Raw genomic sequence first — 144,179 nt, 5'->3', positions numbered from 1 at the left:
TAACTTTATGTATTTATGACTTATTCAAGTTACAAATATGATGCATTGTAACCCGGTCTGCGAGTTTTAAAAGTCTGTATCTGGTCAGGTCAGACCTTTGACCGTCAGACCGTGACGCACATACAATAGTACACTGCGGTCTAGCGGCGGGATGCCGTCACTCTGCGGGTAACGCAATCGCCGTGCATTGTGGGAAATGTAGTTTATGGCCAACGCACGCCTTAAAGCAGCATAGACCTATTTTAAAGGTGCCATATGTAAGAATTTGGCAAAAAAACGGTTACGTCATTCAAATTCAAAACACCGAGGTCTTTTAGGCTTCGTTTTCTGACGTAACTGGCAACCCGTGGTTGCTCGGCAACTGAGACTCTATTGACTGCAATGATTGGTAGACGGCGGTAGGTGGCGCCACATGCCAAAACATGATTTCAAAACATAAACATGATGCAAAATATATTTTTTAATGCAAATATTTTGTCTGTACTGTTGTTGTTGGTGAGTTCAGTTTGTTATATGAACATTATTCCTGAGTCTCTGTGACATATTAGGAGGATTTTAGGGCCAGTTGCTTTAGATTTATTACATAATGCACCTTTAAAGTGTCTTTGATGCTTTTTAGGCAAAAATTAAATCTCGCACAAAGAGGAACCATTGACTCTGAGGTCTACACTCTGAGAAATAAGGGTTCCAAAAGTGTTCTTCTTCAAGGGCTGAGGTTCTACCTGGAACCATTTGCTTCTGAAAACCCCTTTCCTGAATAAAGGGTTCTAAAAGGGTTCTTGAGGGAACCCTCCAAAAGGGTTCTCTTCCGAGGACAAGCCGAAGAACCTTAGCACTTTTATTTCTAAGAGTGTACAGTCTAAAAGACATTTAGACAATATTGACGTCAAATATTTAAATGTCAAACTTCAACGATTTTACGGCCAGTTGCTTTAGATTTATTACATAATGCACCTTTAACACAGATGTTTAAGACCAATTAATCACTCGCGGGCCACATAAAATGACGTGGCGGGCCACATCTGGCCCCCGGGGCCTTGAGTTTGACACACATGCTCTAAAAGAAGACGCGGTGAACAAACGCAACGTTGACACATTTTCATCACTTGACATAAATGACTGTTGTTGTGGCTTTAGGGGGAGGAAGTTGTCGTCAAGTGAGTCGGGGTTTCTCTGCTCCGTGCATCACCTTTCCTGGAAGCAGGAATTTGGGACACTGGCGATGATGCAATCGGCCGCAGCGGAGGCTGATCTGACATCTGTTTCTGCTCTCAGGCTCCGTTTTCTCTGCCTGTTTCCACTAAAGCAGGACAGAAAACCAGCGAGCGAGCCGCCCCGCGGGTGCTGTCATCCACTTAGGACGCACAAAGACGCACAAAGTGAACGCACGAGCGACTCTGCTCCGATTTGTGCGTAAATGTGCACAGCAGGGGATGGAAAGCCTTTTGCTGATCTGCTAATGAATGTGCTTGTACTATAAAAGCAAAACTGTCCTCGTCCTGTAACTGATACGGCTGGGATCAGTCTACACCAGCTTCAGTCTACGAGGAATAAGTTTAAGCCATGACAACACAAGAAACTGAGATGAAGAGAAAAGCCAGGAGTGAACTCCCCCTCCCTCCCTCTCTCTCTCCCTCTCTCTTCCTCGGTGTGTTATGTAACTCCAGCCTCTGAAGTCACCACTGTCCTGCTGCTCAAGGCTGAGGAGCAGCGGGAATAAACTGCTCCAAAAACACAGCATTTATGATATAAATACATTCAGCTGTGGTCATGACTGACCCGTCACTGACCTTGTACCTGGGGAAGCTTGTGGTTTAGCTTTGTTTTATTGTTGTTGTTGTTGTTTTCTTTTAAAAGAAACATTAAACTAGGGCTTTCCTGAAAACACAATCAAGAGACACAGCCTCTCTCCACCAAGAGGTCGTGACCTCTGTCTCTGTCTCTGGCAACAGAGAGGAGCTTATTCCTGGATCAGTGGCTACAGGTAGCAGTAACTTCCAGTCTTTAAGTCACTTAGATGATGTGATAGCATTGTGTAAGATCTCTGCACTTTAAAACAAAAAATAAATAAAATTACCAGGGGATTTCTCACACAGAATCACCATCATAGTGCTTCTGTAAGCAGTTTAGAAATAAGAACACAGAGATTTTACTGCTGTAGTGAAAATAATCTTCTCATGTGCCACAATAAAACATGATCAAAACTTGTGTGATAGTGAACTCTATGTGAATAAAGTATATTCTGATTTTTCACTCACTATTACTACTTTTAGGCATCATGAAAAACACACACACACACACACACACTGAAATCAAAGGGAGTGTCACTCACACACTGTTGACAAATGAAACGTTGCACTGGACAGTTTCTCCTCTTTTTGTTAGCAACAATGAACATACAAAACAAAACAAAACAAAACAATGGATGAATTCAACAGGTAAACAGTGTCCACGGACTGACCACAGTTACACACCTACAGTATCATTAACACACACATTTACCTCCAGCGTGAAGAAGCGCGTGTCTCGTCACTTCAGTTTATTCCTCATGAGAAACAAAATCTCCTCAGGTTTTTAAAGTCCAGCGACAGACACAGAAGTGTGTTCTCCTCCGGGGAAAAGGTAAACCTCTTAACGGGTTAGGGTTAATGCTCACTGACCGTGGAGCCTGTGTGTGTGTGTGTGTGTGTGCGTGTGTGTGTGTGTGAGTGTGTGTGTGTGCGGAGAAAGTGAGGAGCGATCAGCGTCTGCCCCCAACTGAGGGGGAGGCGTCAAGTCAGAGGGAATGATGTGCATCCGGTCAGGAATTTCAAAGTAAAAACAAGAGGGCCCAAATATAACATAACATAACATAACATAACATAACATAACATAACATAACATAACATAACATAACATAACATGTGATAATATATATATATATATATATATATATATATATATATATATATATATATTATATATATATTATATATATATAATATTGTACATTAAGTGCTTTCCCAGGTAAACCCCCAAACAGATATAAACTACAAGGTTCTATGTAAGAATTAGTGACATGACATATGATGGTGTACGGTGGCCCTGAGGTGCAAAACACAAACGCAAATCACAAAACACATCACAAATCAAAAACACAAGCGCAAATCAAAAAACACAAACGCAAATCACAAAACACAAAAACCTTAACTCAAAACGGAAACACAAATCACACAACGCAAACACAAAGCAAAAAACACGAAAACATTAACTCGTTTGCGTTGTCAGTTAATGTTTTCGTGTTTTCTGCTTTTGTGTTCGTGTTGTGAGTTAATGTTTTCTGCTTTTGTGTTTGCGTTGTGAGTTAATGTTTTCTGCTTTTGTGTTCGTGTTGTGAGTTAATGTTTTCGTGTTTTCTGCTTTTGTGTTTGTGTTGTCAGTTAATGTTTTCGTGTTTTCTGCTTTTGTGTTTGCGTTGTCAGTTAATGTTTTCGTGTTTTCTGCTTTTGTGTTTGCGTTGTCAGTTAATGTTTTCGTGTGTTCTGCTTTTGTGTTTGCGTTGTCAGTTAATGTTTTCGTGTTTTCTGCTTTTGTGTTTGCGTTGTCAGTTAATGTTTTCGTGTTTTCTGCTTTTGTGTTTGCGTTGTCAGTTAATGTTTTCGTGTTTTCTGCTTTTGTGTTTGCGTTGTCAGTTAATGTTTTCGTGTGTTCTGCTTTTGTGTTTGTGTTTGCGTTGTGAGTTAATGTTTTCGTGTTTTCTGCTTTTGTGTTTGCGTTGTCAGTTAATGTTTTCGTGTGTTCTGCTTTTGTGTTTGTGTTTGCGTTGTCAGTTAATGTTTTTGTGTTTTCTGCTTTTGTGTTTGTGTTGTGTGATTTGTGTTTCCGTTTTGAGTTAATGTTTTTGTGTTTTTGATTTGCGTTTGTGTTTTTTGATTTGCGTTTGTGTTTTTGATGTGTGTTTGTGTTTTTTGATTTGCGTTTGTGTTTTTTGATTTGCGTTTGTGTTTTTTGATTTGCGTTTGTGTTTTTGATGTGTGTTTGTGTTTTTTGATTGCATTTGTGTTTTGTGATTTGCGTTTGTGTTTTTTGATTTGCGTTTGTGTATTTTGATTGCGTTTGTGATTTGCGTTTGTGTTTTTTGATTTGCGTATGTGTTTTTTGATGCGTGTTGTGTTTTTTGATTTGCGTTGTGTTTTTTGATTTGCGTTTGTGGTTTTTTGATTTGCGTTGTGTTTTGTGATTTGCGTTTGTGTTTTGCACCTCAGGGCCACCGTAATGATGAGACTGCTGACTCTAACAAACACTCATGTGGGCAAAGCTGTTCTACTTTATCTGCATATTTAAAACACAAAACACATGCTGGTTTGTCCATTTAGAAAAAAAGAACATGGCATGTAAATATGGCAGCCTCTGTAAGGCAAAGTATTTGCCTAAAGTACATATGAAAGGCTTATTCTAAGGCTACACAGTTAAGTGGTTATACACTTATAACTTATAACATAAGAAAAACACATTCACAAAAGCAAACATATGAGTATCTTTGATTGAAATGTATTTAAAAAAACTAAACAAAAAGGGAAATATGCTTTTATTTTATAAGAATCTATCACTGACTTCCGGTGTTATTTAGTCTGACGGGAACTGATTACACATCAGATAAATGACTAATCCAACATTTTTATGCAAGTGTGTAACATTTGAGCAAAGCATTGAGAGCAGTTGTAAAAAAAGAAAGATAATGTTCATATTTAATAAACGATAGAAGACAAGTTGTTTTGTTAAACAGGTGTGAAGTCAAAAAGGTCAAAGTCAAAGGGGAAGACATGAAATATCTCGGTGTAGCAAAGACATGGTCCTCCTGAGCAACAGATGTTTCCTCACGGGTCCATGATTTATTCAACATAAATTAAGCTCTAACAACAACAACAGTTTATTACCCTTAAAATGATCGTGTTGTTAATGTAAACTCATATGTGTCACTGTTTGTTCTCTGCTTTATAAAGAAGCAAGTCATGCTCATCTGTCTGCTTCATGCAGCCCAGAAGAGAGAAGTCTTATTGTGGATATCTTGCTGTGACTGACAGTGTGGAGGTGATGATGAAGCGCACAAGTAGAATTACCGGTTCATTGTCTGACAGCTAAAGCAGAAGATAATGAGAACCACTTTAAAAAAAATCAAAAGAAAATTCAATGTTCAGTAAGATTTAAAGTGTCGCCTTTACAATCTGCAGGCTCGGGCTTGCAATATTTTCCATTCCAAGAAAACAGAAATGTGAGTCTGCAACAGAGCAACACCCGCGGCAGTGTTCGGAAATATTTCACACAATATGACATCATTCGATAAAGAGCATGCTGTGAAGAACGGTGCTGACGTCATATATCTGCCAACAGCTACTGTTGCACGATCACGGTCGAATTCAACATTTGCCTTGTTTTCTCCACAGAGAAGTAAAGTCTCTGCATTCTGTGGAATAATTAGACATTTAAACGGTCCTTCAGATTTTTACTGCTTTGTTTGGAAGGGAAATGTGGAGGCACATTGCCGCGGCCCCAGCAGGGCTGGTACTGAGCACAATTAAGAAGAGGTAATGAGGTTTTAACAAATGGAGAGTGCAGACGTTTGCTGTTTGTCGGTCAGACTGCAGACGCGTCTTGTTTATAGCTCCTGCAGGACGGCTGCAAGGTAAATTAAACCCGTTCCCTCTGCACTCATCCACCGGTGTGTGATTTTGTGCATCTTTTTCCGCTGAAGCAGCACCACTCAATAAAAGTACACACAACAGCGATGACCTTTCAAACAAGAGGAGATGCTGTTGCGGTTTTATTTAAAAAAAAAAAAATCCTGGAGTTTCTTTATACTCCAGGTTTTTACTTAATGAAGACGACAAGAGACACAGCTCTGTAACTGTCTCACTGTCCGACCGAATCGCTCTCACTCTGTGTTCGCATCTGAAGCCCCCACTGGAATGTGTAAACTAGATAAGCAGTGAAGTACACCAGGTATCTGAAAGATGCGGTTACATCACACAGCAGGGACCGAAGTGTACTCACACACACACACACGCACGCACACATACGCACACATACGCACACATACCCAGATATGACATCAGCTAAGTGAGTCAAGATGGAATCAGGGCTCTGTGGAGCTGGTCCACACCTTTTCACACACACACACGCACGCACGCACGCACACACGCACGCACACACGCACACACATTCTTGTACTTGCTGCATACTGAGGACCAGCATTTCCACTTTATAAATCATCACAATTACAAATATCGACTTCATGAATGACATCTATAAAGAATTACTGGGGTTTTTTTTTTTTTGGTTTTTTTTAATTGTTGGTCCAAAATTTGACAAAAACTTCATACTGTTCTATGTCGTCCAAAATTTGAAAAAAAAAATTGACCCAAATTCTTTGGACCAAAATTTGACAAAAACGTCATACTATACTATGTCGTCCAAAATTTGAAAAAATCTTTGACAAAAAATTTTTGGTCCAAAATTTGACAAAAATGTCATTGTACTATGTCATCCAAAATTTGAAAAGAAAAATGTACCCAAAACTTTTGGTCCAAAATTTGACAAAAACATCATACTATACTATGTCGTCCAAAATTTAAAAAAAATTAGACAAAAATTTTTTGGTCTCAAATTTGACAAAAACGTCATAAGTCATCCAAAATTTGACAAAAAAGTCATACTATACTATATTGTCCAAAAGTTGAAATTTATTTTTGAAAAATTGAGTATAGCATGTTATAGCGACCTTAGGGAGTGATTTGAAGTGAGGACCGGCCAAAATGTCCTCACTCCTTAAAAATGACCTCACTTTGTTGGTTAAAAACCCTCACTGGTCCTCAGTATGCTGCAAGTACAAGAACACACGCACACACACACACACACGCACACACACTGGACCATTTGAACAGCCAACACTACACAAAGTATAATCCATAACCAGTTAATGCCTAACCCTTTACTTTAAACTTACTACAATTCAAAGCCCATAGTCTCAAGCATTGCTAGTTCCTCCTCAATGAGTTTCTGCCTCATTAGGACCAGGTTTTGGGCTCCTATGGGAACTACTCCCTAAAATGTGTTTATGCCAGGAAAGGTCCTAAAGGGGTACTAATAACAAATACAAGCACACACACGCACACAAACCCACACTCCACCAGGCATGGTTCCAGTCCCCTTGGTGCCCCCCCCCCTCCCCCCTAATAAGACCCCCAGAGAGACTGGCGGTTCTCCGGCTCTGAGACACGAGGTAGGGGGTGGAGGTTTGAATGTGTGCTAACCTTAGCCTTTGGATTTTGAACTAATGGGTGGGGTCTTTTGGGGCTTCTTAAAAGGTGTGTGCATGCACAAAAAAGGGAATTCTGCAGAAGAAAAGGCAGAATATAAAAAAAAAAAATAGAATAACCAATTGTGATAGTTCCTTGTCTTAAATTGTGAAAAAATTAGAGGGAAGAGAATGACAGGACGCTGCAAAAGGACTATCTTTGCACCCTCAGTTGTAAATAGGGCACAGGGCAGACAGGATGACAGACAGGATGACAGACAGGATGACAGACAGACCCAATCTGCCCTCTTTTCTTCCAGGGATTATGCAACACGCTCACTCAGCCAGGTGGAAGGAATCCCCATGACACTCGCACGTCTGAGAGGTTTCACAATCTCGGAGTCAAGACGTTGAGTCACTTCCAATCTTCTTCCCAGAAAGTTTATTCACTCGCTGAGCAAAGCCTGCTTTCAGACTTAATTCCCCCTCCTTAAAATATTTTCCCTTACGTAGCGACGTGAACTATTCTGTACTCTGTGACGACAGTGTTGATGATCTGTGTATCACTTTAGATATATGTTCTTATTGTTCAAAAATAGATTAACCGCATATTACGTTAGTTTTAAAACCACTGAATGTTTTTTCGGGAAAAGTTGTGTTGTCACCATCTGGACGTATATCTGTCTTTATCTGAATTAGTACTCTAAACAATAAAGTCAATGTTATTAAAAAAAAAAAAACTCAATCACATGGTTTGATCTCACTAGTCCTGACTCATATAACTACCAGCCCACAGTGATTCCCGTTGACCACGAGGTTATATTTCAATTTCCTAATAGTGAAAAGTCATGACTGAGGGGGATACAACAGAGGCATCGAGTGACCTCACAGCCAGGAATTCTGGGAATCTGCCAGTAAATGACCCTCCATGTGTTTCCATTTAGTTCGCTGTGATTGAAGCAAACTGCAGAGGCTCGAGGGCGATTGGCTGAAAGAACTGCAAGAAGAAGAAGAAAATTCAGGAGGAGAGATGACAGCAAAACGAGAACAAATCCATAAAAGAAGAAGACGAGGAGGAGGAAGAGTTTTAACAAGTCTGTTGGTCTCATGTTTACGACTCGCGCTTGACCACAGTGATAAACAGTTAACGGAGAAACGAGGCTGAGAGAAATGACCTCAGCATGAGAAGGCAAAGTCGTTTCCATCTGTGCTCCGACATCTGGGAAACACTAACCATGTTCACTTTAAACCAAGAGAGTAATCCCACTGTTCAACAAAGTGAACTTTTGTGAGATTTAAGAGTCAAACTCTTCAAAGTTGCACAGATTGAGCTAATAGTACAAACTGGGATGACTCAAAGAAGACATTTCTAACCATTCCCAGTGGTCGCTCTAGCGCCACCATCTGTGGTTTTATTCATGTACCACCCGGGATGAATTGTAACCACTGTCATTGTCTATAATGTTACGTCACTGTGTTAACATTTACAGAGGCGGTTCTAGAGTCTGTAGGGGCCCTAAGCAAAAATTCCCAGGGGGCCCTTCCTTCCAACCAGTGTTCATCACCATTATGTTACAAATATCTGAACACCAACGAAAAGGTGGGGGCAGCTGTGGCCTAGTGGTTAGGGCTTCGAGCTCGAGACCGGAAGGTAGCCGGTTCAATCCCCGACCAATCCGCAGCTGAAGTGCTGTTGAGCAAGGCACCTAACCCCCTCACTGCTCCCCGAGCGCCGCTCACTGGCATGGCTGCTCACTGCGCTGGGTTAGCATGTTCTCCACCTCACTGTGTGCTGTGTGTGTTCACTAACTCACTGCAGAATTGAATTTCCCCTTGCGGGACTTAAAGGGTTCTTAATCTTCTTAATCTTAAAACACAAAACCTTGTAATTAAGAAGTATGTGAAAATATAAATGTAAAGAACAATAAAATACTGTAAATAGCTTTTAAAAAACTATATAAACTTACAAAAAAAATACATTACACTGTAAAGAATCCACATTATAAAACAATATAAATATATAGTACAATAAAATATGTCATTGCAAATCGCCCATTGTTTTTTTAAGGGGGACGGGGAGGCGGCTGCTCACTGCACATTTCAGTAAAAAAAACAGCCCTCAGGGTCCGAATGTCGGGGGGCCCCCTATCGGCTCGGGGCCCCAAGCAGTTGCCTGCCCTGCCTGTTCACAAACAGCGCCTCTGAACATTTAATATACTTTAGAACTGAAGTGGATGTAAAACTAGAATGTGTTGGTAAACGATTAGCACGGTTAACATTATACTGTATATGCTTATCTTACATCTTAAAAATATCACTGAGGGAAATAAACCATGATCGTTTAGGAACAGGTTAACATGAGCACAAGTCACTTCATCAAATTCCAGTTAAAGGGACAATATGTAGTATTTATGGGTTTATATAACCCAAAATCCACTTTTTTATACATATTATGTGCTCCTGCATTGTCTAGTCGCTGCATAATAGTTTTTGTTTCATTTTCGTAGTGTTTCAAAAAGTCATGTAAAATAACATGGTCGCGGGCCGCGGTTGCATAGCCACTGTTAGCAGAGAGACGCCATGTTTCTACGGGAGCCTGTAAGGACAAACGCGAGAGAACAAATCAAGCGTCTCTTTACTTGTAGCTGAAGTCCCGCCTCCACTCTCTCCGCTTCGTCTGCTCCGGCCGCGGTAGCTCCGCCCTCTCCCTCGCCTCACGAACCTCATCTGCTGACACGGAGAAAGACGACGAGGACGACATTTGACCAGCTGAGGACACCGTAGCGCTCAGGGAAGGGAGGGGGTGAGCAGAGGAGCAGTTCTTTGTTGTAAATTTCAGCCTCTCCTCTAGATGGCACTATAAACTACTTACTTCACCTTTAAGTCACCTTTAAGCTGGAATAGATCACTGTTGACTTAAGGCCACATTATACTTCTCTGACTGCGTATGCGTTATCCGTCTGCGTCACCACGGAGACGCCTCGAGCCGTTATACTTCTGCGTCGTGGTGACGGACACGCGCTGCAATTTCCCGCCCGATCAGTAGGGGTCGCTGCACAAGGTTGTTGTGCTTTTGGCTACAGTGAGCAATGGCGTCCGAGGGAGAAAAACTGTTGTTGTTGAAACAGTGGCCGTTTCTCACTTTTCTGTGTCCCGGAACGCAGTTTTAAGATAATTTGAGGTGAGAAATTGGCCATTTAGAGTCTAAACATGTGCTGTGTGTGTTAAGATATGACGTATTTATAGTTCGGCAGCGACGTTCTCGGCGGTGATCAGCTCCACCTCTGTGGACGCTCGGTGCTCACTGTGAGCCGGCACAGAGCAGCTTTGCTCGGCCTGTCCTGAGGACCAATCGCAGCTCTTGCCGTCTCCGTTGTCCCTTGACGGAGTGACGGACATTTAAAAAATATTCCGTGCAGTCGGAGACGACGCAGAGACTCTACAACAGGTTCTGTGTCGACGCAGAGGACTCTGCGTAGCCTACGCAGAGCACTTTACGCAGGAGTATAAATTGGGCTTTAGACTTGTCATTATGGTGTTGAAACCGAGTGCATAGTGTGATGGTGAAGACAAAACAACACCATCCACATGTATAATGAGCCCTGATAAATAAAAAATAAATAAAAAAAGCCAAATTGCACCGCAAACTGAGAACCATTTTCACTTATCATCATTCCACAAGGGTGTTACACAATAAAGCACCAGCTCTGAGGAAAAGGCTGCATCTTTACACCAGTGACGAACCGCAACGAGTTTGTCTGTCGTCCCTTTAAAGAGCTGCTCATCATATGCTGCAGGGCTGCCTCACAGGCTCTAACAGCTCAGAGCTTTTTCCAGCAGCGTTTTCCAGAGAGTGAGCGAGCGAGCTGTGGAAAGCAAAACAATGAATGATGTAAGAGACTGAGGGCAAAATAACACAGGACACTGTAAATGTGTCAACTTCTGCACCAAAATACAGAGCGAGCGATAACACAGATATTCACACAGAAAGTGTGTATGTATTAACACACAGTGAATGTGCCACAATTATTATTACACAAAGGTTTTGGGTCTCTCTCGCTTTTTCTCAGACATACCCACCACATGATGCACCACACAGTACATATGTGTTTTCGCCCAGTCCCTCCTCTCCCCAAACCAGGGCTGATCCTCCTTTGGCCTCCTTCCGTTCCCACAATCCTGCCCTCCCCTCCCCTCCACTCCTAGGGTCTCCTCGTGTTCCCTCCCCTTTCTTCCTCCTCCTCCTCCTCCTCCTCCTCCTCCTCTCTCAGTCAAGGCTGAGGGTCATCCGGAGGGACTCTGCCTGCCTGGAACAAACACACCAAAATAGACAACAGCAGAGAAAGAGAGGAAGGGAAGCAGCAGGGTGGATGCCTTTCTCATCTGACTCTTAGTTAGATGAGATGGGGGGGGGCGAAAACATTTCAGTTGAATTTTGCTTTTGACACTTGTTTTTTAGGGCTTTGTGTTGATGATAGAGATTGGGAATACGTGGGACTTTAGAGGGGAGTGGTGTATGTTGTAGTGTACATGTTTATTTATGTGTGATTGACATAATAGACCTGGGAACATAATGGCTGAACTGTAAGACAAACAAACATTCAACTCCTGACTTGTTGATACTGGAAAGTTCCCAAGAAGACGGAGGTGTATGTGTGTGTGTGTGTGTGTGCACCTGTGAGTGTGAAAACTTATAATCTTTAAAAACAAAATATACAGTCCATGAGAGACCACCAAATTAAACAGTTGTATGACATTGTGTAGTCTAAAATATGGTGCCAATGTTTACTCCGGTGTGTGTGTGTGTTCTTGTACTTGCGGCATACTGAGGACCAGTGAGGGTTTTTAACCAACAAAGTGAGGTCATTTTTAGGGAGTGAGGACATTTTGGCCGGTCCTCACTTCAAATCACCTTCCTTAGGTCGCTATAACATGCTATACTCAATTTTTCAAAAAGAAATTTCAACTTTTGGACAACATAGTATAGTATGACTTTTTTGTCAAATTTTGGATGACATATGACGTTTTTTTTCAAATTTTGGACAAAAAAATTTTTGTCAAAGATTTTTTCGAATTTTGGACGACATAGTATATTATGACGTTTTTGTCAAATTTTGGACCAAAAGTTTTGGGTCAATTTTTTTTTTTCAAATTTTGGACGATATATCATAGTATGACGTTTTTGTCAAATTTTGGACCAAAAGTTTTGGGTCAATTTTTTTTTTCAAATTTTGGACGATATATCATAGTATGACGTTTTTGTCAAATTTTGGTCAAACATTTTTGGGTCAAATTTTTGGGTCAAATTTTGGACGGTATACTATAGTATGACGTTTTTGTAAAATTTTGGTCCAAAAATTTTGGGTCCAATTTTTTTTTCAAATTTTGGACGACAAAGTAAAGTATGACGTTTTTGTCAAATTTTGGACCAAACATTTTTTGTCAAAGATTTTTTCAAATTTTGGACGATATAGTATATAGTATGACGTTTTTGTCAAATTTTGGTCCAAAAATGTTGGGTCAATTTTTTTTTTCAAATTTTGGACGATATATTATAGTATGACGTATTTGTTAAATTTTGGACCAACAATTAAAAAAAAACCCCCAGTAGTTCTTTGTAGATGTCATTCATGAAGTCGATATTTGTAATTGTGATGATTTATAAAGTGGAAATGCTGGTCCTCAGTATGCAGCAAGTACAAGAATATGTGTGTGTGTGTGTGTGTGTTTGGGCCCTTGCCAGCCATGGTCAGTTTTAAATCTGTCCTGTGGTTTGGATCAGGCTGCTCCACAACAGGAAGTTAAGACGTCGACGCTGGCGTCTCTGGGAACAGAGGATGACGATGACTGAGGGACGGACAGACACATACCATGTTGTATCCCTATGTAACCCTTGCTTTTAACAAAAGTGGGTAAGCAGCTGAGAATCTCCCTCTGTGGTGTTTCCGTCCACAGGACTGCACTCACCGATTTTGTCCCAATTCCCAATAAACACTCACAAACTCCTGACCTGCATTTTCAAGATTGTATGCAATGCTCTGTGTCACCATGATTGGATAATGAATGAATAAGCCGGCACACACAGGTATTCCTAATAAACTATACACAAGTATGCATTAAGTTACAATACTTAAAAGCAGAATTTAGCATTTAAGATTAAAACAACACAAAAAAAAAACCTAATCAGCAGCATGAACAACATGAAGACAAGCTCCACAAACTAATAAAGAGCTCTGAAATTAAACCCAACAGATGTTTCATAAACTGAGCTCATACAAAAAAAAAGCTACACAAGATTGATTTTCATTATCAAGAAACTGAGCATTCACACACATGGACATCTTTATGCACAAGGTTTCCCAGATCAGGGTCGAAAAAACACACCACACTAATGATGTTTGTCAATTCAAGGATTGTCATCATTATGCACAGGAAATAGAGGCACATGGTTTTTTCAGCAACCAGACAGACAGGGCGGCTGCAGCCCGACTGAGAATATAATGTTCCCCTTTGCTTTGAACAGGAAAGCAGAGCATTGTTTACTTTGTTGTGAAGTGATCCATCACGGAGGAGAAATGGGCTTGTCCCGCCTTTGGCCAATATGGAGTACGAGGAGGAAAAAAAAACGGGAGGAGATATGGAGGGAATTTTGTTTTGATGAATGCAAGGTCAGTGGCCATCGAGCCAGAAGTGAAACACAAGAACGTGAACTACAGTAACCTCGGAACAGACGAAAAAAGAAAAGATTAGAAAAGAAACTGTCACATCTTTTCTGACACTATAACACTGACCTTGAAGACCAAATCTAACGAGCAGAACCTCATTCCTGAGGAAGTTGTTAAGTCTCGGGCTAATATTTTGAATTGTGCTTAAAGGGACACTGTGTAGTATTTATGGGTTTATATAACCCAAAATCCACTTTTTTATACATATTATGTGCTCCTGCATTGTCTAGTCGCTGTATAATAGTTTTTGTTTCATTTTCGTAGTGTTTCAAAAAGTCATGTAAAATAACATGGTCGCGGGCCGCGGTTGCATAGCCACTGTTAGCAGAGAGACGCCATGTTTCTACAGGAGCCTGTAAGGACAAACGCGAGAGAACAAATCAAGCGTCTCTTTACTTGTAGCTGAAGTCCCGCCTCCTCTCTCTCCGCTTCGTCTGCTACGGCCGCGGTAGCTCCGCCCTCTCCCTCGCCTCACGAACCTCATCTGCTGACACGGAGAAAGACGACGAGGACGACATTTGACCAGCTGAGGACACCGTAGCGCTCAGGGAAGGGAGGGGGTGAGCAGAGGAGCAGTTCTTTGTTGTAAACTTCAGCCTCTCCTCTAGATGGCACTATAAACTACTTACTTCACCTTTAAGTTAGGGTTAGGGTTAGACATGTTATGTAATGTAGTTATGGTCAACTTTAAAGATAATGCTTTGTTTTGTCCGTCCAAATGAATGGAAGTCAATGCAGTGTCCCAAGAGGGATAGCTACACAAACACATGTGTGTGTTCTTGTATGGGCATCTTTGTGAGGACCAAAAAAACTGTATAATCCATAGGGAGTGAGGACATTTTGGCTCGTCCTCATGTTCTGTCACAGCTTGAAAGGCCTTTTGGGGGTTTAAGACTTGGTTTTAGGGTTAGAATTTGGTTTTCGGTTGTGGTTAGGGCTAGGTTTGGGCATTTTGTTGTTATGGTTAGGGTAAGGAGCGAGGGAATGTAATGTGTGTGTGTGTGTGTGTGTGTGTGTGTGTGTGTGTGTGTGTGTGTGTGTGTGATGTGTGTGTGTGAAAATGTATAATCTTTAAAAAAAATATATACAGTCTATGAGACCACCAAATTAAACAGTTGTATGACATTGTGTAGTCTAAAATATGGTGCCAATGTTTACTCCGGTGTGTGTGTGTGTGTGCGTGTGTGTGTGCACGTCCGCCAAGGCCTCATGGGAACTACAGTCATTACAATCCCACACTCTTTAGCATGACACAGTGCAGGAATAAACATTCAGTATCACAATAAACAACACACACTCTAATACAAACATACTTAACGAAGCATCAGCAGCCTTCATGTCACTATAGAAATAGGTAACATACAGAGGTGGTAAATAACGAAATACATTTACTCACGTTACTGTATTGAATACTTTTTTTTGTGTATTTTGTATTTTTTTTAAAGTACAATTTAAAATCAGGACTCACCCCACACAACGTAACTAAGTAACTTTTACTTAAAGGTACAATATGTAGTATTTATGGGTTTATATAACCCAAAATCCACTTTTTTATACATATTATGTGCTCCTGCATTGTCTAGTCGCTGTATAATAGTTTTTGTTTCATTTTCGTAGTGTTTCAAAAAGTCATGTAAAATAACATGGTCGCGGGCCGCGGTTGCATAGCCACTGTTAGCAGAGAGACGCCATGTTTCTACCGGAGCCTGTAAGGACAAACGCGAGAGAACAAATCAAGCGTCTCTTTACTTGTAGCTGAAGTCCCGCCTCCTCTCTCTCCGCTTCGTCTGCTACGGCCGCGGTAGCTCCGCCCTCTCCCTCGCCTCACGAACCTCATCTGCTGACACGGAGAAAGACGACGAGGACGACATTTGACCAGCTGAGGACACCGTAGCGCTCAGGGAAGGGAGGGGGTGAGCAGAGGAGCAGTTCTTTGTTGTAAACTTCAGCCTCTCCTCTAGATGGCACTATAAACTACTTACTTCACCTTTAAGTTAGGGTTAGGGTTAGACATGTTATGTAATGTAGTTATGGTCAACATAATGCTTTGATTTGTCCGTCCAAATGAATGGAAGTCAATGCAGTGTCCTAAGAGGAATAGCTACACAAACATATGTGTGTGTTCTTGTATGGGCATCTTTGTGAGGACCAAAAACTGTTTAATCCATAGGGAGTGAGGATATTTTGGCTCGTCCTCATGTTCTGTCACAGCTTAAAGGGCCTTTTGGGGCTTAAGACTTGGTTCTAGGGTTAGAATTTGGTTTTTGGTTGGGGTTAGGGTAAGGTTTGGGCATTTTGTTGTTATGGTTAGGGTAAGGAGCGAGGGAATGTAATTTATTTGCTGTGCTAATGTGTGTGTGTGTGTGTGTGTGTGTGTGTGTGTGTGTGTGTGTGTGTGTGTGTGTGTGTGTGTGTGTGCGTGTGTGTGCGTGTGTGTGTGCACGTCCGCCAAGGCCTCATGGGAACTACAGTCATTACAATCCCACACTCTTTAGCATGACACAGTGCAGGAATAAACATTCAGTATCACAATAAACAACACACACTCTAATACAAACATACTTAACGAAGCATCAGCAGCCTTCATGTCACTATAGAAATAGGTAATATACAGAGGTGGTAAATAACGAAATACATTTACTCACGTTACTGTATTGAATACTTTTTTTTGTGTATTTTGTATTTTTTTTAAAGTACAATTTAAAATCAGGACTCACACCCCACACAACGTAACTAAGTAACTTTTACTTTGAGTGCATTTCAAACTTTTTACTTCTACTTGAGTACATTTTCATCAAAGTATTGGTACTTTTACTTGAGTACAATATTTTAGTACTTTTTCCCACTTCTGGTAATATACAATATCAAACGACATTGGGCCAAATATAAGGTTGTTTTGTTTGATTTTACAGTCTGTCAGCGACTCACATTTACATGTTACTGCAGCTTAACTTGAGCAGACGCACTTCAGGGCTTTAACGCTGTGGTTTGCGTGTGTTTCTTTACAATGTGTGTATTAGAGGTGAAACGATTAATCGATGAATCGATTATTAATCGATCACTAAATTAATCGGCAACTATTTTGATAATCGATAATCGGTTTGAAGCTTTTTTCATGATTAAAACAAGATTTCTGATTGTTTTAGCTTCTTAAAGGTCACATAGAGTGGTCCTGTTGCACATATATGTGAGTTATGGAGGTCTACTTACATATATTAAGTTGTTTTTATGGTCAAAATCCTCCTAGTTGATGTAAACGAGCCGATTGAAATCTGTCCTTTTCGAAGCGCTTGTCAGTCGCGCTGTTTCAGCCATAAACCTCGCCCGAGAAGACAGACTGTGTTGTGATTGGCCAGGTATCTGGAAGTGACGTAATCTATCACGTCGGCTCTCAGAAGCGCAGCGCCCCCCTCTGGAACGGTGGATGCACTGCTCCTCATTATCAAAACATTGTTTTAACAGTGTTTAAAAATAGCTTCTTCACGACTCCCCGCCGCAGTCCCTTTATGACTTTAAACCGGAGTCAGACCCAGAGTCAGAAGACACTGTTGCTCGTGAAACACCTCCACAACGGACGTTATTTTTCTTCTGCGGTTCAATGTACGCAACCGGATGTGCCCGGACTAGTGCCCGGAGCAGGACGATCGGTTGTTCAGGAGAACCGCTGTTTACGTAACTATTACGGGATTTTCAGTGATCTCGTTGAGCCCCGAGATTACAATAAAACACAACGTTCTCAGCAGTGGCTGAACTGTTTGTTTCGAACCGTCAGGGCTTCATAAACAAGGTAATGACGCAGATACACACCAAAAAAAAACTGCGATAATAGGAACTTCCGGTCTAGTTCTGCTTTAAATGTGAATGTTTTCTTCGTTTCTTTGCCCCAAATAACAAAGAAATCATTAAAACTGAATCATTTTGGTTTGTGAACAAAACAAGACATTCAAGAACATCGTCATTTCCAGGTTTGACGAACACTGACATTTTCTGGACCAACTGATTCATCGATTAATCGAGAAAATAATCGACAGATTAATCGATTACGAAAATAATCGTTAGTTGCAGCTCTAGTGTGTATTATGTTGCAAATTTCACAAAACGCTATAGCTCGACGTGACGTTACCGATCCGAGACCCACACAGCCACAGTCATACATACTTAATTGTGGACACGCAAACACACATACACACACACGCACACACACAAAGAGAGCCACTATAAGCGTGTGGCTGCCACAAAGGCCTCTGTCACATGTTGAGCACATAAATACCAACACAGTGATGTCAGTTTGTACATCTCAACCTCACACTGCAGATCCATTTATCAGAAACGCTCCAGTTGAAGGGCACGGTGAACACTGATGAGTCTTTTCTCTATCAGAACATCTCACGGCCAGTAAACGAAGACTTCTGTGTGGCACAAAGAGTTTGCGTAACTGTATCATATGATGTTCACCTCTGTCCAACTGTATGTTTCCCCGTATTTGTTTAGAATGAATTTAGTTTAAACAGTAACAGAAGAGCAAGAGAAGAGGAAACTCACGGCCAGTTTAGTATAAACAGGTGGAAGAGGAAGGTTTTTCTTGGTGGTTCTAAAATTGTTAAAAATTAGGAGTTTGTTGAAGTTCCTTTCCATTTCATCAGATTTTTTGAATATGGAAACTGTGTTTGTTGGTCATTATCACAATCGAGTTGTCTTAACTTTAATGTTCTGAGGCTGTAAACCCCACACTCTTAGAAATAGGGGTTCCAAAATGGTCCTTTTACAAGGGCTGAGGTTCTACCTGGAACCATTAGTGCAGGGGTTCTCAAAGCTTTGATACCTGAGGGCCAATTTAGGAACCCAACATTGGACTGAGGGCCGCCAAAGGAAAAAAAAAACCCATTTGTAATCATTTTAATGACCAGATTGCAGTTCTACAGTTTAGCGTTAAGTAATATAAGCGTTAATATAATGTAATTTAAGCGTTAATATAATAATTTACTGGGTAATTACCGAGTATTTTGCCCATTGTTCTTACCTTCTAATTACAGGTTAATACCAAGTAACACATTTCTGTTACCATATATTTACTGGGTAAATAGCTAGTAATTGGGAGCTGTAGCTACCTGCTTATTACCAGCTTATAACCCAATAATACACTAAAATTCACCATATAGAAACCAGGTAAATACCCAGTATTTTTGTTTACACTTATTGGTCTGTATCCAGTAATGTCCAATAAACATTTAACAAGCTTAGTAGCTCCTGGATTAAAACTATCAACTGTAATTCATTGCGGGGCCGCCAGAAATGTTTCTGCGGGCCAACATTGGCCCGCGGGCCACACTTTGAGAACCAATGCATTAGTGCGACCAAGGGTTTTTGGTAGCACTAATGGTTCTAGTAAGAACCATTTTGATCCAGAGAACCCTTTATAAGCCCTTTCCTGAATAAAGGGTTTTAAAAGGGTTCTTGGTGGAACCTTTATATAAAAGTTCTATGTGGGGCCAAAAAGGGTTCTCCTATGAGGACAAGCCGAAGAACCTTATATGGTTCTGCTTAGCACTCACCAATTGCTCTACAGCAAGATGTGCAAAGGCAACGTTGAAAATTTCCTTTTACACTCAAGATACACAATAATTAAAATAGTCATGATCTCTGTCTCATGTTGTCAAAAGGCAAAACAACAGCTGACAGAGGCTGTAATTCAGGTTATAGAGGGAAGCGTCTTGTCTGACTGAAATATGTTCATTTGGGCATAATTCAAAGCACCAAATAAATCTTGATTTATTATTGAACTGGAAATAAATTTGGGAATGTTGCTGTCGACGTCCCGTGACACACGAGGCCTCCTCGTACAACAATCGAGTCATGAAAACAGCGATGGCAGAAGGTCACATTCAGCACACACAGTTACCACTGGCCTCCCTAACATGATGATAAAACAGCAGAGACAGTCAAAACACAGAGCGATGATTCATGTCAACCTAAGGGTTCACAAGGTTATAGTTATCTGGAGGTAAATTCACTGTTTTTGAGCTCAACTATCTCCCAACATTATAAAACACAGTGAATCAGGGGGAAGAATGTATATCTAACAGACGCTGTTATCTGACCTGTTACAACAAGCAGCTCACAGTCTCATTGAAGGAAAGAGATGGCAATAAATAAGCTAAATGTTAAGTGCATTTTCATTATTTTAGATATTTTGAGCCACAATATTAACAACCATGGAATAATTCTCCCCAAGTCCCTTTACCTTCTGTTGTCATGTGCTCTGTTTGGAGCAGCATGTGGGTATTACCTCAGTATTATGACATGTGCAAAGCATTGAGTCAGAATAATGAGACAGACGGACGCAAACAAGCAGAGCGAGAGAGAGACAAAACACATCTAATGAATGGAAAAAGTCTCAGCCCCAGCCATCAACACTGGTATTCACAGACAGCGCCCTCTCGAGCACAGAAACAGCACTGCAGCTATCGGGCCGTCGATATCCAAATCCCAGCCAAAGCCGCCGTCTAAGAGGATCAGATCTTCTATATATAAACGCACTTACCACAGAGCGGGGAGCTAAGCAGATTACTGATAAAAGATAGGGCGAACACACAACTTCAGAGAACGCCAGGAAAACAATACAACATTATTTTCCTGCTGTATTTCTGTATTTGACATCAGGGGAGGGCAGGAGATGAGGGGAGACAGGGAATGAGATGCAACACGGTCCCACTTGCTGTTTGTTTTATACAAATTTTTAATTTACTGACTCTCCACCAACAACTCTGCCGTCTGCTCCCACAGTCACAGTGAAACTATTGCTCATGTGACACACCTCCACGGTTGCACAGCACAGGGATCCACCTGGCTCAATCACAGGTGGCTCCACAAGTTGCGTTCACGGGCGTGAAATGATTCAGAAAGCCTTGCTGCTCCGCCGGCCTCAGCTTGCATCAAATCTTTATGATGACACGACTCTCAGGTCACACGAGAGTTTCTGCACATCAGCACCTTCAAGTTTTAACATGTAGCGTGATGGCGGTTGGTAGCAGTACTGACAGTCGGTAGAACTGAAAAATAAATCAATTTCTGATGGTTCCTACACATTTTTTTTCTTCCATTTCAAAATTCCATACTTTTCCCGACTCAAATTTCCAGACTTCTGTTTTTTCTGATTTTTCAATCAATATTAAACATCTGAATAACAATTGTTAGATGCTTATTATGTAAATAAATGGTTTTAAAATCCTTCACTCATTTCACATGAAGCCAGCCCTCGGAAAAACTTGCATCGACCCATGATGCTGTCGCAGTCGACAATAGGCGGCCGGCTCGACGACATGTATAGAAAAATAAATAAATAAATAAATGAGAATCGCAGTTGCACGGAAAACGGTAACAATTGTAACTTGACACCATTCTACAGCCAGCTTGATTAATTTCATATATCATCTACAGCATTGGTTCTCAAAGTGCGGCCCGGGGCCCAATGGCGGCCCGCAGAAACATTTCTGGCGGCCCGCAATGAATTACAGTTGATAGTTTTAATCCAGGAGCGACTAACCTTGTTAAATGTTTATTGGACATTACTGTATACAGACCAATAAGTGTAAACAAAAATACTGGGTATTTACCTGGTTTGTATATGGTGAATTTTAGTGTATTATTGTGTTATAAGCTGGTAATAAGCAGGTAGCTACAGCCCCCAATTACTAGCTATTTACCCAGTAAATATATGGTAACAGAAATGTGTTACTTGGTATTAACCTGTAATTAGAAGGTAAGAAGAATGGCCAAAATACTGGGTAATTACCCAGTCAATTATAAAACGTTATTATATTAATGCTTAAATTACATTATATTACTTAACGCTAAACTGTAGAACTGCAATCTGGTCATTAAAATGATTACAAATGGGATTTCTTCCTGGTTTTTTTTCCTTTGGCGACCCTCAGTCCAATGTTGGGTTCCTAAATTGGCCCTCAGGTATCAGAACTTTGAGAACCCCTGATCTACAGGTAGGCTATGTTATGTTAGTAACTTGTTTTGATTTGTATTAATATATTTTTTATTTTAGAAAGTGAGATAATAAGACAAAAGTTTTTCCATACTTATCCAGAGCAGGAAATTACTCAAATTAAATTCCATACTTTTCCATGCTGCGTAGGAACCCTGCCATAATGATAACAGACATTTTAATTGGTAAAAGCGAGTGCCTTGAAGTGCCTTTTTTTGCACACTTAACACATTATGAGTCCACAAATCATTTTTTAGAAAGCTTTAGCTGAGGTTTGAAAGTGGTCAATGAAACGTCAGTTGTATCTGAAGTGCCAGAAACATCCGTTAAGGTTGCCGTCGCTCGCTATTTAGTTGACAGCCTCAATCTCATTTGTGATTATTCTTCATTCACATTTAGATTGAATATGTAATAATAATAATACACCAAATGATGCACCAAAACTGAGCACTCGGTGAGTTTTAGTTACCTTATCTACAGTCTCCTGACCTTAACCCCACTAGACATATTTAGATTCTTGACAAAAGGAAATTATTGAATAATCTTTTCCCTGCGCCCCATTAAAAAAAAAAAAAAAAAAAAAATACACCCAGTAAGGCGTGTGCATGTGTGTGTGTGTGAGACAGAGTGAAAGATAGGAAACCTTTGAGGTGCTGGATGAATAGTTTGTCTTCCTGGAGCCAGTGTTGCAGGATGGGAGGGGAGCAGGAAGTGAGTCACGGCAGGATCGTAGCGAACAGGGAAACGGGCTGCATGCTGCAGGGATGTTGATCGGAATCCAGAGAGGCCGAGCCAAGAGCTGCACAGCTACGCTCACTGGCCTCCTAAATATAGGAAGAAACACATGTCAGAAAAAGTGACACCAGCAGTAGAAGAATTATAGAATTTAGAATTCAGAATCAGAGGGAATTTTCCATTTAACAATAATTTATGATTTAAGTGAAGAAGCAAAACAAGAACAAAAGGGAAAAAATGGACAGTTACAGAGAAGAAAAGTCATTTCAGTGACCACAGCCTCGACCCGAGTGAATACTCCTGATTTACTAAACCCCACCTGTACGCTTCTCTAAGTCATATCCAGACCTTCTACTGTAGAACAAATGTTGGTTTGTTTATGGTTAAGTTTATGCCAGAGGAAAGTTCTTACTCATTCCAGACAAACTGGTTAAATCAAACAGAGGAAAAGAAAATGCTTATAAACAGTTATAACTGGTTGATCACGTGTCAACTTTATTTAAATACTTTAGACAACCTCACCTACAGTGTACAGTTAGAAAACTCCACTCCCCAAAGACAGGATACTGGTCAAATGTACATGGCAAGAAAAGGGGAACATAAAGTAAATCTATAAAACAAAGTCATTAAGGGACAAATCAACAATCATGTTCACACTTGCTATAGCTGACACTCAGCCATTTAAGAGGATTTTTGATGTCCTGGCAAGAAAGAGCAAATAGTGAATCTTTTGTTAGTTTGAGTCTTTATACACAAAACCAAATTTTAAAAAAATATTCTCCACTCTTTACACTGTTGCAGGCTGCCTGCATCCCACTGAGGTGAATGGTACTTTCATAGTCCTGACATATAAAATGATTCAGTTCAAAAAAAATGATGAATGAGGAAGTATATTTACCCGAGTATATAAAAAAAATAAATTAAAACAATCAACATTTATTCACAAGACAGTTGACGATGATCCTGACAGCTGTTGTACAATCAGACTCCTTAAAGCTCCGCTACAGTGAACAACGAGCCGAGCAATGAAATATCTGGCCCGTCGGGCAAAAATGGGAATAAACATCCTCATCCTCGGCCCAAATCAGATTCAACTGTTTCTGGTATAAGGCATAAACTACATGGGAAGTTCTGGAGATGAGACTTGAACACTCATCTTAACTATGAACATCTTCTACTGTACGTCTGAGAGAGAGAGAAAAACATAGCGTTTGTGTTTAGTGCTCAGGCCGATGGTGGAGGGAGCACCTGTACAGGTCAATGCAAGATTTATGCATTATTTAAATTTTAGGTCCAAGTCTATTATTACGATTGTCACCAACCACTAGAGAGGAAAGCGGCAAGTCGTAATTGATGCTGATAAGTCTTCATTTTGCTCCATCCTATGTCTCGTAGGATTTCTCTCAATTCTGAATAAGTAAAATAAAATCAAGACGGTGTTGGAATTGGTGAATCAATCAAGTTTCCTCTTTCAAACAAGGTGAGATAACGTGACCAAGGCGGAGCCTTCGTGCAACGTCACCTCTTCAGCAGAGAAATATTTTAAACGTCTCTGCAACGTCGCCGATGCTACGGCTAACCACCGACCAGCGAGAATGTGCCACTGGAGCAGGACCTGATGATTTGTATCTTGAGTTTGAGCAGCAAAATCTCTTTTACATGTCGACTACTCGCCCCAAGATACAGAAGACGTTACTGATGAACTGAACCTTCTCAAATTTCACAGATTGATAAAACAAAAGTAAAAGTAACGCAAGTATACGATGGAGGGACATGACAGTGGTGTAGAGGAGCAGTGCTGAAAAGGTCACACGGTCACTTTCTACAACAGAGAAAGTGAGTTTTTTTTTGTTTTTAGGTAAGAGCTAAATATCTGAAATGAAACAGTAAAATGATCAGCTGAAGGAGCCACAGACATTAAAATATTGATACAACCCTCAGAGGACACAAACGGACAGTGCAAGTAGAAAAATAAATACTTAAAAAACAAACCGAGCAGAAAATAGATTTAAGTTTAGGTATTTGCAAGCGTTTCAGCAGACAACGTGACATAGCGGGTCATACGGACAAAACATAGGCTTTGTTGAACCAAGTTTCTTAAAGTAATTAAGAACAGTGAGAAGGCAGTGGCATAGCAGGAATATGTTTCTGCAACAGGACTTGAGAAGTTCTGTTCAGTGCCATTTTTAATAACCAAACACAAAAGAGCATCTTTTTTGAGAAAATCTGACAAAAACAGTAACGTATATCTGTTGTGAAGTGCACCAACAACTTCAATTTTCCAACAATGCAGACAAGCACATCAAACTCTTTATAGATTAAAAGATTTACAGAAAGTGAAGCTCAAGAGCTGAAGCAAAAAAAAGGAAATATATAACAAAAAGAGATATGAATATAAATGTGTTTTTTTGCTGCTGTCTGAATATTTTTTCATTGAGCACTGAGATGAAGAGAATATATTTTATTTGTACATCAATAATTTCGTTTAAAATAGAGATTAAGAGATTATTCTTTAAACTCTTCCCATACCCCAAGTCTTTCATAGAATCTGAATCTGCAACACTGGTAAAGTATGTTTGTGTGTGCATCAAACATGTTGCATATTATCAGTTTGTTCACAAAGACTTTGTCAACCAGTTTTGCAGGCCGTTGCCCCTGTGCACATGTCTCTCTTTTTTTCAAACTGATCTGTTCAGTGTTCAAAACTGTTAAAAATTAGGGTTCCAAGGTCGGGGGGGGGGGGGGGGTTACTGACAGAAAGGTGAGGCTGTGGGGTCAAAGCCTTTAAAAACGTCCTTCAATGAGGCGTTGTCCTGCTCTGTGGCCGCCTGGTCAGGCTGTGCTGGGCTGTTTCCTCCAAAAGGGCTACTGGTCCCACCAGGCTTAGTCGCCTGCTTCACCACACCAAACAACGAGGACACTGGTAGGTTGTGGACGCCTGCAGGCCCCTGGTCTGCAGCTGCTCCAGGAGCGCCCTGACCTCCGGCTGCAGTTACACCGGCTGCAGTGGGCCCTCCCTGGACCGTGGAGTTCGGAGAGGGGGCAGGTTTGGGTCGGGGCCTATTATAACTATTGTATCGATCTGTCCCTTGTTCTCCACTTTTCTCTGGCTCTGGTTGGTCCAGGGCAGACTTCCGTACAAACAGAGGCTCCTTGGACTTGGGTTTACTTGTTGTTGGGGGTTCACTGACTTTAGACTCTGTGCTGGTTGAGTTGGGGGAATTGTTAGAGCCGCCACTAGTACCAGGGCTGCCTGGTTTGTTAGTCCTAGGGTCATACAGGCTGATGCTGCTCAGCACACTGGCTCCCCCTTGTGTGCCAGCTCCCACACCACGTCCTGCCCCACCTGCGGAAAGTAGCCTTGGGTCATAGGGGGCAGTAGTATGAGGGGGTGAGCTAGATGTTGTTGCTGGAGTTGAAGAGGAGACGGGAGGTGGTGCAGGCTCCGATGGTTGCTTCAGAGACGACTTCTGTGGTTGGAGACGGGGGTCAGTAGGGACTTTACGTGCCACGCGGGGGTCAGCTGGCTTTTCTGCAGGTGCAGGAGGCACGGCGGGAGTTGTACCCAGCATTGTCATAGGGGGAGAAGATAAAGGGGGAAGAGGAGGGGAGGGGGTCTGGGATGGGCTGGAGTTAACAGTTTTTAATATGCGAGACAGCAGCTCAAAGTCTGGGAGAGAGGAAGTGGAGGAGGAGGAGGGAGCAGGTGGGTCCAAGGAGGGAGGAGACTGTACAGGAGGTGAATGAGGGAGTGATGTGTGGTGCTGCTGCTGAGCACGGGAGAGACGTGGGTCGAGAGAGGAAACCGGAGGGATGCCTGGAGGGAGAGGAAGGAGGTCTTGCTTAGGGAGAGGGATTGGGAGGAGATCTTCGGGTGACCAGGTGATAGTTTTAGCAAAAGCCGGCATGTGGAGCAGAATATCCTTCTTAATGTGGCTAAACTGCTGAAGCTGAGACCGTGGGTCTCTCAGCGCCATGCCCATGAGTGGATCCAGAGGAATTGGTACTGGCTTATCCCGTAAAACTCGCTCCGTCTCCTCTTCCTCTGCTGCTGGGGCCGTAAGCGGTGGGGGTTTGTAGACCAGAGGAGGTTCTGTCTTCGTGGCAGGAGGTGAATGGGACGTGGATCCAGCCGAGGCAGCAGCAGTTAGACGAGCTAACCTGGGATCTGCAGGTGGTCCAGAGGACGACGGAGTGGACAAGTCGGAGACTTGGGGTGACTCGGTGGAACGTGCCAGGCGTGGGTCCCTTATCAAGCGCGGGTCCGCTGGGCGAGGCGGAGGGTTGGCAGCAGAGGCCTTCTGCAGCCGTGGGTCGCTCGGAGGGCCATCGGGTTTTTGAGGAGCCTGGGTCTGCTGACGGAGCGTCTTTAAGATTGAGGTCACACTACCACCACCATCTTCATCCTCACTAGAATACCAGTTCCCCGAATCACCTAGAAAAGGACGACATGTTTGGGTCAACTGCTTTCACAAACTCAATTAATAGCAGATAATTCAAAATGGCCTATATGTGTATTAAAAGTGTAGCAGTATTTCTCCATTTCTTCTGAAGACGATGGGATCTGAGCAATAGAACTACTTTTACCTTCAGCTTCTCTACTCTTCTCTGTTCCTCCCTCAGCCATTCTCCGAGCTCTTTCCTCCTCCTCCTGCTGCTTCTGTTGTATTCTCATGAACAGGACACGTTGCGCCGGAGGCAGGAAGTCAGGTACAGTAATCCCTCCCTGATTGGCCAAGCCTCCGTTGGCAGAGCCTTCTTGACCACCTGATTGATTACCAAATTTCCCTGGTCCTCCTCTTTCGTCCATACCAGCAAAACCTTGATAGTTGTCACCTAAGACCGAACAGTGAGTGCACTTATTAGAAGAAAAACAGTGATTGCCATCACCTGAAGAATATTATTCAAAATAATTAAAATATCTAAATAATATAAAAATCTAAATGATTATTCAAAATGAACCGTGTTTAATTTGCGTTACTCACCTTCTTGAATCACGCCTTCCATATTCATACCCCCCTGCTGATTGAAGTAGTTATTATTGTAGAAATTTCCTCCACCCTGAGGTGGACATGGTGGCATAGGTCCACCATGTGGAGGACCATCACCAGGTGGATATCCTCCCATCATGGGAGGTCCACCAGGGCCCATGTTTGGCGGCCCCTGGTTCATCCCAAGGTTGGGGCCCATGTTTTGCATGTCTGGAGACATCATGCCCGGAGGGGAAGGGTAGTGGGTTGAGGCGGTGCCAGGGGCTCCTTGGGGTCCAGGTGGGGTTTGACCCTGGTTGCCATTGGGGCCCTGGCTTCTGATACAAGCGGGACCATAGGAAATGGGGAGTAGAGACATAGAAACACAGTTTAACAAATGAAACACATTATTACTGGTCTATAGGGTTTCAGTTTCACTGCTGTTAATTTATCTATGATAACAAGGTATAGTCTTAACGGTGAGTAATAGAAAACAAAACTGTATTAAAAATACATATTGGACTTTGTGTTCAATGAAATAGTGTAACATTTAAAATTGAGTCTGTAAATGTGTAATTTACATTCAAAGGAATTAAACTCTAACATGAATAAACAATGTACTATATATTGACTTCAGAGCAATCGTTCAACTGATGTTATGATCAAAGCAGCTGCCATTCTTAGTGAAAGTGCAATCTAAAAATGTTCAGAGCCTACTTTTTAAGGCAGAGGGTAAATGACTCCTTTAGTTATCTACAAAAATTAGGATCAAATTTCATCACACAAGTAAGCTTTCTCTAAATGTGAATATAAATATTAAATCTCCATGATAAATTTGTATCCTCTTACCTGACAGCCAGTTTCTGAGCCAGCTGTCCTGTTGGCTGAACTTTAATCTCAAACAATGAGGGTATTTTCTTCCCTACACCACCTCCCCCCGCAGAACAAGGAGGTGGGGGGCCCATGTGCGGAGGAGGTATATTGGGATTTGGTGGCCCGCCTTGGAAGGGATTTCCATCAGGGCCAATTACAGGAGGACCAATACAGGGATTTGGCATCGGAACTGGTCCTGGTCCGGGGGGAACCTGGTCAGGAGGACACCCAAATTCACCTGGTGGAGGCCCACCAAAATCCCCACCAAAATCCCCAGTGCCTGTGTTGGCATCCACAGGAGGAGGTCGTGGAGGGGTGGGGAGGAGGCCAACTCCAGGAGGCGGTTTAGGAAGAGGATTGATTCCCTGCTTCTTCAGTTCCTCGACCTCCTTCTCATCCTCAGCTCCAGCCTCTGCATCCTCAGCCAGCATCTAAACAAAGTCAAATCAAGTATATGCAGTATATATATATATATACACATTTGAAATACCTACAAAGCTCATGGTAAATTGTTTTTTGGTGTACCAAATGTTATGTCATTGTTGCACATTGGGTGCGGGTGCAAAAGGTTTTCATGGTACTATGTTGCACAACTGTTTTTCAACTAGAAAACTGGCTGAGTCCATACTTCTGGAATCTTTAAGGGGTTTTTGTGAAGTAATTAACTTATTACTTATGTGAGATGTGGAAATAAAACATGAGTGTTATTTAAAAAAAAAAAAAAAAATAATAATAATAATAATAATAATGATTCAATGTATGTAACTACTATGTGCATTGTATAAACAAGCCTTTAAGATTAGGTCACTCAAATTCCCAGGACCTTACCTTGTTGAGCAGCTCCTGGGTGTCATCATTGAGGGGATCATGTGAAAACATACATTCATCCCCATTGACACAGTTGCCTGTGGTGTGGAACAGCTTACAGGGGAATTCACGTAATATGGGAGTCAAGGAGAAACAAAAACAGCAAAAAGATTCATGCAAACTCACAATTCAGAGGGAACACTTTGGAATTAAACAGCATAAATTAGCATCTATTAATATTCACTCTGCGGTCAATAGTGAAGGATATCATGCATGTAAGGACAGTGGTCAGCCCGTGCACAGAATCCAGTGATGTAGAACTTGCATAGCTCTTTCTTCTTTGGCAGCTCTACATCGTGGCTGAAGTTGCAGTGGTCACCCTGGCGGTAAAAAAAAAAAGTCATGATGAAATCTGAATGCCCGAAACCTCATGACTAAGGACTTTGAGAGATCGGTTTTGATTACCTGTGGATACTGTTTTCATTTTATTATATAGTAACCACAGTACATATCTAACCAAACATTTTGTTGTGTTGAATAATTGATAATTTCAGCAAAGGTTCAGCATCTGTGAGAATAGTATGTTATTTGTATTAACTTTAAATATTAGATGCAAAGAAACTTGGAAAAAAACCTGAAAAATAACAGTATAATGTTAGAAAGAAATAAGTTGGCAGCAAACTAAAACCACAAAATGCTCCAAACATAATGTGATCTTACCCAGGTACATCTCCCTTCAATGTAGTACTTGCAGATGGCCTTTCCTTTCTTATCCTGGTGTTTGTCGTTGTGATTCCTCCTTCCCATTCCTGGACCGTCACCTCCAATTCCATCCTGAAATACAAAAATACAGACAGACATGTTCAAATTTAACAGGTAACTTTGGAGCATGTAATGTGTTTTGGAATCAGAGTCGGGACAATTTGAGCAGAACAAAACAACAACTATACCAGCCTTACCCCATTGTCCATGTCAATGTCATCGTCATTCCCCATATCACCTCTTCCTCTCCCTCTGTTTCGACCCTTTCCTCCTCTGATCATACCACGCCCTCCTTTACCTCTGCCTCGCCCGCGGCCTCCTTTCATTCCTGGAGAAAAAAGGTAAAGACAGACAGGTCAACATGTGCATAACTATCAGCTAAACACGTACATAACTAAAGCAATAGTCATTTCACCAATGGAGACAGATAAAATACATACACAAACTCGGTCAAGATTCAAACTTACCTCTGCCTCTGTCTTTATTCTTCTTGTAATGAGGGAGTTCTTTTGAGTAATCGTCGTAATCCTCTTCTCCCATGTTTTCATAGTCATCCTCTCCATACTGTAAGGACACATTTAACAGCCTTCACTTACTTGACTCCTTCAGTATTTTGGTGATAACCTAAACTATTTGACATGTCTTGAAAGGCGCCTTAAATATAATGCATTATTATTATTATTATTATTATTATATAATTCCATTAATGATTTGTTAGCGCTGAACAGTGATTGTTGCCGTTTGTCAACTTCTGCTTCTTTGTGAAACATTTTTTTACAACTGTGTAATTACACAAAACAAAACAGAGCAACAACTTATTCCCGGGAGTGTGGCCAAAGCAAACACACGCTGGCTCCACACCGAGTTCTAAAGCTAACCTCAAATTCATCTACATAGCCATCTCCTTCTTCATTGTCTCCTCCCATCTTTCCACCTCGTCCTCTTCCTCGGCTTCCTCCTCGACCCCTCCTTCCTCCCCTCATTCCTCCTCCTCGGCCTCTCAGGCATTTCATACGACCTCTGCCCCCTAAAGAAATGCAGACAAAGAGGGAAACGAAACAAGAGTTAAGAGGCATTTAACGGCTATTGGCAGCATATCTATGGAATTTGGATTGATAGAGAGTTTGGACAAATAAGCTCCATTATCTGAGAACAACAGAGCAGATAAAACTGTGTTGCAACTGAAAAAGCACACAGTGACACATTTAGCCTCGTCACAATTTCAAAAGCCTAAACGTCAATGAAGACTTTATTCTAAATAACTTTTAAAAGTTATCTAGAAGTACAAGAATAACCCCAATGTTTTTGAAATGTAACTTATAACAAGAAATTAGAGATTTCCACTGTATCATAGTTGTGTGCCATATTGACTACCTCGGCCCCGGCCACCTCCTCCCTCCTTGGCCTTGCGGTACTGATTGAGCTCCTTGGTGAAGTCGTCATAGTCTTCCTCCACCATTTCCTCTTCTTCCTCTCCCTCAAAATTCTCCTCTTCATAATCCTCATAGCCTCCATAGCTCTGCTTCTCCATCTTCATATAGCTGCCTTTCTTCGAGCCACTGTAGCCGCCTCCATGTGACTAAAGATGGTTAAAAATATTAGGTATAACGTCAACAAATCCAAGTATGTTACAGTACTTTTATTCAACAATCCGATCTAGGTAAACAAGTATGAAAATGCTTGATTTAACTTACAGGAGGGGGGTACTGAGGACTGTACTCTCTGTATTTTCTCTTCTCACTGGGACTGTAGTCAGAGTCATCACTGAAGTCGGAGTGTTCATCGTCAGAAGACGCATGACGCTGGAAGAAAGACAGTGAAACAGATTTTAGATAAAGACAGGTGTTCATGTTTTTTTAAATAAAGATGGGACTGTGCAGAACTGAAAGGGTTTTTTGAGTTCTGTAGTTTCTCACTTTGTGTTTGGATTTGCGTTTTTTCTTGGCCCTCCTCTTCTCCCTTTCTCGCTCCTTTTCTTTCTTCCGCTTCCTCTTCCGACGGTGGGATCTTTCTTCATCAGAACCGCTGCTGGCATGTACTTTACTTCGCTGAGGCCTCTCCCCAGCCCCTTCCCCTCCCGCCTCATCACCTCCACATGCTTCATCACCCCCCTCTTTGGCGGCACCTGCTGCAGATGCATCCCCGCCGATATCCTCCTCCACCACTTCTCCTCCATCATCTTCCAACTCGCCTTCCTCCAGTTCTCCATCCTCTGGCCTGGAAGTGGAGAAAATACATATGGAAGAATGTTACATTTCAGCTTCTCGTGGGCTGTTGTGGTTTCTAACCATCCATTTGCCAGACAATTTGTACGATGTAGATTGAATGAAAAAAAAAAAAAGACAAAATAAAATCACTGCTTGTTTTCAGTAGCAACATATTCATTTGTAGGAAATCAAGTACAGAGGATTAGAAGCAACCACATCTCAGTCTTTTTTTTACTGCAGAATAATTTCCCCAGCATTGCTGACAATTTAATCTATTTTGTGATTAGAGCAGTTTATAAATGTGCACACACACATAATGTATTAACTAATCCAGGAGGAAAATTACATCATAAAGATGTGAAATAATAGCTTGTGAAGTTAATAGCAACAAAAATGTTGACTTGATGGTACGATGTAGATAAAATTTATGAAATTGGCCTTAGACTACTTGGAATGTTTTAAGTGACATTCCTGAAACACTAATTGCTTTCTGTCATGGATATTTCTGACAATGAACAGACCACAGGACAGAGTATTGAAAACACCTGACACACTTTTGAAAGGACAAATGTTTGTATACATTTAAAAACTAAGAGCCATTAATAGTGATCCATAGCAAAAATGCATGCAATGTACAACTGTACTATTTGTGCATTCTGCCAGGTGGTTTTACAATGACCTCCAAATCACCACTTTGCCTCATTCATTGCCTCAAATATTGTGCACAAAAAAAAGCCCTCAGAGACCCTAGCAGTCCCCGAGAACTAGCCGCTCATTATCTAACCAAGGTGAAGCCTGCACCGGATGGCATGCACAACTGAAAAGCACTATCACATTAACTCCACAGTACTGTGGTCATATTTTAACATAAACATTGAACTAATATCAGCTCATTATGCTGCCTTCAATAGGCTTGTTCCGTTCACTGAACAGAGCAAAGCCCTCACATGCAGACCAAACCATCCTAATTGATATGGATCACAAGCTGACCTCTTCCTGCAGAGAGGTTAAATTAAAACCAATCATTTCAATGGCATTCCCAGTAGCATTCTCTATAATACCAGTATTATCCAGCTACAGTTGAACTAGACAAACACAAAAATGGAGGAAAATACTTATCGCTCCCTACAGCAGACCCATGAAACACATCTGATGAAGCTTGAGCGTTGTCACCATGATTCGCTGGCATTTTGTTAACTCAAACGACAGTTTTCACCCCCCATAGTGCACACAGTGAACTGATATATCATCATGTGACTGACAAAGTCAACCTCTGTTAAGACTAAATCTGAGATCAGCTGCACTTAGTGTGTAATAAAAAATCGTAATGATCTGCGGATCGTCAGTGTGACACAATCTAAATGTTTGTCAGAAAAGCAGCGAACACTACTGTGATCAATCCAGAAAAGAGCCACCAGTAAACGCTAGTCAAAGGCTACGGTCATCCATGAAATGCACAAATGAAAACCAAGTACACAATAATTTGTCATAAAACACACACTTTGCAAAATCATTATATAGTAGCAAAAATGTGTTTAATTAAAAAGGATCAATTATTTTTCTGAAAATAAGGCCAAATCTATAAAGTATCTGTTTCAAGAACCTCTAAATGAGCTTTAGATAAACAAATGTAGTCAACTTATTTTTGAGCCCTAAAACTAAAAAGCCTTGTTGCTTCATGTAAAAAATCCAAAATCGAATTCAAGGTTATTGTTCCTAAAAACAGCATGCAAGTTACTTTCAACATTTTCCCTCATTTCAAAGTAGCTTTGATGATTTTTTTTTTTTACGTTTTATACAAACACTGTACTAATACCAACAACCCTAAGGTTACTCAGGTTATTTGCCCTGCACCGGCCATCAGCTTTAAATTCAAAGGCCACCAACTCAGAGTATCATCTTAACAAATCTTTTTCTTGCTTGGGTTAATGATGGGAAGGATCTAATGGCATCTGTCCTGACATGACATTTAGCACACATCAGTAGGAGCCAACAATGGAGAAAACACCCTACAAAAATAACAAGTGAAGCCAGTATGCAGGTAAGAGTTACTATTGAAATCTACCAACACAAACTTAGATTTAATAGACCAGCAGAGGAAAACTCTATTACCTTAATAAGTCAGTGATTAAACTCCAGACAAGTAATATGCTAGACAATTGAATATACTATTGGCCTGTGTTCAATTGATCATCCATGTTAAGTTTCAGATCAATAACTACAACAAACTGAAATATCTAAGCACATCACACTAAAAATCTACTGAGAACTTCAACAGAGCACACGACTATCTCTGAAGACGACTGCATCAGATGATTTACCATGCAATAAGAACCAAGCTGATGCTCCATTAGTGAACTCTAAATGCAAAGGGCCATTATTAAAATGGGGAATACTTACTGTGACCGGTTTTCTCCACATTTTGCACTCAAAACCATTGAAAAGTTGTTGTTTTTTGCCTAGTTTTTAAGGGACACTGCTGCGTTTGTGGGACTTGGAAGAGGGGTCAACTGGATTACACATAGCAAATTTGCCAACTGGGGACTGGAAGAGGGGAACTTTGTGTTTGACTTGAAACACTTCTTGGATGCTTTGCAGACGTTTTACACATTTTTTGGGGGGGACTTTTGTGGATGTTTGGGACGAAACAGTATGGGCACGTCTGAAAATAAAAGTGATATATTATACAGTTACACAAGACCAACAAACAATCCAGTTTTAAAGGCTATGTTTTTGTTATTTTACCAGCGATCTGTCTGGTTCGATAACTAAAACAAATTATTATGTTGAAGTTGCAGCAGAACATTTCATAATTGAGGGGGAAAAAATCAATCCAGGAGTCTAAATGGGTCAGAAAGTTTAAGACTACAAAGGCGACTCCTGTAAAAATTAAAGTGCGTAGATTAGAGGAGCGACACGCTGTGTAAGAACACCGTTTACGTCAAATCGACGAATCAAATCGGCTTTAATGTTCAGTTAAAATACTATAGTGTCTGTTACTGCTGTGATGCGTAATACTGAATATTCGATCATGCGACGGGTATCAAAAGAATGACATTTTCAAAGCCATTGTCGTTAGCTTAGCATCCTTATCTCTTGCCAAGTGTGTTCGCAATGTTAGCTAACGGGCTAAAGTTGCTACGTTAGCCTGGGGTAGGCCCACCGTTAGCAAATTAGCAAAATGCGATCGCTTGGATTTGTTCAATATGTGGGTTTTATTGTAATTGTCACCACATACAACTGAGTTAGCGTCATTTAACCGAACAGTTATTTAAGGAATGGGCAAGTAGTTAAGCGATACTTTATGACCATCGAATTGGCGAATATGGCGGAAAGTATAATTGATCAAATGTGTCGGTCGTCTTTTTTTTCTTCGGACAAGTTGTCTCGAGTCGATGGTGATGTTGTGCTAAAACACGGGGAATAACATTATTCCAGGTGCTTTTTGGCCTCCCAGTTGGCGTTGTCGTGTCAACATGGCGTTCTTTACCTCTGCACTCGTTTCCCAGAAAAGGCGAATTAAAATCCCTCTGACAGAAAAAAAAAGGAAAAAGAAACCTCTGGCTTTTGTGTAAAAGCACAGGACAAATAAATAATTTCATTTAAATATGATTGTAGAATTACTCGACCTTTCGTCAGTCAGGAGACTGGTGTGTTCGTGGTTGGTAGTTGGGGAGTTTGGATGGACAGTCATGCTTTCCACAGCCATTTCCTCTAGCTACATTGAGGTGCAAAAAATTACAACTCGACGCTGAAATCTACTGGCTTATGCGTCACTTCACTAGGATCTACTTGTTTTGGATTTTTAGGAAAAGATTCAGTTCATAGTAGGCAATTCTCCACAACAGTTGTAATGGAAATATGATGAAATTGAATCCTGTTGTTGTCCGTCCTACTGTAGCGCTGTGAAATGACGACTGACGAACATAAAATGGCCGCCTGTCTTCTCCACTGAGAAAGGGGGAGGGCTTCTCCGAAAGCGCCATCGGTACGAGGGGCGACGTTCACACGCGTCCGACGGAAATTGCCGAATGTGGGAAAAGTGTGCGGTAACAACGGCCCCCGAGTTTGACTCGCAAGGTGCAATGAAAGTTATTGCAAAATGTTTGAATAGTGACGGCTAAATTGTGTAATATTAGTACCAGTCTAGCTAGTTTTTCGAATACAATTCCGCTAGTCTGTTTAATGTCCATGAGCTAAAATAAATAAATAAATGTAGAATTGACAAATTCAATGATATTTGTATTATTCAGTCCACACATTATTGGGTTTGCACCAGTCTTCATGACTACATATGTTTTGGTCGAACATGGATCGTAAGCCACAAACACCCAAACTGAATATTAAATAAAACACATTTAAAGAAAACAACGGAAGCTGTAAAATGTACGTTGGCAATGGTGTAAAATCGAAGTATTTCGATCAACAAACCGCAAATACATCTGACATTAAACTATCCCCCAAATAACCCGTTTAATTTAGGAATGCGACATGTCTTTTGTTTCTTTCCGTCTACGTCATCATTCAGCGTCCATTCAGCGGGACGGTCGCGGTATTTGAAACGTCTACATTTTGTGGCTACGGAATACAGTCACTTTACATCGAAATCGCCGAACTTTGGAGTGAACTGAAATGATCGATATGATTGAGAAAGAGGACCCGGTCATCAGCGAGGAGGAGGCGGCACAGTACGACCGACAGATCCGATTGTGGGGGCTGGATGCACAGAAGAGGTCAGTTAGCTCAGCAGGCTAATGGTTCGTCGCACTCCTGCTGTACCGGTTTTGAAGTTGTAATTTAAACAGGTTTTGGTCGCTACTGGATGTATCTTAAATCGTGCGATGTGGATTCAGAATATCTATATGTGTAATATTGACATCAGATCTGGTACTGGCGTACTAAACAATCTGGATTGTATTTACAATGGTACAATGGTAGCATTACTTTGTATAGGGCAGGGGTCTGCAACCTTTAGGATGAAAAGAGCCATTTTTGTCGTCTCTCCACCCAAATAAAATTCATTTGGAGCCGCAAAAAAACCCACAAGATGAAGATAATGACAGGTATAACGTTTTTTATACAGACAAACTATATACAATAGTAATAGTCTCTTTCATTTATGACATTTAAGAACAACATGTTCAGTTTATGTCCAACCTCTAGACCCCGTAGACCTGGTTCTTCCATTGTTTCATTGTTTGTGGCAAATTAAAGAAATTAAAATGAACCCACTTTGAAATAAATGAAGCAAATATTTGGATTGTATGTTGTTCATGCTCGAGAAAAAGGCATGTGGATCCAAAGATTTGACAGGACGCATCCAAACATGTACTGAATATTGAATTGGATGTGATGCACAAGATATTAAAACACTTTTATTTGTCACCTTGATCTCTAAAGCTACAAGGAGCCACTGCAGAGTGACTGAAGGGCCACATGTGGCTCTAGAGCCGCAGGTTGCAGACCCCTGGTATAGGGCCACGTTTATGTAAATAAGACAAACCTGTGACAAGGAGGCATCTGCAGTTTAAATAAAAAAAAATAAAAAAATTGTGTGTTGTTTCTACAGGTTGCGAGGGTCTCGTGTGCTCCTGGCAGGTTTGGGTGGTCTGGGGGCTGAAGTGGCCAAAAACCTGATCCTGGCTGGAGTCAAAGCACTGACTTTGTTGGATCATGAACAGGTAAACAATGGTGACCCATTTCCTGTCACTGTCAGAGTATAATGTTAAATGTTATCATTTAAGCTTATCAGTCTTTGTAGAGCGACATAAGTTTTGTATATGATGCATGTGGAAAATCAATACCATTTTTAAAAGCAAATGGAAGTATGCACATTGCAGTGGAAACACAGTATATGTCCATTAATACACATTAACTTCAGCGTAATGCAGATGGAGCTTTTGAGGAGACTCGTTTTTGTTGACATGTTTTTGTGTCCTCCAGGTGTCAGAGGAGTCGTGTCGAGCTCAGTTTCTGGTGCCAGTATCAGCTCAGGGTAAGAACCGTGCCCAGGCCTCTCTGGAGCGAGCGCAGAACCTCAACCCGATGGTGGAAGTCCACGCCGACACAGACAGAATCGAAGATAAGCCAGATGACTTCTTTTTGCAATTTGATGCGGTGAGTGCATAATTTCAGTTTCTTCAAGACAATGGAACCCACTGTACTGAGATATGGCTCGTTCAATATACCAAAGTATGTCTGTTTGTGGAAATCAGATGTTTAAACATGTAGCTCTTTGGACTAAATTAATCATCTAATGAATTTTGATATTTGGTTATTCAGGTTTTTTTTTAATAATTGAAACCAGCTTTCAGATTTGTCAGCTTCTTAAATGTGAATATTTTCTGGTTTCATTGCTCCATTTGACAAATGAAGCATTAAAGGCGCCCTATGTAAGAATGTGGCCAAAAACGGTTACTACACGCAAATTCAAAATACAGAAGACTTTTAGGATTCATTTTCTCCACCATTGTAGCTCAGATGTAACTGGCAACCCGTGTTTGCTCGACAGCTGAGACTCTATTGACTGCAATGAATGGTAGACGGCGGTAGGTGGCGCCACAAGCCAAAACATGATTTCAAAACATGAACATGACTTGCAGTCAGTATTTTGGCTGTACTGTTGTTGTTGGTGAGCTCAGTATGTTATATGCATATTATTCCACAGTCTCTGTGACATATAAGGAGAATTTTATGGCCAGTCGCTTTAGATTTATTACATAATTCACCTTTAAATCTGAATCAATTTGTTTTGTGGCCCAAACAAGACATTCAACACATCATCATTTTGAGGTTTGGAAAACACCCGTCAACATTTTTCAAAAATGTCCAGTGATATTATGGACCAAACAAGTCATCGATTATAATATTAAAGTATTAATATTAAAATAATCAATAGTTGCAGCTCTACATGTTACAGCAACACACTTTCTTGTAATCATCATTCTTCAAATGCATTAGTGAATGTAGACCTGTCTTGTATTACTCAGTGTGGCCACTAGATGTCACTTGGATCACACATCATACATGAAAAGAGCTGTCGTTGTTTTGCTCTTTGAAGCCACAGGACCAGAACACCTGCATTAGGCTGAATTCGATAAAGTGAGGTGTTTTAATGTCATTCACATAGATGCACACTTCAAGGAATAGTAATGGCTCCATTCAAACATTGATAAGTTTCATACGGTGCCATATCATTATTTGGTAAAAGCTAAAAAAAAAAAACTGCATGGAAGTTTCCATGCAGCCTGACCCAAACTTAAGTGATGACAATTAAATCCCCAAATCCAGTTGTGCAGAGTTCATTTTCTGAGGCTGCATCAATTCAAAAAGTAAATTGCGTGACTGGGTCTGAATATTGTCTGAATGTCCTCAATCATCACGAATATTATAATTATAGAGTGTAAATAGAAAAACAAAGGATTGACTGTGTTATTTTTAGAAAGATAAGCGTATTTTCAGCTGACAGTGTTTATCTCCACTGGCAACTATTCTCACAAATTGAATCTCTGTTTTATCACCACTGAGGGGAAGAATGTGCTTGAACACAACCATCAGAGCCGTAGCTGATTTTTTTTTTCCTTCACTCCTGTTTTGTCTGAATTTGTCGACAGTCTTCCTCCCTCTGGGGGTGGGAAGTGTGGGTCGGCAGGAGGGAGGAGGAGGAGGAGGAGGAGGAGGAAGAGTGGGATGGGGGAAGTACGTGATGAAGTAAAATGAGGACAGGTGGAAGGAGAAGGAGGACAAAGTGAGGGAGGAAGACACGGTCAGATTAATGAAGGGTATAGACCACGTCGCTTTTATCAGCTTCCATGAAAGATTGGTGCATGACTCAGCGGGAAGGATAACGTATGTGGTTACAGTTCTCATACCAGTGGCCCAATTACTGCACGATTAATGCAATATAAAAACACACCGCTCATGCTGATTAGAGTGGACTCACAGCTGCCACTCTTAGTCACCTTCTGCCTGGTAACTTTACATTTGTGAAAATGCTTTGTTTATTCTTCCTTTTAATGCCCAACGATTCCTCCTCCCGTGATCCTTCCATCACTTTCTTGTTTTTCTGAGGCTGCTTCAGTCACACGCTGCTCCTGGGTCAGTTGTGGTTGCTTTCTTATCGTCTCTTGGACAGAAAGATGTTGTGGAGGTTGAGCGATGATCTCGTGTGGTTATCCACACTGGTCTAGATGGTGGGATCCTACATCATAGAGGGTCATTAGATAAGCTTATGGAGACCGTTAAAATCATTCAAAAGTATGTGGACACACTGGTTCACTGCTCTGTCCACAGAAGATGCAGCGTCAGCTCTTATCAGTGGGCTGAGGGTGTTTCTGGGTGTGTTGGACTGGGTCACCAGGATAAGGTGGTCAGTTGTTGACATCTATCCACCCTGATTTTACAATGGTAAGCTGTTAGTGTGTTGGCTGAAGCATCAGTTGGTCATTCAGCTGCTGATTTAGGTGTGTCTCAAACTTTCTGACAGCTGTTGTTTTGTTGTTGCAGAGATTCAACACACACACACACACACACACACACACACAGTTACGGATGAGTTTGGCTTTAATAAAGGATTGTAGTCTGTTTTCAGATGTAAAATATCTCTGTTTCCCTCCAGTAGACAGTACAACAGTATACTTTTATATATATTTTTCTTATTGTAAGTGGTTTTATTGTGTAATTAACAGAAATGAGTGAATAACATCGCAACAATAAAACGGCAGAGAAAGTGCACAACAGATATTTCATTTTCATTAAAAAATCATGCAAAATCTTATATTATTAACAACAAAAGATTCATGAGCATCCATTTCTGCAATATTCTGAATAATTTAAATTATTTATAGAAACAGACGATACATTTTTTCTTCACAAATGCAGCATTTGGGTTATAATAAATAAACCCCTTTTAATTATTGCTGATATTAAAATAAAGAAAATTGGTATACCACTTATAAAAACTAGATACAGCAGATATTTTATTTTGGAGAGTGTATTGTCACACTCCTTTGAGAAGCGCAAACATCTTAAAAGACACATTTTCATGATCCCAGAGAAAAAAACCTGTTTGCAGCTTTAGGCAATTTTTAGTCTCTATCCAAATATACAAGATATATCGAAATATTATTTTAAGCTTTATTTCCCAGCCTTACAAAAATAATGATTTAATTTATATCGTGACTGCTGATGGCCCCAACCAGACGTACACTTAAATCAGGATCATATATCATAATATTCAGCCTTATTTAAAACTCCACATAACAGTTATTATAAAAGAAAAAGGTCATCCAGACTTACTTGTTTTTTTTCTCTTCTTTCGCTCAGGTGTGTCTGACCGGCTGCTCCAGGGACCTGATGGTGCGGGTCGACCAGCTTTGTTCTCAGCAAAACATCAAGGTCTTCTGTGGAGACGTCTACGGTTACTACGGTTACATGTTCTGCAACCTTGGACAGGAGCACAACTACGTGGAGTGAGTGTGTGTGAACACGCAACAGTCGCGTAGTTCTTATTATTACTCGTTTGTGTTTGTCGACCGTGTTTGATGTCTTTGCTTCTCGCTCTCGATCTTTAGGGAGAAACCTAAAATAGTGAAACCAAGTGGAGACTCTGGCGATGGGCCAAAGGCAAAGAAAGCCAAAGTGGACCTGAACGAGACCACCATGGTGAAAAAGGTAGGCACAGTAGATGAAGGCCATATTTCACTCTTACATAATATCTATTTTATCCTACTATCCAAATACCTGTTGTATATGTACATACGATATTTTCCATTTATTTTGCTCCATAAAATGACTTTGTTTGATGATTTAAAATCACAATTTTGTTCAATCTTTGACCAATCAGACATCGAGCTTCTGCACCCTGAAGGAGGCTCTGGAGGTCGACTGGACAAGTGAGAAGGCCAAAGCTGGTCTGAAGAGAACACCGGTGGACTACTTCCTACTTCATGGTAATTTAAGTTAAAGAAAGTATGAGTGGGCTGATAATGAAGATAATCAGTATTTGCAACTCTGGAAATGAGATTTTCTGGTTTTTAAACAAATTCAAAGACGGTGGATGTTTGTTTTTTTTCCTTAGAAGGCATAATGTTTTCTCAAGAACTGAAGTCTTTTAAGGCTGATCAGTTCATTTAAGGATTTCTAATTTGTTGTGGATGTGTGTTCATGTCTACGAGGCTTTGAATCTCTGTGTGGGAGTGAGGAGACAAATATGTGATTTCCATAAAGAGAGCTGATCAGCTGAACCTGATGATAATGCCGAAGATCTAAAACTGTGGAGACATTTAAAACTGAAAATATATGTAGGAACTGAGACACCTAATCCCCATAAAAATGCAAAATGACTCCATTCAATGTATTTGATTAGGTCTCAAGTCACATTTGAGGGAAGTAATGTCCATGAAGTTTGTTAAATGTCGTCCTTAAACTAAGACTGAAGTGTAAAATATCAGTCTTAGCCAAGAGGCGTTGGCACTGTTGGAAAATAACAAGTTATTTATTAAGACTTTGCTAAATTCACTCAACGCTATGGTGGAAAAAAAGATTTTCGACACGCTGAGTTGCACATGAATAATTATATGTGACCTCTGGTTCAGGAGACATCAACCCTAAGACTCTATATGTATCTAATTGTATTATATGTATCTAATAGTGTCTTCCTGTTTTTTAGGTTATTTATGGTGTCTGGCGACCTTCTCTTAAGACTTGTTATTGTCGCTCTTGTCACCTGGCCGTGCACCATTCCCAAATGCTGCACGCTAGTTTCCATCACAGGCCGTCCATGGCCAGTCATGTGCAGTGAACATAGAATAGAGAACAGTCCGACACCTACACCTACACACACACACACACACACACACACACACACCAAGTTCATAACAACAGGAAGTCACCAAAAATGGTTATTGGGTGCACACGTCTGAAAGGGTGTATTAATATTGAGAATGTCAAATTAAGAACTGAGGTTCCAATTTGGGAAACGGTGATTATTACTCTATAATTTCAACTTCAATGCGACGTGTATGTATCATGCAAATCGTGCAGATTTGCTTTCAAAGTTTTACCTCGGATGGTTTTTAGTGTTTCTGTTTAAAAAATGATTTTCTGTCCATAAAGAAGTTTAAAACCACAATTAAGTTTCACTCATGATCAAGTATAGTCATACAGTATCTGACGTTGATCATTATTGTAATTACATTGGCAGTTATTTATTATCATCATCATCATCATCATCATTATTATTATTATTATTATTATTATTATTATTATTATTATTATTATAAAGGAGAAAGAATAGCAAAGCATAGAAAATGTTTTTTCATGATGTTTCATGAAATGTATTGTTTCCTCAGATTTAAATTCTACACATTTTTTTGTTGTTTTTCTTTGCAATTTAAGTTCTATAAACTCTCCTCAGATAGGTAAACAGGTTTTATTGCTGAAATTATGCAATTCAGATGTGACATACACTGCCTGGATGATGGGTGATATTTATTACAGTGCATATAATTAGACAGATGTTATTATTAATTAGCCACATGACGTTGTCTGACTGTGGGTTGGTGTCTGGCACATTTGTTTACTTATTAGCCAGTCTGTTGCAAGTCAGTGACTTTGTGTGTGGGTTTTTTTTTTTTTTTTTACTTAAATGATCGAGAGACAGTAGGCAGTATTATATTATCATTCCTTCACTGTTTCTAAAATTGGAGCTAGCGGTTGTTGTTTTGGGCCACCGAGGAGGAAGTGGCTCTTCCTCTGTTACAACTGCTTCCTGTCTCACTAGGAACAGTCGGGTGATCTGAACCGTGTGTGTGTGTGTGTGTGTGTGTGCGTGTGTGTTTGAAACTTTGCATTAGAGACTCAGAAATATAGTGTTCTTTTTTTAATATTGGGGCAATTTGTATAGACGCAGTGGCCGATGGACAAACTGTTTACTCTAATGCATAAATATCTTCTTAACCCTTTAAGGTACTACTCGACCATTTGGTCGACCACACTTTAAGTCACTATATCTCATTGAAAAATGCATCAAGCTGAACTCCCTAACACTTGATGTGACTTGTGAATGTTGTACTTTTTGAATTATGCAAACCAGGTTTATTATAAACAGACGTCTCAACTGTTTGGTAAAATAAAAATATATATATATATATATATACAGTCATTATTGTTATCATAAGTTAATAAAAAATGCAAAGAAATATTTTTTCCTTTGCTTTGTTCTTGGTGCGTACCTTAAAGGGTTAAGGACCACTTGGTTAAGTAAAGGTAAAATAACTAAATTCAAAATTTGGACAGACATCACAATATGTAGAAATGGATAATATAATAAAATCACATTGGAAACCAAGTGAAATAAACCACCTCTTCTAAATGAACATGCCATTTTTCTCACTCTCACGTTGATTTAAACATATGGAACAATCGTTCTGTTTGTTTTTCTATGACCTTCACGGGCCACTTTCATCATAAAGTGCCGACTCGACTTATTACACCGCGCTCGCTGCTCCGTCCGTGAACACATTATTCTTGTGATGAAATTCTGCTCGATTCCGTGTCCGCAGAACACCCGAGAGGAACTTTCTACGAGTAAAAGCTTTATCTCTGATAAAGGGCAGAGCTGAGGTGTGACAATGATTCACTGCCACTGCTTGATGTTGGTGGAAATGGTCGTGGGAGGACTTCACTTCCTCATGTGGTTTAAGTTAATGGACGAACAGGAAATATGGGGGTGACGTGTTGATGTCTGTGCCTTGGCGGTGCAGTTGGAGAAGTCGGTTATTGTTTGAAATATTTCTCATACGAACGTAGTTGTGCACGCGTTTGATGTTTAATTTCTCAGTCGTGTGTGTGTGTGTGTGTGTGTGTGTGTGCGTGTGCACGCTCGCGCTTGTGTGGGGAAATGTGAGTATAATCGGATGAAATGGTTGGCGATGGTGCAACCACACACTGATCTTATCCTGTTTCGGATTGAGCAGTGGTTGAGATTTCTTTCCTATGTGGTGATAATTCGCTGTGGATGGAAGTCACTTCACCGAGTGTGATGAAATTATAAATCACAACGGCGCAATACATTAAATGGAAAGTACTGCTCTCGTTATAATAGTTGGAGTTTGTTTTTGCCACCTTAACCGTCATGTCTGCCTCTCTCTCTGCTCTCTTTCGCTGCCCTTCCCTCCTTCCCCACAGTCATGCTGAAGTTTCGAACAGACAAGGGCCGTGACCCAGACCCACAGTCCTTTGCAGAAGACAGTCCGCTCCTGAGACAGATCCGCGATGACGTCCTCGAGGCCTTGGCGGTCAGGAGTGACCTCCTGAATGATGACTTCATCAGGTACAGGATGTCATTATATGTATACATACACTAACTGTTCACAATTAGTTTTCCATCAAAAGTCACACTTTTATGCATCAAAAGAGTTGCAAAAATGAATAGAAACTATAGTCGAGAGATTGACAAGATTAGAAATAATGATTTTTATTCCAAATAGTAACCAACAAAACTGTTTTCAGCTGTGCTAACATCATTGCACAAGGGTTTTCTAATCATCCAATAGTCTTCTTACGTGATTAGCAAACACAATGTACCATTAGAACATTGTAAATGGGCCTCTATTCACCTATGTACATATTCACATTAAAAACCTGACGTTTGCAGCTAGAATAGTCGTTACCACATTAACAATGTGTATTTATGATTCATTTAATGTTATAGTCATTGAAGAAATAAGGACATTTCTAAGTGACCCCAAACTTTTGAACGGTAGTATATGATCAGTCACTGTATCACAGATAAGATCTAAACATTGGTGCTTCTTTTGTCAGTGAAAAGAGACGTTGACTGAATTTAAAGCCGCTTCAAAAATACCAGTTGTCTTTAAACATCACAACGTATACAGTAAACCACTGTCTTCATTAGCGTTGGGTCAACACTAACCAACACTTTAGTCAAAATGGAACATGTCCTTCTCTGTCCTCAGCTACTGCTTCTCTGAGATGTCTCCAGTGTGCGCTGTCATGGGCGGAGTTCTGGGACAGGAAGTTGTCAAGGTAAGGTTCTTAACGTGAGGAATATTGTTAGCTTAGCATCCCTGAAATGTATCTGAAACGTTACAATATTCACTAAGCTGTAGTTAATCATGAAGAGGACCGGCCAGGTGTGTAAAAAAAGCTGACAAGTAGCGATCCCGCTGATTCTGGGTCAGATCCAGAAAAACAGCAGTGACTCTGCTGGAGACTGTGACATGTTTAGTGTCCTCCATCTGAGCACAACATAAAATGTGTATATATTTTAGCGTAAACGATCATAGAGGGAAATTAATGTAAAACTGTATTGTACATTTACACTGTTTATCGTTGACTTGATGATCATTATCAAGGACTTTAATTTCAAAGATCACAGTCAAAGTAAAAGAGGACATTTTGGACTATAATGAAAATGAAATGATTATAATTGACAACGGTTATTAAATAAGAAATAAGAAATAATAAGAATAAGAAATGTACTAATAACTATGACTACATTGTTACATGAATGCCCTCAGACTGATTTGAATATTGTTTTGTGAAAATCCAGTTACTGGTTGTCTAATCCATCATCTTATTTTTTATATATATATATATATACATGTGTGTATGTATATGTATCTGTATATATATATATATATATATATACATATGTATATGTGTATATTATTAATTATTATATTATGTATATGTATATATGTATATATATATGTATATGTGTGTGTATATATATTTATATATATATATATGTGTGTGTATGTATATATATATATATATATATATATATAATCTCTTGATGAATGCAATCTTTTTATTATTATTGTTATTATTTATTTTTTAACCATAAAGGTTTGATTTGCTAAAAGTTCAACAAACAGCGAGTTATTTGGAATGTGTGAAAGTTTACTGCTGTATTCTGGTAACAGCAGCATAGCTTATATTAGCATCAACACGATCCCTCAGATGACAGATCAAAACATCATCATTATTTAATGCAAACACTCATCTACAGAGAAAAGGAGCCCTTTTCTCAGTGCGTGACCCACATAAGATTTCTCTTGAAACACGACGCGCAGCAGAAATGATTTTTCTCTGAGCGTGGTGCTCTGTGTCCTCAGACTGAGGTAAACAGTGGAGTTCAGGTCAGGTAAAGAGTGTGTGTGTGTGGAGGGAGGGAGAGAGGGAGGAGACTAACAGCTCAGAGTCAGACTGCATTATATTGGCACAAGACCAAACTCCCTTCTTTACATTATGATGAAACCCATCGTAACTGGCCAGCTGATGTCCTGCTGGGTGAATCTGACTGATTGTACGTACACACACACACACACACACACACACATTCTTGTACTTGCTGCATACTGAGGACTGGGTTGCTGACAAAGTGAGGACCAGCATTTCCACTTTATAAATCAACACAATTACAAATATCTACTTCATGAATGACCATGACAAAGAACTACTGGTTGCAGTACCATTAAATGTCTGCAGGTAGAGCCCCAGAGCAAAAAGGGCTGGAAAACTTTTTCGTTTTTTTTTTTTATTTAAAATTTTTGGTCCAAAATTTTACAAAAACATCATACTTATACTATGTCGACCACAATTTAAAAACAAAAATTTGGTCCAAAATTTGACAAAAACGTCAAACTATACTATGTCGTCCAAAATTTGAAAAACATTTTTTTGAAAAAAACATTTTGAAAAAACATTTTGGTCCAAAATTTGACAAAAAATGTCATACTATACTATGTCGTCCAAAAAGATTATTTTTTTTTGACAAATTATCAATAGTCAGTATATCATGTTATAGCAACCTAAGGAAGAGATTTCAATGAAAACAAAGTGAGGACCGGCCAAAATGTCCTCACTCCGTAAAAATGACCTCACTTTGTTGGTTAAAAACCCTCACTGGTCCTCAGTATGCCGCAAGTACAAGAACACACACACACACACACACACACACACACACATATACACACTGAACCCTGAACATGAAATGTGACAGGCAGGAGTTGTTTGGCCCTGCAGGATATAATAAAATGGAGCACTGGTATAAAACTATAGATAAAGTCATATGATTTTGCACTGGCGACCTGTCCATGGTCCACCCCACATTAGGTCCAGCTTCCTTTGCGATAGCAGTGTGGGGCAAATATGGATTTTCACTTATTTTTACCTGAGTAAATATTCTTGTGGCATTAAGAATTAGCTTTAAAATTAGGTGAAATGATAACAAAAGTATCGTTTTAAGGGATGGAACAATTATTTCCATAATCACAGATCTGTTGATTATTTTCATGATTAGCCGAATACCTTTTTGGTCCATAAAATATCAAAAAAAGGTTCAATGTTGTTTCCTTAACCTCAAAATGACTCCTTTTTAATGATGTCTTTAATCATTAAAACCATCAGAAAGCTTGTTTTAATGATTAAAAAAAACAATTCATCGATTATCAAAATAGTGACAAGTAATCGATTAATCATTGCAGCCCTAATTGTATCATTAGATTTGATAGATCTTCTCTCTCTCCCTGTTGTTTTTCCACTACAGGCTCTTTCTCAGAGAGACGCTCCTCACCGCAACTTCTTTTTCTTCGATGGACGTAAAGGCAACGGCATGGTTGACTTCTTTGGACCAAACTAAACAAAACTGGCCGTCAAACGTTTACGCAGGACACTTTTACACACAAGTTTCCTTGTTTCCCCTCAGTCAGATTATTTATAGCATTACTTAATCCACAAATCCTAAAATTCATCTGTTTTTATCATTTAATCCACTTACCCACCGAATCGTACGTGTTCATGAGCCCACGGTGTTTGATTTTGTTTTTTACATTTCCTAATAAAACATTTTGTTTAGTAAAAAATGATTCTGCCTCAGGTTTCTGGCTTTATGAAACACTACAACAGTGTTATTATTTGCCTGCATGTCAACCTGAATTATTTGTCCCTTTTTATATGTAGACTTTAGCCCTAATTATTATGCTGCATTTGTGTGCTCATAAGGATATTGTGAAATCGGCCACAATTTTTTTTGCATCAGCGTAGCATTTAGCCTTGAAGGCAAAAAAAACAAAAAAAACAACTTGTAAGTATTAATAACTCTGTGAATAAGATAAACGTGTCCACTGAGCTAGAAATAATTAACCTACAAACTCGGGTTGTGCAAATAAAGCAGAGTTCAAACCCCAGAAGTTAATTTTACATTCTAGTGGTGTTCAGACGCATCATAGTGGATTATAGAGACTTCTGAAAGAAACGCTTGAAAGCCATGAAACAGAATCAGAGTATAATAACTTTATTGTTTATTTAAAAGGATCCTCATTAGCTGTCACCAAAGTTAGACAAGCTAGTCTTCCTGAGGTCCACAAATAAGTTCTTACAAAATCTAAACGCAGTGAAACATTGCAGACATCATTATAAGCATCATCAGTACATTTTCAGAATAAGTTCTTACAAAATCTAATTTAAAAGCAGTGAAACGTTGTAGACATCATTATAAACATATCAATAAATGTACAGAATAAGTTCTTAGAGCATTACATTCATTGTTACATTCTGTCTGTCCATTCCCAACTCACAAACTTAAAGGGACAATGTGTAGTATTTATGGGTTTATATAACCCAAAATCCACTTTTTTATACATATTATGTGCTCCTGCATTGTCTAGTCCAGGGGTCTGCAACCTGCGGCTCTAGAGCCTCATGTGGCCCTTCAGCCTCCCTGTAGCGGCTCCTTTTAGCGTTGAAGAAAAAAGTATTCATGTTTTTCACACTTTTTTTGTCAAGATAAAGGCGTAAATAGAAATGTTTTGATGTTTTATCCGTCACATCCAGTTGAAAAACCTCCCCCAAAAGCTAATAAAATACTATAAAAAATAGTTTTATTCGTTGTTTTTCTATACTTTAAAGGTTGGGTATCAACTTGCGACAAACTGTGGTTCTTTAAATAGAGTATATATGTGTAAAAAAAACCATTTTTTTCTCATTTTTAGGATCAGTTAGGTTTTGCGGCTCCAGATTAATTTTATTTGGGTGAAAAGGGGACAAAAATGGCTCTTTTCATTCTAAAGGTTGCAGACCCCTGGTCTAGTCACTGTATAATAGTTTTTGTTTCATTTTCGTAGCGTTTCAAAAAGTTATGTAAAATAACATGGTCACGGGCCGCGGTTGCATAGCCACTGTTAGCAGCGAGACGCCATGTTTCTACGGTAGCCTGTAAGGACAAACGCGAGAGAACAAATCAAGCGTCTCTTTACTTGTAGCTGAAGTCCCGCCTCCTCTCTCTCCGCTTCGTCTGCTACGGCCGCGGTAGCTCCGCCCTCTCCCTCGCCTCACGAACCTCATCTGCTGACACGGAGAAAGACGACGAGGACGACATTTGACCGGCTGAGGATACCGTAGCGCTCTGGGAAGGGAGGGGGTGAGCAGAGGAGCAGTCCTTTGTTGTAAATTTCAGCCTCTCCTCTAGATGGCACTATAAACTACTTACTTCACCCTTAAACAGTGTATTCTCAAATGGTACTTGAAAGATACTTTGCTATTCATTTTTTACGTATATTCAGTGGACAATTATTCCAATAATTGATGCCACGATAAATAACCGTTCTCTTTAAAGCATTTGATTTTGGGGCGTGGTAACATCAACTGGTCATTAGCAGCTGCCCTAGTCAAATGTGAATGAACCCGATCACACCTGCAAATTTGGTTATGTAGCAAAACGGGTTGAGAAGAAAAGACTGTGTTTATGAAAAATGTTGTTGTGTTGAAAACCAATCTGTTATCTACTGTTAACCATGAGATTCGACAATGCATACCCACAGTGTAATACTAATCTTGCAGCTCTATTCTGGGCAGTTTGTAATTCCTTTAATTGAGCTTTAGATGCAGATGACCATACAGGTGCACAATAATCCAGGTGACCTTTCCCCACAATGTGTGCAGGGACATAAGAAAGACATTTCCTCACCATGGAGATACCACAAGCCATTTTCTTCACTATGGCATCAATATGTTCTGCCCATGAGAGCTGATTATCTATTATTGTGTCCAGCAATTTGACTTTATCTACCTGTTCTATAGGTTCCCCAACCAAGTTCAAACTCATTCTTGGCGTAGATGACAGTTTATGACTCGATCCCAAGATAATTGATTTGGTTTTTCGAGATGTTCAATACTAACTTATTTTGTTTTATCCAATCAAAAAACCCTATTCAACTCAGCTGGTAAAACATTTTCCAGTTCACTAAACCACTTTGAAGAGTGTTGAATCTAAAGGGTAACAACAGCAGATCAGTCACATGATGCGTGACTGAGTTCGGTCATAACCTCCCACTGACGAGCGTGTCGTTCGTCAAAACCAAATATGGTCATGCTGTGGTTCAGTGAGTGTGAAGCATCAGGAGCTAACTGGAGTTAACACCATTTTCAAAATTGACAAATCACAGCTTTTCTCATGCGTCCTCCTAAATGAGGGAGTGACGCGTTGGTTGGCGAGTGGTAGAACTTGTGGAACCTGTACCGCAGAGACAAGAGTTTTAAATGAGGGAGAAAAAAAAAAAGTATTTTGTTTTGGTGTCATTTAACCTTTGTGAGTGGTGACTGTTTTCCTGGCAACAGCAGTTAGGTGAGAAAATAGAGCAGGTGTTGATTTAGTCTGCTGTTTACCAGAAATCTAAATGAAACACTTAAAAATGGCTTTAGTCACTTGATGTGTAAATTAAAAAAAAAAAAAAAAATGAAGGTTGTTTTTTTATTTCCAGCTAGAGTACAAGGCAACTGCTGTAAGCCTTTCCTCCCCGAAGAAAGGGTTTTTCAAGGGTCCTTGGTAACACTAATGGTTCGAACCATTTTGATCCAGAGATCCCGAATAAAGGGTTTTAAAAGGGTTCCAGGTGGAACCTATATGAAAAGGTTATAGTGTATATGAATTTCAGTCTTAGGTGTCTCTTATTTCTTTAGCAGCTCCCAAAATAGAGAATAACAATGTCAGATTTTTAGTTTTGTTTATAGAACCGCCACAAAAACAAAGGTGTCTGGTTGGTTTTTATAGGTGAAATTTTACTCCAGAAGTCAAATGGTGAAACTTCCCTTTAGAGAATTTGTGAAATACACCCTTAGAAATAAAAGGGCTAAGTAGAACCATATAAGGTTCTTCGGCTTGTCCTCATAGGACAACCCTTTTTGGCTCCAGGTAGAACCAATTTATAAAGGTTCCACCTGGAACACTTTTGGAGGGTTCCACTAAGAACCCTTTTAAAACCCTTTATTCTGGAAAGGGGTTTTAAAGGTGAAGTAAGTAGTTTATAGTGCCATCTAGAGGAGAGACTGACATTTACAACAAAGAACTGCTCCTCTGCTCACCCCCTCCCTTCCCTGAGCGCTACGGTGTCCTCAGCTGGTCAAATGTCGTCCTCGTCGTCTTTCTCCGTGTCAGCAGATGAGGTTCGTGAGGCGAGGGAGAGGGCGGAGCTACCGCGGCCGTATCAGACGAAGCGGAGAGAGTGGAGGCGGGACTTCCTGCTACAAGTAAAGCGACGCTTGATTTGTTCTCTCGCGTTTGTCCTTACAGGCTCCTGTAGAAACATGGCGTCTCTCTGCTAACAGTGGCTATGCAACCGCGGCCCGCGACCATGTTATTTTACATGACTTTTTGAAACACTACGAAAATGAAACAAAAACTATTATACAGCGACTAGACAATGCAGGAGCACATAATATGTATAAAAAAAGTGGATTTTGGGTTATATAAACCCATAAATACTACACATTGTCCCTTTAAAGGGTTCTCTGGATCAAAATGGTTCTTACCCTTGAAAAACCCTTTCTTCGGGGAAAGGGTTTTTCATAAGCAAATGGTTCTAGGTAGATCATCAGCCCTTGTAGAAGGACCCTTTTAGAACCCTTATTTCTAAGAGTGCAGTTGGGTCGGGTTCATTGTCAGTTCAGACAGACAGAGTAAACATTGGTGTTGTGCAGAGCTGTGAATGCAACCAGCCACAGTGATCACAGTGATCACGCAGCGCTAGAATAACACTGCTCTTTTTCTGGGATTATAGGAAAGGAGATTAATTAAGGAATGTCCCTTTAAGCTCATTTTGTCTGTTTAATTAAACCTTAACTCTTATCTGGCAACACGCACATCCATCATACTCGCACTCAAGTCTCTGCACACTTTATCTCTTCCTCCGCGTCCTCCTTTCCTCCTTTCCTTTTTTTCCTTTAACATCCTCTCTTTCTTTCATGTTCTCTCTCTCACTCTCTCTCTCTGTCTCTCTCTCTCTCTCTCGCTCGTTAAACCCCCACCCACCAGTCTCAGTCTCAGCCCAGTGCCCACGCTGTGTGGTCACTCTCTCTCTGTTCAGCACACTTAGCAGCAAACACCCAATGCCCGTTGTTGCAGCCAATCGCGTCGCAGACGTGGCTCTCAGTTTTCCGATTGGCTCGTCCTGCAGAAGAGTTTAAACGAGGATATCTAGTCCTCAGTGTCTGCGTCTGCTTGAGTTCACGGGGAGGTCCTTCATATTCCTTTTTGGAAGAAAAAAAAAAAAAAAAGATGCCTGGAATCTTTTCTTTGTTGAGCGTGTATAGATCAGTGGGGCAGCAATTCATATTCTCAACACTGATTTATGTGCTTTTCATTGTTTTGATTCATTAATCAGTTATTGTGTTGCCTAGGTTTCTGAATGTGGTCGTATATTGAGTTTATTATCCTTTAACTTGCATCAAATCATCACATTAAAGAGTTGGAAAAAGTGGTGCAAATATTCAGTAGATTTTTGATCATATCATTATTTTTCAGCTGAGGAAATTCTCAAGCATTTTGTACTCATTTAAAAGGCAAATGTTGTTTATTTAACTACATTGTGCTATTTAAATTTTAAGTACTTTGCAAATTTCAGATTTCGCAGAGAAAACATGAGACTTATTGTAAAATGTGATTCAAACGTCCTGGTCCCTGCAGTTTTGGCCTCGTTATGAATAACATGAATACATAACACAACTACAGAATAGTTAAAATATGCTCTGGTGTAAGTATGTTCAGACAAATCCACAACAAAGAGATAAAGTCACCATATACAGTACTGTGCAAAGGTTTCAGGTGAGCCGGCACAGAGCAGCTTAGCTCGGCCTGTCCTGAGGACCAATCGCAGCTCTTGCCGTCTCCGTTGTCCCTTGACGGAGTGACGGACACTTAAAAAATATTTCGTGCAGTCGGAGATGACGCAGAGGCTCTTCGACAGGCTCTACGTCGACGCAGAGGACTCTGCGTAACCTACGCAGAGCACTTTAGACGGAGACGGCAAGAGCTGCGATTGGTCCTCAGGACAGGCTCACAGTGAGCACCGAGCGTCCACAGACGCGGAGCTGATCCCCGCCGATAACGCCGCTGCCAAACTATAAATACGTCATATCTTAACACACACAGCACATGTTTAGACTCTAAATGGCCAATTTCTTGCCTCAAATTATCTTAAAACTGCGTTCCGTGACACAGAAAAGTGAGAAACGGCCACTGTTTCAACAACAACAGTCTTTCTCCCTCGGACGCCATTACTCACTATAGCCAAAAGCACAACAACCTTGCGCAGCGACCCCTACTGATCGGGCGGGAAATTGCAGCGCGCATCCGTCAACACGACGCAGAAGTATGAAGGCTCGAGGCGTCTCCGTGGTGACGCAGTCGGATAACGCATACGCAGTCGGAGAAGTATAATGTGGCCTTAAGGGTAGATCACGCTAAATACTTGACACCTGTAGAGATGTTTTTTTTTTTTTTTTTTTTATAAAACTGCATACTTATTTTCTGGATGTGTTCCAGTAAAGTGAAATAGAAATAATGATCCTCTATTGTCGTTATAGCATTGCTAAAACAACAAACCTAAGACAGTATACCGTATATACCTTATGATTACATTGCATTTGACAGAAACGCCAAACAAACTTTTATTCTCCTTATCTTTATTATTGTATAAAAAAGAAAAAAAAAGTACAAAATTCATGTAGAAAGTCAACAATAGAAAAAAAAAGTTGAAAAACAGCAAATACACACTGCATGTGACCGTCACGGAGCGCTAGAGAGAGAGAGAGAGAGAGAGAGGGAGGTGAATGAGGAAGTTTGCGCTCTCAAAGAAAAACAAACCAGCACAGGAGCAAACGTCACCTGCAGCTTTAATGGGTCCAGTACGTAACGGGCGTGATATCAAATGACTTCTTTCATCACAGCTGTTAGCAGTACTGCGTGATGCTAAAATCACAGCGAGCAAACTGGTCTACAAATGAATGAATACACAATATTTAAACGTGGCTCTACCCAGCTGTGGCCTCACGCGTGTGACTTTATACAACGTATACTGTAGCTACGGCCGAGTCAGAGTGGTTTCTTGAATATGGAAACATTTTTAATTCCCTGTTGAATGTTTGAGGCGTTTAAAGTTGGACAGGTAAAAAAAAACGGGCAATCGAGGTACATTACAGTACATAAATATGTTGTTATTAGCATATGCAGCACCAGTAATACTACTGTCTGAATTGACACAGACCTACACAGATTTGGATTTAAATTTAAATTAGGAAATACCTGGATGAGTTTTCACTTCAGTCTGTTTGAGCTTGAGTTTTATTGCCAACAGTCTGATACCTGATTTTTTTTTTTTTTTTTTAATCTTTGTGCTTCACAGAGTATAAAGGCAGAGTTTCACAGCTGTTAGTACCTTTTTGAAGGACTGAGCCAATTTTGTTGTTGTTGTTGTTGTTGTTTTTGGAGACACTTTATAAAGCATTTGAAATGAAAGTGGTCTGTTGTCGTCATTCAGTGTGTAAAAGTGTCGCTTTCACACCCATCTCTGTTTTAACAGTTTAACAACGAAAGTACAGCTTAATTCATAGTGGTAATCAGGAATGTAAGAAAAAAATAAATAATACATGAATATAAAAAAAAAAAGAAAAACCAAACTCTTTTTAACGATACACAACCCCCCCCCCCGCCCCCCCCCGCCCCAAGCTACACATATGCTACTTTCCAAAATAAATTATGCTCTTTTGAGCAATTAACATTTTCTCCAAAACAAAGAAAAATAATCGTACAACGGAAGGGGGGGCATTTTCACAAACATCATCAAATACTTTTTAACAAATCAAAAGATTCAAATCATATATTTTTCTTAAACTCATGGAATACTATTTCAAATCCACTGGATTCAGATTCAGACTCGCGCTACTGTCTCCAATGGCCATTAAGGAATACAAAAAGTTCTCCCAACAAACACAGCAAACTCTCCCTTAGATAAGTACTATTTTAAAGTTCATTCAAAAAAAAAAAAAAAAGAGTTCATTTTATTTAGATGAATCACCTAAAGATTTACATCAGTCAAGCAACTATAAACACTGAGTGAAACCCTGACAGCTCCCAACACTGACAGAATGAATGGTGTGTGTGTGTGTGTGGGGGGAGTACAGTGTAAATGTGTGTGTGTGTCTGTGTGTAGTTGATTGTCCTGGTGTTAGATTAGGCTTCAACAGAGTGCTGAGCGGAAAAGGCACGTACATCGTGTGATGAAATGAATCAGTTTCAGATTGGGAGACGCTTTATCTCCTCAGTGGAATATCAGGCCAACATTTCCCTGCAATCCAACAACAGCATCCACCTTCACAGCTTATAACATGGGGGGGGGGGGGGGGGAAGGTAAATAAAGAGACGAGTACACACCAGATGAGGGTCAAATCACGGGTGAATTCAGAAGGTTATGATATATTCAGAAGGGAAGAACTGAGTAAAAAATTGTCCGTTTGGGCAAATTTGACACATCCTCCAGACAAACGGTTGCTGACAGTAATGTTAAATATAAATGACTAATATTAAGTGTAAATGACTAATAAAGAACCAGGTCATTTATAAATTCAGTTCTCTGAGGTTACCACAGTGGCTAAAAATGTTTTGCTATGGTTTCGCAGTATAATAACTGCTATTGACCCAGATCTGCTACGCGTGCACACACACACACACACACACACACACACTCGCACACACACGCACACTCACCAACTCACTCACACAGCCGATAAATAAAGCGCTGACCCCCGAGATGCTGACGAGACAGTGAAAGCAAATGATTTTTTTTTTTTTTACAAAATATACAAGGTAGAAAAGAGACCGTCATTGGTCCGTCAGCTGCAGTCTGTACCAGCAGACTGACAGACAGACAGACAGACAGACAGTCATTCATTCACGGTCCAGTATCCACAGGTAGCATCCTGTTTCAGCTCACAGGCTGCAGCAGCAGCAGCAGCAGCAGCAGCAGCAGCAGCAGCAGCAGCAGCGCCTTTTAGCTCATTCTCTCAAAGTGATTTGTCCCAACAAAAGTCACATTTCTTGCCGTGTCAGTCCTCAAGCAGGTCCAGCAGGTGAGACGGCTGCCTACGTCAGCCTGTACAGAGTGCTCAGCGTCTGGGTGATGAGGTTGAGGAGTCCTCGGCAGGCGTCCCTCCAGTCCTGCCAATAGGGGGCAACGTGCTGCGAGAGAGAGAGAAAGACAGTGATATTAGTTTATTATTAGTTGATTTGTCGACAAATTGACCTAGAAACTTGAAGAGGGGGGAAAAACACAAGCTGAAGCTTCAACTTCAAACATAAAAACAGAGAACCTGATCGGCAACATAGCTGGATAAAAACTAATGATGTCATTGGGGATGAGAAGTGAAGAGAAGTAGGGCCAATTCCAATTCCTATCTTAACCCTCAAAACTCAACCCTTAATCTTAACTGGCCCTCAAAAACCAAGTGTTGAGGGTTATTTTGTCACTTAGAAATGGGACACCACTTAAATGCAGATACGTCTTCAGACTGTAGGGGGCAGAATAACGGGTAAGCTGCGTCCAGTCTGTCAACTCCAAAAAAGAAGAAGAAGAAGAACACGTTTACGTCAGGATTATTTATTACGATCCGTTTGTCAGTCAAGTTATTAGGTTGTCACTTAGTTATAAGATGATACTCATACAAATATTCAGCTGACAGTTACCACACACCACGACTTATTGAAAAGTAAACCATAGCAAACGATCGCGTGTCCGCACCGGCCGACTATTGACAAAAGATCGTAAAATAAAAATAAATGTTACGCAACAATGACGTCAGTAATCCATAATATGGGCCTAAACTAAGATAATTCAATGGTTTTCATCACTTTTCAAAATTCATTAATTTGTAGCGTACTCGTTTCGCTGCTTTCAGCACCATCTTTGTTATGTCAAAACACGCAGTGCATTCTGGGTAGCCCTTGCTCCCAAGGGTGGTCTCGGAAAAATCTCAATATTGAGGGCGATACAACCCTTAAACTGGCCCCTTAACTTAATTTTTCTGAGAATCGGGACAGCACTTTTTTGATGTTAAACTGACCTTCGCGTCCTTATTGTTCCCTATTTCCTTTTTGTACAATCTCCATCCCTCCTTCTCTCATTTCCTCCCTCCCTCCCTCCTTCCTTTCCTCCCTCATTTCTTTTGTTCCAAACTGCTTGTGCAGAATAAGTGTCTGGCTGTGCTTTTTGCTGAACTGGGTTGTAAATAACACATGTACTAAATTTCCCCTTGAGAATCTGTCTAATTTTCTCATGCACGTACATGCACGCACGCACCCCCCCACACACACATACACAGGACAGAAGACAGTGAAAGCAGCAACAAAAGTAACCTGCTACACTCTACAAAAGGGCTGTTACACCCTCATAAAGTGTGCAAGAGCAGGTGATGTCATCTTTGTTTATGTGCCTAAGGCAGCAAGCTTAGTGGGGAGGTGTGTGTGTGTGTGTGTGTGTGTGTGTGTGTGTGTGTGTGTGTGTGTGTGTGTGTGTGTGTGTGTGTGTGTGTGTGTGTGTGTGTGTGTGTGTGTGTGTACGAGGCGGTGAGGGGGTAGCGGTGCTGCCAACTCCTCACGCGATCAGGAGCTCAGAGGGAAGAAAGGAGGCGAGTGCATTACAGTCAAAAGAAAACACCTGTCAGTGGACAGAAGGGGCTATAATTTGACGAGGAAAGAGGAAAAATGTTATGAAAATAAAAACTGGGAGGAAGGAATGAATGAAGGGAGGAAAGAAGGGAAGAAGGGAATAACACACGGCATTGATTCACTCTCTCACACACGAACGTATCGATCTGCACTCGCAACTGTGTCACACGCGTGATTACAACCGTGCATGACAACAAACACATGCTCATCCGTGCAAGTACACACGGGTCAGATAAGGTGGTGTGTGTGTTCGTGTTTGTGTGTGTGTGTCACATGACACGGCATGTGATCGAGCTATGTTCAGAATACAGTAGAGCATGTACACACACCTCTACAGCTGATCAGTCAAATGATAAGAAAGGTTCTCTGCGGTTTTTTTAACGTCTGAGTAAAAAAGCCACACTTCAGACTAATGAGCTTAATAACTGCACGTCCTCTAAGTGGCGCTCTTAATCTCGCCGCTCGTCCTCTTACCGGTCTGTGGAGGACTGTGGCGTTGAATTGATCTCCGATGGTCCTCAGCTGGACGGCGACTCTCCTGACGTCCAGCTCCTGCACCGTCTCTCTCCTGGGAGCTCTGTGGTGTGCGGAGGGGGCCCAAGATGAGTGCTCATTCTGGGGCAGCAGGTCAGGCAGAGGCTGGCTGGAGGCCTCCTGGTGCTGCTGCTCTACGTCTGCAGCGAAAAAGAAAAAAGGAAAAATAAATTTCGATCATTTTCTTCCTCATATACTGACTCTGCATGAAGAAACATTCATATAAAGACTTGTATATATAAATGTGAATCCTCAGTAGCATGGGTTTTCAGGGATTTAATGTGACATAATATTGAATAACTATTTGGATTAAATGTTTATGCTCTGATGGTCCAGAAAAACATATATTTTTTAATAAAAAACACCTCAAAACACCTCCTATTTAATGTACTTCATCATCTTTGATGTTAAAAACACACATTTTTGATGGGGTGACGATTACTTATGTTCCTCTTATTTGGAAGTAATCTCCAAATCTCTTAATCTGCTTATTAGGTCTGGTATGGAAATGTGCACTGTGTGTGTGTGTGTGTGTGTGTGTGTGGGTGGGTGCGTGCACGAGTGCGTGCGCGCATGTGTTGAAGTTTGTTCTATTTTTACAGATTTTGTACGTGCAAGTGTGTGAGCGTATTCGATCTAGTCTTCTACTGTTTATCTTCTGTTTGGCTAATTTCATGTGGCAAACAGGGCTAAACTACAGATCATTATCCACTCTAATGTACTTTAACATCATATATTATATGATAAAGTATGATTAAATTTTTTTTCTCCCCAACCAGTTCTGTTCTCACAAGAAACCTATAGTATAAATATTAAATTTCATTCCATTCCATTCACACAGGGGGTGATGAATTAAAATTCAGCTTGGGTTAGGTTTAATGTGTTCTTGATTTTAAATGAGGAATCCCCCGTTCTAATCTTTCTACGAACAACCCCCTCAGTCCCCACTTTGATTGCGTTTCTTTGCAGAATTTCCTTTATAAAGACCCCCAACTTCAGCATGAAGATGATCCCCTATGGCAACAACAACAACAACAACAACAACCCTAGTTGCCACAGAAACAGGCAATCCTGGCAACTACGGTACATGCTTTGCTGGGATTACAACTGATCATTTAAGTATACAGGTGTCAAGACCAAGAGGCAGAGAGACAGAAAGAGAGAGCGGTAGAGAGAAAAAAAAAACAAATGGGAAAGCCCTGGCCTGTTGCCAAGGTAACTCTAAAGGCAGCGCTCCTGGATATGTCTCCGAGTGATTGGCCGAGGGGGCAGGGGCCAGGCTGTGATTGGGTGGACTGGAGGACGGGGGGGGGGGGGGGGGCGGGGCAGGGGAGGAACCTGTCTGTGTTGACAGACAGACATGTGGACAGAGAGAAACCCCCCCCCCCCCCGACCACTTAAAACATGGGATTCAGCAGAGACCAGACGAGGGATTGTGGTCCTCACATATCAACAACACCGCTAAGAAACTGATCAATCAAAAAGCCAATCGACTGTCACTTAACGCTGATTTTTATGATGAATAACTGATTTAATTAACAGGAAAAGAATAATGAACTTGTTGGATAACAAGCTGACTCCCTCAGTCATTGATAAGTCTGGAAAAACTGGGAAAAACAACCTGATAAATGATTGAGTCATTAGGTCACGTCTTCATGGCAGAGATAATATGATTCAGGTCCTACCTGTTGGCGTCACCTGGCAATTACTGATCATCCTCGCAGATAATGTTTTCCAATAACCTTTATTGCCAGTACTCAGTATTTCTTCATCCTAGTTGTCTGTACTTGTTCAACTCTGTGTGCACACACACATCTATTGCATGTCTGTCTTACTTGCTGGTGGAGAGAGCACTATTAAGGCACCTTTCCTTGCTTTAATCCTGATTAAAGATCACTAAAACCCCCTCTGTGAGGGAAATGTTCATCAAACACTGGGTAATATAAACAAAGTTTGGCTGGACATGACTCTGTGCCGCCTCGTTGAGCTGCTCACAGTCGGAGGAAATGCTGCTCACTGTTTCCTTGTGCAGCCAGATGACAGAGAACAAGTCTGAACATGCCTGAGATGCACAGCTGACCTACAGCTGAGAGGAGGAGGAGGAGGAGGAGGAGGAGGTGGAGAGGAGGAGGAGTGGGGTAACTTATCTGTTTACAAATGTGTCAGAAAAACAGTGGCTCGGTGCCAAATGTAAACCTGCCTTTCCTGTAACTGCTGCCACTGGAATTTTACGTTCTAAGACTTCTAGGAAAAATAGGCATGTTTCAACTTTGCTTAAATCTATCCCACAGAAATGATTCTCTCGATTCAAAGGTCACTTGTTTATCTGAACTCTTAACACAGTTGACACAGTTGACACAGACTGAAACTCGATTCACCCTCTGCGGGCAGAAGGGGAATCTCACGCTGTGCAAAAATAAACGTCTTGGCCATATCCATTAATTGTCAACTTCCCCCTCCCGACACCTCATGAAGTCGGCACAGACAAACATTCACTGTCTGCCGAACAAAACAAGACCGATCAGTTTCACTGTCTGTGAGTCCTGCAGCTGCATGACTCACTGACACAGTGGCATGCGACGTATAATAAGGGAGTCACATGTGTAAAAATCCCCATGACAGCTGTAAAACATCCAATCATGCTGTACCCCCCCACCCCCCCCCCCCACTCTCTGCTATGCCTCCATCAACACTGCACGATATGTCTCCTCCTGCCATGGTGACAGTTTCAGCTACAGCACACAAAAGTGACTGACACACGCTGGTGTGAGTCACATTTAACATTCATTCATTCATTCATTCACATCAGAAACTGCATCAGCTGTTGACCTACGATTGAAAGTGTGTGTGCAGCTTGTTCCTGCAGCAGTGGCCATAAATCAACACTTCTTCTGCAGGAAAATGTGCTCTAATACAGATCTCAGAAATAACGGTATTGCGTCGTCTACTTCCCCAGTCGATAAAAAAACAAAATGAGAACCAGTGCATGTATCTCGCTGGTTATGAGTGAAGTCCGTTATCTTACCTGATTGTTCTCCCGAGAAGGCACCGGATCGCACCGCTCTTCCGTCCCCGTCCTCGCTCTGGTCGCACAGCAGCACCGGAGGAGACGCCGGTGACGGCAACGGCGCAGGAAACCGCCGGCGAGTCTGCGGTTCATCAGGAAGCGCAGCGTACAACAGATGGAGAGGCTGCAAAGGATGTAGAGGATGGTGCTGGTGGTGGAGATGTATTGCCCCAGAACCAGTGGAGGAGGTGGTGGTGGTGGTGGTGGTGAGTAGGCCGGGCCAGGTGTGGAGGGAACGTGGGAGCTCCACGTGGCAGATGTGGCGTGGAAGTGGGCCATTTCCTCCTCCTCCTCCTCCTCCTGTTTCGCCGGCGCTCTCGATGGTCTCTGCACGAGCCATATCAGTAGTCACCTTAATACAAGGGCATAACTGTTTATTAGACAGTGACGCCGGAAATAATAGTTCTACGAGTCATTTTCATCATTGCTCCTCGCAATAAAAAAAGAAATGTGAAGCCATTACTTTCAGATTAACTTGATCTTTTTTCATAGACTAAAAACTTCAAATAAAATAAGAAAAAAAGAATTAAAGTTACCAGAATATTGAGCAAAACGTGCACGTGAGAAGTATTTTATTATTATAATTATTATATAACACTGCCTGTCTCGTTTTAACACCATTGTGTTTTCTGTTCACTTTGACCCACCAACCCACATTCACTTGTCGGCCGGTAGGGGGCAGCGCTGGGCACGTATCAGGAGCACGAGACTGGTGTTTGTAAACAAATCCTTGCCGCCCGAGCACGAGAGACTAGCGCGCGCGCACACACACACACTCACACACACACTGAACGCGAGGTCGCGTGCGTCTCGGCGAGTCACGCGAGCCTCGTGTACGGCAGTAAAACGTAAAAGTGAAGCGCAAACGAAACCATCACATTCGTCGTGGAATTAAACCCACGATTTAACTGTGTTTACTGTTAATTTCGCACGCGAAATCAAAGATTTACATAAAATCCACGCGACACGAGACAGTGGATAAAAAACGCTGACTAATAATCAAACAGAAACACTTAAAATCAAACCGAAGACGACGTTTATAACAGACACACACGGTCTGACATGTAGACAACATTTATTTATATTTTCTTACATATATATTATACGTATTTATGTGCAGTTTCCGCGGATGACTGCGCTGTTTTTCGCTGACATGTCAGCACCTGTCAGCGGAAAACGGCGCAGCTTAATGACCATTCATAAAGAAAAGTGGATTATTTTTATTTGTAAATCCGCTTAATCCAGTCAGTTAACGTTAAATGAGGAGGGGAAAATAGCAGTTCTTGTGACAGCTGTTGCCAGATTCCGCAGTTTTCCGCATTTTGTTTTGATTTGTTTTTCCATCGTTTCATTCTCACACTTACTTGATGAATGTGTTGATCCGTGGTGATGATGATGATGATGATGATGATGATGGTGATGATGATGATGGTGTGTGCAGGTCAGACACCGCCGGTAACAGCTGGACATCAGTCGAACAAGCGGGTGAGGCGACAGGTGAACGATCGCAAAAGACGTTGGAAGTCCACTCCGTGGATCGTGTGCGGTAAACACGTCACTCCATTTCAGGATTGTCTCGATTACAAAGATGAAGAAGTCTGCTCGATGACTGTGTTGATCTCTCTGTCTCTCTCTCTCTCTCTCTCTCTCTCTGTGTGTGTGTTTGTTTGGGTTTTTCAGGTCCGAGCGCGGGCTCTCTGCTTTTACGTGACGTTAACGTCAAGTTGGAGGAAGTCGATTCAACATCCGGTTGGATCCTTTGCGAAATAAAAACCACTTAAGGGAAAGGACGCGTTCGACTCCATACACCTCCTGTACGCTGCGACTTCCGGGAAAAGCTTTTATTTTGAAGGCAGAATCACGGTGTTGTTTGGTGAGCATGACTTCCTCTTACTGCACAACAACATGTGCTGACATGCTCCCTGACAGGATGATGTTTCCCTTTCTCCACCTTGACTCCTTTCACCCTCCTCCTCTTAGGCATGTGGCTCCCTGTAGCTTTGTTTTTTGTTTTATTTCATTTTGGACACTTCTTATTTAGAGATATTTAAAAAAAAAAAAATCTGACAAACTATTTCCCCAACACTTCAATGAAGTCATGTGTCCAAGAAGGAAGTGCATATTTGTCCTTTCCTGTCAATCTTTGCATACACACATGCACCTTTTTCTCATACAATCTGAACACTGTTTTATTTATTTCAAAGTGGGTCACTTTTTTGTTTTTTTAACACAAGGACTCAAATAGATCTACAAAGTTCTGTGGTTTATTTTTATTTTTGTACTCACAAATATCAAGCATTAACTTATTTTCTTGCTCAATCGATGTCTACATATTTAACTGTCTCATTTCCTGCACCACTTCTTCCTATCAATTTCCCTTTCAGTATGACACACACACACACACACACACACACACACATTCTTGTACTTGCTGCATACTGAGGACTGGGTTGCTGACAAAGTGAGGAGGACCAGCATTTCCACTTTATAAATCAACACAATTACAAATATCTACTTCATGAATGACATCTACAAAGAACTATTGGTTACAGTACCATAAAATGTCTGCAGGTGGAGCACCAGAGCAAAAAGGGCTGGAACACCCTTTTTTCAATGTTTTTTTTGTTTTTTTTGTAATTTTTGGTCCAAAATTTGACAAAAACGTCATGCTTTACTATGTCGACCAAAATTTGAAAACATAATTTTACCAAAAATTGTTGGTCCAAAATTTGACAAAAACTTCATACTGTCGTCCAAAATTGTAAAAAAAATTTGACCAAAAAATTTTTTGGTCCAAAATTAGACAAAAACGTAATACTATACTGTCGTCCAAAATTTGAAAAAAAAATTTGACCAAAAATTGTTGGTCCAAAATTTGACAAATCTTCATACTGTCGTCCAAAATTAAAAAAAAAATTTGACCAAAAATTTTTGGTCCAAAATTAGACAAAAACGTAATACTATACTGTCGTCCAAAATTTAAAAAAAAAATTTGACCAAAAATTGTTGATCCAAAATTTGACAAAAACGTTAAACTATACTGTCGACCAAAATTTAAAAAAAAAATTGACCAAAAATTTTTGGTACAAAATTTGACAAAAACTTCATACTATACTAAGTCGTCCAAAATTTGAAAAAAAAATTTGACCAAAAATTGTTGGTCCAAAATTTGACAAAAACTTCATACTGTCGTCCAAAATTGTAAAAAAAATTTGACCAAAAAATTTTTTGGTCCAAAATTAGACAAAAACGTAATACTATACTGTCGTCCAAAATTTGAAAAAAAAATTTGACCAAAAATTGTTGGTCCAAAATTTGACAAAAACTTCATACTGTCGTCCAAAATTTAAAAAAAAATTTGACCAAAAATTTTTGGTCCAAAATTAGACAAAAACGTAATACTATACTGTCGTCCAAAATTTTAAAAAAAAATTTGACCAAAAATTGTTGATCCAAAATTTGACAAAAACGTTAAACTATACTGTCGACCAAAATTTAAAAAAAAAATTGACCAAAAATTTTTGGTACAAAATTTGACAAAAACTTCATACTATACTAAGTCGTCCAAAATTTGAAAAAAAAATTTGACCAAAAATTGTTGGTCCAAAATTTGACAAAAACTTCATACTATACTAAGTCGTCCAAAATTTGAAAAAAAATTGGACCAAAAATTGTTGGTCCAAAATTTGACAAAAACTTCATACTATATTAAGTCGTCCAAAATTTGAAAAAAAAATTGGACCAAAAATTGTTGGTCCAAAATTTGACAAAAACTTTAAACTATACTATGTCGTCCAAAATTAAAAAAAAAATTGGACCCAAAATTTTTGGTCCAAAATTTGACAAAAACTTTAAACTATACTATGTCGTCCAAAATTAAAAAAAAAATTTGACCAAAAATTTTTGGTCCAAAATTTGACAAAAACGTCATACTATACTGTCGTCCAAAGTTTGAAAAAAAAAATTTGACCAAAAATTGTTGGTCCAAAATTTGACAAAAACTTCATACTATACTATGTCGTCCAAAATTTGAAAAAAATTTTTTTTGACAAATTGAGTATAGCATGTTAAAGCAACCTAAGGAAATTATTTAAATGAAAACAAAGTGAGGACCGGCCAAAATGTCCTCACTCCGTAAAAATGACCTCACTTTTTTGGTTAAAAACCCTCACTGGTCCTCAGTATGCCGCAAGTACAAGAACACACACACACACACCCGCACAGCTGTGAATGAACACAATGAGTCAGTCGAGTCATGTGTTTACAAAACATTCATTGTAAATGTAACAAGTAGCGAGAGTGTCGACACCATTACTGTGTGTTATCGCAGCTAACAGTTGTGATTTAATTTTGCATTTTAATGAAGGAACGTTAAAAAAAAACACACATTGCAGTGAAGCCTCAAAGTCTATAGTCAGTGTGAAGTTGTGAGAGTTTTAAATTAGTAATGAATGATGACTAAATAAGTGATTTGCAGAGTGCATTGTGACTCTAAAGACACGATGACGGCACAATATGCACAATATTTAAAGGAAACCATAGCCATATACATATAAAACACAACAACAGTAATACACAATCATTTTTAATTTGGTCTATTGTTGCAGCTGCACAGATGTTCTGGTGCTACGTGGTTGTGTTATCCTGCAGATTATCTTGCATTATTTATGAGAATAAGAAGAATCTAAATCTGTTTTAATGAGGAGACTGCTGCTATAGGGACACCTGCTGCAAGACCGTTATTTTCTCATTTTCAGGTAAGATGAAGCTCTACCTGACCTTGAGTTTGTTTGTTTGAATATAATTGGCCCTAAATGGATTAATTAAATGATGTAGATCATTTACATACAAACGCCCTGTAGGCAGATCTGTGTATATTAGGTTTTCTGCGGTGATGCAACTCTCCTTTGATTAGTCAATGGATTCCATTTTGATGACATTTTGGTACCAAATTCCTATGCATTGGAAAATGTAATCCTGGATTAGTGAATGTTTTTGTCAACAGTTTAATCTGTTAATGACCAATCATTTAATCCCAGTGTTCAGGAAGCCATTTAACACATCTGGACTGTGACAGACTACTGTGACATAATTACTACGGCCACTTGTCCTCATAATGAATAGTTTGCAAGTTTTACTGAAACAAATATTCACGTCAGGATTACTGCAGATTTTACTGCAGAGAAACCCGCAGTAAAGCTCTAAATCCCATCTGCAGCGTAACTGTTTGTGCTTTCACACCCTGAAAACCCTGCATAACATTAGCATGCAGAATGACTTCAGACTCCCCCCGCTCGCGACCCCTGACCCTCAGATCTTTGTCTTCTGGGCACACTCTTTAGCTGCAGGGCATGAGACAGGGGCGGTGCAGCCAAGCTGCGGGGTCGGAGGCTGGAAATGGCAGCTTGCATGAAGACCCCCCACCCATGCTCCTCCTCCTCCTCTAGCAGCAGATTTGTGCACACACCCCCTTGTTTTGGCAGACGGAGGCAGTGGATGTTGGTGGTGAAGAGGTGGTGGTGGTGGTGGGGGGCCGGTCTTCTCTGCGGTACATGCCCAGGCGAACACCCTCTTTGCCAGGTTTGAGACGAACAGACAAACGAACAGACTTTGCGTTATGTGGTCAGCGTTAGTTTGTCGAGAGCAGACAATGAATAATAATGGGAGTCAACAGTGTCACAGAGAAGGAAAAGGCCGACGTTGGCGACTGAAGCTTTGTATTATTTAAAATTAACGGTGATTCGCACCAATTCAAAACCCTTAATCAGCACTTTTTTTCCTGACACAGAAGCCGTCCTGACTTTGATTCAGGTGTTGATTCCTGCAACAGAAGAACATGTGCAGCCTGAAGTGCTCAGAGACACAAGAGACTCTCAGGTATTAAACTCACCGAGCACCGAAGAAAACGCTTCCTGCTGCCAGTTCATAGCTGATGCCATCTGTGATGAAGTCACCTGTCGACCTGAGATTTGGTTCCACGCTGCATTATCCTCATTGTTTTCAGTCCTGCAATATGTGTGTGTGTGTAGGCTCTTTACAGGCGTAAAACACTGGCCTTGTCGGGACCAGTAGACCGAAACCTGGTCCTAATGATTCAGAACTTCATATCTGAGGAACTGGTTGAGTTAAGGGCTAAGATTTGAATTGTGGTTAAGTTAAAGTTATCGTTAGGTATTAACTAACTGGTTAAGGGATGGTGCTTTGTGTAGGCGGTCCAAACGAATGGGAGTCAGTGCTGGGTCCTTAGAAGAATAGCTGCACAAACCTGTGTGTGTGTGTGTGTGTGTGTGTGTTGGAGGATTGCACACACTGTAACCCGAGTGCAGCCATGCAATAGAGAGACGACATGACGCCACTAGATAAGGTATACACATACAGCTCTTAACCCCCCCCCCCCCCCCCCCACCATAACCACACACACACACACACACACACACACACACACACACACACACACACACACACACACACACACACACACACACACACACACACACACACACACACGTGCAGTGCTCTTTCTGACAGGTAATATACCTGTGCAGCAGTGATAAGCATGTAAATGAGATCAGCCCACTTGTGTCTCACTTCTGCAGCAGAACCAGGTCACTCCTCTTGCTCTCTCTCCTCTTCACAACCTCTTAATCGACCCCTCTGTAGAACGGTAAAGCAGCACTAACCAGTACACTAACCAGTACACTAACCAGGACACTAACCAGTGGCCAGCTGTCAAATTCAGGTTAATGTGGGACTGTCACATACAGTATAATTGTTAGAAATAGTGTAGTGTTTTGGATAACATTTTCTGGGATAGGTTATGGCCCTGGGCAGAAATTATTTGATTTTTGTTGTGATCCAGATACAAAATCAATTTTTAAACAATTACCCTTGTTAGATACGAGCTGTAAAAATAAAGCAAATGACAGTGATTTGTATGTATTTGACTGTTTGCTATATTAAGAACACACCAGGCGTAAAAATGACGTTTACTTTATCTCCTAGTAAAATAATGACAGAAACTGAAAGATGTGTGGTCGTTGGGCTTAAACTGGACTGCTTTGTTTTTCTTACTTCCTTAGAAGTTGACATTTTTTGGGGGGGAATGAAACGTTTTCACGCACTGACAGTGTTGTGTCTGTTGACTTGAGTCCGCCCTCACAGGCATGATCATGTGACAGCACCCTCTTCTTTTTTTTAACCTCTGATACACCTCTTCACTTACAATAAACTCATTTCACATCCTCTTTTCAACCTTCTGTGCGAAAGGTTGAGGTTTAATAATGACCATGATGTGGATGCGTCTTTTAAAAATAACTTTTCCAGGTTGATTGGGTTTATAGTGTGAACATAAACATTCTGTTAACATTTGATCTCCTTCCTGGTTTGTGAAAGGAAACCAAACAACAAGAAATATTCATCGACTGTAACAGCAACAAGCTGAGGGTTTGATGTATGGGGCTGAATTCCCTGTTTCTGTACATTTGTGTCCGAAATGTTAACGATGATGACAGGATTTTAATTTAATCTCTGACTGCTCGCACCCCAGCACAAAGGATCCCTATCCTCACATCGGCACACTGCTAACATTACACTCTACATCTGATAATAAGCCAACTGTGAGCTCGGGCTGAGGGTTTGGGTGCTGGAGTCCTTTAATTCAGCTTCAATAAAAGTTGTATTTACATACATAGAGAAGTTAATATTAGCGCCCTCTACTGCTGATGGGCTGGAATGACAAGTGGGTGTCAGCCACAAAGAAAAAGATGAGCAGCAAAATGTAAGGTGGATTATATCACTCCTTCAGCTGGAGATTGTTTAACCTATAGTGCTACTTCAGGGTTAGCATCTTTTTTGCAGATGGACAATCACCGATGAAATCTGAAGAGGTCACACCGGTTACCTCACACTGTTACCTCATCCTTTTCACCTAAAACAGAATCGGACAGATGGACCTGGTGTGTGTGCGTGTGTGTGTGTGTGTGTGTGTGTGTGTGTGTGTGTGTGTGTGTGTGTGTGTGACGAGATGGAGAAAGAAGAAGAGAGGGAGTGTTTACAAAATCCCCCTTTTCAATAAGTCTAAGGTCATAACAGTGTGGAGGAATGTGCGTCTGCAGCACATCATTCCTCCTCACATGTGACTTTATTTGACCTCCAACACGAGTGCACATAAAGAGATGTGGAACATTTTTACAATATGAAGAACACTATAGTTTAAATAGACGCGTGTGAATGAACAGTTATATGTAACATTTGTTGAAAAATAGTAACAGTACAGTACGTTTGAGATGAATCTTTTGAGTTGCCGGCTGCTAACAGTGACTATAGGATATACAGTATGTGCTGCATGTTGCAGTAAAGGTCAGAGGTCAACATATGAAAAGAGCTTAATTCAAAAGCATATGCTACACAGGTGCAGGCCCAGGATAATATTTAATACAGACACATACGTTTACAATTACAATTACAAAAAAGCATTTAAAAAAAAAAAAGACAAGAAAAAAGGAATGTCACATGGCAATGGCTTCCAAAGAAAAGAGGGGTGTCAGGTTTTTTCCCAGATTACATGGAGGGAATTTATTGACTCTCCCCTGTGAATATTCCAGCTGTAAACTCTGCTCAGAGACACTCCATCCAGTCATTGCATTGCTGCGTGAAACCCCAACAGTGCTGGTTGTTTATATCAACAAGAAAAAACAGCGTCATTTTCCTCTCTCCGTGATCAGAGTCTCTGGGGTTGTCATGTAATCCCTGGGGAAGCTGTTATTTGGCTTTCACAACAATGAGCTCATCGTAGAGAGTCCGGCTCCCCCCCCCCCCCCCCCCTCACACACACACACACCACCTCCTCCTCCTCTGTATTCAGGCTGGAACTGAAAGGGGATCCACAGGTCTGCACTGGGCTGCCATTTCAACCCAGAGACTGGAGCTCCAGGATAAATAAACTATGGTTAATGCAGCGTACTTGGAACGCTGCCTATCTAACAATGTGGATCATTGTTAATTGTTAATCAGGAGTGTCGTGTTTTCTATGCATCTGTGTGGTGTGTGTTTACATAATTCATGTAGAATGAAAGTATATAGCAAACTGAACATATCAATAATTACGTTGATTTGTAAATATACATAATGTGTGTGTAATGCTCTTGGGAACCATTACTCTCATGTCATGAGTTCATGATATTATGCAATGCAGTAGTGTGTCCTCATATGACATTACATTACATGATTTCATTCTATATTATTATGGTGTAATATATGCAACATATTGTATTGGCAATATTAGAACTAAATTGACTTAAATAATACAATAAAATATATATATATATATATATTTTTTTACCATTTTGTCAACTGGTATATATAGCGATTTAGACGCCATTGTTCTTTTGAGCTGGGGTTTTTTTTTTCCCTGTGAGACTGATGTCACAGTGTGTTGTGCTTCACCTGTCTCCACCTTCACCTGTAAACCCTATTTGTATGTCTACAGGTGATATGATGCCACAGGTGCCCAGCTCCAGTTGCATGATCCTATCAAGTGATTAGCACTATCCTGTGTGGTCATTACTCAGTGTTCTGCCTAACAACAGGGCAACTGTTTGTTTTGACTATGTCCACTGAAACTGGGTCACAGGACAGCCAGTTATCTCTGCGTGTGTGTGTGTGTGTGTGTGTGTGTGTGTGTGTGTGTGTGTGTGTGTGTGTGTGTGTGTGTGTGTGAGAGAGAGAAAGACAGCACAAGAGCATCCTCATGTTAGTCTGCATGTGGCTGTGCAGAGGCATAAATGTTGCACTATTATATATAAACTATACACTATATAATATACAACAAAACAAGTTAAAGTTGTTGTCATGCAAAATACTTCACTGTGCAATTTATTTTTTTTGATTTCACCATTTATATAAGACGTATGGATGGTTATTACTGGTGCATTAGCTGTTAGGGAGCAGTTCAGCTGGAGAAAATACTCATGTAATGTACAAGTACCTCATACAGCACATGGGAATAAGTAAGACAAGATAAGATGAGATAAGATGTAATTGATCCCTGATCATATGACTGCTCTGGGCTCTTGCATTGCCCTTTGAGGTTAAATAACTTATAATATATAATATATATAATAATAATAAATAAATAGTAGTAGTTATACAGAGGGACAGTTGGCCCACTGTATAACTACAGGATGCACAATGATAACTAAGATAAGATAAGAACATACAATATGTCATATGCTCTAAATGTTGCATGATAACAATTACAGTAATAATATCCCCATCTGTACGTTATGTGAGCGTGACAAACTTCGCACGTGAAGTTTTATAACCCTCATTACCTGGGAGTCAGTCGAACAGGTTCGTTTGCTGACCGCTGGCGCCATCTTGTGGACAACTTACACACTTTATTTGACGTTTTTAGAACGTTTAAAAAGTGAACTGATTACATTTTTCTGAGTCGTTATTGACATATCTGTTATAAACACTGACCGGATGTTATTCGTGTCTGTGTCAGCGAGGTAACAAAAGAACAACAACAACAACAACGACTGCTTAAAAATGTGTCTCGTGAAAGAAGAGCACTGTCTCTTTAATAAAGTATGACGTCGGAGAGCGGGGTCATTATTTGCCAGGAAGTTAGCCGCAGCTAACCGGAAGCGGGATAACAGGGATACTTTGAGGTGCAGGAATTGGCAGCGAAGAGCCGTGAGTCCAAACACTGCTCTCTACTTTCACTACGACTCCTCCGAACAAAGGTAAACGAAACAGCCAGGTTCGACCCGAGCGATGTTTTTACTCCGCTGTTCAGCTTCACGTCGCCCGCTGCTGTGGCCGCTGTGACGTGTGTCCACGGCGGAGCGGTTCGGTGCCTTTTGTACGAGAGCAGACATGGCTTAGTGTGCTTACGTTACATGACTGTCCCAGCAGCAGAGCACACGCTCCTGGATCAGTATCAAGCTGCACTCCCTCTCTATATAATGTGATATCACTGTGTTTTGATGAGCCTGCTGCGGCTTTAAGGGACTTATATTTACATTCTGGGTCGTGCAGATCTAATACGCTCACAGAAGCTTTGAAAACACATGACGGATCATCTATCCATTCGACTTGGACACAAACATACACACACTGAGCTCACTTTTGATCACCTATGACCTGAGATTAGTGAAAGTGAAGATACCCCCTCTATCTGTGGCAGAGGTGGGACTGCTAGTAGTTCATTATTTATATTTATAATATTATTTATTGGGTATGCTGTAATGTGTTGTGTATCAGTATTTCCACCGTACAAGGACATCCTTTTCTGTGTTTTAGACGTTTGGTAAGTTGTATTTCGGTTTCTTGAGGGGGCAGATCAAAGGCAGGTTAGGTAGTTAATGCATAGATCAAAGGCAGGTTTGTTAACTTTGATTATGGACATTATAGCATTATTATTATTATTATTATTATTATTATTATAATAATAAGAAGAAGACAACAACACACACCTGTTGAGAGTACTCTCCACTTTGCTGTTATTGTCAAATCCTGTAGTTTCCCAAACCCTCTTATAGTGACCCACTTTTTAAGGAGGACAATCCATTATTTCCAAAATAAATCACAAAAAGAGGACTATGACTATTTTTTTTTACTACCATTTATGTAACACTGGTAATTATTTTGATCAGAGATACACGGTGCACATCGTCGTGTTCAGCATTTAACTAGTTGGCATATTTAAAGTTAATATTCAGGTATGTTTAAAGACATAAATAATATAATAAGTAATATACCCAATGTTGAATATTTTTGTTCCTGATATCGGTTTCTGTTAATCTCTTACACTGACTAATCCTTAAACAAACTGTCTTAATTTGCAAAATTAATTTTGGACTATGAAATGCTGTTTTTACTTTTAGAAATTATTTTTTTATTATTATTATTATTATTTTGGATTTTTGCTGCTTTTAACAGCTTTTAAAATGTAATGAAAACATCTGTCGTTCGACCATTCAGATTAAGTAACACAATCATTTATTTTTAAGAGGAAGAGGAACGAAAAAACGCAATTGATTAATCTTATTTAACATCAATAGACTAATCCTTTACAATGACATCATCATCATTATCATCTCCTTTACAGGAGGATCAATCAGTCAGCCACCTGTGAATGAAGACAATAGTCAACTATGGTAAGTAAGAGATAAAACTATAAAAAGTGATTTTACTCTTTCTAAAGCTGATGTATTAGAATGATGATTTATTTATCTGGTCCAGTTTTTGACGGTTAGGAAAGGCTGATATCTTTCTCCTCTTTCTCTTCTCTCTGCTAGTCTTCAGCGGTGGATCTCAAGACCAAGGAGGAGAAGGATGCAGAGTTGGATAAACGAATCGAAGCTTTGAGGAAGAAGAATGAAGCTCTGGTCAGGAGATACCAGGTACACAGATCTCAGCTGAAAGTACATCAACTATCACAAATAAGAAGTTTCACCACTTTTATGTGCAGCCATATTTTTTTGTTCCCACTTGAATTTAATGGAAGCCAGCTCTTGTGGTCATGTCAGGTTAGCTAGCAGTTTGCGTTGTGAGAAATACCACCCATTTCAATCTCGATCTCAAAAGGAAATTGAGGAAGACAAGAAGAAAGCGGAGCAGGAGGGCATTGCTGTGACGACACCGCGGAAACCCCGTCCCCACGAACCAGAGACAGACCGAAGGAAGACGGAGAAGGAAAACATAACTGTCACAGTCGACCTATCTAAACCAGTAGGGGTAAGGGTTTTTTTTTTTTATAGCAGATTCTGGTTCAAAGTGTACTTAGATATGTCCAATGTCCTGACAAATTAACCTCCTGTTCAGTTGTAGTTGTTATTCTATACGAAAATTGACCTATATCATTAATTGATTTTCCTGTGCTCTCATTCATGTGTATGTGACAGACAGCGACTCAGGTTGTGAGTTGACTGGCCTATTTTGCTGTCTGCAGACTGTGCAGAGTCCATTGTGTTGACTAATGATATCTCCACATGGATTGAGAGGCTGTGGGACTGAATCCTCTTTCAGGAAACGATAGATTAATGTTTATATTTGGTTTAATATATGCATAATGGCGATGATGATTGCAGACTGCTGGTATTCAACCTAGGAACATTATGAGGCAAAGAGAGACCAGAGGGACAACAGAGTGGGTATATGCTCCACCTGTGTCTCTGTTGGAATGGATATTGACTCTGGGTTAGCAGGTCACGGTTGTTTCTTTAGTCTGTTTAACCTTTTCTAAGCTTGACAACAAAACACTGATCCCTTTGCTTAAAGCTGCCGTGTAAAATTTTGCTCCCCCACGAGGAAGTCGGAGTAATTACAACAACACTCGCAGTGTCTGACTTCATCATGTTGTAGTCTTGCATAATCTATGGCCTTGATTAGTTTTTTTTTATACCAGTTCTTCAGATTGAAGTGACTGAGTTTGTGTTTGAATTTTTTTGTTTGGAGGTTAAACTTGGGACACGAAGTCCCTGGCTGTATGGCTGCTGTTTTTTTTCTGAGCTCACTCGCCTCTACTACTCACTACATTTTTTGACTAGGATATGTTGGGGTGTCTTTTTGACAGCCCCTAACCACGTCCTGACTGAAGTAATCATATGTTAATCTGTCCTTACTGTAATTACTCTGTTTATTTCTTACAGGAGAAGAGAGTTGTGAATGACTGGAAACCTTCAACTCCTCGTGGTCGGAAGATGTCGGAGGAAAGCGATCGCCAAAAAGGGCAAAATGACAGTCATAGTCCACCCAGAAGGATGGGGTCAGGACGAGTAGGTCGTGGAGGACAGAGAGGAGGAGGAGGAGGAGGAGGAGGAGGAGGAGGAGGAGGAGGAGGAGGAGGTCGACAAGAGAGGAGAGAGTACGAACCGAGGCCACACAGAGAAAGAGAAGCTGGCGAGTCTGGAGGACAGAGGCGCAGAGGAGGATGGAGAGGAAGAGGAGGAGAGGGGGGTGGAAGAGGAGACGAGGGGGCAGGGAGAGGAGGAGAGTGGGGAGGAAGAGGAGGTGAGGGAGGGGGGGGAGGAAGAGGAGGTGAGGGAGGAGGCGGAGGAAGAGGAGGTGAGGGAGGAGGCGGAGGCGGAAGCGGAGGGCCAGGGGCGGGGACACCAGGAGGCACGGACAGGAAATCAAAGGTAATGTTAGTGCAAATGAACCACAACACTGATAAACAGGTTCACAATGTTAATATGCTTTATATCATCGGATGCATTTCGTGCCTTATTTAACAATTACAGTTTTATCAGTTAACTATAGAGAGCAGTAAACAGATCTAGGCTCAAACAATGAAAACGCATTCCTAACTGATGGCTGTATTTCTGCTGTTTGTCTGCTGGTTGACAGTGTTAAGAAAATCTGTCCTGCCTTGAACTCTCTAGTGTTGTTTTATGATCTGAACGCCAGTGTTCATGTTCTCTCTGTGTGTGTGTGTTAAAATAATGAACTGCAAACAGTGTGACTGTTACTGTTTCTTATTGAACAGGAATGGGAAGAGAAGAGACGGCAGAACATCGAGAAGATGAACGAAGAAATGGAGAAAATAGCAGAGTATGAGAGAGGACAGCGGGTATGAGTCACTGTTTGTTTGTTTTAATCTGTCAGGATATTTGCAGTTGAGGTGCTTTTATTCTTTCATCCAAAGACATACTACAGAGATCTCTCCCCTTGTTTTTCTCAGACTCTCCTGTTTATTGATCAGTTAATCAGTTGTCTTACTTTATTGATCAGCTAAATAACACCATATACCATAGAAGAGCATGGGAGAAACTGATTAAATGTGACATTGCTTTACATTTTTAATTTCCTCTCTTAGGTGGATGGTGATAAGCCAATCCGTAACTTCCTGGACGACCCGAGACGTTCAGGCCCAGCCCCAGACATAGACAGGAAAGAGGGCAGCAGGAGACACATACGAAACTGGGGAGGGCTTGATTTTGACAACGTAAAGACAGGAGCGGAACTAGAGAAAGAGTGGACTGTGAGTAGAGCTGCAACTAACGATTATTTTGGTAATCGATTAATCGGTCGATTATTTTCTCGATTAATCGATGAATCGTTTAGTTCATAAAATGTTAAAAAAGGTTGATCAATGTTCGTCAAACCTGGAAATGACGATGTTCTCGAATGTCTTGTTTTGTCCACAAACCAAAATAATTCAGTTTTAATGATTTCTTTGTTATGTTTAGCAAAGAAACAAAGAAAATATTCACATTTAAGAAGCTAAAACAATCAGAAATCTTGTTTTAATCATGAAAAAAGCTTCAAACCAATTATCAAAATAGTTGACGATTAATTTAGTAATCGATTAATCGTTTCAGCTCTAACTGTGAGTACTGTAATTTTTTTTTCAGGGGGTTCAGTTCTTTGACTGTGTGGCTGATAAACCCCAACGTTTTTAGTAGGGATGGGGCCGATCCGATCCAGTATCGGTATCGGGTTCCGATACAGACGTAATTGACGGATCGGAAATCTGTACAGTTGGATCGGAAATTTCCGATCCGTCTGTGTGTGTGTGTCTGCTGAAATGTCTCCTCAAGTGATTCCCTGAATGCTCTGTTAGCTGGCTGCAAAAAGTGGAATGGGTTTCCTGAACTGAGGCGTGTCTCGATGAGACGCGGAGTAATGATGCACGACTCCGTTCAGGAAATCCATTCCACAGTTTACAGCCAGCTAGCAGGCGAGCATGATTGACCAGGAGTTAACCAGGTAGTTCAGCTCCGCAAACCTGCAGCCGAGCCGACATAATCCCAGCCGTCACCGTTTAAAACGCCTGCTCGCTGAGGAGAACAGTACTGACAGCGGCATAAAAACAATGAAAATCACACTCCTCCAAGCCAGGGTTCACGTTAGCCGGTATATATGCCGTTTATGGCTGTTGTCACGTGAATTTAGCTGGCGAAAAAAAATATCCCCAGCCAAAATGTCCGGTGAAATCAATGATTAACACGGAGACGTGTGTGAGTGTCGCCAGGGGTTTGTTAAGTCGCTGTAAACGTTGTAAAAGTGGTACATATCACACTTGGCTGAATAAAGGAGTATATTAAAGCCTTATAATCAAAATGATGACAAAAACAATGATAATAATATTAAAGCAAACAGAGCATCCATATCGGAATACTATTGGAGTATCGGCAGTTATCTAAAATCAGATACCGGGATCGGATCGGAAGTGAAAAAAGGTGGATCGGTGCATCCCTAGTTTTTAGTCTTAACAATACTGATTTCTCTCTCCTGTCTGTACAGAGTCGAAGACCTGGTCCCAAAGGCTCTGTAGACATGACCATGTCTATGACCGGCAGGGAGAGAGCAGAGTACCTGCGCTGGAAGAAAGAGCGTGAGCAAATTGACGAGGAGAGACTAGCACGCCATCGTAACGCCACAGGCCAGTGGAGGAGAGAGTGGGATGCACAGAAGACTGAGAACATGTAAGTAAGGAGTAGGAGGAGGAGAGGTTTTTGACAAAATGTTTTTAAACGCAGCCCGAAGAAAAGCACCAAGCTTGAACAGACTGGCAATGCATGTGTGCAGAATTTAAGCCCTTTAAAGGTCCCCTATTGTGCAAAATCAACTTTTTAATCACTACTTATATTTGGGACTCAGTGGGCCATATCAGTCCCCAAAATGTGAAAAAAGAAGACTCAGTCATGTTTTAGTGGTTCCACTTTGTGTAAGTATAGGCGATAAAACACGCGATGTTTACACCTCCTGACCAAGTGAAGACAGTGCGCACATTTCACCGTGAATGTTATCACCCCAGCCAGAGTACTTCACAGAGTACTTCACAGAGTACTTCACAGAGTACTTCACAGAGTACTTCACAGAGTACTTCACAGAGTACTTCACAGAGTACTTCACAGAGTACTTCACAGAGTACTTCACAGAGTACTTCACAGAGTACTTCACAGAGTACTTCACAGCTCCACCGTAGCTCCCCCTTGTCCCTGTGAAATACGAGAGTGCAGGCGAGGGAGGAAGAGTGGCTGCACAGAAGAGCACAGTGTTTTACACAAACTTCTAGCCTCAGAGGACTTGTGTGTCCAGTGGATATATTTTATTTATGAAAAAAATGTTCACAAGCTTCACAAGCCCTTTGTTGTTGATCGTGTGTGTAAATTCCTATGCTGGAGGGACACCTTGAACGCACCAGTTACGTGCCTGCGGTTAGCGTGTGTGGATCGGTGATATGAGGAGCACGCGTTTGAAAGCACTGCAGAAAGATGTAGATGTTGTCCTACATTTCTTCTCAACCAAAGGCTGCCTTTCTGTCGTGTTTCCACGTTCTCTCCTCGTGTTGTTGATCCACACACGTCACTTTCAGCCGCATTAACACTGGTGCGTTCAGGGTATTTTTCTAGCATGGGAATTTACATACACGCCGCGCGGCGCGTTAATCGTTTTTCTTCGATTTTAATGTTTTTATGATCGCGAGAAGCCAAAATCGTGGTCACTCACTATGCATTACAGTGAAACGCAGTAACAACGGGTAAACGGACATTACTATGGGGTATATGGAGCGGGGGTTGTGACGACGATGCATGACAATAGGTGATAAGTGGCGACAGTATGGCTGTGGATAGTAAGTTAGATAAACACTCCCCTGGAAGCAGTGGATGTGTGTTTACCTGGGTCTCATTCACATGTAAATGATCAGGCACAAAACCGAGTGTTCTGAAAAAGGCTGTTTTGGCAGAGTTATTGAACTGCTATTGTGCTTCATCCTTATGATATTTTGACTAAAGCATGACACAGACATGTTCATTAGGGCACCAGGACCTAGTTTAACTTGGGTTAATAGGGTATAATATGGGACCTTTAAAGTCTCAAGCTGCTCGCCATTAGGGGGGGCTGTAGCCTAAGTTAACACTTGGCCATCACTGAGCTAATGAAGTATAAGAAATCAAACATTTTTAACCATCAGTTCTAAATTTAAAATGCCTGATATCAGCATCTCCAGGAGCGAGGTCCTCATTAAACACAAACAGGGGACAGGGATAGAAAGTGTTTGACTGCTTGTCAATTGGGATAAAGATGAAGACGGTGGCATCAGGAGGTGGGACACGCTGGCTGTGTGTGTGTGTGTGTGTGTGTTATTCTGCATGTCGATGTAACACAGCGGTTGTTTTCACAGGTTTAAAGAGGACGCACATGCGGCTGCAGAGGGTGTCGCATCTGAGCAGGGCAGCAGAAGAGGCAAGTCCTCACTCTCTCACACACACACACACACACACACACACACACACACATATGCAACACTAATCTGCTGTTGCTGTGGTTACACATGGTCTGGCATAACAAGGTCAACATCTACACCTGACCTCATCCTCGTGTCCACGTGTCTCCTCGTCTGACGTGATGACGACACTGACATCTTGTCACATGATGCGCACATCATTAAACACCAAGCACTCTTCACAGGACACAGCAGTTTCTCCCACCTTCAGCTCGTTAAGACCCTTATTAAATTTTGAAGTTGATTAAGCTCATTATGTAAATACTCACTGAATTTCCCCCGAGTCCAAATCAAGCTCTTAAGCCTCAGTCGAGCTGATGTGTGAGCAGCTTTCAGAGAGACACAAGGTTTTTTCTTATGACACTGACTGAGTTCACGAGTACAGAAGAACACAAGGGAAATGTCATTATGTCTTTGCTTTCTGTCTTGGATAAGGGATGTATGTGTGTGTGTGTGTGTGTGTGTGTGAGACAGAAATACTGTAATGTATTTGTGTATCTTCTTTGCAGCCCGGGGGCGTAACCCTCGTACAGAGCCTCAGGGCAGGGCTTCAGGTTAGACCGCAGCATGGCTCTGAGATTGCAGTGTGCGTGTGTGTGTGTGTGTGTGTGACAAAGCATGATTTTGAATTTACTTCACACTGGGTCATCGTGTACAACAACTCAAACACCGACAGTTGAAACTTTAGGGGATTTTTGGCATCGTTGATTAGCATTAGGGCTGTCAAAAGATTAAAATTGTTAATCAGATTAATCACAGGGTAGCTGTGGATTAATCACGATTAATCACGATTAATTACCATTCGTAAATATGCCAAAAAAAAATCGAATTTCCTCTTTATATTGTTGTAGAAACGGAGAGATAAATAAAGTATGTGAAAATATAAATGTAAAGAACAATAAAAAACTGTAAATAACTTGTAAAAACCTATACAAACTTAGTAAAAAATAAACATTACATTGTAAAAAAAACCCACATTATAAGACAATATAAATAAATAGAAAAAATAAAATGCTGTAAATAACTTTTAAAAAAACTATACATTGCACTGTAAATAACTCACATTATAGATAAAATATAAAGTATAGAAGTTAAATAGTTTTCTTACTAAACTCACAGCAGGAAAATTCCTCATCAGCACTTTGAAGCACTGCTTCTACTAGTTAGCGTTAGCGTTAGCGTCAGCTAGCATTCTGACGCTAACGTTAGCTGCTGTCTGTGTCCCCGTTAGTTAGACAGTGACTGTTAATGTTATGATTATATCATTATCTGCACCAGTAGCTCCACTTACAACTGTGTGTCTTTCTTTCTTTTTTCTTCCTCTTCTAACTTCCTGATTGATAACTCCTCTTCATTTTCCTTCAGCTTCACACAGGTTAACGTGAGGAGACGTGGGGCCTCTTTAGGGAGGTTTCCTACTGAGATGTCATTGCAAATCAACCCTTGTTGTTTAAGGGAGACGGGGATGCAGCTGCTCACTGATGCATTTAGGCTCCGAGTGTCGGGAGCCCCCCTATCGGCTCGGGGCCCCAAGCAGTTGCCCGCCGCCTTGCCTGTTCATAAACTGCACGTCTACCCGTAGCGCGATGAAAGTGAGAAAAAAAATTAACGCGTTAATTCCGCAAATTAATCATCCTGCGTTAACGCGTTAATTTTGACAGCCCTAATTAGCATATATTTATTTCACGCCAGATTAACTGTGTCCATTTATCAGGACTACACAGGAGAACATCAGTTCAGGGATTTGCTGATTTCTCTCTAGGTTAAACATACATCTTCACCTTTGTTTTGCCTTCTCTGAGCGCCTCAATGTGTTGCTTTTCTGAACGGATTCTTCTGTCTGACTAGAAGTGGATTGTTTATGAACAGAATATGCACACATACTGTACAACCTTCACTCGCTTCGACGGCACCTGTGTGTGTTTCTCTTTTTCACCGTTTCTAATTTGTGAAATTATTCTGGATTCTCCTCTTCACAGCTCCAGGCTGCTCTGTTCAATCTCCCTCATCTTCATCCTCTCAGCTTTTTCTTTTTTCTGCTCCTCACTGATCCCTTGCGCTTGTCGGTTTCTCTTCTTGACCTTTTTTTTTTAAATCACATCCTCCCCTTCTCTCTCCACCTCAAGCTCTTATCCCCCTCCCACACTCTCTAACCTTCCCTCTCCTCACTCGTTTATCTTCTGTTCATCTTTCCTTAATGTCAACTGTTGTCTCATTCCTTCACATCTCCATGTCTTTACCTTCTTTCTGTCCTTTTTACATCATCTGTCCATTCCATTCTAATCCTTCCTTGACAGTCACAGACTTGACACACTAGCATATTCTCGTACAGTATTCCTCTAATACCATCCTTGCTATCCTCTGAGGGAGTATTTTTTTCTTGATTAATAGAATAGTTATTTGGTCCATAAAGTGTAAGAAATTGACAAATCTTGAACGTTGTTTCCCCAAACCTCAAAATGAAGACGTCACCTAATGTTTTGATTTGTCTACAAGCGAAAGACGGTAGACGAGCAAAGAAGCCAGAAAAGAATGAACCTACGTATTTTATTCCTATAAAAAAAACGCACAGAAACATTTAAATAGTTTAGAATCGACAGTGTAGTTTCCAATTGTTGTTGATATTTGATGCATGTCTGTTAAAATTGACTTCTGTGATTTAAGCAGCAGCTGCAACCATGATAATACACGTCCATCTCTTAATTTCATGACCTTCTACCACCTTCAGATCAGTGATTGTAAAACATATTAAATCTCAGCATTATTGTCTCCTCCAGATGACAGTAAGCGGCCGCCCAAGACTCCGACATTTGGCGACTTCCTGTCCCAGGGCAGGACCCCGGGGTCCCGAGGGGACCGGGGCAGAGGGAGGGGTCGAGGACAGAAACCGAGCTACAGGTGAATCTGATCTTAACAGCTTGGTCTCTACACCAATGGTCTCAAACTGGCGGCCCGGGGGCCACATGCGTCCCACAAATCCATGCGGCCCCCCGCTTAATATCATGTTATAATGAAAACATGGCCCATGACCTCACCATCTTTTAAACACAGTGTGTAGCTGAGGCACAGCTGCCAGCGAGGTGATAGAATATAATATGCGTTTGCTAGCAATGTTTTTATAATAATAGTAATAATTTCATAATTAGGAATGGCAGTGGCCGAAACGGCTCCTGGCACAGATTTTAATTACAGTTGTCCACACTTTTATTTATATAATTTAAAATGAATGTCCATTTTTGATACATTAATTTTGCATCATAAATAGAATTATTAAGTATACGGTGATGTGCTATATTGTGAACTGTTGTTTTATTTCCCACTTTTGTTCTCTAGGCCGGCCCCCTGTCGACCACAATAGATAATAGTTCATTTGAGTTTGAGACCCCTGCTCTGCACCAACATGTGTTTAACTGGGTCTCTTTGACAAAGCAGTAACACAAGACCTATGTTGATGACATTATGAATCAGTATAGAATCATTTTAATTGTTTAATGGGGAAAGCTTTGGCAACAGAATGTGCATTAAACAGAAATGAGTAGTCGTGATCCATTAGTGACAAATTAGCACAATAAAATGCAACATACTAATTTCTAAATTCAAAGTTCAAAGCGCCTCTATGCTCCACTCCATAATAGTTGAAACGTTACACTGACATATCTGTATGTTTTTGACAGCATGCATGATAACCGCTGGGAAGGAGACAAAGAAGAAGAGAAGGAAAAGGAGGATAACCCCAAAAAAGAAGAGAAGACAAAAATGAACATGGAAGAAAAACCCAAACCTAGAACACAGAAGGTAGAGTACTTTTTCTTGTCTTTGTGAAAATTGATGAAGAGAAAAATTAATTCTGGTTCATATAAATATTGGATCTACATACAAGAACCAATCGGGAATCTCTATCGTATTCCATTGTCCTCTAACGCATCATTAGAGCCTTCCTGCCTTTTTGACATTTTAAAACAAACACACTAGAGCATTCAGCTACTGTTTTCCTGAGGGGCTGGAACCCTGGAGTCTAAAAGTAGAGTGAATCTTCCCTTTACTGTGTCACCAGAAACATGGCTCTCAAAAATGAACAATAATTGCAAGGGAAATGGTGTTTTCCTTCTCAGACTTTCCCTGTAATCGCCTTCACCCATATTTTCTTAGGTGGTGGAGAGCAATGAAGATGGAGAGGATGACGACGATTGGGAGGATGCCAGCGACGATGAAGGGGAAGGGAGCGACTCTGATGACAGTTCGAGGGGCGACGAGAAGAAAGACACGGGGAAAGAAAAAACATCTAAGAGCAAAGACAAGTCCCCGACGCCTCAAACACCTCGTTCTCGACCAACGTCGGCAGGAAGCCCAAAAGACCAGCGGACTCCCAGGCCAAAGATATACATCCCTCCCCCAGCTGTAGCTCAGGAGTCACCAGAGGGTGTGAAACCTCTCAGCCCCTTCTCCCTGCTGGACAGCCACCAGCCTGTGTCCGACTGGGGGGAGGAGATGGAGATGCAGTCGCCACGGAGCAGCATGGGAGCTGAAAGCCCCCTGAAACCCTCAAGCACCGAGTCCAGTCCTCTGCAGAAGAAAGACCAGGAGGAGGTAGTGGAGGAGAAGGAGAAGGAGGAGGAAGAGGAGGAGGTGGAGGAAGAGGAGAAGGAGGAGGAAGAGGAAAAGGAGGAGGAAGAGGAGACGGAGGAGGTTGAGACGGAGGGTAAAGTCTCAACCTCCAGTGAGCCTTCTGAACCACAAACAGAAGAAAATACAGGTGAGAGACTAATATTTTGTGTCTCGGCTCTTTATTACATTTCATTCATTCATTAATCGTCTACTGCTTTATCCTCCACATGAGGGTCGCAGGGCAGACACACGGTGAAAGGCTGGAAAGATTGCCAGGAATATACAGAGACAACCAACGGTTGGTGTAGTGGTTAGCACCCTCACCTTTGCAGCAAGAAGGCCCGAGTCCCTGGGTTCAAAACTCGGTTGGAGCAACCGCGAGCTCCAGTTGGAACAAGAGCCTTTCTGCAAGGAGTTTGCATGTTCTCCCTGTGCTTGCGTGGGTTTTCTCTGGGTTCTCCGGCTTCCTCCCACAGTTCGAAAAAACATGCGATGTATGTATGAATGATGGTGGTGGTCGGAGGAGTTGTTTGGCACACATTGGCAGCCACGCTTCCGTCAGTCTGCTCCAGAGCAGCTGTGGCTACACGTAGCTTACCACCACCAGTGAGAATGTGTTCGTTATTATTGGCAAATTTGTAAAGCGCTTTGGGTGTCTAGGAAAGCGATCTAGAAATGTAATGAATAATAATAATAATAATAAAAATGCACAGAAAGTGCATACAGAAAGGCCTTCAGTTAAACCCCGTTGTGAATCTGGGTCTTTTTGCTGTAAGGCAACAGTGCAAGCCACTACACCACTGTCTGGCCCTAATGTAAAATGTGAAAACTCAACTGAAAAATTAAAAGCAAACATTAAAAAAAAAACACATACATGATCTCTGCTTGTCCCCTGAAGTCCTGTGGATTTGTCCAAACATAAAGTTTTTTTTTCCTTGAGACAGAATTGCAAATTCGTTCTATCATCAGTCTCTTTGATTTTCGTCTCTACTAAAATATATCGTCTCTTACTTTGTCCTTTTTCGTTTGCTTTCCTCACTCTCTGCCTTCTCATTGTCTCTTTTCCTCTTCAGCCATAGATGTTTCCTCTCTGCCAGAAGAGGCAGAAGTGCAGCAGACGGTGATAGTGTCAGAACCTGAGTCTGTCCCCTCAGACTCTGATGCTGCTGCTGCACCATCTGATGCTGCTGCTGATGCTGCTGCTGATGCTGCTGCTGCTGCTGCTGCACCACCATCTGATGCTGTCCCAGCCTGCAGTGAGATCAGCGAGGCTGCTGTGTCGTTGGACGACGATGCACCTGCTGCTCCGACACAAAGTAAAGGCCAAAAAATAAAACAAAACAAAAAAAAGGAATACACTGGTGCTTTGAGTAGAATGCTAATGTAGGCATGCACAGTGAATACAGAAATGTTCTTGGACACTGAAAATAATAAAGAGCTTAATTAACTGGATATGTAATTTCTCTCTGTCTGACAGTAGACCAGATGGACACTGCGCCCCCTCCTGCCACCCTGGAAGCTGAGCAGGGTTCTTCTGATCCAGCAGGAGATAAAGACGACAACGACGACGACATGGCGTCCACTGAGACCAACGATGCCCAGACGGCAGAGTCCACAGAGCAGGTGTCCTCAGGTGCGGTCCTTATCAGTGACTTTGAGACAGTGACCTACTGTAAGAAGTCCACTGCATATTTCTGACGTCTGCTCGTGCTTCACTTCCTTGTCTCCTCGTTTTCTTTTGAATGTGTTGGTTTTATAACCTCGTCTTCGTTTCCCTTGCTGTGGCGTTGGTGAACTGTGGTGGGAGATGTCTGTTGGTCGCATGATGACAGAGATTTACACTTTTCAATCACAGACACGGCATCTTGCTTGTTTTTTTTTTTTTAACCTGATCCCGGCCTCTTAAGGCATCACTACCTCCTCCAAACTTTCAGGAACCCTCCTCCTCCTCCTCCTCCTCCTCCTGTGATGGACTGAAAGTACTAACTCCACCTCCTACTCCTTTTCCTCCTCAATATGAAAAAGCTCCTTTTTTTGTTCCCACTGTTTTGTGGCTTTGATGGAAAGTGCTGCATGGACTCCTGCCTGCTTTACCAGACTGTGGTGTTACTGTTGTTGTTGTACTGTGTGTGTGTGTCGTTCTCCCTCTTGTCAGTGTGTGTTATTTTGGACCGGAAAGCAGCGACACCTTTCAGAGTTGTGATGTGGCTGCTTTTTGTGTCCTCTGTCTTCTGTTGATGTGCTGGTTCACTCCCCTCTTGATGCTTGGCTTCACTGGTTAATGGCTCACTTACATTGTGTGTCTGTCGTGTTATGTGTGTGACTATATTTTTTATTCCCATTGTTATCAAGTTTTTGTTGTTGTCTTTGGCGTAAAAACCCACAAAGAAACATCATTTTTTTTTACTGAGGTTTAATTCAAACAAAAAAACCCAAGCACTTCCCCGAAAGTGATGCCAAAGTACATCACTGTACCATGAATCATGTCCTCGTCGACCGTCAGTAGGAACAGAAATCACTCGCGCTGGTTAGAAACGCCGTCATTGAGATGCATCACCACATCATCTGTCTGTTTTTAACTGGGTTTAAATGAGCTAAGTGGATGAACCACAGAGACTAGAGGAAGTCATTAGCTGCTCCCATCTCATCCACTCAGCCTTTGGGGTTAGCCGCGTCGGCTAATAGCTAAGTTTTTAAATAGCAAGAGTTTCGAGACCTACACAAAGCCTGAAATAACCTTTTACGTTCATATCGTTTTGTTCCAAGCATAAACGACGCAAATGTGATTTTAAACGTGAAAAGCCAACCATTTGTTATTGTAACAAGGACGTGTAGGTGAGACACGGTTCATTAGAACGGTGGAAAAATCAGGCGAATATGATCTCATCTACTTTATGAAGACTAACAGAGGTCAGATGAGCTCATGCGAGCAGCATTATGATGCTGCCCACAAACACACACGTCTGCCAGTGTAATCGTGTGTAATAGCGTTACGGCGTTAGTTTCAGGGCGGAGTTCAGGAAACCAGGGAAATTAGAGCCACAATTCTCTCTTTTTAAAAGGCTTTTCAGAGGAAATGAGCTGCAGCGTGTCGGGACGGATGACGGCGCTGATAGAGCAGATACCGTTTGAAGTCTGATTGAATTATGTCGTGCGGCATTTGTGAGGCTCTACAGTCGAGTGTCTGACTGTGGATTAAGAAGAATGACGACACGCGAGTCACTCCAGCACCAAAACACTAAAACTGCCACTGGTTTCGACATTAATTCAGAGGGTTTAGAGCGTTATGAGAAGTAGCACTGAAGCCCTCATCGTCGGATACCTCAAAATCCATGGTTTTAGTACAGGAAATGGAATTTATTTTTTATAGCAAATGAAAATGGCTTATTATCTGAGAAGAGTAGCTGATTATAGTTGTGAATAGAAAGTCAATTGTTCAACAGTTTGAAACGATCGTTACAGCCTAATGTGAGTCATAGCTTAGCACAAGCATGTGGAAACCTCTGATCGATGATAACAATTTATACTTCATTCAATTTGAAGTTTGTTACATTATCATACAGTCAGTGCCTTTTATTATTCTTATTAATAATAATAATAATAATAATAATAATAATAATGGTGAGAGTCCCTCTTATTTCCCCAAATAATTGTTTTTCATGTCAAGAAATGCTGATAAATACAACTGACAGACGCGTAAAAGCTGTTCTTCACTCTGACCCTGATTTCAATGACCAAGAAAGTGAAACTTTCATTACTATAACTGACTTCAATGGTTCAACCATCAGTTCAGTGAATGCATGAATAATATTCCCGTAAATTTCACGTTGGGTCACCCTGCTAAGAAGCAACATTTGTGGTCGTGCGTCAGTGACGGAATAATATTTGATTTGTTGAACGTGTTAATACTTGAGATTGAAATCTTGTCGCGTTGCATTGACGACGTACGTTAACCGTCGTTGCTTTGTGACTCAAAGTCGCCGAAGTGTTCGCACACACACTTTTTTTAGCTGCTGCCTGAGTCCGTTTTGATTATCGAGGGGCTCAGCAGGTGATTGTTTCTCCCGTTCTGCAGCAGCAAGAGTAGCTGAACGAGCATTTTGGAGTCTCTGAAACGATTGTCCCTCGGGGGCTGTTGGCTCTCAAATGTGCACTCTTATGGTACGGTGATGTGCTGCGGTGAAAAGCATTAGACGCATGGCACAGACAGACAGATATATATATATATATACATATATATATATATATATAAAAAGAGAGAGCAGTGTATGTGTGACACTGCACCACCACTTCCTGCTTATGTTTTTGTTCGACAGGCTGATACTGCTGGAATCAAACATCTGAGGAGGATGGAGCGATTGGAAGGAAATGAAGACATCGGAGTAGCATCACATCACTGGAGTGGCCGTCAGAGCATGTAAAAACATATTTTGGAGGAGGAGGAGGAGGAACTGTGGTCACTCTGTTTTGTCTCAGTCAAAGCTTTTGTTCTCCGAGTGGAGTCTGGAGGTTAATCTGTGTTGTTCTGCAGGGAAATTGACCGACACACACTCAGCACTCGCCATCTTTTTCCTCATCCAGTTCTTAATCGATGCTTTGTTTTGTTTTGATTTTTTTTTTTTTACTTTAAAGTTTCCGTGACTCTTGTAAAGATGCTCTTTAGCCTCACGAGGTGACGGGACGCCACCCTTCAGCCTGCATATAGAAGTATTCATGTTCTCTACAAGAAATGCCCCCCCCCTCCCACCCCGTCAGCATTTTTTCTAAATAATAATGTTATGATTTTTAAAACGTGCTTCACTTCAGACGCTTTTAGAGTCATTTATGTAAGAAGCAGCTGTGCACAAGGTGACAGAAACCTGGCTGCTGCTCTCACCTGCGTTTATCTTGGACAGAACATTATGTGATGTCCTCAAACCTCTTCCCTGAAAAACACCAATCATGTACTTGGAGCCGTTTGGTCCATTTGCTTTTGTAATCCTGTAATTAATTCTGCGTCCCGATCGCGGTGAAACATTTTTATATTTGCTGTCTTTTTGGGTCTTGACTCGCTCGCAGCCCAGTTCTGCATCCGTCAGAAGACGCTGCCTCTCAAATAGACAGATTTTCTTTTTTAATCGAGGGTTTCATCCGAAAATGCTTTAATCGTGAGGAAAGACGGCCTGTTTGAAATGTATTAGTGATCGATTTGTTTTCACATTTTAAAGCCATAATAATAATAATATCGTTAAATAGTGTAACATTAAATTCTATTAGAACAAAGAACTTCAGGCTGCAGTATTTTTTTTTATTAAATATAGACGGCTTATTTTGGGATGAAACTCTTCACTCGTACCTCAGCACAACAAGGGCTGTAGTTTGGTTTGTTGTCGAGTTTGTGCTTCATTTCCTGCGAATGGCTCGCCTGTGGGGAATAAAGGAGACGCTTTAAAGTTTTTATGTTCTGTACCAGAGGAATTAACAATTACAAGAGACGCATTTGAAATGAAACGAAACTGCAATATGTACAGTTTTTATTAAAAATGGAAATGTGCATTCCACAGTTGGGGATTTTGTGTAAAATGAAGCCTGTGATCTATGAATTTTTGTTTGGTTTGTTTCTGCTCTGCATATGGATGTTTGTTTTTTTTGTTTTTTTCTCAGCTTCAATGACAGATTGTATTTAAAACAGTAGAAATGACATCAGTTTGAACACTGTCCTCCTGTTTGATATGGCCTGGACATGTTTTGCCTTTTTAAGTGGTGTGTGCAGCTGTTTCCACGAACTGATCAGGATGAGCATGATTCTGAAACTGAAGCTTTTTAACGATGAAATAATCAGCTCGCACACAAACGAGACAAAGAGTCCACTCTTTTCCACATCGTGTCCCTCCATGAAATGTAAAGCACGTTGATGCTTTGTTTTTTTTCCCCCCTTATTTAGTCAATAAATGTTTTTCTCTGATACCTGGTGTGTTTTTGTTTGTAGCTGTGTGAGGATGATTGAATCGCCTGATGCTCATCACATGATCTACTGTGATGACCCTGCTGTCCTCTTCTATTCCACCTCGGAGACATTAAAGCACGTCCTGCGCACAGAGGACAGTGTGCTTAACATAAATCCACAGCGTTGTGTCGTGTGTATGATTGTGACCTTGGCTGCTGCAGGACAGGAAGATGAACGGCCCACACTTCCATCTTTTGTGCACAGCACATAAATATGGTTGGGACCGACCTTCACTGCACAGCCTGCATTGCGTGCATGGTTGGCTGCAGCAGCTTCGTGCTCCACAGTGATGTTGACGGTCTGCTGTGCAGCAGCAGCAGGTACAGACGACGGTCTGTGCCGCTGCTCTGCGCCTCTTATCTCTCTCTCATCTTCTGCTGCGGGACGTTTCTCCCTCAAACTATGACCCAATCGTTGCGTGTTGCGTACTTTCGGCCCCTCCTCGTCCGGAGCAGCGTCAAGCGACGCGGAGGCACGCCGAGCAATGCCGGAAACGCGGTGGACCCTCCTTCAGAATAAGAGCAGATGAAGACTTTTCCCGTCATAATCACAACATGCAGCCTTGTATGTCCTCTTCTACTGAATATTGATCTCAGCAAATGCAATAATGACTAGAAATTAATTCTAAATGCTCCACTCATCCCTTTCGTTCTCAAGTATTTTAATAACAGTAATAGGTTTGTGATTTAAAATAAGATTAGATAAGATAGTCCTTTATTCGTCCCGCAGTGGGGAAATTTCCAGTGTTACAGCAGCAAGACAATAAAGATAAGGATAATAAATAATAAACATGCATTACCAAAAAGAAATCGAATATATAAAGAACAATATATAAAGATATTAAGACTGACTATAAAAATAGGTTTAAAAATAGAATGTAGAATGTACATTATAACCGGTCTGCAGAATATACACAGTATGCACATGGTATTTACAGTGTAAGGAAACAAGGCTGAGCTATTAAATAAGGATATTAAATAAGGATATAGATATTGCACTGTTGAGAAAACTACAGTATAAAAAAATTGACAGTATGAAAAATGACAATATATTGCACTTAAAAAAAATTACATTTTGAAAAAATATATACAGTATATTACAGCAAAATATGCAATGTGCCTCTTTAATACTTCATATAGAAGTTCAATTCTAAGACACTCTCATAGTTTTCATTCAATAACAATTATACATAAACACACTCATGGGTTAGTGTATTTAGTTTTTCCTGTAAATCCTGCTCAAATGTGTCACACAACGCTTTCAATCTGAAGTCAATCTCCCAGAGGTCACTGTGACCTTTGACCACCAACATCTACTCATGAGTTCAAGTGAGCATCTGTGCTAAAGCAATTATGCAGCTCATACTCTTAATAATTCTCTTACAAACCACATAGTAAGACATAAGTAATAAGTAATAAGACAGGATGTATGTGGATTGTGAAGACCAGGCTGTGACCTCACAACCAAAACAGTCAATTTATGTTGCAACCTGCTCAATTACATGTTCCTCCTCCTCTGTTTAAGATACAAACATCTGTTTCTATTCTATTCTATTTTATTCTACATACCTCTGAATTTGACTGATATGTATTCATAAATGCACAAGCAGATATTTTGTCCTACACATAAATGAATGTGTACTTAACTCTGAAACTGTAGTTTTGTGTTATTTAAGACAACTTATTATTGTCTATAAAGTCTTCTCGGTCACGTTGCCCTGATGCCAGACCTGCTGGGACATGTGTTCAAGTCAGTGGCACAAAAATTATCGGAAAAAATAAACTCATCTACCAGAGTAAATTCTTAAAATGATCATTTAACTTAAAGGTGAAGTAAGTAGTTTATAGTGCCATCTAGAGGAGAGGCTGAAATTTACAACAAAGAACTGCTCCTCTGCTCACCCCCTCCCTTCCCTGAGCGCTACGGTATCCTCAGCCGGTCAAATGTCGTCCTCGTCGTCTTTCTCCGTGTCAGCAGATGAGGTTCGTGAGGCGAGGGAGAGGGCGGAGCTACCGCGGCCGTAGCAGACGAAGCGGAGAGAGAGGAGGCGGGACTTCAGCTACAAATAAAGAGACGCTTGATTTGTTCTCTCGCGTTTGTCCTTACAGGCTCCGGTAGAAACATGGCGTCTCTCTGCTAACAGTGGCTATGCAACCGCGGCCCGCGACCATGTTATTTTACATGACTTTTTGAAACACTACGAAAATGAAACAAAAACTATTATACAGCGACTAGACAATGCAGGAGCACATAATATGTATAAAAAAGTGGATTTTGGGTTATATAAACCCATAAATACTACACAGTGTCCATTTAAACAAGTCTTACACTCAATGATTCATTTTAGTTTTTCCAGACTTATAATGAATGATTTTACACAGTAACACTTCTATTATTTAGTCAAATACACAGTGCACCATTTTATTTGCAGTTATGCAGGTATAGATTACAAAGTGTTTAATTTGAAATGTCTTTCCGGAAATGCTCTCCATCACTGCGGTCAGCTTGACAGCAGTCCCGTCCAGCTGATGCTAAGAAGAGCCTCCTTGAGTTTCAGTTCGCCTGATGCGCACAAAAGGACTTCGACTCCCGCAGCTCTCTCTCTCTCTCTCTCTCTCCACTGTCCCGCAGACACGGCACCGGGGGTCTGCAGCGGGACCACAGCATCTGTCCTGCGCCTCAGATCTGCGTCCTCCATCCGGCCCTGAGGAGCGCAATAGCAGCGCAGCGCAGAGGAGCGCAGAGGTGAGGAGAGGACGGGGGGCTGCTGGTGCTCTGCTCTCCGGACTCAGATGAACACACAAGAGTCCGCGGGGGATAAACCGTCGGATGCGCTGATTTCAGCGCTGATACCAAGATGAAAGCGGCCGGCAGACAAGTCACCGCGACCGGGGACAAGCTGAACGGGGACATGAAGCGGAGGCCGAGCTATCCCGGCGAGCTGCGGGCCAAACACGTCAACATGTCAACTAAGATTTGGGTGAAAGTGGCCATGGCGATCGCCTATTTCCTCTGCGTGTCCGTGGCCGCGTTCTTCCTGGTGATCTACTACGTGTTCTTCTGGACACAGGGCCAGCAGTTCCCCAACGGCACCAGCAGCAGCAGCAGCAGCAGCACGGAGGCACCGAACCACACCGACTGCACCGCGCGAGGTTAGGCTGACTTCAGCAACGCACTTACGCACACATGTGCACGGAGGATGATGATGATGATGATGATGATGATGATGGTGATGATGATGGGGGTGACGGAGCACACCTGGAGCGAGGCTGCAGCGGGGACTGAGGGCTGCATCCAGAGTTTGGATGCGGGGGGGACAGAGGGGTGAGTGCGGGCATCATCAGTGCTAACAGCTGCTGACCTGAGAGAGAGAGAGGGGGGGGGTTCCTTTATGTTCTCAGTGTTTTCTTCTTGTCACTCAAAAAAAACACACACTTTCACACGTTTCATCCATTTCAATATGCATGTCCTGACTCTGAGAAACACGTTTTAAGCATTTGTTGTGTTCTTGGTTTTACTGTTCAGGGCAGGGGTCTGCAACCTTTAGGATGAAAAAATAGCCATTTTTGTCATCTCTCCACCCAAATAAAATTCATTTGGAGCCGCAAAAAAACACACACAAGATGAAGATAATAACACGTATAAAGTTTTTTATACAGACAAACTATATACAATAGTAAATAGTCTCTTTCATTTATGACATTTAAGAACTACAACATGTTCAGTTTATACCCAACCTCTAGACCCCGTAGACCTGGTTCTTCCATTGTTTCATTGTTTGTGGCAAATTAAAGAAATTAAAATGAACCCACTTTGAAATAAATGAAGCAAATATTTGGATTGTATGTCGTTCGTGCTCGAGAAAAAGGCACGTGGATCCAAAGATGGACAGGACGCATCCAAACGTGTACTGAATATTGAATTGGATGTGATGCACAAGATATTAAAACACTTTTATTTGTCGCCTTGATCTCTAAAGCTACAAGGAGCCACTGCAGAGTGACTGAAGAGCCACATGTGGCTCTAGAGCCGCAGGTTGCAGACCCCTGGTATAGAGTGTTTTTGTGTTTTTTTTACTGTGTGTCAGGAGGTAAAGTTAGAGCAAACATCCAGATGATCTGAGCACTGACATGCTAAACACCTTCAGTCTTCCAAGACAAAGCAGACCCAGGTGAAACAGAACCTTTAGAGCTTATAGCTTTCTTTGTAATGTGTCTGTTTAAATGCTGACATGCCACTGTGCTCATTAAACATGTTAGAATCAGCCTCAGATACTTTACTTCTCTTGTTTTTACCCAAATGTTGGAGCACATTTAAAAAAAAAATCCCAATTCAACAAAAAAAAGTGGCCCCTGTGTGTGTGTCAAAATCAGCCGCTTTTATTTCTGTGATAAAAATGAATATGAAACCTGGGAACTTGGGATACTTAATAATGACAACATTGTTAATAAGTATTTAGTGCAGCAGTGCAGTAATATGAAGGGTATGAATTTGAATTGCTCTCAGTATTATCATGTTCATTTCTAGTCACTAAAGACTCTCCTGCAAGAAATGTCAACAGTCGTGACCACTGTCTCTGTGTCCATCCATCCATCCATCCATCCATCCAGAACCATTGTAGTCCACTTCCTGGATCCATTTCAAGGCCCCTTCCCACCAAGGACTCCTAGAATCTTTTAGGAACATCTGGGACCCCGTGGTTTCAGAAAACCCTTTAAGAAAACACAACATGATCTCTGAAGAACTCCTGAACTGCAAAGAACCAAGAAGAACCCCAAAGATCCTGCTGCAGCCCCACAACCCAAACCCCTAACCCTTCCAAGAACCTTTGGACATCACTGTTCCGATCCCTACTCTTCGCTGATGGATATTTATTTTTTAAAAACGAGCTGACTTTTTGACTCTTTGTTTCTTTTACAGCCAGATGCTGTTTTTTATTCAGGTATCTAGAGGAACTTAAAGCGATACTGTACTGTAGCAGAAGTAGCCTAAACTGTAAACTGTGATCTCCCGGTAGCTCATAGCCGTATGAAACGCAAGGCGATCACTCAGTATACTCTCAGTAGATGCAGCGATTTTACCTTCTTAGAGCGACATTTGTCTTGCCTCACCTTCACAGAACGAGTGAACAAACAAACAAACAAACAAACAAACAAAAGAATATCCAGTGCAATGTTTGGTTTGTAAGTCTGTCTTGACGACGCGGTTTCGTTCACCTCACTTTATGTTCACTGTTTAATTCCGCAGTCACACAAATCTGCTAGACTGTTTTAGTTACGATGTAGCCTTGAGAATTTATTGATATGATATAAATAAACTATGCATTTATTCCAGTGTGGGTGTTGTCATTGTGAGGTGTCTTTTTAATCTTTTAATCTGTGGGTTATTTATAAATATTACATCTGAAACATCAGTACTTTTTTAATGTACTTCAAAGTTGAAGTAAGTAGTTTATAGTGCCATCCAGAGGAGAGGCTGAAATTTACAACAAAGAACTGCTCCTCTGCTCACCCCCTCCCTTCCCTGAGCACTACGGTGTCCTCAGCAGGTCAAATGTCGTCCTCGTCATCTTTCTCCGTGTCAGCAGATGAGGTTCGTGAGGTGAGGGAGAGGGCGGAGCTACCGCGGCCGTAGCAGACGAAGCGGAGAGAGAGGAGGCGGGACTTCAGCTACAAGTAAAGAGACGCTTGATTTGTTCTCTCGCGTTTGTCCTTACAGGCTCCGGTAGAAACATGGCGTCTCTCTGCTAACAGTGGCTATGCAACCGCGGCCCGCGACCATGTTATTTTACATGACTTTTTGAAACACTACGAAAATGAAACAAAAACTATTATACAGCGACTAGACAATGCAGGAGCACATAATATGTATAAAAAAGTGGATTTTGGGTTATATAAACCCATAAATACTACATATTGTCCCTTTAAGCTGAATTTGGGAAAATAATCCTTCAGATTATCTTCATGTCTCTTGATTGTGTCGTGTCATTTTAACCTCCATCCCCGTTCCTACACTCTTAGAAATAAGGGTTCCAAAAGTGTCCTTCTACAAGGGCTAAGGTTCTATCTGGAACCATTTGCTTCTGAAAAAAACCTTTTCCTGAAAAAAGGGTTTTTCAAGGGTTCTTGGTAACACTAATGGTTCCAGTAAGAACCATTTTGATCGAGAGAACCCTTTAAAACCCCTTTCCTGAATAAAGAGATTTAAAAGGGTTCTTTTCTTGGTGGAACCATCCAAAAGCCAGAGGGTTCTCCTATGAGGACAAGCTGAAGAACCTTATATGGTTCTACTTAGCACTTTTATTTCTAAGGGTGTATCAGAAGACCTGATCAGTGTTTCAGTATTATTGTTTATTAATCGTACGTTAATTAACGATTGTGTTTAGATGTGTTTTGTTGTTATGGTTTATTAATGTGAGATGTTTTCTGACAGAATGGAAAACAAACAATAACCCTAGAACACTGTCGCTCAAATTCAAAACGGTGATTTTTATCCGAGATAATAAATGCACCCAATAAAAAGCACTTGTCATCAAAATATATCAAAACATGACAATATATGACACATTTGAGTAGTGTTCTTTTATTTTAAACTGTCTAACAAAATGAAAGAAAAGCATCACGAGGGGACCGTATAAAAATGCTCCTAAATTACTGGAAAATAAGGAATTTGGGAACAAAAAAATTCTTAAAAAGAAAAATAGTGAAGATGAAAACTTGGTTTTCATGAAAATCACATAAATGTATTTGCTCGGCAATGGTGTTCTAGGGTTAACATACATGAGGCAGACACATCGCTGCAGTGGCATCAGCACAAATCCAAACACTCTTCATTTAACATTTGATTTGATGGTGATTTATCTATGATCCTGGAGCGGCATCATCATCATCATCGTCGTCGTCGTCGTCGTCGTCGTCGTCGTCGTCACACTGGGGGAAAGTGAGCAAACCTCACACTGTTTCACACACTGTGTCACAGTCAATAATTCAAACGGCAGCTGAAGTTGTCAGCAGTCGTCCCTCATGACAGGCTGCAGTAGCCATGACCTGAGGATGAGCCTCTATATCAGGGGTTCTCAAAGCTTTGATACCTGAGGGCCAATTTAGGAACCCAACATTGGACTGAGGGCCAATTTAGGAACCCCACATTGGAGTGAGGGCCAATTTAGGAACCCCACATTGGAGTGAGGGCCAATTTAGGAACCCCACATTGGAGTGAGGGCCAATTTAGGAACCCCACATTGGACTGAGGGCCAATTTAGGAACCCCACATTGGACTGAGGGCCAATTTAGGAACCCCACATTGGACTGAGGGCCAATTTAGGAACCCCACATTGGACTGAGGGCCAATTTAGGAACCCCATATTGGACTGAGGGCCAATTTAGGAACCCCACATTGGACTGAGGGCCAATTTAGGAACCCCACATTGGACTGAGGGCCAATTTAGGAACCCAATATTGGACTGAAGGCCAATTTAGGAACCCCAAATTGGACTGAGGGCCAATTTAGGAACCCCACATTGGACTAAGGGCCAATTTAGGAACCCCACATTGGATTGAGGGCCAATTTAGGAACCCAACATTGGACTGAGGGCCAATTTAGAAACCCCACTTTTGACTGAGGGCCAATTTAGAAACCCCACATTGGACTGAGGGCCAATTTAGGAACCCAACATTGGACTGAGGGCCAATTTAGGAACCCCACATTGGACTGAGGGCCACCAAAAGAAAAAAAAAATCCCATTTGTAATCATTTTAATGACCAGATTGCAGTTCTACAGTTTAGCGTTAAGTAATATAATGTAATTTAAGCATTAATATAATAACGTTTTATAATTTACTGGGTAATTACCCAGTATTTTGACCATTGTTCTTACCTTCTAATTACAGGTTAATACCAAGTAACACATTTCTGTTACCATATATTTACTGGGTAAATAGCTAGTAATTGGGGGCTGTAGCTACCTGCTTATTACCAGCTTATAACACAATAATACACTAAAATTCACCATATAGAAACCAGGTAAATACCCAGTATTTTTGTTTACACTTATTGGTCTGTATCCAGTAATATCCAATAAACATTTAACAAGCTTAGTAGCTCCTGGATTAAAACTATCAACTGTAATTCATTGCGGGGCCGCCAGAAATGTTTCTGCGGACCGCCATTGGCCCGCGGGCCGCACTTTGAGAACCAATGCTCTATATGAATCAGCTTGTTCAGACTGCAGCAGCAGCAGCATCAGCAGCAAACACACTATACTGCAGTCTGAACCGACAGGAGCTGTTTACACCTCTGCTGTTTTTCACTGTCCACTTCAGATTTGACCCTAGTTTCACACGAATTGTCGCAATGATAGAACGAATCATAAATCATAAATCTTGGCTCGCACGACTGCACGACATCCATATTGATCCGAGCGTGACGCGTCGCCGCCTCCACTGCAAACAAGCCGGAGAGTGGAAGACGGGGAGGTGATTTTATTTTTGACCAAAAACTTCACACAAGCCTTATGCGTGAATGTGTGTCCTTTGGGACACACAACAAAACACATGCGGTGCACAGGAAGTGATGCCACACATCTGCACAGACTGCAGTGAGGTGTCACTTCAGCTGTGACAGACCCAGGAGCAGAAAACTGCTGAGCTGAGGAGAATTTTCAGGGGTGATGTTAGGTTTTCCTGTCTGTGTGTGTGTGTGTGTGAGTGTGGGGGGAAACAGCTGAGGTGGACTTTCCTAGGCTTATAAAGAGAGAGACAATGATTATTCAACCACAACATCACAGATGAGAGAGAGACTTCAGGCATTTACTGGTACAAGAATAAGAGCTGAGCTTCACATTCTCCTGCAGCTGTTTGTTTGTTTGTTTGTTTGTTTGTTTTATATATAATATAATATTTAATGCGATACACAATAGATAAAAACAGGTGCAGGAGGAGGGATAAAGCACTTATAGCTTATACTAGGCCCTCCTCCTCTAAAGTAATCAAAAACGAATTATAATCGATAAGTAATATAGCAAAATAATACATAAAATGTAGTAACAATCAATAAGGATAATCAATTAGTTAATAGACTAAATTAAGATAGATTAAAAACATATATATATATATAAGATTACTACAAGAGGCTAGGATGACTTATGAGATGAGTTTTCAAGGCTTTTTTAAAGGTCAGAAAAGAGGAAATTGTTTGTATATTTATCTGAAGACTGTTCCATATTGTGACACATTTATATTTTACAGAGGACTGTGCTAATGATGTGCGGAAGAGAGGAATATGGAGGTGATTTCTTTGACTAGTATTATAGTTGTGTACAAGTGAATTAGGGTTTAGGAAATGATCAAATATATTGGTGGAGATTGTTGGAAAGAAAGTTGAATGTGAATATACTCATTTGTAGTTTATTGACATCGTGGATATTGAGTATTTTAAGTTTTTGAAAATAAAGGAGCCGTGTGTGAGCGTAAGTCAGAAGCAGATGTTATCCTTGTGAATTTCTCTTGGAGAATTATAAGAGGGTGTAGAGTTGTACGATCACCAAACAATGTTACAGTAAGTCAAATATGGGTATAATAGACTATTGTATATAGTTATAAGAGTCTTTTGAGGGATGATGTATTTAGTTTTCCCAATAACTCCAATTATTTTAGCAACTTTTTTTCCTATGGCACTGACATGGGCCTTCCAATTTAATTTTTCATCTATTATTATGCCTAAAATTTACTCTGTGTCTATTTCCTAATAGGAACTTTTTGCTGTCCTGCCGTGACATACCACAGTGATAAATGCCATCATTTCAGGCTTTTAAGCAGTAAAATTCTGTTTTTACGACGTGGCCAGGATATATTTTTACGTTAAATTCTCTCCCTCCTCTTCACCACCTTTGTCCAATGCACTTGACCCCCACGTTAAGGTAATTAGCCGGTTGAGTGATGATCACTGACAGGGTTGATGATGTAGCTCTGCTCTCCACGACGCATTCAGGACCTTGCATGTGTCGTCCTCGTCAAGCTGCCGATCTGTGGCGAACACTACATCAGGTTTAAAGGTGAAGTAAGTAGTTTATAGTGCCATCTAGAGGAGAGGCTGAAATTTATAACAAAGAACTGCTCCTCTGCTCACCCCCTCCCTTCCCTGAGCGCTACGGTGTCCTCAGCTGGTCAAATGTCGTCCTCGTCGTCTTTCTCCGTGTCAGCAGATGAGGTTCGTGAGGCGAGGGAGAGGGCGGAGCTACCGCGGCCGTAGCAGACGAAGCGGAGAGAGAGGAGGCGGGACTTTAGCTACAAGTAAAGAGACGCTTGATTTGTTCTCTCGCATTTGTCCTTACAGGCTTCGGTAGAAACATGGCGTCTCTCTGCTAACAGTGGCTATGCAACCGCGACGATGTTATTTTACATGACTTTTTGAAACACTACGAAAATGAAACAAAAACTATTATACAGCGACTAGACAATGCAGGAGCACATAATATGTATAAAAAAGTGGATTTTGGGTCATATAAACCCATAAATACTACACAGTGTCCCTTTAAGAAGTAACTGGTCTTTAAAGGTGCATTATGTTATGTTATGTTCATATTTATTTCAGACAAAGTTACAATTCCAAACAGAAAACAAGACAGAAGAACATATAACGAAATTAAAGAAATATATATAAAGAAAAAAATATATAAAGAAAAATAATATATGTATAAAAAGCAACGAAAACATAGATCTTTCAGTAACCTGTGCCTGAAAAGGAGCAGGATGAAGTTTACACTTATTTAATTCCTGCCCCTCATTCATAGTCAACTTAAAATTCAGTCCTTGTCCCTGTGTAGCATCCATGCTCATATTATCACCAATACTATTTATTATTATTATTATTATTATTATTATTATTATTATTATTATTATTATTATTATTGTTGTGAATTCACCAACAACAACAGTACAGCCAAAATATTTGCATTAAAAAAAATCTTTTGCAGACTGCAAATCATGTTTTGGCATGTGGCGCCACCTACCGCCGTCTACCAATCATTGCAGTCAGTAGAGTCTCAGCTGCCGAGCAACCACGGGTTGCCAGTTACGCCAGAAAACGAAAACCTAAAAAGACCTCGGTATTTTGAATTTGAATATAGGAACCGTTTTTGGCCGCGTTCTTACATATGGCGCCTTTAAATTGGACTTTTAAAGGAAGCTGTTTTAGAATGAAGACGCGTCCAACAATATATGATTGTTCAGCCTTTGACCTTTATTCAAACAGATAGCACTCATTCGAACATCACGTTTATAAATAACAACTCCAGGAATAAATAAACTATATTCAGCCACACACACATTTTACACATTATATACATCCAACAAGCGTTGGTTTGAATGTACAGGGTGACACAGAGGAAGTCGCAGATACCTGAGATTTATCTATCAGCCATGAAGCCACACATTTCGATTTAATGTGAAGTTACTTAATGGTTTTACCTTAATGTGTGTAGATTTATGTGTGCACTAAAGTTTCACTATAAATTATACTCATTAGTCATTGCAGTGTCTGAGCTTCAGAATAAAACTATCATCACTTATTTCCATGGTGTTAAACTGCAACTGCAACTTAACTGTGTGTGGGTTTTTTTTTTTTCCAGTCTGGAAAACAAGCAGTATGTGCATTTCATCACTAGAGGGCAGTGTTATACAGAATACAATGAGTCAACTGTCATAACTGCTGTAAACAGTGAGTCACATGACCCACAAAGTGATGATTATTATGGGTGCGTCCACATTAACTGATGATTACACTGATGATCGTGACTGTGCACAGTTTTTGACGTTTAATTGTAAATGTAATATTCTGTGGATGTTATAGTGTCACATGACTCATAAGATAATCATAAGTCACAAGGTAGGTTTCATATGCATGGGATATTTTCTAATAATAAAACGTCAAGCTGAAGTTTTATAACTTTTTCACATGTTTCACTCTGCCACTGTCTGCAGTGACGTACAGCAGCTAAAACAAAACAATGGCACAACAGGGGTGTTGAGCAATAAGAGCAGGGAAGGGGGCGAAGGACCATGGAATTACCCAATAACATGAGGCTTTAACAATTAAAACACACAATAACAATACTATTATACATAAGATACTATAAATCACTCTCAGTCTGTGTCAGAACCATCACTACCACGAACATCTTCATCTTCAATCGACTCAGAGCCGTGGCCACGTTCCAGGAGCCTGGTGTCAAGAGCTTTTACAGTTTTTCTCGATTGTTTCCACACATTTTCTGTGTGCATGCCTCGTGCTCTCACAACTCTACACACAAAATCCAAAAACACACACACACAATGGGCAAAACCCCGCAATTCTCCTGCAAAATGAAACTTAACATTCAAAACAATGTTATTTCTTCTCAAAATGGTATTTTGTTTTCAAATGACACACAAACCATCATATAAATAGACATTTATAAGAACCAGTTGAACACTGATGTGATCAATGTAAAACACTATGATGAATGGAAAACACTTCTTCTTCATTGATCATAATGACTTAGGCCATTTTTAGTGTTTAGTGTTACACTTACTACAGACACTACATACATAAGTGTGTAAAATATTTTAGAATATTGTTTTTATAGGCCCTGTGTAGACGATGGACGATGAAGCGTTAGATAATGGATGGATTGTTTTTATACTCAAAACACACAAATACACAGTAACAAATATATTGTATTCCTATGTATTTCCCACAAAAACAATGTACACAGTGTACATCCCAACCAACACAAAGTTGCACATACAGTGGTCTACATACAAAACAGAACCCTTTTATTCTAACGCACTGATTTCAAATTGTAAACCTGTGTCACAGGCGTTTTCCCATGTGATGAGTCAGTTTGCATAGTAGGGAAATTAACTTTAGAATTTTGAATGACAGTGTGTTCTTTGTGAAAACAAGAGATTTTCTTCATGAAAATTGTGCCAAATGCAGAGAATTGTGTGTAGTGTTTTGAAAAAAGTGTGTTTTACAACTGCAATTTGAGTGTAAAGCAGGAATTGTGCTTGTAGTTTAGCAGAGTTGATTCAGGGGGGGGGTTGGTGCATGAGTTACCTGATGTGGTCATTGTGTCTCAAGTACCAGAATTTGTGTGTAAACAATTGAGAAAAACTGTAATCTCCTTCATCATCTGCCCTCTCCATCTGAGCATCAACAACAACTGACCAACCATTGGATGTTGTGAGGTTCAGCCACCTCCAGAATCCTCTGAACACATTCTCTGTCGACTCTCCTGAGTTTGCCAGGAGAGTTTGTGAAAGTTTTTCCTTCTGAATGTAAGCATCCTCCTCCTGACCTCCCTGCCTATGCCTGGCACAGCAGCAGCAGCAGCAGCAGCAGCAGCAGCAGCAGCAGCAGCAGCAGCAGCAGCAGCAGCAGCAGCAGCAGCAGCAGCAGCAGCAGCAGCAGCAGCAGCAGTGTCCATGCTTGCAGGAGCAGAGAGGTGGTATAATTACTTCAGCTCTTCTAACTCTCATCCAGCCACTTTCTCACAATTTGAGGTCACAGATCACATGCTCAGTCAAAAGCAGCTCACCCACCTGTGTTGATCGATCTGATTCAGAGCGTGACATTCTGCTCTCTGTTTTTCCTCATTTGTCCACAGCCTCATGAGGCCTCTTCTGGATTTAATCTTTGTTAATCTAATAAACAGAGACAGAGTTTTCTGGACAATGTAAGAGAGTCAAACGCTTTGCTGCTTTGTCTCGGAAACTTCTCAACATAGCATTCTATGATAAACCCATAACAACATTGATTGAACGCGTCAGACACGTTAAATATGGAAACCGTTTTCATCAGTTTTTCATCAGTTCTCCATGTGTTTCTCCATCTTTTATGACGATTTCATATTTCTCTCATCTGGTTGCCATCGCTCCCCACCAGTCTCCAGTACATAACAAAACTGCAGATGGGGCACAGTAGTTTGAGACGTTTCTGTTTCGTCAGCAGTGCCATACTGTTGATTAGCTCTGTGCACAAGGGGGCGTGTGATGGGCAATCCATTAATCTATGGGACCTAATAACAAATTGATTAGACAGAAAGGATCCCAAGGCATATACATACTGGCCTTTGGTTCCCCTAAGACTCCTTTTACCTACTGCTCTGAAAATTAATTCTGAATGATGTGACTTTTTTTTCTATGCAAAAACAGCCTAAATTAATCTAATAATGCAGTAAGTAAAAAACACTGTTAAAAAGAAAATGCTGTCCTTATTGAGTGCAGTTGTTGATTTTTGAATGTGGTGTTGTAAGCACATAAACAGCATGGCTGATGCATAACACGTTTTAGCATATCACACTGAAAATAAATCCACAAATCCGATCTATGCTTCATGTAATGTAAGGAGTCGATGTTGTTACTGTGCCATAAATAAGATAGTGGATGAAAACTAAAGTAATATTTACAGTTTTTCTCGATTGTTTACACACATTTTCTGTGTGCATGCCTCATGCTCTCACAACTCTACACACAAATCCAAAAAACACACACACACAATGGGCAAAACCCCTCAATTCTCCTGCAAAATGAAACTTTACATTCAAAACAATGTTATCTCTTCTCAAAATGGTATTTTGTTTTCAAATGACACACAAACCATCATATCAATAGACATTTATAAGAACCAGTTGAACACTAATGTGATCAATGTAAAACACTATGATGAATGGAAAACACTTCTTCATTGATCATAATGACTTAGGCCTTTTTTAGTGTTTAGTGTTACACTTACTACAGACACTACATACATGAGTGTGTCAAATATTTTAGAATATTGTTTTTATAGGCCATGTGATGGACTGGTGAACTGTCCAGGGTCTGACCCCGCCCATCGCCCTATGTCACCCCACGACCCTCCGGTGGAGGATGAAGCGTTAGATAATGGATGGATTATTTTTATACTCAAAACACACAAATACACAGTAACACATATATTTTATTCCTATGTATTTCCCACAAAAACAATGTACACAGTGATTGCAAATTGTAAAACTGTGACAGGTGTTTTCCCTTGTAATGAGTCAGTTTGCATAGTAGGGAAATTAACTTTAGAATTTTGAATGACAGTGTGTTCCTTGTGAAAACAAGAGATTTTCTTCATGAAAATTGTGCCAAATGCAGAGAATTGTGTGTAGTGTTTTGAAAAAAAGTGTTTTTTACAACTGCAATTTGAGTGTAAAGCAGGAATTGTGCTTGTAGTTTAGCAGAGTTGGTGCATGAGTTACCTGATGTGGTCATTGTGTCTCAAGTACCAGAATTTGTGTGTAAACAATTGAGAAAAACTGTAATTTTGTCATTTGTGCATATTAGTCAATTATAGTGTTTAACAACAACAACAATAATACTACTACTAATAATAATAAAACGAATAATACTACAAATAATAATATTTATAATATAATAATTATTGTTTTCCTGTAACTTCCTCGCGCGCGGCCAGTGCTCGGTTGCCATGGTGCTTGGCTGCAGTTTCCCGGATGTAGTATAACTCCCGTGCAACATGGCGTCGGGAAAGTGAGACTTCGGCTAATGTCACACAGTTTGCTCAAAGTTGGCCCGTTTCAGCGCCTCTAACCGGAGGAGAGTTGTTTCCCACACCGCGGCGGAGGCAGCGTTGGGTTGTTCGCGGAGCTTCGGGGTGAGTAACCGTAACGCCTTTGAACACTGTAGTTGAGGCGTTTGTTCAGCGGGTTTGTGGCGCTTGTGTACTCTCCGGTTAGCCGCTAACGGTGGCTAATGCTAGCTGCTCTCGGGTCTAGTTAGACTGGGTTCGATCGGACACAACAGAGAGAGTGTGTCCGGTGTGAGCCGTGTGTGTGTCTGTCTCTGTGTGTGTGTGTGAAAATAACCACACGATGACACAAAAAGCCTGTTGTTTTCGAGGTGTGGGGAAGTTACAAGGCAGCGGTTGATGAGTCACTTGTGAAAGTTGTTGAACAATTAAAAAGCTCAGGTCACACTGACCAAGCTAATTTTACGTGAGGACAATCGCTTTGCTAATACCATCTAAACTCGCTGTTCGATTTAATGGTAAATCCAAACGATGCCTGGTTCATGTTAACATTAGCTGTGCTTTAGTGTGTGTGTAACTCGGCGAACATTATCTTGTCGGTATTTCTCTTTGAGTGCTATCGTGTTGCGCCTCCACCGGAAAAGTGTAACCGGTTCTTGTGAATCTCAAACATCCTGGATTTTCGTTCTCATCCATGAAGCAGGAACAGGGTTGTTGTGTCAGCCTTGTGCTTTCTGTGCAGACTGGCAGTACATTAAAGTTTGTTTATTTGGTCCCTGACCTTCACTTAAACATTGAACACCATTTCCCATCATCCTCTGATCGTGAAGATTTACGTGTCCTTTGCTTTTTTCCCCCTTCTCTGTTGCATCTTACGTGCAGTGAGGAAGTAGTCAGATTTTTTATGATGTAAATCAAAATACAAAACTGATTGTTAGGTTAGCCGTTCTTACCTTCACTCCACTGAAGTTAAAACAAATAAATAATCAAACATTTTTAGTTACCAGCTCACATATCCAGGGCTACAACTAATCTATTTTCAAGATAAAGCCCAATTTATACTTCTGCGTAAAGTGCTCTGCGTAGGTTACGCAGAGACTCTGCGTCGTCTCCGACTGCACAAAATATTTTTTAAGTGTCCGTCACTCCGTCAAGGGACAACGGAGACGGCAAGAGCTGCGATTGGTCCTCAGGACAGGACGAGATAAGCTGCTCTGTGCCGGCTCACAGTGAGCACCGAGCGTCCACAGACGCGGAGCTGATCACCGCCAACAACGTCGCCGCCAAACTATAAATAAGTCATATCTTATTACACAAACCACATGTTTAGACTCTAAATGGCCAATTTCTCGCCTCAAATTATCTTAAAACTGCGTTCCGTGACACAGAAAAGTGAGAAACGGCCACTGTTTCAACAACAACAGTCTTTGTCTCTCGACGCCATTGCTCACTGTAGCCAGAAGCACAACAACCTTGCGCAGCGACCCCTACTGATCGGGCGGGAAATTGCAGCGCGTATCCGTCACCACGACGCAGAAGTATAAAGGCTCGAGTCGTCTCCGTGGTGACGCAGTCGGATAACGCATTACGCAGTCGGAGAAGTATAATGTGGCCTTTAATCGAGTAATCGCTTGGTCCATAAAATGCTAAGCGGTGTTTCTCAAACCTGAAAATGATGATGTTCTCAAATGTTTTGTTTTGTTCACAAGGCACAAACATATTCAGTTCTAATGATTTCTTTGTTATATGGAGCAAAGAAACCAGAAAATATTCACGTTTAAGAAGCTGAATCAATCATATATCTGTAACTTTTCTTTAACATTTAAAACTAAATTCAGCGTCATATGTCATTCACTAGCTGCCTTGATTTCAGCATTGGCATAGACCAAGGCTATTTAACGTAAGGCCCGGGGGCCAGAACCGGCCCTTCAAACAATTTGGCCCGTGGCCCATTAACCCATAAATAATGAATGTGTTATTAAAAAGCCAATAAAACCGTACTTTTCGCCCATTTCTGGCACTTTGCGACACTTTGTCTTTATATTGTTACCTCTAATTTTGTAAGAGCCAATTGTGACTGTTATACCCAAATGTTGTTGGTACTGCAACTGTAACCTTATCGCACTATTAGCAAATTGGATTGTACCTGAGTGCCAAATAATTTATAACATTTTGTATCTATTTGTATCTGTTTACTGTACATGCAACACAAAATAGTAGTAGTACAATCCACTGTCTGGACAGCCTTCAGAAAAGCTGGGCTGGTTGAATAGCCCTGGCATAGACCATAGAAAAACCACATTGACATCTGGTACAAATAAATGAACAAAAAAGTACTGCCTTTGTTACATCTGACCATTATGTATGTGTGTTTTCCTTTTAATTCATTAATTTATTATTTAAATCAAAGAGTTTACATGTAACTTACTTAGTCAGCACGGTCGTGTGATTATTGCTGGGCAAACCACACATTCCTGAGATGCCAGAGCCGAAAGGAGGGGGTCACTGTTCTTCCTCATATACGCACCATACCACGGCACACCTATCAATGTTACAAACCAAGGCTGCATAATACTCTGTGAGATATTCAGAAAAGATAACTGTATGAGGAAGTAACACTTGGTTGTTGGTGTGAGAAACAATGGAGAGCCACAGCCTAACAGGTGCTGATGAGCATCTGCAGCTTTCAGCCCCGAAAAGATGGTGTGATGCGAGGAACAAGGCCCATCGTTGGTGAAATCCCTATTTTAGTTGAGGTTTGAATGTGAATATGTGCCAATAGAAGGTAATAGCATTTTTACTTACTCTTAATTAGGTATTAGTAATTTATTAGTTCCACCTGATTAGGTGTAAGTTCCACACAGAAATGTTAAAATACAGAATAAAACAAATTACAATGGCTCAACACTTCAGTTTGATAACATGATGTTCTCAGGGCTCTTTATCTCCTGGTGCCTTAACCAACTAAAGGCCACATTATACTTCTCCGACTGCGTATGCGTTATCCGACTGCGTCACCACGGAGACGCCTCGAGCCTTTATACTTCTGCATCGTGGTGACGGATACGCGCTGCAATTTCCCGCCCGATCAGTAGGGGTCGCTGCGCAAGGTTGTTGTTCTTCAGGCTACAGTGAGCAATGGCGTCGAGAGAGAAAGAGAGAGAAAGACTGTTGTTGTTGAAACAGTGGCCGTTTCTCACTTTTCTGTGTGACGGAACGCAGTTTTAAGATAATTTGAGGCGAGAAATTGGCCATTTAGAGTCTAAACATGTGCTGTGTGTGTTAAGATATGACGTATTTATAGTTTGGCAGCGGCGTTCTCGGCGGGGATCAGCTCCGCCTCTGTGGACGCTCGGTGCTCACTGTGAGCCGGCACAGAGCAGCGTAAGCTCGGCCTGTCCTGAGGACCAATCGCAGCCCTTGCCGTCTCCGTTGTCCCTTGACGGAGTGACGGACACTTAAAAAATATTTCGTGCAGTCGGAGACGACGCAGAGGCTCTTCGACAGGCTCTGCGTCGACGCAGAGTCTCTGCGTAACCTATGCAGAGCACTTTACGCAGGAGTATAAATTGGGCTTAAATCCTATACTTTTTTTTTAGTGTAGTTGGTATAGTATAGTATAGTTGGATTTTTGAATAAAGATGAGAGTGCTTAAAAAACAAACAAAAAAAACAAGATTCCTTTTGCTAGTAGTTCTTTAGTTAAACATATATTGAATGCTGTCCTAAGTTATTAAAAGCAAGGTTCACATTGCACCGAATATATTGCCTAATACTGCATAGCTACCAAAAATGAATTAGATGAAGAAGAAATGGTGTGTTCAATTGGGTCTTGTATTGCCATCTGAGCATTGACCTGGGAGTAAATGCAGATTAAAGACATTCCCACTGGTTAAAAACCTGTTGAAACCCAGGATTTAACCGTTTTTTATTAACAGTGGGAACAGTGTATATAAGTCACATCCAACCCAAACCCTTTCTTCAATATTGTGAGTAATAGACAAGAGGCTATTGGGGGCTGTCTAGTACTTTGTGAATTATAAATGTTTTAATTGGTAAATTAACATGGGGCTACATATGCTGTGCGTTATACAACTTCTCTCCAAGGGCATGTGATGTTTTGCAATAAAGTGTGCTTCAAGCAATATTCTTGTTTTTCTCTCATTCAGACAGGAGGCTTCAATTAGCTTGCTGCACCCCCTCCCTGCTCTAGTAACAGTAGTAACGGTGAGCGGATCTGTGGTTACCCTGGAGGCTAGAATAGAGCAGAACCAAGAAGGCTTTCTCCTGTAAACAGTTCAGCTGGTTGTCAAAAAAAGACTGTGGTTCAGATGACAACAATATATATCAGATGGAATTAAAAAAAAAAAAACGTAGACAACGCTTCCCTGATAATCTTAGAGTTTAATTTCATAACCATCGACCATGTTAGGAAGCACACATTTACATTTACAATTTACAACAACGGCGCACTCTTTAGCATGAAGGTACTCATCAAAGCAGATGTGGTGGATTCAACCCATTTTGGTGTCTTTTAATCATGAATGGAAGTGAAGTCAAGAAGGTGGAGACTGTAGATAACTGTTGACAGACGTGTCCAGCAGGGGGCAGAGCCGATAGCTGGAGGGATGTTATCATAAGTTTGATGTGAGATGACCTTAGGGTCAACCAGTGAGAGAGTGCGATAGACAAACACAGCTGCTATTGAAACTGCTTCCAGAAGGCAAACCTTTTCATTTTCCAGCTTCATTTAGTCACAGTCTAGAAGAGCAGTTTGGCGTCTGATAATTTCAACACACTTTTTCATTCTTTGTTTGATTTTACACTGTAGGTAAATGAGTAAAGATAGAAACATTAAGTATGTTATCTATCTTATGGTATCAGATTTCACCGGTATTGGTTTAAAAAGAAAAGGGTAGACGGATACACAGAGAGACGGTGAGAACAAGAACAAGCAAGCATGAACGAGCAGAGATGAAAGTGGACTTGTTTAGTGTGCAGGTAGGTGTGGGTCCTTTTGGACAATCCAGAGAGAGTGAAGGGTGGAGGCTGGGTATTGAGCCAATGCTGGGCTGATTCTGCTAAAAACACAGTCCTACAGAGCTCTGCATGGAGAAACCTGTTGAAGGGAAAATAAAAATAACAGCTCAGGTCAGGACAAAACATTTTGCCCAATAGAGCTATAAGAATTTATTGAATTATCTTTTCTTTCATTCACTGTTTATTGTGCTTTATTTTTCAGTTTTTGTCTGGTTATTAACTTTATTTCTTTATTTTTCTTTGACAAACTATTCAGTATACAGTTACATTTTGATGTTAAAGCGGAACTAGACCGGAAGTTCCTATTAACGCTGTTTTTTTGGTGTATCTGCGTCATTACCTTGTTTATGAAGCCTGATGGTTCGAAACAAACATTTCAGCCATTGCTGAGAACGTTGTGTTTTATTGTAATCTCGGGGCTCAACGAGATCACTGAAAATAATAACCGTAATAGTTACGTAAACAGCGGTTCTCCTGAACAACCGATCGTCCTGCTCCGGGCACTAGTCCGGGCACATCCGGTTGCGTACATTGAACCACAGAAGAAGAATAACGTCCGTTGTGGAGGTGTTTCACGAGCGACAGTGTCTTCTGACTCTGGGTCTGACTCCGGTTTAAAGTCGTCAAAGGGACTGCGGCGGGGAGTCGTGAAGAAGCTATTTTTAAGCACTGTTAAAACAATGTTTTGATAATGAGGAGCAGTGCATCCACCGTTCCAGAGGGGGGCGCTGCGCTTCTGAGAACGGATGTGCTGGATAGTACTGGCCAATCACAAGACTCTGTCTTCTGGAGGTGAAAGTTCACTCTGAAATCGCGCAGCAGAAAAACAGCGGGAGAAAAGAGGATTTCTATCGGCTCGTTTACAGCAACTAGGAGGTTTTTGACCATAAAAACAAGTTAATATATGTAAGTAGACCTCCATAACTAACATTTATGTGCAACAGGACCACTCTATGTCACCTTTAACGTTGAATTCAACTCCTTCCCAAAAGCAAGCAAACAAAACCCCCTGAAAAGTACCTGGAGACAGGATCAAGCTTAGTTGACTGGAAATGGCTTCAATAAGCCCTGGGTAGGGGAGAGAGAAGAATGAAAACACTGAGGATCATATCGGACCATACATGATGATTCTTCCCTGTAACAGGGAGAAAGGGCCAGGTTTATTGCCTTAGAGGAATAAAATCCTCTCAGGAATGACTGCAGTGGCCAACATCAACACAACCCTCTAGGTGCACAGGCAAGAACACTGTATGAATAAAAAAAATAATATCAGACCTACTTTATAGACTTATAGAAGTTCAACAGCCGATGAAGGTGCAGTGTTGATTTTGAGTCTGTTTGTTTGAAATAAATACATCAGTGTGCAAAACATTAGCAGGAAATCAAATATATGACTCTTGTAATTTTCTATAGACCGTATAATAAATGGAAGTTGACTTCCAGGTTCTTCCTGAAGCCAAATAGGAAGTGAAATATGTATTAAATAGCCACGAGGGGGCAACTTTGTTGTTTGCAAAAAATACAACTATTTGAATAGAAGTTTATAGGAAAAAATTAACCTACTTAACATGAGTAAACATTTTCCTGAGGTCTTAATGGTTAATGGCCTTTTGAATAGCACATTGTGTCAATTTTGTAAATTATATTCCCATATTGACGAAAATAAGTTATAAATCGTGGCACATATACGTGTGATTGATATCTGGTATCAACCTTTATCTGGCTGCAAAATGTCAACATGGCATTGGCTAAATTGCAATTCTGAAGGCTTCGAAATGGGAGTTCAGATTCTTATGGATGATGTCACGGCTGGCTGTCTCTTGACTCGAGGCTGATTTATGGCTTTATTAGTAAAAAATAAAGATATGGAGAATAACTGAACCTACAAAATAAGTCCACAGTCACATTGGTGGTTCAGATTAATGAACTCTATCAGAACGAGACGCAGACATTCGCTGATAAGCCACAGTGTGAAACGTCAGGTTACAAGTTTTACTGTCGTAGCTGATTATCGTTTGTGCTGGTAATCGATTTACCCACGAGTGGAATCGAGTGTAACTGTGCTGTGTTTGCTGCTTCCCTCTGTGCGTCTTCCTTTGGACTGTGGAACAGTGAGCAGTTTTGTTCTTGTGTTTACATGTTCAGTTGTTTGAATTTCAGCTGGAAAAAATATCAAGCTCAGGCCTGCAACTCCACGGTGATATGGAGGTTCCACACACAAACATGCACGACACGCACAAACAGGATCTGGCAGCGATGTTTTTTTTCTAAGACATTGCATTGACTTTCATTCAATTGGACAGCCTAAACATAGTGCTATTGCTAACCTTACCCATAAACAATCAATGCCTAACGCTAACCTTAACCTAGCCACATTTTGGCCCTGGACATGTCAAGGTCAGTGTTTGTGCCAGAAAAGTGCACACAAAACAATAGAGATAGTTGTGGATGTTGGCTGTATTCACCTCAGTTAGACTGTTGTGAACAGTGTTGATGTTATAGTGGCAGGTGAAACAAAGGGCAAAATGCTTTTTGTTTGTTTTCTTTTCTCTCATAATGCTTGAAGATTTTGAATGATGCATGTAGGTCTTTTATTACTGTATTGTCTTGTCTGTCAGTAGATAAAAAAACAGATATTTAATTATGTTCCACTGTCAAAAGGTTTTTCTAACCAAACCACAGAATAACTAGAATTTATTTGGCATGTGATTACCGATCACTTTCCTCAACAATGTTTTCACAGCCCATGTTAAAAAGATATTTAGCACCAGAGCACAGTTTCTTAACTCCACCGTGTCTCTGGTCTGAATATCATCACAGTCGCGCTATTTTTGGCAGAACCTCTCGCACACAGTTATTCTCAGACCACACGGTGAAGTGATGACTGGTCGCACTAATGACAGGGAAGATTTGACGTAATGTTTGCCTTCTTCACAACAACGTTACCTAATTGTCTCTGTTTTTTGCCATCCTTCGGTTGGTGCTACGGCTGATGAATGTGTTTGTTGTGTTATGTGTAATGTAAGTACCTGAGAACATTGTTATGCGTCACAACGAATTGAAGTTAGACTGAACTCCAGAGATTGTCTGGAGAGGCTGTATGTGTGAACACAAATATCTGCAAGAGTGAATTCCCTTTGCCTTGTCTAATCTTGGGATAATGTCCGAGTCATCTCATGTGAGAATGCAGCAAGCCGCATTGTCCCTTCTCCTGCAAATATCAGGACCCAATTCTTCAGACATTACTTAATATATTAGAATTTATGTCTGGAAACGGGTACATTGGATGTAACGTTTTGCTGACACTTTATGACACTGAAATGACTTTGTGGTCAATGAATTGTTGTTCCATCCATTGCACGTAACACAATGTGGAAAAACTTTGAGGCATCGGTAGGAAATGACTAGTGTCTTGAAAGATTTAATCTGCCAGTCAGTACTTGGTCTTCATATATGCATATCTACTATTGTCTTTATTACATTCTAGTGAATTATTATATATATTATATATATATATATATATTATATATATATATATATATATATATATATATATATTATATTAATGATAAGAAATAAGAAATCCTGACTTATTCTGGATTCTTTTTCTTGACTGATTTAGAACATTTGTTAGTATGATTTTTCTTTTTTGACTAGTTGTGTTCATTCACATAGAGTACAGTAAATCTTTCTCTTTTTTTTTTTAACCTTTATTTAACGAGGGAAGAATCACATTGAGATAGATATCTCTTTTTACAAGTGCGCCCTGGCCAAGGCAGCAGCACACAATTAACATAAAACAGACAAGGTAATAAATAAAACAAGGTTAGAAATTAAAAACGGGAGCAGACAATTTGGAATATTTGGTTGAGATGTGACTTAAACTCAGAGAGTGAAATAAAAGCAGTTAGTTTGCATGATCTCTGAATCTCATTCCAAGCAGCTGGTGCACTATAAATAAAAGCAGTCTTTCCTGACTCTGTCATTAATTAGAATGAATAGAATAGAACAATAAATCTACTTGAGCGCAAATTATACTCTTGTCTATTGACTGTTAAAGGTCCCCTATTATGCAAAATCAACTTTTTAATCTTTTAGTACTTATATTTGGGACTCAGTGGGCCATACCAGTCCCCAAAATGAGAAAAAACAAGACTCAGTCATGTTTTAGTGGTTCCACTTTGTGTAAGTATAAGCGATAAAACACGCAATGTTTACACCTCCCGACCAAGTGACGACAGTGCGGACATTTCACCGTGAATGTTGGCACCCCGCCAGGCAGAGTACTTCACAGAGTACTTCACAGCTCCACCGTAGCTCCTTTGTTGTTGATCGTGTGTGTAAATTCCTATGCTGGAAGGACACCTTGAACGCACCAGTTACGTGCCTGCGGTTATCGAGTGGCGTGTGTGGATCTGTGATATGAGGAGCACGCATTTGAAAGCACTGCAGAAAGATGTAGATGTTGTCCTACATTTCTTCTCAACCAAAGGCTGCCTTTCTGTCGTGTTTCCACGTTCTCTCCTCGTGTTGTTGATCCACACACGTCACTTTCAGTCGCAGTTACACTGGTGCGTTCAGGGTCTTTTTCTAGCATGGGAATTTACATACACGCCGTGCCGCGCGCCGCATTAATCGTTTTTCTTCGATTTTAATGTTTTTATGATCGCGAGAAGCCAAAATCGTGGTCACTCTATGCATTATGGTGAAACTCAGTAACAGCGGGTAAACGGACATTACTATGGGGTATATGGAGCGGAGGTTGTGACGACGGTGCATGACAGTAGTGGCGACAGTATGGCTGTGGATAGTAAGTTAGATCGACACTCCCCTGAAAGCAGTGGATGTGTGTTTACCTGGGTCTCATTCACATGTAAATAATCAGGCACAAAACCGAGCGTTCTGAAAAAGGCTTTTTTGGCAGAGTTATTGAACTGCTATTGTGCTTCATCCTTATGATATTTTGACTAAAGCATGACACAGACATGTTCATTAGGACACCAGGACCTAGTTTAACTTGGGTTAATAGTGTATAATATGGGACCTTTAAAAGACTAGTTATGTACAAAGGAAGCTGGCCAACTAGTTATCCATTACTTCCTCCACCAGCCAGTCTGTAAATATGTGAGGAGAGTAATACCATTGCACTTGAACTTGCTCATGCACCTGCTCCTGTGAGCTTGGCAAAAATGTTTCAGTCCTAGGCTGTATCAGTGGTTCTGTGTCGTGTGTGTGTGTGTGTGAGCGAGAGAGCTGAAATATGTCTAAGCTAGCCTGAGTGTGTTCTATGTAGCTCTCTCTCTCTCTCTCTCTCTCTCTCTCTCTCTCTCTCTGTGCTGCCTTTATCGTTGACCTTTCCACATTCCACAACCTGCATCTGGAAGTCAACCCTTATTGGCTGCCACACTGCGAGCTTTGTTTGAACTCAGCCTTGGGATTGGCAGGTTTTTTTTTGTTTCTGGCTCTGATATGTTGAGTGGATCTGTTGCTGCTGTATTTCACTCTTCAAAGAACGTCAACAAGCCTTTCCCTCGCAGAAGCTTATACATTATAGTCTCTCTGATAGTATATACTAATAATTAAATAATATAGACATCTTTCACAGCAGTATTAAGATGTCTTTGATGTAAGAATGTTATTATAAACAGATCTGAAATCCTTAAATGCTTTTCCGTCGAAAGTGAAAGTAAATGAAGACTCAGCAACAGGTTTATTCATTCAGGCATTGATTTCTTTACGTCAATAACATTACTTCAATAATTTAAGATAATTTAATTACGAAGACAAATATTGAAGTGTCTGTGTCAACATTTTCAGTTTCCTTTCCCTGGTTTAATTTGACATAAAGAGCTGTTTACACCAGCGACATTAGCAGCAACCAGACAGGAACAAAATCAAAAATAAATAATTCTCCTGTGTGATTAAAACAACAGTAACACCTCAGTCACAGTTGCCTAAAATTCTGTTGCGATGATGATGATGATGATGATGTGTTTTGCCATTTGGCCTTGACTTGCTAACTTTGTAACTTTGGTGACTAATCTGTTTATGTGAGCTGGCAGACATGGCATGGCAATATCAGATCAGATTGTTACAATTAGACCCTATTTGAGTCATACTGTTATTTGAAGGAAGCAAGTTAAATAACTTGAGATGACAATGTTCTGAATATGACCCTGACAAAAAAAAAATCATACATATTTACACAGATCCATTTTACCCAATCTACTATCACAATCTCTTACAATAAAAACAAAAACAGATAGGCACTATTTCAGAAAAAGTGAAATTTCCAAAATAAAAGGCACATCTGGAGTCGGTCTGCTTCCATGCAGTAACAACTAAACAGTTGGACTACTACTACCCAATTTGGCTATTTATATAATAATAGTCAACATAACAAGGACTCGTTGAAAATAGTTGCAAACCTCTTAATTAATAAGTTTAATTAATTTTTGAAATTCAGGAAATGATCCATTGGACCTGATGCGCTTTGACAGTGAGCAAAACAATTTTTTTTATCTTGGAATGACTTTATATTTTCTATAATAATAGTCAGCATCACCCTGAACAAGGATCCGTTGAAAATATTTGCAAACCTCTTAAGGAATAATTTTAATGAATTTTTGAAATTCAGGAAATTATCCATTTGACCTGCTCTTCACCACCCATTAACTTATTTATTTATTATAAAAGTCCAGTTCTTGCACAATAATTCTGTTTTGTCTAATGTCATGTAAACATGGTTTGGCACAAAAAATTAGCTCCAAACACTTGCAAAAAACCCCGCTTTGGTGGTGGTTAATAATGCTGTGAAACTACACTGTCCATACCTATCTTTCAAGGTCAACAACAAATATTATTTAAAGGGGAAGTAAGTAGTTTATAGTGACATCTAGAGGAGAGGCTGAAATTTACAACAAAGAACTGCTCCTCTGCTCACCCCCTCCCTTCCCTGAGCGCTACGGTGTCCGCAGCTGGTCAAATGTCGTCCTCGTCGTCTTTCTCCGTGTCAGCAGATGAGGTTCGTGAGGCGAGGGAGAGGGCGAGCTACCTCGGCCGTAGCAGACGAAGCGGAGAGAGTGGAGGCGGGACTTCCGCTACAAGTAAAGAGACGCTTGTTTTGTTCTCTCGCGTTTGTCCTTACAGGCTCCGGTAGAAACATGGCGTCTCGCTGCTAACAGTGGCTATGCAACCGCGGCCCGCGACCATGTTATTTTACATGACTTTTTGAAACACTACTAAAATGAAACAAAAACTATTATACAGCGACTAGACAATGCAGGAGCACATAATATGTATAAAAAAGTGGATTTTGGGTTATATAAACCCATAAATACTACATATTGTACCTTTAAGGAATGATTTTAATGAATTTTTGAAATTCAGGAAATGATCCATTTGCCCTGCTCTTCACCACCCATTAACTTATTTATTTATTATAAAAGTCCAGTTCTTGCACAATAATTCTGTTTTGTCTAATGTCATGTAAACATACTGAGTGTTTCTCTGGTTTGGCACAAAATATTAGCTCCAAACATTGGCAAAAAAGCCACCTTGGTGGCGGTGAATAATGCTGTGAAACCACTACACTGTCCATACCAAGGTCAACAACAAATATTATTTAAAAAAAACAAAAAAACAGAATTGTTATTTGTAACCACATGGAATATTATCTTCCTTGAGCCATGACCTACATCTCCAGAAAATATTGACTTTACTTTTTGAGTTTTGCTGTTCAAAAGCAGACAAACATAACCTCTTTGGTGGAGGAAATAATCACCTGCCAGGTAACAAGACACACCCCGTGAAGACATGTTCTAAGGGTGTGAAATACAGCGGAAGAGTGTAGAAAAGTTGCTTATAAGTGTGTGTATATATATACACTTTACTGGGACATGCGGTGATACAGACCCTTCCTCGCCCCACACACACACACACTCTGTCTCTCTCACTCGCTCTCTCCGGGTGACGTCATGATACTGGGCCGCTCTTTTGCTGAAACCATAGGAATGCGACACACTTTGTATTTACTGCTCACTGTGTCTGTCTGTGTGTGTGTGTGTGTGTGTGTGTGTATGTGTGTGTATGTGCCCGTGTTTCCTCCGTTAACGCCAAATCGCCGAGGTTTCCTTTGTCGTTTCGTGTTTTTATGGCGAAATAAGGACGTTTGTGACGCGTGAACTAAGTTTTCATATCCTCGCGGAAACAGCGCTGCTGCTGCAGAGAGTCCGTCCTATTTTTTTTTTTTTTTTCCTCCTTCGTCCTCCGCTGCGCTTCCCAACATGAGATCAGGTGGATAGTGTGTGTGTGTGTGTGTGTGTGTGTGTGTGTCGCTCGACCTGGAACTAAAAAAAGTGAGTATTCCCCCCGATAAATTCCACCGTATCCGCTTCTGTCACCGTGTTGTATTTGAACTCCGGGTTAGTTTAACAAGTTAAAAGTTTAAACTTCTGCTGCGTCCGTGCTGCGTTTGAGAGAGAGAGAGAGTTAATCTGGGTCACCAAAAACAACACGTTGTTGTTGTAGTTGATGATGATGATGATGATGATGAAAACTCCCAGTTCGTATTTAGTCTAAGTCAGAATTTTTTTTTTTTTTTCCCATAATAACGTTATTGTTTGCCTGGTGTGATTTGTGCAGCGAACCGAACGAGAGGGATACTTGTTTGACGCAGACAGACAGACAGCCTTGTTGAAACGCTGGGAACTGACTGACAGTGCACTCTCCTCCTCCTCCTCTTCCTCCTCCTCCTCATCCTCCTCCTCACCATCAAACCTCTCACTGACCCACTGCTGTCAGACAGCTGCTGGACTCAGCTGTCCAGGTCATGTGTCTCTCTGTGCACAAATGTCAGTGGACACATGGACACAATGTGCTGAACACATTCTGGAAGTGATTTGTTATTATGCAGCGATGTTTTGAACGCAGTAGGAAGTTGGACGTTGATGTGACGGGAGTTAGTTTCCTTTGTTTCATTTGATTGTGTTATATTTCTGTAACAGGACATCACGCACTCTACTCTGAGATTATCACTGGTTGATAATTCAGTTTAATCTATGGTGTTATTGTAGACTGTAGTGCTGACTTAAGGCCACATTATACTTCTCCGACTGCGTATGCGTTATCCGTCTGCGTGACTGACACGCGCTGCAATTTCCCGCCGATCAGTAGGGGTCGCTGCGCAAGGTTGTTCTGCTTCAGGCTACAGTGAGCAATGGCGTCCGAGAAAGAAAGAGAGAGAAAGACTGTTGTTGTTGAAACAGTGGCCGTTTCTCACTTTTCTGTGTGACGGAACGCAGTTTTAAGATAATTTGAGTCTAAACATGTGCCGTGTGTGTTAAGATATGACGTATTTATAGTTTGGCGTAGACAGATCGGCGGGGATCAGCTCCGCCTCTGTGGACGCTCGGTGCTCACTGTGAGCCGGCACAGAGCAGCTTCGCTCGGCCTGTCCTGAGGACCAATCGCAGCTCTTGCCGTCTCCGTTGTCCCTTGACGGAGTGACGGACACTTAAAAAATATTTCGTGCAGTCGGAGACGACGCAGAGGCTCTACGACAGGCTCTGCGTCAACGCAGAGTCTCTGCGTAACCTACGCAGAGCACTTTACGCAGAAGTATAAATTGGGCTTCAGTTCTTTGTCTGACTGATTCATTTTGAAGTTAAAACTGGCGAAACACACATTGAGTAAAGTCTAATGAATCCTTTATCTCCTCACTCTGTGTCGTGTATCCCTCAGGCTGGTGTCTAATTCGAAGTGAATTAATCTTTAACTTAAATTAAATTAAGTAAAAGCCGGAATAGAAAATGTTTTTAACATGAACTTGCCATTATGATATTAAAGGCGCCATATGTAAGAATGTGGCCAAAAATGGTTACTACACTCACAAATTCAAAATACCGAGGTCTTTTAGGTTTCGTTTTCTCCGCCATTGTAGCTCAGACGTAACTGGCAACCCGTGGTTGCTCGGCAGCTGATACTCTACTAACTGCAATGATTGGTAGACGGCGGTAGGTGGCGCCACATTTCAAAACATGATTTCAAAACATAAACATGATTTGCAGTCCGCAAAAGATTTTATTTAATGCAAATATTTTGTCTGTACTGTTGTTGTTGGTGAGTTCAGTTTGTTATATGAACATTATTCCTGAGTCTCTGTGACATATTAGGAGGATTTTATGGCCAGTTGCTTTAGATTTATTACATAATGCACCTTTAAAACTGACTCACCTGTTAGAACAAAGGAAATGCACTTTTCTGTAACCAAAACGATTACTAGAATGGGTTTCACCCATTATCGTGTTTTTCAGACAGGAGAGCGTATTACAACACATCACAACATGGCTCCCACTGGTGGCTGGTGATTAAACAAAAAATGTCAGGGGGCGTATTTTAATGAAAAGAAAAAAAAAACACTACACAAATCAAAGGAAAAAAACAAGCTGACTGAAGCGCTGTGTGATCGATTAAAGATCAGACATGATGATCACTGTTCGGAGCTGTGAGAGGGAGGAAGAGGGAGACGCACACGGAACATAATGTGTGTCCATGATGTTGCGTCTTTACCACTCTGACAAAACAATAATACAAAAGGGACAAAAAAAAAGGCTATCTGTTGACTCTTTAAAATGTAGTTTTGTAGTTCATTTATTAATACCTTAATGTAACTTGTTGATTGACAGTTTCAGATGTAATCGGTGTGTTGACTTAAGTTTGGGCCTTATTTATTATTGTCTTTTCAGAACTGATATATTTCTACCATATGTTAACACAGACTATGACCAGGGTTCCTACGCAGCAGGGAAATGTATGGAATTTAATTTGAGTAATTTCCAGGTCTGGATAAGTATGGAAAAATGTTTGTGTTGTTATCTCACTTTCTAAAATTAAATATCTTAATATATACAAATGAAAACAAGTTACTAATGCAACGTAGCCTACCTTTAGATCAGGGGTCACCAACCTTTTTGAGTCAGAGAGCTACCTTAAGGGTAAAAAATAATATGGAGGGCTACCATATAATATTTTTTTGTTTGTTTACCATTTAAATGATAAATATTATGCATTCAACTGCATACACATTAATTCCAGTGCTTACTCCTAACGATTACCAAGTTTTATAAACAATATCAAAGATATTTTACTGAGCGATCATACGGATACATGCAAGTGAGGTGAACCGTATTCAGGAAATGATCCGTATTGGCTGCCTGCGGGCTACCAGGTGCCCGCGGGCACCACGTTGGTGACCCCTGCTTTAGATGATATGAAACTAATCAAGCTGGCTGTAGAATGGTGTTCGAGTTACCATGGTTACTGTTACTGACTGCAATTCTCATTTATTTTAAAACCATTTATTTACATACTAAGCATCTAACAATTGGTATTCAGATTTTTAATATTGACTGGAAAATCCTCAGAGAAGTCTGGAAAAGTATGGAATTTTGAAATGGAAAATGTGTAGGAACTCTGTATGACATTTGTAGTCCTGACTTGTGGTGATCATATAAGGGACATCAGTCATTTAAGAGGATGGGTCAGGATGGAGGGATATTTTCTTCTTTCCAGATTTTGTGGCCTTTTACTTAAGATTTGTGTGTACATGTATGAAATATCATGCATCAAATTATTGTTGTGAAATTGCAATTCATTTGTCAAGCATACAATACATAATACTCATGGCAATGGCTGCTTTACCTGTTCAACATTGTACTAGGTGCCGCAAAATGGTAGTAAATGATCGGAAATGTTATCTTATGCACACAATTGCTCTTTATATTGTGAACTGGGTTGCTGTAGTACGTCGTCTTTCAAAGGTATATCTACAGATCGTATTATAAATAGAGAAACACTGGTTTGCACAAAGTAATGCAGCTGTAGTTCAGTCTTCTGTGTTGACAAGCTGGTGTGCAGGGCCAGAACTGTGTTTAACCAGTAGCATAATAACGCATTGTGATATAGTAAATGATTCTTGAGTTAGATTTCAGATTTCACAATACAAACATCAGCTATCAGCTTGTCAGCTATCATGGGAACATAAGGGTGTTAACATACTGGTTGTGATACTTAAGTTCCCATGACATGCAACTTCATTGACCAGTTCATATCCAGCCAAGCAGTTCTGTATCTTAACTGCCTCATCAACTGTAATCGTAGACCAGGGGTTCTCAAAGTTTTGATACCTGAGGGCCAATTTAGGAACCCAACATTGGACTGAGGGCCGCCAAAGGAAAAAAACCCCAAAGAAATCCAATTTCTACTAATTTTAATGACCAGATTGCAGTTCTACAGTTTAACGTTAACTAATATAAGCATTAATATAATGTTATTTAAGAATTAATATAATAAAGCTTTATAATTTACTGTGTAATTACCCAGTATTTTGGCCATTGTTCTTACCTTTTAATTACAGGTTAATACCAAGTAACATATTTCTGTTACCATATATTTACTGGGTAAATAGCTAGTAATTGGGGGCTGTAGCTACCTGCTTATTACCAGCTTATAACACAATAATACACTAAAATTCACCATATAGAAACCAGGTAAATACCCAGTATTTTTGTTTACACTTATTGGTCTGTATCCAGTAATGTCCAATAAACATTTAACAAGCTTAGTCGCTCCTGGATTAAAACTATCAACTGTAATTCATTGCGGGGCCGCCAGAAATGTTTCTGTGGGCCGCCATTGGCCCCCGGGCCGCACTTTGAGAACCAATGTCGTAGACAGATGTAAGAAGAAGGACAACTACATGTAGCATGGTGGCTGAAGCTGCCACACATCATGCAGTGTGAACTGGCCGGTGCTCGCTTTAGCAGTCCGGAGCCCCAAGGTCGCACAGTGTACAGTATGTTTGCGCAGCACTTTATGAATCAGGGAAACATTGGGAAGTGTTGTCCTTTGTGTCTGCACTAGTGTCAGAACAAGCCATTAATTGTGACTACTGAGTCAGCAGCACCAACCTAATGCTAGAGCACCATAAAAACAATGACAGACTGAATACTGTGGCTTAATCTCTCTTGCTTTTCAAATCTATGTGTCTGTGTTTTGTCTCGCTGATGAGCTAATATATATGTTTCTTAAAATACCCAATTATAATGTGACTCTGTGTGCTCCACCAGCTGCTTTGGCAGGTTACCAGTCATTGTTTAGAGGCTATTTATTGTCACATCTCTGGATGTGTTTGGCTGTAACATTTCGAAATGTCACTCTTATTCTTGCCTGTGCATAAAAAAATGGGGAGTTTGGTTTAGTTAGCAACACTTAGCATCCTACTTGAAATTATAATTATTATAAGTGTAATATAATTAGCACTGAATAAATGTGTGCAGTGGTTATGAATCAGTTCAGTTTTGTGATGAGTATTCTGAACTTGTTATACAGGTAGTAGCATAATCTGTGTTTTGTGTGAAAGGGATATCTCAACATAAAGAGCTAGACTGGCTGGTTTCAACATTAACTTTTCAGTCATTACACAATCTGTTATGTTATTCAATTGGGTTTATTTGCCTTTCGGCAAGTTTGAGTAGTCGGGCAAAAGCGTCATCAGTGGTTAAACTCATCTTTGAAATGAATAATGGTTTATTTTGACTTTTTAAAGTGTGTTGACATTGCTCCTCTCAAACCCTGGAAGTTATGTGAGGTATGTGTTCGTGGAGCTGCAGACATAAAATCATTAAAGTGGATGGAGGAAATGTGTAGTGCATATATGCTGAAGACTCAAAATGCGTTTAATAAATCCATGGTCCTTGTAAAGCAGGGGTTCTCAAAGTTTTGATACCTGAGGGCCAATTTAGGAAACCAACATTGGACTGAGGGCTGCCAAAGGAAAAAAAACAGAAATAAATCCCATTTGTAATAATTTTAATGACCAGATTGCAGTTCTACAGTTTAGCGTAATATAAGTGTTAATATAATGTCATTTAATTTTAACGCTTTATAATTTAATGGGTAATTACCCAGTATTTTGGCCATTGTTCTTACCTTCCAATTATAGGTTAATACCAAGTAACACATTTCTGTTACCATATAGTTACTGGGTAAATAGCAATTGGGGGCTGTAGCTACCTGCTTATTACCAGCTTATAACCCAATAATTCACCATATAGAAACCAGGTAAATACCCAGTATTTTTGTGTACACTTATTGGTCTGTATCCAGTAATGTCCAATAAACATTTAACACGTTTAGTAGCTCCTGGATTAAAACTATCAACTGTATTTCACTGCGGGCCGCCATAAATGCTTCTGCGGGCCGCCATTGGCCCCCGGGCCGCACTTTGAGAACCCCTGTTGTAAAGGATCTGACTTCTATTCAGAACAGATTCATATCCAAATGCACCCTAACAGTTGAACCATTCTGTTGTGGCTGATGGCATCTTTCTGAGCGTGGACCACCCATGTACAATACTTGAATCAGACCAGAGGACAGCAGTTTCATCCAGAGCTCATCAGCTCGGCCCTGGCCCGCTGACCGGACAGGCTTTCTCACTGTTTAGCCAGGCATACATGGGCCGCAGTGGAGCAATACCAGGAGAGAGGGTGGGGGGGACTTTGGAAGAGCGAGGGGGAATATGGGAGAAGGGTGGGGGACCCTTAAAATTGGAAGGAGTGCAGAGAAAGATTGAGGGAAAAGGTGGAGTTAGAAGGACATTGGAGAAGACTTGGGTGGGGGGAGAGAAGATGATGAGAGAGTGATGGATTTTGAGTGGGAGGGAGGGAAAAACACAAGGAAACTATAACCACGATCATTTTTGCGAGAGAGCATAAACACTGTTTGAGTGGGTGGCAGGGTGCAGCAGTGAACTTCTGTTCAGCTCTCTATAAGATCTTAATGTCTGCAGTCATTTTCCCATTTACTGTTCTAATTTATAGAGCAGTGGCTCAGCGGGCGAAGTCGTTAATCGTTGAGCTTTCTGTGTGGACGTTTGACAGAGACGATGTGGGACGACTACGACATTTAAATGGCTTAATGTTTCCTTTCATTCTTGTAAGTTAAAAGTGGATGGTCCTCAGTACATTATGCTGCTTCTCTGTAATCAAACTGTTTTTGTTTAAAGCTCTGCGATTACCAAATACATGGTTAGGTTTGTGTGTATGCAGCCTGAGCTTGTTGGTCTGTTCGTTTTTTTTTTGGTCCACATGTTTCTATTTAAATCACGTCACCATTTCATAGATGCATTAAATATAAACAAATAGTCCAGTGTCCGTGAAGAGCAGACACCTGTTGCTTCTATTCACCGTGCACATACAGCATTGCCTGTTTTATGATGATGGGAATATGGAGGGGACAGTCATGGGAGTCTGGGTCTCAGGGCTGTTCCATCTGTTGGAGCCGTCAATCACTTTCTTTTTGTGTGTTCCTGGACTCACCTGTTCTATTACTACTCTCTTCATAGTTGGTGTGGTATGGGGGAAAAAGTTGTATTATTGTTAATAACATATCGGACGCCATTTTATTATTTACTACTGGTGCATGTGAATTTATCATCCACTGTATTTATTGTTTGTAGATGATTTCATTCCACGATAAGGATTGCCACAAAGTGAATGGAGCTTTCCCTCAAAAATAATCTGGTTTCAGTTTGTCACTTGGCCTTCATCACATATGAATCTTATTCTTTCTTGGCTCTGTGTGAGTGGCAGTAAAATGTTGTTTTTCACCCACACCCTTTTCAGCCGAAGCTCTTTTTCTGCAGAACAAATCTTAGCTTTTAGAAAACCACAATACTACTCTTGAGATTTGGAGCCAGGCCGCTGTCTGCAAATATGAGACGCTCACTGTCATCCATCCATCCCCACATGACAATTCTTCATACTGATTTATAGTTAAAGCTCCTTATGTATTCAATGAGATATTATGACTTGCACCATTGACTTACAGCCCACATTGGTCCTATCTTGCCAGTAGTGTATCTAATCAGAGAGTGCATCACATATTGGTTTGTTATTGTCCTCTGTAGGTAATTTGATTTCTCCAGCCACCTCTTCCAGACTTCATTAATTTTGTCCTTCCTTAAGGCAGTAGTTACTATCCGTGTTCCACACTTTCGATGTATTGATTGATTATGTCGCTGTCTCAGTTGAACACTAATGACGGGCCTGTACAGTGATTTATGTGCCTCTCTCTTGTTGTCACCAGGCCCATTATGAGTGGAATGAGGCATTTATCACTTGTGTAGTAACTCGCTGTTATGAGAAAGTTTTTACTAATGGCAACACAACCCAGAGCTGATTGCTGGGGTGAGAAGAACCATGTTTATTCAGAGAAATGACTGGAAATGTATCTTAATGTGGAATATAGGGCTGCATCTAACACTTATTTTGATAATCCCTTCATCTGTCAATTATTTTATATTAGTTGTTTGGTCCTTAAAATGTCTTGTGTTTCAATTAATAATAGATTCAGTTCTAATGTGGATCTAACTACACTACACCGATGACTATAAAGTAGGACTTTTATTTCACTTGGATGATACAGAGCTATCCATACCAAGGTGCAGCAGAGGCTGCATTTCCTGTGAAAGCTAAAAAACCTTTGCCATCGCCCAGGAAGTGTAGCCACTCTCCTGTCGTGCTGTAGTGGAAAACCACCTGCACAACTTGTCATTTATAAGTACAGTTAGAAAATAAGCTAACATTCCTGGTACACAATGCTTAAGGATATGCACTTTTCTTCCATTAAAAACCAATCTGAGTTTGAGATGAGTATTTTTCCTCTGCAACTACAAATATGCATGACTACATAAGTCCATAAATACTGAAGGTGGAGTTGGTATTGTAAGATGCTATTGAACATTGTATGCCTTGCATCATCTTACTGATTATCACCTTTCTCATAGGAAAGTGCTGTTTTAAAGACAACATATTTCAAACTGAGTTTTGGACTGTATGTTTTGAATTTATTCTGTTTGTTGGCTGAATGAGTGGTTATTGTTTGATTGGAGACTGATCAGATATTTGATTTCTGATATTTACACCAAAGGTTACTGCTGTGTGAAAGCAAAAATCATTTATTTTTTTCCTTTTGTTTTTGAGCTAAACAATAAATGCCCCTTTTGGCAAAAACATCTACTGTTTTGAAGTAGAGTGTTGCATTTAACGTCTACGGTGCTCTGTTAAAGCTGCGTTCTTGGCAGTGAACCTCACTTTGCTCAGTGTGTTCCTGGGTGTGTCCTGTTAGACTTGAAATACTCCTGCTGTGAAAAAGTTAAATCCTGCAGACTGTAAGCTTGGCAGTATGAGTAATGTTCTGTAACTCATGACCCACCTAGATCGCCCTCTCACTCCACTCACCTACCCTCACACCATCTGCCGGTCCCCCTCTGATCCATCCCCACATCTTTTCCATGACCTTGTTTCTTGTTTTTAGCTTCCCCTTGTTTTTTTGTTCTGTTCTTTTTCATCAGTAAATGGTCAGAGTAAGAGTGGGGCTTTGTGTTGGGCAGAAAATAAGAAGCAAAGACTGAAGCTGAATTTACCATGTCAGCTGCCCCACCTCTTGTGCCCCCCCCCCTTCCCCTTCAGCTGTCCAGCAGGGCCCATTTATGCTCATAACACTCTGATCACTAGCAAGGCTCTCTTTGACTCCTGGGAGTGTCTCTTTTGATATCCACTGACAAAGCAGCAGAGTTGAAAGGAAGACCAGCGGTTTTCATGAAATGCTGAACTTGTGCAGCCTGTAGTAATTGCCAATAATGACGGCTTCAAGTGTCCTTGTAGTGCATGGCAGTGTGCCAGTTAGCCAGTATATTCAGTTCCACAAACCCGATACCCGAGTAAAGCTAAATTTTCTTTTTAAATTTCCCTTTATCTTTTTTTCTGTCCAAAAAGGCCCATGTAAACATCCATAGGCTTCTTACATCAGTGCATGGATATTATGAACAGTAGGAAATGCAGAAGCAGTAGAAGCAGTTTCCCTGTTATTAATGATGGTCGATGGGAATGAACCTAATCAATGAGGTTTATGTTGACCCTTCAACTCAAAGTCCCAGCTTGGTATATTGCCACGAGACAACTTAAAAATGCTCAGTTGTTTAAAATAATCCAGTCAGGTGGTTCTTCATTTGCTGAAACAGATATACAGTAGCCTGGTCGTGGTATCCATGACCACCATGCATCAATCAAATATTTCAACTGAATCAGTTCATTGTTGTCTGAATTTATTATATTCACTCATATTCCACACCTAATCAATAAGCTGGTACGATTCAAGAAAGTATATTTATTAAGTTGCACACAATAGTTTTTCTGTGTTGACCTATGTATGTATTTGCATTAAGCCTTTATGCATGCATGTGTGGTATGCTTTACATACCGTCTGCCGTAGGAATATTATATATTTGCTCTTTTTTATTTTAGCAATAACCTTCATCTCTTTCCTTCTACCTTCTTGCAGGTCTGGTGCTAGGCTGCAGCCACCCCCCCAGCCACCACCACCATGTTTACCAAGAAGAAGAAGTCTCGTATCCAGATCTCAGCTCCATCCAACTTTGAGCATCGCGTGCATACGGACTTTGACGAGCACGAGCAAAAATTTGTCGGGTTGCCCCGGCAATGGCAGTCGCTCATCGAAGACACGGCCAAAAGGCCCAAACCGTTTATCGATGTCACCGTCATCACCACTGTCGAGCCACGCAAGGTTGGATGCTTTGAAAATATAATTACAAACAAATACTACTGCTAAATCAAGCTACATTTTTAATTTTGATTGTTGATAATATTGATTGACAGATTGAATAGTGCAGTGCCTATAAACCAGGGGTGTCCATACTTGTTCTTACGAGGGCCAAATTTGATAATGTAAAGATTTCTGGGGGCCAATAGTAGTCTTTTTAACAGCCAAATTTACACACAAAGGCCATGTTTTATCATAATTTTATTGTCCTTGAGTGAACAAATGAAACTATTCTGCATTTCTTTCACATCTGGAGTCAGATATCATAATAACATAATAAGGTAACAGGAAATGACATGCGATTGAGGCCGATTTTCTGGCCCAGTCCCTCCTGGGCCATAAATAATACAGTATAGAACTGAAGCTGCGGGCCGTACAAAATCTGACCGAGGGCCGTGATTGGCCCCCCAATAATAATTAATTTTTATCAATAACTTAATAATAATAATAATAATAATAAAAAACGTTTTTTTCAAACTCTCCAGGCAATTGTGCGAGGCAACAAGATGGCAGTGGATGGCTCTCTGACCTGGCTGTTGGATGAGTTTGACACCATGTCTGTGACTCGCTCCAATTCCCTGCGAAGAGGAAGTCCTCCTGTCCAACCCCGCAGGGACTCAAGCTCATCAGGGGGAGGCGGCCAGGAGAATGGAGATCCTCACCACAGATACTACTCACAGCCAGACAGAAAAGACAGGTAAGGAGCTAAACTGCTTCTCCAGCCTTAAGTAATCATGTCTGTTCTCTTTTCTACAGCAGCATCGTGTTGCACATATTATGTCGGGGCATCATCATTTATGAAATAATGCATAAGCACATTTGCTTGCATCACAATTATTTGTAATGATTCCATGAATCACTTTGCCTCTCAGTCACAGATCAAGACTGGAACATCAGAGCGGAGGCGAGTCCCACCAGGGCCATCGAGCAGTCCCTTCTTCTCAGAGGAACGAGGGCGTCCATGGTCGACCCCAGCAGCAGCCCCGTGGCCAAGAGCCCGGCAGGGTCCACAGGGATAGACCAGGCTCTGGCCCCCCACCTCCCCCCCACAGAGAAAGAGAGCCACGAGACAGGGACCAGGTCTGAAGATGAAACTTAAAATGTTCATGTTTGTTGATGAAAATATAATTGCTGTTTATTGCAGCGGTCCCCAACCTTTTTTGCTCCACGGACCGGTTTAATGTCAGGAAATATTTTCACGGACCGGCCCCCTTAACGCTCTCTGGTCGCTATGGTAACGCTTAAACGTGCCTTCAAAATAAGATACACAAAACAGCTGTAAACGTTTCATTAATGTTTATATATTTGTTTCAATTGCTAAGTGAAGCCTGTCATATTTGGGACAAGAGCCTTAATTTGCTTGCACAAAACTATTGATCAGCACTCAGCATTTTTTTGTTGTTCATCAAAATCAGTATGCGCCGAGAGTGCGGGTGAGCGAGCGGGTGGGAGAGAGATGTAACGAGTGCGAGTGAGTGAAATCTGCGGTCTTGGCCATTAGTTCATTTACTTATTTTTGTGTAGGCTGAATACGAGTTTTGCGACTCACTCATCGACTTCTTTTCTGAGAGAAATCTTTGCAGCGGCTCTCGCTGCAAACACTCTGGCCAGCGATCTCCCTCGGGATGCGTCAAGAGTGAGTATTAGACGGATGTAACGGAGGGAATCCGGTCATTTTTCAAAATAAAACATTGTTCAGACCCCGATAATAAATAAAACGGAAATAAGGTTATTTTATTCAAGTTATTTATTCTTTTTGTGCGGCCTGGGACCAAATGACCCACGGACCGGTACCGGTCCGCGGCCCGGTGGTTGGGGACCGCTGGTTGGGGACCGCTGGTTTATTGGACCTGTGTTGTAATCTGCCAAGATTCAAGTGTCTTGGAATTGCTTGAATTGTATTATCAACTATCCATTTTAACATGAATCCTTCCATCGCTCACCAAATTCCATCTTTTCCCACGAGCAGGTGGTTCGCAGGGATCAACCCAGTGATCAAAGGCCAAAGTCGAGCTACGTGACACGAGAAGGCAGCCCACAATCTCCCCGGGACAAGAGGCCTCTCTCTGGGCCCAACATCCGCACCCCAAACCTGCCAGTACCAGAGGGGGTAATAAAGACTGCCCAGCAGACCACTCGGCCGTTCAACACCTACCCAAGGACAGAAAGTGACGGTGGCCGCAGCCCTACGGGACAGGTAGGGACAGAAGCACAAACAGAGACACAAGTGTTTGATCCCAAGCAGGACAGGCAGTTTCCTTTTGGAAGATTTTGACTGAGAAAAACAGCAGACAGCTGCAAATTGAGCCACATGCTGATGGATGGTAGCTGTTACCACCTTGCTCTTTGTTCTCCAGGTCAGAATTAGCTGCTTATGTCCCAGTTCTCTTTTCTGGAAGCTGTTAGTCAAGTGTACGTGATGGTGTCAAGATTCATGCCGTTAAATTCCAGGGATATCAAGACAAAAAAGACAAACTAGTGTCACTGTTGAGACATGCTTCTTTCTGCTTTTTAGTTTAGTTTAGTTTTAGTGTTTAGTAAATCAAAGATTGTTCCATACATAAACATAAATATACCAGACACTACCATCTGATCATTTTTATTCATTAAGATTTCCTCTGTTTCTTCTTTTTCTCCAGCCGGTTCGATACCATGAATCTTCTTCTCAAAATGGTCCTTCAAGTGGTTCAAGCCGAGGTTCTGCTGGCTCCAAACCTCCTATAAGTCATCCACATCCTCATCATACTTCCCACCCAATCCTGGCCCCTGAGGTCTCTCAGCACCCACACACTCCTCATCCGACCGCTCCGGCTCCACGGCCCCCAGTGCCCTCTGGGCCTCCTGCTTCCAGTGCGCCATCCCAAGGTCGCTCACCACAGAGGGAGCCCCAAAGGGTTTCCCATGAGCAGTTCAGAGCCGCGCTACAGATGGTGGTGGATCCTGGTGACCCGAGGACCTACTTGGACCACTACATTAAGATAGGGGAGGGATCCACAGGGATCGTGTGCATAGCCACAGTGAAGACCACAGGAAAGCTGGTCGCAGTGAAGAAGATGGACCTGAGGAAACAGCAGCGCAGGGAACTCCTCTTCAACGAGGTAACACTGCATGATCTAGTTGATTATATTTGGTAGACTGATCAGTATACGCTACTGTGATTCTTTACAGTTATTCTTCTACCTTCTTAAGGTGTTGAAAAATGTTTTAAAATAACATTCACATCTGCATCAAACTGCTAATGGTCATTATCATATTTTAAACCTTTGCGCTCGTTCATTAATGATCAGACTGCATCAGCGTTGCAGCTACTCAGCAGTGTTAAGATTACGCTCTGTGTGTGTGCGCCTTTCCATCTGTTTCCGTGGCAACGTCAGGTGGTGATCATGCGGGACTATCATCACGAGAATGTGGTGGAGATGTACAACAGTTACCTGGTGGGAGATGAGCTCTGGGTCGTCATGGAGTTCCTTGAGGGAGGGGCACTCACTGACATTGTTACACACACCAGGTGAGCGAGCGAAAGAGAGGAGACGACAATGTATCAAGAAATATCTAGATATCTGTGTTATTTTATGTATTTTGACGCAAACTTTAAATCTTTAAGCTACTAATAAACATTTTTTTTACTATGACTACCCATCAATCTCACTGTTTTGCTAAAAATATTTCTCATGAAATTCCTCACCAACCAAAAGCCTTTTCCCCCATAAGGGGGCAGTGTTACCCCACACACAGACAACTCACCACAGTCTGTCTTTTTTTTCTATTTATTTCACAACCACGTGTAATTTAATAATGTACATCACTGTTTCTATGATACATGGACTCATCGCACCTACTAAGGTGAACAGAAGTTTTAAATGCAGAAACTGAAACACGCTTGTTTGAAACGTTATAACGGACTTGTTTTTTTACGACTTTATTCTCTCATTTCTTCCTCCTTTTTCAGGATGAACGAGGAGCAGATTGCCACTGTGTGTTTGTCTGTCCTGAAGGCGTTGTCTGTCCTCCACACACAGGGCGTCATTCATAGAGACATAAAGAGCGACTCCATCCTCCTCACTCACGATGGCCGGGTATGTACCACGCTGTCATCGAAGATTAAAGAGGTCTAAGCCGTGAAATCTAGCTTTCTTTTAAAATGTAAAAGCAATCTGACCGGCTCATGCCAGACTGCATCTCAATGGAAAGGGTGTAGACCAATGGATGTTGATGAAAATGCCTCAGTACTCAGTTGGACAGACCTACAACCAATCAGACTAATGCATCCCGATGCAGAGTGACAAACTGTAGTCTTATAAGAGTAATGACTGTCTAGTAATGGTGTCTAGATAAACATCTGTGGGTATGTAATTTAGTATTTATGGACACAAATCTGAGGCCTGTATCTAACAGGCAGTAGGTGTTCCCTCCATGCACTGCATAAACATCACTGCCACTATGTTTTCTGCAACCTTCAAAAACAGAACAAACACACATGTTGCTGCAGTGACAGAAAGCTCCTCTCCCTGTTACCTACCCTCACTTCCTTCATCTTTCCTCTATCCTTTTTGCCCTCATCCTGTGGCTCACTCTAAAGGCCACATTATACTTCTCCGACTGCGTAATGCGTTATCTGTCTGCGTCGCCACAGAGACGCCTCGAGCCTTTATACTTCTGCGTCGTGGTGACGGACACGCGCTGCAATTTCCCGCCCGATCAGTAGGGGTCGCTGCGCAAGGTTGTTCTGCTTCAGGCTACAGTGAGCAATGGCGTTTGAGAGAGAAAGAGAGAGAAAGTCTGTTGTTGTTGAAACAGTGGCCGTTTCTCACTTTTCTGTGTGACGGAACGCAGTTTTAAGATAATTTGAGGCGAGAAATTGTCCATTTAGAGTCTAAACATGTGCTGTGTGTGTTAAGATATGACGTATTTATAGTTTGGCAGCGGCGTTATCGGCGGGGATCAGCTCCGCGTCTGTGGACGCTCGGTGCTCACTGTGAGCCGGCACAGAGCAGCTTCGCTCAGCATGTCCTGAGGACCAATCACAGCTCTTGCCGTCTCTGTTGTCCCTTGACGGAGTGACAATAAAGTGAATATATTTCGTGCAGTCTGAGACGACGCAGAGCCTCTTCGACAGTCTCTGCTTCGACGCAGAGTCTCTGCGTAACCTACGTAGAGCACTTTACGCAGAAGTATAAATTGGGCTTAACAGGCAGTAGGTGTTCCCTCCATGCACTGCATAAACATCACTGCCACTATGTTTTCTGCAACCTTCAAAAACAGAACAAACACACACGTCGCTGCAGTGACAGAAATCTCCTCTCCCTGTTACCTACCCTCACTTCCTTCATCTTTCCTCTATCCTTGTTGCCCTCATCCTGTGGCTCAGTCTAAGCCATGTCTGTGCCCCATTTACAGGTTCATGTATGAGCACCAAGCACACAGAGCAGAGACAGTTGTTAGGCCTCAAGGGAGGTGTTCACTTAACTCTCTAAGTAAATAAGATTAGAAACACCGACTTCAAAGTCAGCGCCCGGCTGTTGTGTAATTAGCAACGTCAGGTGCTTTTTGTGTACACATAATTGATCCAGTTTTTTCTCACAGTGTGCTCAAACTCAGCACAACTGCCACTGACAAAAAACTTGACCCACTTTTACAAGAAAAAAAGGGAAAATGTTGACTGCAAAGAGGAACTAAAAGCATCTTTGTAAACCACTTTGACAAGCGAGTTTCTGCTTTCTAGATGAATTGAAACCAGCATGGTAGCACAGCAACAACATCAGGGAAATGGAGAACTTAAGAGTTAGCATCTGATGTGTGAGTGGTCTGTGCCGCTAAAAACTGAAGTTTGTAATGTCGGGTATTTCGTCCCATTGTTTATCATGAATAATCTTTGGGGGAAAATTAACTGGTGTAGGTAGGGTTTTTTTTTTTTAGATTGTAAGTTTTTTGCTGAGTCTCTCGTTTTCACACATTTCATGCTAAGATGAGTCAGCTTGAAAACCGCAGCGTCTTGGCTGACGGCTCATCTTTTGTGGATTGATGTGTTAAAGGGCTGTGGTTTCACCCACTGCCTCGGCCTCCAGCAGCATGCATGGCCGAGCGTCTGTGCACAGTGACGTTCCTCGACATTGTTGTTCTCTGTCTGGCAGAAAAGCACCTGCAGATGCTGCACCAAGTGATTGCAATAGAAATAAGGTGAATTTAATGTATTTGTCTGGATATTGAACATTTGAATAAATCTTCTGTTTGCATATATGTCAACCCGACAGGGTTCACATTTACTGGACATGTTTCTACGTGCATTTTTTTGATAGTTGTTTTATTTGAGGAAGTTCCCTGTGTTGCTTCCTGTTGAGTGGTGCAGTGTTTGGGTTGGACCTGAGTTTTATTTGTGCTTTGCTCTTGTAGGCGAAACAAACTCAACCAAGCGTGAAGTTTTATCATCAGTAAATGGGTGTTTCAGATTAATGCACCTGCAGACTGAGCGTTTTCATCTCTTCAAAGATACATTCAGATAACTCATCCGTGTTATTAATATTATTATTAATAATAATAACAAATGTCATGCTCAGGTTATATCTTGTTTGCAGGCAGCTTTGTTGTTGTCATCGGAGGCTAGTTTTCTTTCCCTCAATCATGTGCATCTTTCTCAGAAATGGGTGGGTCACAGCGCGGCTTGACCTCAGAATGGACCGCTTGACTATTAGAGTGTAACTAGCCTCAAATATCAAAATGAAGATTTACTATATTTAACACATTTATAATGATATGCACTATAAATTCAAGTCAATCAAACCATGTGTACAGCACTTTTTAGCCCTAGCATTGATAAGCATAAACAAATTATAGAATTCTATAAATTCTGCAAATATTATCTGTGAAAAATGATCTTGACATTCCCTTTGTTCTCTTCCCTGTGATGTTTCTCTGTCACCTCACCCCAGATAAAACTGTCAGACTTTGGTTTCTGCGCTCAAGTGTCTAAGGAAGTGCAGAGAAGGAAGTCTCTGGTGGGAACACCGTACTGGATGGCACCAGAACTAATATCCAGGTTGCCGTATGGACCCGAGGTAACATTCATGTGTTTTTTTCTAGGGATGGGACTTTTTTGTCGACAAATCGATCGACAATCGACACGTGCGCACCTCGACAAAAAAATTACGAGTAAAAAAAGTCGAAGTGTCACAAACACGTAAAGTTCACGACCACGGAGGTTGAGGAAGCTGTGCAGGAAAAGGTGATCCTGCTGTCCAGACTCTCTGCGCTCTCACATGATGCGCGCGTCACCGGCTCGTTCTCTTGAGTGGCTGCGCGCGTCCAAGTAGCGCTAACGAGGTTGCGCTTAAGTTTAGGACGGGGGTGGGGGACATAACACAAGCGCTACACAAATGAAGACGGCCTCTCACCCAGTCAGGATCACTGTACTTCACTCTGGTGGACACCTAACGAGCACAGGTTAAAAAACCTGAGCCGTCTGGCGAGTGACGACACGCGCGTTCCAGCGGAGAGTCGCTTTTTTTTCTTGCTTTTTTTCCCCTTCATATTTATTACCGCTGTTCTGATGGTCAATAATGGACATTACAGCCATGTTTTTTAGCCTAAAATGAAGTACTACAGTGTAGAATAGTTAAAACCCCCGCTTTGCTGCTGTTACTGCTGCTGTAAAAAAAAAAAAAAAAGTAGACAAAAAATTTGACACGTGGACCTCGACAATCGACTCTAAAAATTTGTGAAATTCCCATCCCTAGTTTTTTCCTCTATTCTTTAAAGATCTAAACAAGCGTGGTGTCTTCTGGTTGTTGACTTGACTCCACTGTCCTTGCAGGTGGATATCTGGTCTCTGGGTATAATGGTGATAGAGATGGTGGACGGTGAGCCGCCGTACTTCAATGAGCCACCGCTCAAAGCCATGAAGATGATTCGGGACAACCTGCCTCCCAAACTGAAGAATCTGCACAAGGTACAGAGAACCAAATTAAAAGCACAGCGTTTTTACCTTGTTCTTCTTTTTCTTAAACAGAACGCTTTAACACGTCCTTATACATAGACTGTGAAAGATTGTGTCTGAATATGATGAAAGAAATTCACACATCAATGTGTTCTATTTCTATTCTATTCAACCCACCAGCTGCTAAGTTCAGCATTCTTCTGGTCAATTATGTGCTGTCATTTCCCCTTTTCTATTGAGCACTTAAAGTGTTACTTATAACCTCATCACCGAGCAACAGGGTAATCTTATGACCAGCTGACTCTGGATGTTTTACTTCCTCTCTCCTCTCGCCTTCTCCCAGGTCTCTCCTGTGCTCAAAGGCTTCCTGGACAGGATGTTGGTGCGAGACCCAGCTCAGCGGGCCTCGGCCAGCGAGCTGCTCAAACACCCCTTCCTGACAAAGGCCGGTCCGCCATCTTGCATCGTTCCTCTGATGAGGCAGAACAGGATGAAATGAGACGCGCGGCGCTCGGAGCTTTGCGGACTGTGCAGGTTCGGATGAAACCGAATAGTCCTGCACGCGGATGATTGATTGTGGCCCTCAGAGGTCAGAGGTCACGGATGAGAGATCTGTGAGTGCTCTGAAAAATATAGTGGGTGTGCAGGGGTATTTGGTTTTTCTGATATGAATCACTGAACTATCGGGGGTGTATTCCCTGAACATGAGGCAATAAGAGGCTGTGTGTGTGTGTGTGTGCGTGTGTGTGTGTAAACATATGATGCCAACACTGTTAATGACAGTGTTCCATGGCTTGTGCGTGTGTGTGTGTGTGTGAGCTTTCACTGTGAGTTGTGACAGTGGAGAAGCAACAAATTGCCTGTTGAACAATCTCAGCTGATTTCCTGTAAACATTCTGTTTTAGCTGAAAGGCCTGACCTGGAAATGACAAAGGGCTGTGGCTGTTTTTTATGTTTTCCATTTGGACCATACCTGGATTTCAAGTGTGAGGATTGGGTTTTGCACACGAGTTAAGATGCTTTTAAGGAACAGAGAGAGCCTTGTTGGCTGATTTTTTTTAGATATAGTCAGACACAAACACTTCAATCTCACTGTTGGAAAGTCTGGACGTGGACTTTTCTTCTCCACAAGGACGTCACTTACCGACGGATCCCAGATTCTGACACTATCCTTATCACACCCACAACTTACTACTGAGGGAGGAACTCTTTTGACTCAAAAATGAGCCAGATGAACTTTATTTTGTAGCCAGAAAATTACTAGATTTCTGTTGTAAACAAAAAAAAAAAAAGTACACTAAAACAAAAGGTAAACACTGGAGTTGTGTGTTTGTTTTTTTTTTAAACAGAGAAAATGTTCTTATTTTTCTGTGCAAGTACAATGAACATAGAAAGATATATCAGTTTGGATGTTTCACTTTCTCTATTGTGTGATTGTTTTTATTCTGATGATTTGTTTTTACTGGTGTATTTTAGAGTGAGATGTGATGATTATCCAAGCACTGTTGTCAATAGATAGAACGCTGCGTTCCCAGTCGATTCCAGCACAGATACTAGAGATGCTTATTTTTTTTAATCAGACCACAAGACTTTTCTGACTCGGATAAGCAGAAACGTTTCACGGAAACATTAAAAAAAAAAATGAGGATGTGAGTACACATCACATTACAACTGAAAGAAAAAAAAAAAAAAACCTTAAGATAACATACTCATGTTTTAAACTGCTTGGTTTTATCTGATCTCTCAGGAGCCCATGTTTATTTTTGGTGTAAAAAAAAACAAAAAAACATTCAGCTGATGGTGATAACAAACTGTTCTGAGGTGGAAAACAAACACAAGATGTTTTTAGAGCAGAAAGCAACGTGATCTTATTGTGGCGTGCATGTCGGCTTCTAATGTAAACGGCCTCCTTTAACAAACACACAGTCACTGCTGTTTCTAGTAAACAGTCAGTCGCTGACCCTGAAGGAGCGCTCATCCTGTTCTTCAGTCGAATCCATTAACGCTTCATTGTCTTGTCGACGCAACTGCCCGACCGCGCGTCCACCTCAGAGTGTACAGGCTTGAAAGCAGGAAAACCATAGGTTTTTGTCATCCAGCGAGAACCATATTTTTTAAAAGGAGACAGAAAGACTCTTCATTGACACGGCTCACAGAGAGGAACATTGGAGAGGTTTGTGTAGATTCTTTGAAAAGAAAACATCCCACATAACACGATGAATTAATTAGAGGTCACTCTGTCCCAGGTCTGATCATTATTATTGTTATTATTATTATTATTATTATTCTAGGCCCACTTCTGTCCGCAGACGTGCAGTTACACGCTGCACCTTTTGTAGCAGCGGACAGTCATTCATACTGAGGATTGAATTAAACATGAGGCTGTGACTCTTGTTATGATTCGCATCGCTCAGAACGACGAGATGCAGAAATGCACGTCAGCAGTCTGCAGAGACGGACTCCCGTCGTTTCCATTCCTGCGACGTCTTCCAGTGTATTATCGGATCGGACCGGAGTGAGTCCGGAATACCTCCCCCCCTTCAACAGGTGCTCGCTGAAAATGAACTCGCAAACACTCGTCAGCTGCTTTTCTACATGCAAATAAAACCTACGTTGTTCTGCACATAACACACTGTAATCCTGCTCTGCTGCTGATGAGCAGTCACTTCCTTTCAGGCATCAATGCGTCTCACTGAAGACACTATGGACTCGGTAGATTTAGGAAATATTAACCTTTTTTTTCCACACACGAAAGACCAGAGAAAATGTGCGTACGACTTCCTTAAGGTTTTTTTTTCCGGCTTCACAACATGTTTGTTTTGAGACGTTTCAGGCCGAGCGAAGGTTATCGCTCATAAACTTTGTTCCCCGACGCGTTGCACTGCCAAGAAACTTCATGTTGCTTCATGTTTTGTTCTTTCCTCCTGAGCTGCTCACCAGACTGTGCGGTTTGACACGTGTTCCGTGGCGTACGTGTGTGTGTTGTGATTCTGGGAGGTCTGAAATGGAAACGGACTGGATGACAATCAGGTAGAATATTTTAAAAGAAGACACAAAATTAGGATCTCAGATTTGATCATGAGTACAATAAAACCCTTACAATTTAGTCAGTTTTTATCATCACTTTATCAGTGTTTGAAATAGTTATATATATATTAAAAAAAAAACAATTGAGGACTGACGACACACAAACTTAATCAACTGAGAACTTGACTGTTAACGCCACAGTTTGGGAAAATCATCATAATTCGATTTTGATTTTGTTTTTTAAATGAAACTCTAGGAAAACTACAAGTACATGTTTGTGGACCAGACTCTACTGCTGTGTGTACATTTATAAACATGCTTCTGTGAAGGTATTTTCTATGTACATAATGTGTGCGCGCGTGTGGACATGTAAGCATTGTCACGAGTTCATGCCTTAACGCTTAATAACGGTCACTGCTCGATGAATTTTGACTTCTTGACGTTTATGACCATTAGTGACGGTGAAAGGAGACTCCCATCGCGCTTCACTCTGCCCAGACTACTTAAGATGGAGCACTTTTGTGGTCTCAGAGTGTCTCGGAGTCGACCCTCCTCTCACCGTGGTTGTGTTTTAGGATGTAGAAATCAGAATTGTCTGAGTGGATTTTTGCAGGACCGGTAAAAAACAGTTATACGTCTGCTTCACTCACGATCTTCCAAACATTTTCTTGTCGGTTTCTTTACTCGCAGTCGATGAGCGGCGACAGTGCTGCCGTTAAGGTTTTCGGTGTTGGAAAGAAACCCCTGCAGGACGTAGCCTCTGTTTTTTTTTTTTTACCCAGAAACGATGACCACTACTGACCAACCCACTTGTGACAAAGAAAAAAAAAAAGCAAAACAAATAAGTTCTTCCTCTGATAAACTGTTGTGACGTTCACTGACCTGTTTTAACGCTGACTCTGTTGATCGGTTGGAATATTGACATAAGATTCCATCAAATGTACGTACACCACCGTGTTGTTTTTGTAAATGTCACTGGTATTGTAAACATAGATTTCACATTGCAAATTTTACCTTTTTTTTTTTTTTTGCAAATACAATTTTTGTAAAAGCCGTTTTGTGGTGGTGTGTGTTTTGTATTGAAATGTTCTTCTCAACAGAGATAAACGAGAGAAAGAGTTCTGTACGGTGGCCTTTAGGGGACATTTGACTTGAGATGTCAGAGTTACTATGCTTTTTTTGGATTGTCTGTCCATTCATCGGTCAACATAATATTTCAACCTGAGGCACATTCTTGGTGTCATTGTTCGCTTGGGCTATGATTTGTTAGTCAAAGGTCAAGGTCACGGTGTCCTCTGAAAAGGACGCATTTGATCCAGTGAATTCAGCGTCTCAGGAACATTCATTAAGAATCCTATCAAAAATAACTACAAAAATGTCAACTTGAACTCAAAGATGACACGAATAGATTGTTGTGGTTGAAGATCAAAAGTCAACAACGTGGCGACCTCATGGTTTTGAGAACATCGAGGTCGTCCGTAGAAAATGTAATGACGTCTTTACCTGGTCACAGTCGCTCGGACTCGAGAATGATATGATGGTCTAATGATATGGGGGTCTGCAACCTGCGGCTCTAGAGCCTCATGTGGCCCTTCAGCCCCTCTGTAGTGGCTCCTTTTCGCGTCGAAGGAAAAAAGTTTCATGTTTTTCCACAATTTTTTTGTCAAGTTAAACGCATAAACGGTGTTTTTGATAACTTCCCCTTAAAGCCATTAAAGTAATGCGTACATGAAGAGGTTCACATTTGGAGTCCTGTCCATCCTTAGCTCCATATACTTAGGCCAGGCAGATTTTCGCAGACATAAACTACATATAATTGTACATACAATTTCATCTCAAAGTCATTTTTCTACACTTTAGAGGTTTGGTATCAACCTGCGACGAACTGTAGTTCTTTAAATATAGTATGTGTTAAAAACGACAACTTTACATGTGATTTTATCTTCATTTTAAGGATCAAATAGGTTTTTTTGCGGCTCCAGAATAATTTTATTTGGGTGGAGAGGGGACAACAATGGCTCTTTACATTCTAAAGGTTGCAGACCCCTGGTCTAAACAATAACTGTGAACTGTGGATATGAATGATCTTTAATGATCTTTAAGAATTTATAATATTTATTTAATAATACGGGGCAATTTGTCAGCAA

General features: G+C 41.0%; 4 protein-coding genes across 5 annotated transcripts; 3 read left to right on the top strand and 1 right to left on the bottom strand.

The window, feature by feature from the left end:
• Positions 1-25,379: 25,379 nt before the first annotated feature.
• Positions 25,380-36,216, bottom strand: zc3h4 (zinc finger CCCH-type containing 4). 2 transcript variants are annotated; one of them, XM_083886314.1, is made up of 14 exons: positions 35,978-36,216; positions 32,058-32,358; positions 31,836-31,943; positions 31,516-31,720; positions 31,020-31,168; positions 30,609-30,705; positions 30,339-30,469; positions 30,100-30,213; positions 29,648-29,759; positions 29,401-29,510; positions 28,549-29,003; positions 27,715-28,037; positions 27,317-27,565; positions 25,380-27,164 (listed from the first exon to the last, which is right to left on the bottom strand). In XM_083886314.1, exons 1-14 carry the CDS (start codon positions 36,055-36,057, stop codon positions 25,477-25,479), a joined length of 4,122 nt encoding a protein of 1,373 aa, XP_083742440.1. In that variant the 5' UTR covers positions 36,058-36,216; the 3' UTR covers positions 25,380-25,476. The 2 variants fall into 2 exon arrangements, with proteins under 2 accessions (XP_083742440.1, XP_083742441.1); XM_083886315.1 differs by having other exon boundaries at positions 27,715-28,034.
• Positions 36,217-36,963: 747 nt separating this feature from the next.
• On the top strand, positions 36,964-49,047 carry sae1 (SUMO1 activating enzyme subunit 1). Its single transcript, XM_083886712.1, has 9 exons — positions 36,964-37,081; positions 37,918-38,029; positions 38,292-38,465; positions 41,673-41,818; positions 41,921-42,020; positions 42,193-42,298; positions 45,537-45,681; positions 46,328-46,397; positions 48,925-49,047. Exons 1-9 carry the CDS (start codon positions 36,981-36,983, stop codon positions 49,015-49,017), a joined length of 1,047 nt encoding a protein of 348 aa, XP_083742838.1. The 5' UTR covers positions 36,964-36,980; the 3' UTR covers positions 49,018-49,047.
• A 24,591-nt stretch (positions 49,048-73,638) lies between these two features.
• ccdc9 (coiled-coil domain containing 9) lies at positions 73,639-90,510 on the top strand. Its single transcript, XM_083887037.1, has 17 exons — positions 73,639-73,719; positions 75,087-75,135; positions 75,277-75,381; positions 75,566-75,715; positions 76,630-77,118; positions 77,466-77,549; positions 77,796-77,960; positions 79,226-79,407; positions 81,111-81,172; positions 81,722-81,766; positions 83,990-84,110; positions 84,887-85,007; positions 85,362-85,799; positions 85,881-85,965; positions 86,891-87,133; positions 87,295-87,450; positions 90,134-90,510. The coding sequence occupies exons 2-17, from the start codon at positions 75,133-75,135 to the stop codon at positions 90,136-90,138; spliced, it is 2,454 nt and encodes an 817-aa protein (XP_083743163.1). The 5' UTR covers positions 73,639-73,719; positions 75,087-75,132; the 3' UTR covers positions 90,139-90,510.
• A 40,328-nt stretch (positions 90,511-130,838) lies between these two features.
• pak4 (p21 protein (Cdc42/Rac)-activated kinase 4) lies at positions 130,839-140,011 on the top strand (the record flags this gene model as incomplete). The annotated part of the gene is made up of 10 exons (XM_083887347.1): positions 130,839-131,039; positions 131,561-131,772; positions 131,948-132,155; positions 133,045-133,272; positions 133,715-134,173; positions 134,450-134,583; positions 135,025-135,151; positions 138,002-138,127; positions 138,883-139,017; positions 139,349-140,011. 10 exons carry the CDS (start codon positions 130,839-130,841, stop codon positions 139,502-139,504), a joined length of 1,986 nt encoding a protein of 661 aa, XP_083743473.1. The 3' UTR covers positions 139,505-140,011.
• Between the last annotated feature and the right edge of the window lie 4,168 nt (positions 140,012-144,179).

Source organism: Microchirus variegatus (assembly GCF_963457635.1).
Source record: "Microchirus variegatus genome assembly, chromosome: 3".
NCBI lineage: Eukaryota > Metazoa > Chordata > Actinopteri > Pleuronectiformes > Soleidae > Microchirus > Microchirus variegatus.
This window is presented reverse-complemented; position numbering and strand designations above follow the sequence as displayed.

Coding starts and splice junctions, on each gene's coding strand:
- zc3h4 (XM_083886314.1), bottom strand. CDS start 36,057: ATGGCTGTGGAAAGCATGACTGTCCATCCAAACTCCCCAACTACCAAC. Junction 31,169..31,515: donor AGGAGGTGGCCGGGGCCGAG/GTAGTCAATATG, acceptor GCATTTCTTTAG/GGGGCAGAGGTCGTATGAAA. Junction 27,165..27,316: donor GAAGAGTAGAGAAGCTGAAG/GTAAAAGTAGTT, acceptor GTCCTTTTCTAG/GTGATTCGGGGAACTGGTAT.
- sae1 (XM_083886712.1), top strand. CDS start 36,981: ATGATCGATATGATTGAGAAAGAGGACCCGGTCATCAGCGAGGAGGAG. Junction 38,466..41,672: donor TCTTTTTGCAATTTGATGCG/GTGAGTGCATAA, acceptor TCTTTCGCTCAG/GTGTGTCTGACCGGCTGCTC. Junction 41,819..41,920: donor CAGGAGCACAACTACGTGGA/GTGAGTGTGTGT, acceptor CTCGATCTTTAG/GGAGAAACCTAAAATAGTGA.
- ccdc9 (XM_083887037.1), top strand. Junction 77,119..77,465: donor GCACGGACAGGAAATCAAAG/GTAATGTTAGTG, acceptor CTTATTGAACAG/GAATGGGAAGAGAAGAGACG. Junction 81,767..83,989: donor GCCTCAGGGCAGGGCTTCAG/GTTAGACCGCAG, acceptor TGTCTCCTCCAG/ATGACAGTAAGCGGCCGCCC.